Source organism: Zosterops lateralis (assembly GCF_965231275.1).
Source record: "Zosterops lateralis genome assembly, chromosome: 5".
Classification (NCBI taxonomy): Eukaryota; Metazoa; Chordata; class Aves; order Passeriformes; family Zosteropidae; genus Zosterops; species Zosterops lateralis.
The window spans coordinates 71995804-72126325 of NC_139766.1; the positions used below are offsets into that span (position 1 = coordinate 71995804).

A 130522-nucleotide genomic window follows, 5' to 3' on the forward strand; every position below is an offset into this window, starting at 1 on the left:
TCAGCTGGCATTTGGCATATCCAAAGCCATGTGGAGGTGTCCCAGATGGCATTTTTTAGCATCAGGAAAAGATGTAGTCTTGAATTAAGAGGATCACAGTGACCTGCCATTCAAGTTCCTCTTTCCTTCAGGATATTGGATGCTCAAGACCAGATGCTCTGTGTTGTAGAGGCAAGGATTCAATTTTAGAGAAGAAGGCAGGAAGCAGTGTACACCAGGGAAAGCTTTTCTAATCCTGCTGCCTGTCACCATCTGCTTGTGGGAAGTTCTCTTCAACCAGAGGGTAAGAAGACTGGCTGGGGGCTGCTGTGTTTTGACAGTAGAAATCCAAGTAAGTTGTAATTTTTGTCTGTACTAGCTAGTCATGTTGTTGGACTTGGCCTTCCACTGAGAGTGGGAGAGAGTCCTCCTCATCCTTCCAGTCAGTGATAAAATATTAGAAGCCTTCCTGAGCTGGTGCTCAGGGGGTGAGGAGGATCTTGATAAAGACGGTGGTTGTTGCTCTGTAAGAATTCAGTGCTCACAGCTACTGGTCTGGATCACAGTACAGGTGCTCTACAAAAGGGCCGAAGGGCTTGTTGGCCTATCCCTCTGAGCTTTCTTGGTGGCTTTTTTTGTTGGCCCAGGATGCCAATAGCTGAGGAATGAGGAAGAGAAAGAAACTCATCAAAATGACAGCTGGGGACAAACTGGGAAAAGAAGAAATCCTCCTGATGTAAACATTGTTCGTCCCATTTGCACCCCACCCATATCACCCCTATCAGGTCTGTACCCCATTTTTATGTGGCTACAATGAGCCTTGTGCTCAAGGGGCTTGACTTCAGCCTTGGATTTCCCTCCTACCCTGAGAAGTGAAAGGATCTGTGTCCCTTCTGACCTGCTTTCTGTCTGAACTCGCTCTGAAGCAGAGAGCAGGTGATATGTTTGAGAGCACAGAAGTGCTTCAGTCAGCCGGGCTGCGTCCTTAGCCCTTTCCTTCCAGAGAGGGGGAGTATTTGTTGTCCCAGTGTCCCAACAGTTGGAGGTGGCGGAAGCGTGTGTTTCGGCATCCTACGCTCCGGTGGGTATTGTGGGTGTAGAACAAACACGCTTTCTTTGTTTCAACAAAGCCCTGCGTTTTTGGCTCTGACCAAAGGCTGGTTTGGCCCCATTCCCTGCAGCACAGAGCAGGACACAACTTGAAGCATATGAAATCTGCTTTCTCCCTGGAGCCGGGGCATTGAGCTGCCCCTATGCTCACTTCCGAGGGGACACGGGCAGCTCACTCCCCTGGGGGGCTGCGTCTGGGGCTGGCTGCGGATCTGGGGGTGCCAGGGGGAACGGGAAGCAGGGGTGCTTCCCAGCAGAGGGCCCTCAAGCAGCACTGCCAGCTCCCGGCCTGCGCCCTCCTGGTCCCGGCAGCTCCGGGGCTCCGGGCAGAGAGAGGATGCAGGAGGTGTGGCAGTTTGGTGTGCTCTTGGAGGAGTTGCTCTTGCTGCAAAGATAAGGGGTGTTTTTGCAAGCAGATGTAAGCAGTTTAGAGAATGCAGTCCTGGAAGTTGGTAGGAGACTGGCAAGGCTTGCTCATAGGTCTCTGCAAAGCCCAAACTTGTGTTGCTTCCCAGAGGAGTGGAACACAACTTGTGTTTTCTAAGCTCTTGAGGCAAACATGCCATGCTTTCAGTAGCTAGCAGAAGTATTGGAAGGCACCAGAAGCAATAGCCCCAGCTGATGAAATCCCCATGGCTCTTGTGCCCTGAATGAAGGAACTTCTGTGACCTGAGTGGCTCTCCAAATGCTCCAGGATGGCTCATTGCTCTCAAGCAGACATGGTGCATTATTCATGAGAAGCACATCAAGCACTTCACAAAACCCCCCTTTACCCTCCAGTATTCTGCTGTGTCTTACCGCAGCTGGTTGTTTTTCAGCACCTCGTGTTTCTGCCTCTTCTAAATGAGCGAGCCAGGGCAGAGAAGTCAGTGGGAATTTGGCAGTTTTTCTTCCAAGGGCCCTGCAGTGGTTTCACAGGGAGTGGGGCAGGCAGGGCTGAGCAGGTACTCTTACAGAGCCAGCAACGCATTGCATGTTGTTTTCACTGCTAACTGAGGCAACACTGTTAGAAAAGTTTGCAAAAGCAATGGGTTTGCTCACCTTAGACCTTTACTAATCAGCTCTCAGGGAGTGCTTGCTGAGATGCCATGTTCTGTCTAGATTTCTTGGGAAGTGGATGGAAAGGACAGACAAGTCCTGATTCTTGGTGACTGGAATACAAATATAAGAGCTACAGAGTTGCTTTTTACGGTTCCCTTGGAAATCAGTGCTATTGTACTAATTCAGCTGTAATACTAAGGAATACAGTGCAGGAATTTGTTGAGTTCAGCAGCTTAAACGGCTGCAGTACCCATGTCTATGTAAAATGGACCAAAAAACCCCTGAAACCTCAAGGTCACAAGGAATAGCTGTGATCAAGGACTAAGTTCTGAAAACGTGCGCGAGGGATTGTGTTGGTGCAAAAAGGATTTGCTGCGTGCACAGGTGTGTTCAGGGTGAGCCACTTTTGTCATGATGACTTGGCACTGACATTTGTCAGCCAAGGAAAAGGTACTGAAAGCCTCTGTGATAAGTACAGCTGCGGTCTCTGCATCTAGATCCTTCAATTGAAATCCTTTTATCCTCTGAAACTTCTTGACTTAGGCTGAATTCTGACTTAATCCAATGCAAATATTTTATCACTGGGTAGTCTGCACAAACCTCTGGAAGTAGAGGAGCTGACAGTTTCCATCTCATTCAGCATTGCCTCTGACTGACAATGCTGTGGTCAGCATGAGCGGCTTCTGAGGAATCTACCAGAAATGCTGCAAGATATATTTATGGAATAACCTGCCCACAGGGAAAGTTTTACCCTACCAGTCCCACCGAGCATGCGCATGTATGTGTTCTCTAATCTTTACCATCAGAACTTTGCCTGTTCTCATTATCCATACACATGTCAGACACTGTCATTGACAGTGATACCTTGCGCGACCTCGCTTGAAAACAAGTTCCTGAGTTAGCTGAGCGAGGGAAATGGTGTGTGCTGGATGAGAAGGCAGAGCAGTAGTTCTCATACAGCAGCAGGCATTTTGGTGAAGGTGTAGCCTGTCCTGTGCCCTGTTGAGGCATTGCCTTGGCAATGCTGGCGAAGGCTGTCGGCACAGCTTTTCCTCACCAAGGCTTTGTGAGCAGGGCTGAAGCCAGTGGGCTTGAAAGGCAGGTTCAAACAGTCAGCCAAAGCCTTCCCAAATCTAACTGCTTCTCTGTGGCCTGTGCAGTGAGGGGAAAGCTAGCGGGCTGTTGTGCTGAGTGATGAGCTCCTCTCCGCTTATTAAATCAAGCAGAGAAAAATACTGGAAATGGCTGGAGAGGTTTGGAAAGAGAACGTGTGAGCTGAGGTGTGTAAGCAGTGCCAGAAAGTACATAGATACATGTGTTGGACAAGTCAGCTCTAGCCAGCGGGTTTTGTCAGTCACAATGACAGACAGGATTATTAGTGCACTTTACTTGGGTGTTTCTCTGCACAGAGAGCATAATCATTTTTAAACTTGGTCGAGACAACTGCCCTGGCTCTTGATTTAAGGACTTCTGGAAATGGCTCTGCTAGTGTTTTAGATGATTAAATGCAGCAATGTTATATTTAAACACTGACTTGGAATCATGCATCTTGATGACAAAACATTTTATTTTTCCTGAAAATTCAATGCAGAGGTTTAAAATGACAGTATTTGAAGTTACAGTGAATTGCAAGGAACTGGAATTGGTACGGTTATTTAGGTTTGTTTCTGAAAGAGAGATCTAAGAGCCAGCTGCTAAGAAGCATCTGTGAGGTGCTTTCATTGAGGGATCACAATGCCTGGGGGGACCTCAAAACCCCCATGAGTTATCTAAGTGGCAAAAACTCCAGCAATTTTCTCAAGTAGCTAATGTGTCTTTTCTTCTAGGAGCTCCCTGGTTTATTTAAAAATGGAGTGAAGGTACAGACTAACTGGCACATTATTAGGGATTTAGGGCATGGAGAGAGCAATCCTTTGTTAGGGGCCTTTGGAAGGGGGAAGATGTACAGTTATTTGGGTTGGGACTTGAGTACACAAAGCTTCTCAACTGATGAGGGGCTCTGCTTTTCTTAACGCAGAGACTAATTAAAATGAAATATATGAAATGAAATTGAAATGAAATATAGTTGTAAGTGATGGGACTCACCACTGTACCCGTTGGAAACTCACTGGCTGTGGAAAAACAGCTTTTTAAAAAAATGGATTTATTAAAGAGAACAGAGGACCCCAAGTCCTGACCCATTCATATGCAGACTGTGGCTCTGAGATCTTCCAGGAAAACGTTAAATGGCATGAGGGGACAGTGACTTAAAGGCAATCGTCTGCTGTCAGTGTCTGAGGACAGCACAGGGGTGGCAGCAGCAGCAAGGAGAGGAGGAATTTGGCAGTGGTCTCACTCCGCTTTGCAAGTGCTGTGGTTTCTGTTGCTGCTGCTTTTTTTGCCTGGCCAGGGGATTGCATATTATGCCCTAGTACAGAGTTTGGATGGGTGACAAAGGTGGAGCTTGGTAGCTGAGGAGCAGCTGAAGGGGCAGTTGCTGTGTGGTAATCATAAATCTTGCTGCAGAAGGGGAGTTTTCCCCCTCTGGAGGTACAATAGCCTCCTTTGTTCCCCTGAGAGTCTGTGTACTTCCCATGATGGATTGCTGTTCTGCCATGTTCCTTGTGAGCCGTTCGCGAAGCTCCGTGGTTTAAAAATATTTTATGGATCTCGTTACCTTGCCCTGGACAGTCAAGCTGAGTGCAGAAGCTACAGCTGACTGAACAAGATATGGGATATTGGCACTGCTACTCTTGTCAAACAGCAGTCTGGAGGGAGTCAGGAAGGGCGATTAGTCTCCGTAGAAGTGTCCGCGTAGGAGACAGAGGAGGAAGTAGGACTAGGCTGGCAAGCAAGGTTAGCCTTGCCATGCTTGAAGCAAAGGAGAAGCAACACAGAAGGTACTATTTCCTTGGAAAATTATAATGAACCGACTAAATTATGGTTTCTATATTTTTACTGTGTTTCTTGTTGGATTTTTAATGTTTTTGAGGTTTTTGTTTGGTTGGTTTTTTTCCGGTGCTATGCCCTTTTGGCCGAGAAGCGCCCCGGGTCGCGCGTTTCCAGTGGCAGGGAAACTGCCGTGGGAGTGCGACAGGCGGCCAGCGGCCGTGGGCAGCCCGCGGGAGTACCCCGGCGGTGCCACCCGCCCAGGGAACGCGTCCCCCCCGCTCGGGGGGATGGCTTCTCCTGGCCTGACGCACAGGGTAGCCACGGCCAGGGCCACTCGCAGCCGGGGGGGGGGGGGGGGGGGGGCTGGGTCCCGCGGCCGCCCCTCCGCTCCAGCCGTGGAAATCCGCACCTGCCCCGGCGCGGCCCGGAGCTCGGGGCGGGGAACCGCAGCCCCTGCTCTCAGACTCCTCCTCCGGGCTCCCCGCCTCGGGCCCCGTGACGCCGAGCGGCGGCCAGGGATGGGATGGGACGGGACGGGCCGGGATGGGAGCGGGTGAGGGGACGGCCGAGCCCGCCGGCGGCTTTAAATGCAGGCCCGGCCGGCGCCGCCAGCACAGCCGCGCCGCTCGCTCGGGGTGCCGCGGACACGAACACGAGCACGAGCACAGAGGGGCAGGTGTAGGGCTGCCGCCATGCCCCACTGAGCCCGCCCGCAGCCCGTCCGCAGCGCCCGCCCGCCGCCCCGGCTGCCCCGCAGCCCCCGCCCGCCGCCAAGCTGGAGGAGCGCCGCAAGCCCGAGCCCCGGAGGTGAGTGAGCGGCAGCGGGGGTGGAAGCGCCGGGCTGCGTTTCTCCCTCCTCGGTGTCTTTCTCGGTGCCCAGCTCTGCTGGAGCCAACTTTTTAAACGCTTCATGGTGTTTGTAAACTTTTTCTACCCTGTCAGTTCATCTTCAGTGAGTTGTTAGCAGCCGCTGAATAGGCAGCCTGGTGTTTCCCAGGTTTCCAGTTTTTCACCTGGTATGTGGTCATATGGAGTGTTTTATTATCCAAGACCAGCTCTTTGCTGTTTGTTTGCCCTTTTTGTGCTTCCTGTGAAGCGTTGCCATCCAGAGCGAGAGCACACGAGGATTTAACCATCTTGATGCTTGTTCCTTTTCTCTTCACAACGTTAGTTACTAATGAATTTTTGTTTTGTTCGGAGCGCATCCCTTTAGCACTCGCTTTCAGGAGGGGCACTCGGATGTGCAGGAGCTCTCACGACATGGAAAAAGGCACCGCGCTCTCCCGGGAGAGCGGCGCTCCGGGAGCGTGCCGGCAGCTCCGTGGAGTCGTTCCGCAAAGCTGCTCCTGTTGGTAAAGCTGGGTGCGTAAGGAGCAAGGTCGGGCCCCGGGGCAGATGCCAGCAGTAACAGCTCCGTCGGAGAACTGCTCCATGTAGTATATATAGGTACTTGCTCCTTTTGTGTCAGAGAGGTGCCGTTACCGTGCATCTGAACGTGACTTTGTGCGTGTGCTCCCAGCTGCTTAGCGACTTCGTTCAGGTTGTTCCTATAGTGTACATATTTTCGGTTTATAAAAAACAAAACAAAACCAAAAAACCGAGCAAAACAAACAAAAACCAAAATCCACCAACTCCCACCCCTCCCCCCCCCAAACAAACAAAGAACAAAAACCCCCTTGTCGGATTTAACAAAATCTGCAGAGTTGTATATATTGTGTGTGGGACATAACATGCTGCTAAGTACTGGTGTGATAGGCTGCAGGAACAGGCCTAGTTCTTATTTTGGTTGAGATCAGTAGGAAATTGTGTATAAAGAGCAAGGTAGAGAGCCCCCCTGACCAAAACAACCTTCAGGCTCCCAAACCCCGGCAACTATTAAATTTTGTTCTCACAATTTCCTGTCCTGTGCCAAATGATTAAACAGGACTGTTTGCATCTCTCCTTGCTCAGAGCATGTACATGAACTGATCTCTCCTAGTCCATGCCTTTCCTTTCCTGAACTGCCATTCCATGCTCAAAGACTTTTTCTGGTGACTCCTGGATTAGATGATGGAAGAGTTAATTTTGCAAAGCCTGGTCTCAGCTGGTGATTTTAGCTCTCATCAGTTTCACCTGCTGCTGAGGGTCAGTGGGACTGGAAGGGCAAATGCTAGTGCAGTCTGCAGAGATGCTTCTTCAGCTTCCTAGGAAGGAAACATAGACTTTCAAGTCCCCCAGAAAATAGGAAGATGTGCTTATAACTTATCCTTTGCTCCTGCTGAACATGAATTTCACATTTTTAAAAGTAGTGGCTGGACTTTAGGGAGCTGCATTCCCAAGATTTCAAGGGACTGGCAACTGTAGACTTCTGACCTTAGATGAGTGGGGAGCAAGGTGTAGTGGTGGGGTAAGGAGGAATTACGGATTTTTTTTTTTTTAATATTTTTTTTCCAGCTATGGGGAGGAGGGATGAAAGTTTCATTTGTGTGCACAGGGCGTTCCTGGCAAGGTAACACCCTGCACTCATCTGGTCTGATCCCAGCAAGGTCCGGCAGGATTTTCTGCTGCTCAGGACTGTGCAAGTTTTTCTCTTAAACTTCCATATTACAATTTTAAATCTTGAAACTTCTCTGCAGCTGGAAAACAGCCTCATATACTGATGCTGTCTTGTGGAAGTTTTTAAGAGGAGCTTTTAAAATGCAGTGGGTTTTAATAAGCATTAGAGTAAATGCTTCAGTTACTGATGTCTTAAGCTGATAAGAAAAGGTTGAATTTATGTACAAAGTGCAGTTCAGAGAAAAACATCTCAGCAAGAAGGAAAAATCTATGACTTCTTTTGTTTTCAGATCCACCTGCTTATTAGAGAGGGTGGAGGAGTTGACTCTGTCTCTGGCTTAATGTCTTCTAATGCTGCCACCCTGGACAGCCACAATAAATAATAAGCTAGAAGGTGTTTTGGGCAAGGTTGTGGAGGAAAATTGCTGCGTGAGAGGCTAAGGAAGAAAACCTGTCCTTATTTTTCTGCCAGTAAGTGTGCAAACAGCTATTTGCAGTCGGAGGCGCTGCCTTGCCAGAAAGATGCAGTCATAAAGGCAATAGTGTTGCTTTGAGAAAGGCAATATTGAGGGAAATGTGCTGTTTTGGGAAGTGGGTGCCCAAAACCAGGCTATGTGGGTACAGTGAGTGATGCTCCTGTGTGTGTACGTGCCATCTGTTAGTGCAGATTTGCTAGTAAACTGATTTCTCTAATTTAATATTTTGGATTTTATGCCATGATGTCGTTGTACATGTCAGTATCAAAACAGCAGGGCTTTTACTGGTTTGCACTCCAGTTCCTCCCTGTGGGCTGGGAGAAGCAAAGGACTTTGAAGGTGCCTTGGTGCAAACGGCGTTCACGGCGCTGTGGCACCGCGCGGTCCCGTGGCGTTGGTGAGATGCCCTCATGGCCCCACTGTGAGAGCATCCTTGTCACGCTCCAGCAGCCCGCCTTGCACGTATTTTCTGTGTGCATTAGGTTTAGAATTTGAGCTCTTGCTTTGAGCAAATTAAAAGAGTTCTGATAACTCCTCGTTCCAAGTCAATTAGCTGCTTCCGGCTTCAAATGCACTTAAAAGGCTCAGAAGGGGGGAGTGCTCTTTGAAAACCCTGTAATAGCAGTTTATGGTTAATATTGATAAAGGAGCACGTCTCTGTGTCATTGTGCTGTGTCTGGTGGAAGGAAAGCTCCTCTTTTGTGCTCCCTCAAAACATAAGCACTTGGATGGGGAGGCAGAGATCTTTCTCCTAACTATGTTAAGAAAGCTCTTCACTGCGTGGCTTGAAATGAAAAGACGTCTATAAAATGATCATGGTTGCAGTGAATTCCCACAACCACTCAAAGCAGGGTTTCCACCCCCTTGCCCTTGAACTTTGAGTCTCTGTAGCATCTCATTTCTCCTGAGTTTGCTCAGGATTGTGCACAGTTTGTGGCAGGAATGCTTTTTATTGCTGTTGGACAGTGTCAAAGACAATAACTGCACCCATAATTGGGTGATAAAACAGTACGGAGCATAAGTAAGCTGCAGAGCTCTTGCTTTTCAATGGCTTAATTACATTAACTGAAGAGATAAAAATGGCTTTGAATTACTGTCCCACAATTACAAGGAACATATCACATAAGGAACGTATTTGAACTTGCCATAGGGACTGGCAGTGTGGTGAAGTTGCATGAAGGTTTATGAGGAATTTGAAAATCAGAGAAAACGACATTCGGTTCTTGGCGTTCAGTTTGATTTGGAACAGTGGATTTCTTTCCAAATTCAATAGGCATGTAGATCCATGCTGTTGGAGTACAGCTAAGCCTTCTGAGCAAGGCAGAGGAGGTTGCAAAAAGCTCTGGTTTTATCTGATTTTCTCAGCAGAAAAATCAGAAGAGCTGATTCCATGTCACCAATATCAGAATTCTTTGAATCTGTGGTGCAAATGAACTTTCAGCTTCTGAATTCCAGAAACGTGTGCTCTTAGAAAAGTTCATTCTGCTGCTGAAGTAAAACAGAGGCTGAGGGGGAATTTAAAATAGATTTATTATTTATTATTTATATATATAAATGCATATGGAGTGAGAGAATATGGCTAATCTATGTATTTTCTACTCCTAAGGAAACCCTTTTAGTGGGGGAAGAGAATTATCCAAGTGTTTCAAATCCTAGCTGTGTTTTATAGCAGAACAGGATCATATTTCTGTTTTGCTAGCATATAATAAATATTTGTTAAATACTCTTATATTAATTCTGTCTTGAAATAAGACTTAATTGTCCTTCCATAAGTATTGATCCATACTTCTGGCATCCCAAAGTGAGTAGAAGAAGTTGGTGGTGGGAATTGTTCCACGACTTCTTTTAAGACTGAGAATTATTCAAATCACTTCATTCTTATTAATGATGATTATAAAAGCTATTTCATTTTATTTAAATTATATTTAGTAATACATTATTATTAATAATAAACTTATATATAATATATAAATAATACAGAGCTATGGTACCTCTTCTTTTGACCTCTGCGAGGTGACTGCTGCTCATCTATGGAGTTAATGAAACAAGCTGATATTTGATGTGATTGTTCCCCAGGGGAGACTGAATTTTCCTTCTTTTTGAAAGTTACCACAACGAGATGGTATTATGCAATAAGTCCTGGTGGGTTTGCATGTGCTACAAGTTTTTGGCTTTTTTCACTTAGAAGTTACTTCTGTGGTGTGTCCTGTCTTTTTCTGCTACTTTTTCTAAGCAAAACATACTTTGATTTTGATGACTATGCAGATGTGTAATCTGATGTCAAAGACGCCAACTGAAGTCTTGTGTGCCAACTACTTACCTTTACTAAAATTTTTCAGTTTTCTCTATTTTGTACAGTAGGTGCAAAAGCAGAACTTGTGTCTCTTTTTCAATGGTGTGGGCAACTTGAAGATTATGATATTTTCCCCTTAAGTTTTTAAAATAAGTTTTTACTTCATTTTAATCTTCACATCTCCAAGGTTTACTGAACTAATTGCAACTCTTAACCTTGAACAGAGAGTTGCAAAAGTTAATTGCTTTTATTGTACCGGTGGCTGTATAACACTTCAGACACATCGTCAGCCCTTCGACGTAAGCGTAAAGGTCTTTTCATCAAGGCTGCTAAATATGAGATTGTTCAGAATGAAGCTGGGAAATAGTTGCTCAGTAGCTCAAGGATAAGTGGCTTTGAGGACATCATACTTGTCTGTTGCATTGGAATTGAAAAAAGTATGTTTCTTATAAACAGGAATTGGACCTGCACATTTTGCTGAGGTCTCAGAGTTGGCGAATGTGGTCATCTTGAAGCAGATGTTACCTACATTCTTGTTAAATTTGTCTAGTCTGAGCTCACTTCCCTTGCTGACACTTTGTGTATTCAGCAGACACAGAGCACAGCTCAAGACCAGCAGCCCTGCTCAACAGAGCTGCCTGTGTGTCCTTCTGGGCAGGAACAATCATCCCCAGGGGAAAATAGATGGGGCTTTGTTCTCTTGTGTCCCCAGCAAAGCTCCGTTCCAGAGCCTCGATGGCACAGCAAGCCAGCATGTGGTGCCATGGGGGTGTTGCACATCCATTGTTTGACAACTCATGATCTCTTAGGTGAGCAGGAAGGGGTTCGAGCAGTATTGTTCCAGTAGAAGTGCCAGTGTGGTGTTCCATGGAAGCAGTGCCGAACGTGTTTGTAGTGCTGACAAGGGAGTTTCCGTGCAGTAACACCTGCATCAGTGCAGCGAGAAAAGTTGGAAATATGGAGCTGTTACCTTAGTCCCACAAAACATGTCAGCGAAGGTCTTCTGGCTTTGAGGCAGTTCAATTCATTGGCCTTTGAGGTCATGCTGAAGGGCTGTGCTGGGGTGAGTCCTGCATGAGTTCCACCAGCACGAATGGAAGAAATGTGTGCTGAGATAGGACAGTGTGTGGGGAGAATTCATCAAGTGGGGCCAGAGGGGTTCAGGGACAAAGTCTGGATTGCAGCAGCCGTGATCTGCTTGCAGGGTGGGGTTAGAAATCAGTGAAAGACCAGTGCAAAGTCTTGAGTGCATCTTTGATAGGCACTTGAAGGGTGGTGTTAGAGGCCATAGAATAGAATATCCATTTAGAGCAGAGTTGGAATAAATTTACAGCCCTCATTTGTCCACCTGCCTAGCTTGTCTTTTCAGTCCCAGTTCACCTGTTGGATGACATTGATGAATTTTTGGAAAAAATACCTTGAATAAATATTGAAATACTCTCTGTTTCAGAGGGGATTTGTATCTCTGTCATGTTATTGGCACATCACTGGAATGTGCAAGCAAAGGAGATTATTGTTGCCTAAGAGCAAGAACTGCTTCTGCTGGAACGTGATACATGCAATGATTCCCTATAACTCTGTGAATGCTTCTCACTCAGGATAAAAGAGTATGCTTCTCCCTTTTAATCAATTGAGCAATCAATTTCTATACTGAAGTTGGGCTTTAGGAGCAAGGGCAGGCTGTCTCCCATGATGTACAGCTCCCATGTCATAGAAGCTTGGAGAAGGCCTTCTGTGTCCTTCTGTGTCCATTGGGCTTTCCTGTGCCTGGGGAAGTGGTTTTGCGCTATGCCTGACGAGGCGCATGCGTGGTTCCAGCCGTGGAGGGTTCTGGCTTGTACGTGGCACCTTGCTGATCTTTGGGTCTGCTGGGCTGTGTTGCCACCTTGGCAGTGCTCGGAAGTTCAGCCTGAGAGTCTGCTAGCGTGGCAGGAATGCGAGCAAGCCCAGGCTCGAGCGTGGGCTCAGGCCCTGTGCTTCGTCGGCAGGGCATGCCCAGGTGCCCTTGCTCGGCTGTTGTGGGCATGGAGCTCCAGCCAGGATGCTCTGACTGCTCAGCTTCACAGCTTACTCCTATTTGCAGTATAGCTTGGAGGAGTGGGCTTGTAACTGCCATCCTTGTACTGTAATTTAACCTGGGATGGACACTCTGGACCTGTGAACAAAACAGTGAAACGGCAGGAATTGCTGCAAAAGGAAGACCTCTGTATTTTCAGAGTTTTGCTTGGATCATGGATCTCTTCCCTTTGCCAGGAATAGTGTATAAATTTTGTTGAAAGGGAATATGCTGCAAAACAACCCTGTGAAAAAACTCTGACTGTGTGCTCCAGTGTCAGAATCCTCTCCAGAGACTGAGTAAAGGGAGATTGTGTCTCCAGCTTTTAAAATAATTACTTGAATTAAAGATCAAGCTAAAAGAGCCCAGTTCACTGAACATTAGCTATGCAACTTAATTTGTTAAAAAGCTTTGAAAAAACAACTTAAGCTCATCATGCTCAAAATGTCTTTCCCAGCAAGTAACCTGGATGTCCCCTGAATCTTGAGAAATGTAGGAGTGTAGAGATTCCTGTGAGTTCTAAAAGTTTCTGTAGTAACTTTTCTACAAATGGAGCCACACTTCTTGAAAAAACCTGTTTCTGCCTTTTTAATTCTAAGTGATGAATAGGACACCTTTGTGTTAAGTATTCCTGGTCCATTAAGTAATGCCTTGGGTTGCCAACAGCTCTGTTTTCCTGGAAAGGCTTGACTTGTGACTCAGTGAAGGTACCTGTGGGTTTTTGTGGAGAAGTCAGTTCAGGTCTGGATGTGACCCTTAACTTGTAATTAGAAATATCTATGAAGTCTTGAACTGTGGTATCAGCCCAACTTTTCTGGCTCTGTGCCCAGACCAGTCATTCTGCTTAGCAGTAAAAAAATGCAAGATAATGGATGCAGATAACTAGGATTTAATATTACTGTAGCCTATTTCCCGTTTACCTTTAAACAGTCATGTTGCAATTAGGTGCTGGGCATAAAGTGGTTCTTTGTTAACAGGTGTCTCCAAGAAATGTGTGACTAATGATTGTGTCTGGGTTCAGCCAGGTGGCCCTGACAGCTTAAAAAGGAGTGCAAAAGCTGCTTTATTCTGTTGTGCTTTTATGAATATCTAATACCAAAGCAAACCTTTTCAGGCCTGTTACAGGAAGTTGTTTTCCCGAGGCTTCTTCTGAAAGAATGGCTGCCTCCAGTGTTGTAGGCAGATATGTGTGGAAAAGAGGATGGAAGCAGATGGTGGGTGATTGACACAAGCTGTGAGGTACTCCAGCATGTCCTTATGCACGGCCACTGATGATTCAAGGTGTACCTGCTGCAGCATGGGCCTGGCCAGCTGCTTTGAGAAGTACCTTCTCCAGCCTGGAGTTATCCTTGGGGTGTCATCCACAGGTCACAGCCCATCGGCTCAAGCTCGCAGTGGAGCTGCAGCCTTGCCAGGACAGCAGTAGCCCCATGCTGGCCCCTGCCAGCCTGGGCATGTTGTCATTGCTGTTATCAGAGCATTCCCAGGCCCAGAGGAATGGCCTGATAAGCACCACGGTGAGCACCGAAAGCAAAAGCTGCCCCTTACGAGCTTTAGGCACCTCATGCAGCCAGTAAAGTGTGCCCATGGCAATACAGGAGCCCACTGATTAGTATCCATACAGCTATGACAGCTGTAAATTCCACCTAGCGCATTCCAGTCAAATCTACCGTTATTTTGAACCCTTTGTGCCCTGCACTGGACACCGAAAAGGACTGTCCTGATTTAACCCCGGCTGCCAAACAAGCACTGCACCACTCCTTGCTCACTCCCACAGCACTAACTACAGGATTCGTGAATTCCCCTTCATGAATTGTGTTTCCAACACAAATCCAAACTGTGACTCCATACTGAGAAGAAAATTAGCTGTACCCCAGACAGAGAAGCACAGAATGTTATAGCCACTGTGGTTCTTGAGGATGCCTTTGAACTTATAGTTCCTAAAACAGAAGTAGCAACTCTTGCTTTATACAGAGTTCTGGAAGAAGAGGAAAGAGAATGTGGGACCTATAAAATATTTTTTATAGTGCTTGCTCATGTTAAAACACTATAGCTTGAAACCCTAATGGGTAAAGGGCTGAGTTGTACAGGCACATGGAAAATCTGAAGAGAACATTTGGGGAATGCCTGGGAAATTCATGTTTATGGACTAATGATCTGGACTCAGAATGAGCCAAATGCCGTGCAGGGAGAGGAGCTCATTCTAGTGACAAACTTGTGTAAGTGGTGGTAGAGGAGGCTGAGTAACCTTCCTCTGGTAAAGGAAAATGCAAGTGATCTTAATTTTTTAGATTTTTCTCTCTCCAGAGAAGGATTTTTTTCATAATCCATTCCTAGAGCAGGTTAAGTTTTCCAGACACTGAAAGAAAGACTGATGCTAAAATCTCATTTTCTCTTCTCTTGCAGAAGTCTGCTTGGTCTTTGGTCCAAACTCGGTAGTCATTATACTGTATTTAGGTTACTTTGGAGGACACAGGATGTCCTACAACAACACTGCTTATCAGCATTGCTGTGTTCCTACCAGTTTTGTCCCACAGGTTGTTCTTCCAGATAATATTGATGGGTCACAAGGAAGGAGTTCTTCAGAAGAAGTAGCTGTGAGTACTTTCTGGCAAGAAATTACTTTCAGCTCTTGGGTTGTTGTTTTCTTCACAGACTTGTTTTAGGCTGATATGAATAAGTCTATTTTGAGCTTCCCTTAAATGGATGTCACGTAGAGGACAGCCTTGTTAAAACTTGGGAGCTGCCTGCTCAGCAGTTGGTTTCTGCGCTCTTGGCTGTGGTTGGCAGATACAGTAAACCCAGCTTTAGGGCACTGAGAACCAAATTAAGAACCTGACTCTCCCATGGAGCAAAATGCCAGTCCAGAAGCAAACACATTTTGCTGGTGAGGTGAGCTGCGAATTGCTAAATGGATTGCCTTTATGCAGGATCATGCATTGTCTGCTCATACCACTCTGCTTTTATGCTGCATCATGTTCCTCCCATTGGAGCTGGTGTCCTGGTGAAGGAACCCGTATTGCCCTGTCCGCTGACTAATGCCATGAGAACGCGATCATGTGCCCCCGCCTGCTCTGGGCCAGACTCTTATTAATGACTAATTGGTCTGCAGGGCTGAGTGTAAAGATCATGGGCTCGGCCCGCTCCTCGCTGGCATCACGCGCCCCAGCCGAGGTGTCAGGTGGGTCACCACCACGTGTCATCCTCACGAGCTGTGCGCATGGAGGGGCGAGGGGCACCTGGAGGGGGTGCTTTGCCCCATGCTCTAGTTACCTGTTCCTAGAAGTGTACAAAATCCCCCTTTGCTTTCTCTGCAGGCACTGTCGAGTGTGTGGATGAGCTCTCTGTGTGCTAGTGGCAGTGAGGTTCCCCTAGACCGTGTTATATCCCAATGGCTGTTGGTGCCCTGGAACAGCTGTTTCCTACCAACCTGCCCCTCTGATACCATGTGAAATTTGAAGGAGAGGATGTTTTCCCACCTGTGGATGTAAGTCTGGTTAGTGATAGCCAGAGACCATGCATATGGTTGTCCCAACAGCCTGATCACAGCCCCCAGAAGGCACAACAGGTGCTCTCCCGGAGGAGGATCTGTGGTTGTGCAGAGGGGAATTGTCACTTGCAGTTGTGATTCTGCTTAGTGATCCTCATGGGTATCACTTGTGAGGGACCTGTATCCTTACGGCTCTGCAGCTTGTGCCAGCATAATCAGTGCTTTGTTGAGCACTTGGCACTCTTGGGAGACAGAATGGCTACCTGGGTCCATGCTGCTCTGGGCTGTGACTGACTCTCTTCTGACTGGAGCTTAAATGGGTGGAAGTGATGAAATTCTTTTTTTCGGTTTAGTCTCAAGTTTTAAAATGATTTTTTGCATTTGACTCCCCTCTCTCCTCTTCTATCAGGAAATGTTTCTTTATCTTCAGTAAGCTTCCGTTGACTTGTAGTTTTGTGTTTCTTGTGGTGGTTTTTTTTGTTTTTGTTTTGGTTTGGTTTTTCTCTTTTCTCTAGGTGTTTTTTTTTTTTTTTTTTTTTTTTTTTTTTTTTTTTGTTTTGTTTTTTTTTTTTTTTTTTTTTTTTTTTTTTTTTTTTTGTTTTTTTTTTTTTTGTTTTGTTTTTTTTTTGTTTTTTTTCTGGCTCTCAGGTCTGCATTAGGTTTGAGTGACTATTATTGAATTAGGATTTGATGCATGCACCAGGACCAATGCCAGTGACCTTCCTCAGCAGAGATTTTGTCTCATCACCCCAGGGAATGGTCACTATGAAGTCTTTTGGATGAGCAGTTGGCACTCAAGTGAGGATGAGGTCCAAAGCCATCTGGGTTTTTTTGCTTGTCTAATATTTTTGGAGTTCTTTTTTCTGCCTGAGCCTTGTGTGTGTGCTGGCATTTGGTTTGGATGGCTTTGCCCTTCTGTTTTAGTTTTACAGCTGTGTGCTCTCCCCACACTCCTTTGGAAGTGAACTCAAGTGGTATCACATCCCTTCTTATTTTGGAGCAACTGCTCCAACATGGAAGAATTACAATTTTACAGAGATTGTCATCTAGTAACTAGGTAAAGTTTGCATAATTTGGGGATAAGTGCTGTTTGAGAAGTTCCTGCTTGTGTAACGCCATGCGAGTGGTTAAGCAGATTCCCAAAATGATCCATGTTAAAAATATCCTTTATGCTGGATTATGTTTTTGAAACCAGCATATTGTGAACCCACGTATTGCTTCAGAATGCCAAGAACTGGATCAGAAATGCTGCGCCTGCACTCTGGGAAGTGCTGAGAGTGCATTAGCTCCCTTGGCTGCTTCAGATATGTCCAAAATGTTTTATACAACCAGGCTTTCTGCCTCTGCCATCCAGAGCTCAGGTCTGGATTGTGCTGGATTGAGTTTTGCCTGTCCTTGCAGCAGGAAGCCAGCACTGTACCCATGTTATCATCAGTGGTCCAGAGCTTTGTGATGCTTTTAGAGGGGCTTTAGTGTCTCAGAGGTGGTTAGGAAGGTGTTGGTGGGGCAATATGCAGCTCTAGGAGTTGTGCATTTGATGGTCCCTGAGGGAAGGGAAAACTTCAAACTGTAATTACAGAGGTGAAATTAAGCTATGAGTTGATCTCACACCTTTTGTGTGGTGTGACTGCTATGGAGAACTTCCCGGCCCACACAGTCACAGGAGAGGACAAGTGCAGGAGCTAGCTGCTTGCTGGGAAACCAGGATTGAGCCTGCCGGCTTGTTTTCCCTGGAGAAAAACAGCCCTGGGTGAGTGGTGCCAGTGCTGTGCTGCCCCACCCCTCATTGTACACATTGCTTGTTTCTTTGCTCAGTGGGAAATGGGACTTAAACCCAGCACCACCTATTCCAGATAACTCTTTTCTTTTAGACACAGGACCGAGCTGCCGACTCTAACATCTTCATTTATAGTTGGGAATTTGCCTCAGGATCAGGCGTCCCATGCCATGCTTTTGGAGGTTCCAGGTGGGCAATATGCAGCAGATGCTGGAAAAGTTTCCCACAGTTGCTGTTTCTTTGTCCAGGTTTCTCTATAGGTGTATCCAGATCTCCTGTACTTTGAAAGTTGTGTGCTGAGCTGATGTAAAATACATGCTTGAAATGTTGCAGGTGCTTCTTAGCTCGTGGTGCTTGCTCTGTGACACAGCACACTTAGTCACAGATTGCTCAAAAAGAGCTCTTACAAGAGGCTGAAACAAGGAGCGGCTACTGTATAAACCAGCATTGGTTTCAAACAGACACACAGTCAAGTAAGAAGTTGCCTCTCAGGCATAAAACTGTTACAAAAATATTGCAGGACATGACATTGTCACAGTAATAAATAGCCAAAAATAGATCAGATGCCACAGGCTGGCTTGAAATAATAATTTTTAGGAAAAATTCACTACTGTGTATGGGTTTAAAACCTGATGACACTCTGCCTCTAGAGAAAGGTTTTTTTGTGATTTCTGTTTCATCCATTGCAGAAAATAAAGCTACAAAAATGTCTGGTTTGTGTTATCCTCAAACAGATACATTAATAATATTTGCAGTCCAGAATCACTTCTTTCTGTGGATTCATCTAATTTGATTCCATCCCACAAAGCTCCTGCTGAAGTGCAAGCTCGAATTTCTCACAGAATGTGTCTGTACCTTTTCCTGGCTGTAGCTACATTAAATACAGCGGATGGATGTGGGATGTGTCAGGTGCTTGGCAGCAGAGGTTCACCCTGTCCTGGAGAGAGGCTTGAACTGAAATCCTGCAGTTCTCAAATGAAGCTGGAGTGCAAGGCAGCTTTCTCCTTCCTGAGTCCCCAGTTTTAGCTCCATGGTTTCCCTGAGGAGAAGGAAATGAAACTGAAGAGGCAGCTGACTTTATCAGTTTTTATAGTCGTGTGATTTTATGGTCAGTCATTTAATCACAATGAAGCAAAGGCTTCAACTGTTACACCTGCCCCTACATCCAGTGCCAGTGTTCCCCTTATATTTCTCTGTGTTTTGATAGTGTTACTTTATTGTTTGTGCAGAAGACAGCTGTAACTCCATTCCCTCCTAGTTGCTTTTCCTAGTAGTTACTTCATTTTTGGAATACATCCAACGTCAACAGTTCTTCTGAAGTTGTTGGAGATCAAAATTGAAATCCAAATGATGGAACTTACTTTGCCATCATGGATTCAAATGCTTCTTATCTTGGTTTCAGGAAGGTGCTCTCATAGACTTCACCTGTGAGTTGAGATAAACATTTAGAGTTCTTGACGTTCCAGTCTTTGGCGTTTTTGAAAACATAATTTAGTCAAGAACTGAGACTGCTATTTAAATCCTGCCATGGGACTTAATTTCAATCTCTGAGGACACCTCTGTAGAGGGAAACATTTCACCTAATGAGATGACTTAATTGGAAATTTATTTGGTTTATAAATATTACAGTACAAGTTCTTTGTGTGCAAAGCAGAGACTTCTATCCTGCTTTGCTCCGGGTGAGCACAGCCTTTTGCTGAGAAAGCTTGTAAGTAAATTCTGCTTTAGAGCTGACAGGGGAAAATGCATCCAGGATAAATTTGGCAACGTGTTCCAAAAGTGCATCAACCAGGCTGTGCTGAGTATAGTCAGAAGCTCTTTTTTCTATGTGATAGAGCCCATATGCAAGTATGTGAGAAAACCAGAACACATCAGGGCCCTAAAAAGGAATTGGTCACATTAGGTCTGTCTGTTCACTCATTTACGTATGGGCTGTGAGAGCATCAGCTGGGACCAAGTCTCCTTCCTGGTTTCCTGTTTACTTGGCCACTACAATTGCAGTGTCTACAGGTTGCAGAGAGAAGAAATAATGTTATCTCTGTCTCCCCAGCCGCCCGCTGACAGAAGCAGCCTGTTAGGCTTGCTGCCTCATTCTTTTTGGGATGCACATTCATGTACCCACACACACTTGGCATCTAACCTGGGTGGCTCGGTGAGGGCACTAGGTGTCACTGGCAGGGAGACTTTCGGTGGCTCTTCTCTCTGCCCAGATCCGGGTCTCATATGTGGGAATCTTCAAGTCTGGCTGATCCATCTGTGTTGATCCATCTGTAGTTGAAGATTGGATGATGCTGGTTGTCACAAGTAGTGTTGGTTACAGCTGTGGGGAGCAGTGTGGAGTTGTGGATGTTTTCTACCAGAACAAGTCTCCGTTTTAGTGTTTGGGAGGTATGTGGTGAGAGGGAGCAGTATGTGATAGATTCAGGGGTAAACCTTGTGGGATTTAGGATCTACCAAACAGCTCAGCCCATAATGCCTCGTGCACATTTCACTTGGGTTTGTCTTTTCTCCCACAGCATTCCCATCCATGTCTTCCCACTGCACTTTGATCATGGTAGTTTTCTGAAGAAAACAGTCCTGACAGGTCACTGATGCTGTGCTCTGTGAAGCAGACAGGGTGGTTGACTCTGCACAATCAGGAAGATGTTACTTCCCTTGCCTTTCCTGGGAGAGTGGACGGTTTCCCCACACCTGCCTGGCAGAGCAGCGCGTCCGTGTAGCGTGGCTGGGCAGGCACCCCGTGGGCTGGCAGCTCCGACCGATCCGTCGGGAGTCCTGCTGCTGGCGCTGCTGCTCTGTGACCTGGAGTTCTCCCTCCTCCCTCAGCCCTTGACCCAGGCCACGCCCCGCCTCGTTGGGTTGCTCTTTAGTGTGACTTTCTCACGGTTCTGTGTTACGCCGCTTCAATTACGGAACTGGCTCCGTTTCTTTTTCCTTGAGCAGTTCAGAGTTTGCTGGAGTTTCTTCCTGATTGCAAAAGCTGTTGGAAATGGGCAGAATCATAAAAGCTTATCAGCGAGCAGTAACTCCTCTTTGGCTCCCCAGCTCTGTTATGTATTTATTCACTCCGGCGAGTCGTAACTCCGCGCAACGTCTCGTGTTGCCACATCAGTCCTTCTTTATTTACGCCAAACACCACTTTCCCTCTCTCCTGCCCTCAGTCTTCCAAGTTTCACAGCTCTGGAGCTGAGCAGCCGGGCGGTGGCAGCACTCCATCTCCTGGGGGAGCTGGCAGCCAGCCTTCGCCTGGAGTAGCACTGGGAATGGTAACTCCGAGGTTACTCGCTGCTTTGCACTGCCTGGAAGATGCAGTGCAAGTGTTTGGTGCTGCAGCCAGAGACCTGCAGGAAGAATTTGTCTTGTGATGAGCAGAACAGATACTGGCAGATGAGCATAGCCATTAGGAAGTCTGGGATCCCTGCTAGTACTAAATTAGTCTTGTTCTTTCCGAGTAGCTGGGCAGAATATTCCTGTGAACTGTATCTGCTGGCCATTTGCAGGCAGAGCAGAGTTGTTGCTGGCCGTGTGTGACTCTTGTTCAAATCCTGTTGACACATAACATCATTTCTAAAAACGTTTGGCACTGACCTAATCATCGGCCCATAGAGGCCAATTACTCAAGCAGTTTGTGTTTTTTCACTGTAGCACATTCTGTCAGATTCTCTCAGACCCTGAAAATAGAAGCCCAATATTTTTTTAAATTTTTTTAAGGTTTATTTCCAAAATGTTGCAGCCGCAGTCACGAGGATGTGGATCTAGACAAGAAGTGCCTGAAAACTCCTTTACCTTCCAACAAGGAGCTGGTAAACCAGGCTTAACCGATGACGCATCTCTTTTCAGAGACCCTAAAATTATTCCCATCCTTTCTTCTCTCCAGTCCATGTCTCTCTTCCATGAGATAGTGGTCTTGCTGCAGTGCTTCACCAACAGGAGTCTGCCAGTTTTCCCTTGAAGACTCAAGGGAAGATTTTCGTTGTTTCGTGTGACTTTTTTTTTTCTTTTTAATTTCTGCAACTCCCATTTCATGGTATTTGAAAAAATCGAGGGGGCTGAAATAGTTTCCCCATGTAAATTGGTAAAGGCAGACAGAAATCCTGTGGTAATCTGAGAAGGGCAGAAAAGACCAAGTCAAGGGAGGTGGTGCTTGGAGTCTAATCACTAAACTCCTGCGGATTAGGGCTGGGGCGCTGTGCCAAGGCGGCCCAAGCTCTATTCCTGGCCCTTTAACCCCCAGCTCCTTCGGATACACGTTTCAGGGAAAGCATCAGCCTTGCTGATCAGTTTTCCAACCCTCTGGAGCTAAAAAACCATGGCTGTTAAATGTGATAAACCCATTCCAGGCTGGCGGGGTGATGTTCCTGAGAGTGTGGGGGTCATTCCCACTGCTCTGGATGCTCCTCACTGGCTGGATGATACTTGGGAGGATGCTGTGCTGTCATGGGGAGGATGAGCAGACGTTCTCCCAGGGGGATGGCAACCGATGAATGCTCAGCACTGTATCCCTTGCAGACAGTGGAAGTTGCTCCCTTCCTTTCTCTGCTCTACTACACTGTTGCTTCTCAGTTGCTCCATGCCTGCACTGATGTTGCCTAGGCTGGAGGAGCTGGTCTTTGGGACATGGTGTTTAGGCAGGGTTCTGGGACACACAGGTGTGTTATATACCTGCAGACATGTGAGCGCTCAGGGAATGGAGCTGAATACAGGATAAGTACAGACTTTACAGAGGAATAAAGCTCCTGTGGTTTGTGTTTGGTCTGGAAATCCAGTCCCATCTGTTCCAGATGTTTCCAGTTGAGTTTATAGCAAGGAGCTACTGTGCTACTTTGAAGGAAGAAAATAATAATAAAAAAGTAGGATTGTGCCTTCACAACCACTGCAAACAGGCAAGGGTATCTATGGGATGTTCCCTTTTGTTGCCTTAGAAAAGATGTGTAAATAGTCTTAAATAATTTAATGAAGAGCTGGGGCTTTCAGGGGAGGTCGATGTGTGCCTGAGTGCTGGCTTGGTGTGCTCTGCTGGCGAGGAGCATGTCCCACCCCTCTGCACCCGGCAGCAGCTGCTTGGGGAATGGCACCTTTCCTAGCTCAGGGAAATTTCTGCTTCAAATCCTCAGGCTCCTGGAATTCGGGCAGAAACAGCCTTTGTGAAGGAGGAGCTGGCTTTGAACTAGACCTGAGCTTAGGAGTCAGTGCTCACATACATTTCTGGGTATGGTGCTTTATATTTTACTGCCATCCAATAATCCAAGTGAAAAACATGTATTTCCATATGCTTTGGTACTGTGTTTGAATATGACCTATTTTTCTTCATTGTTTTTGTCTGTGCCATGTTTGAGACTTGTTTTGGGGGTTAAGCTGAAGAGTAAAAGCCAACAATGAGGCCAGCAGTGAGTTAGTAAAGCTGCTTGAGGTGGAGGAGAACTCAGCAGAGGTGGGAGAGTGGCTACTGAGGTACTGCTTTCATGAAATGGGACTCTGGTACTTGTTTTGTGTCTGAGTCTTATTTTTTAGTTCGTAGTTATGTAGCCAGGCATTGGCATGCAAGGTAGGCACCCAAGGCATTCTGAACTCTTGGTATTCATCTGTTTCAGTATTTATACCCTCCTGAATTTGAATATTCCTTTAAGATAATCTGCAAGTGTTTGGTGCTACTGCTCTCAGAGGATCTTGAATGGAAACAATACGGATGGGAAGAAGTTTTGAAGGCTTTGTCTCACTCTGAACTGAGTTTGTCCCTATTCCTCTGAGGGAATATAAGGAAAAGATGTTGTTTAATGCCTGATTTTTGGTATGAAAACAGGCTGCCAGCTTGGTCCCAGTTGTATTAGGATGGAAAGCTCCCATGGCGACTGCCCGGTAGTGAGCAGCAAATGTGTACTTAGCCTCTAAGGAGATTATTTAACACAGTTCCAATTTTGTTTATTTTTATTATTTTATTATTTTTGTATTTGCTTGTCAAGAGTGGATTTGCAGATGTATGCTCAGAAGGCAGGCAGGGTCTGGTTCTGTGGGGGAGACACAGCAGCAGGAGTCCTGGGCAGCTCTGCGGATGCATGACAATGGCAGAAGTGTGGAATTAGGAATCTCTGCTGTCCGCTGGCAGATCAGAGGTGGGGAGAAAGGGGGAGGGGAAGGACGGCAATCACTAAAACCCTTCCCCAAATGGATGAATGAATGGGTGACACACATAATGATTGCTGTGATGATCTGACTTACTATAGCTCGGACTCAGGATAATCCTCATGTCAGATTTCTGTAAGGCCAACATGTGACACAAAGCCGGGCTCCCAGCAGACAAGTGTGCTGTGCTGGTATTAGGGGCCGGCCAGAGCCCGGGCTGTGCTCGGAAGGTGCTGTGTCCGTGCAGGGTGTGCCCGCTCGCTTCCCGCGCAGCTCAGCATCCACGGCAAACGGGAATCCCTCCACAGACAGCCCCAGACCTGCTCCCGTGGCTGTACTTTTTGGAAAACAGAGAAGGGGGGAAAAAAGCCAGACACAAGAAACAGGAAAGCCCCCAAAGACTTGTAGCTGGGATTACCTTGTTCACACCTGTCACCACTGATGTCCTCTCAAGGTCAGAACTGGAGCTACACGAGGCCAGCTTAAAGCAAATGCCGTGTGAAAGGAGCTCTATGAAGGAACAGCAGGCACTGGAAGGAGGACAGGAGTGCCCGCAGGAACATGAACAACAGCTTGCAAGTTAACCTGCCCAGGACTTGGGCTGGTTCAAACAGCTCGCTCCAGGAGAAGTCTGAGCATTCCTTTTTTCTTTTCTATTACTATAGGATGGAGGACGAGGCAGTACTGGATAGAGGGGCTTCCTTCCTTAAACATGTATGTGATGAAGAAGAAGTGGAAGGTAAGAGACTTGGGCTGCTGGGGAGGAAGGATGCCTTTGCTTTGGTATTTGTATGTAGGATGGGCACAGTTGGAGGGCGGAGAAACAGGATGCCTTTGGTTTTCCCAGTACTTCATCCTAAAATTGACTTAAACATGGGTAGGCTTGGTTGGGATGGAAGTGACTTTTTAGAGAAATCTTCTATTTCAGTTTGGGAGCGAATGTTGTTGCGTGCTGCTGGCACACACTTCCACTTCCCCCAAAGTCCTGTTTTCTGTGTCTTGCCTAGTGGCTGTGAAACACCAGAGCTGTTTGCTTTGCTTTCCTCTGTGAATAGAGTTTTGCAATGCTTGCCTATCACTGCTGAAGTCGTGAGCATGGAAATTTGGAGGCAGGTGGAGAAGCCAAGTGGAAAAACCAGCAGAATTTGTACCAAGTGTTGGGGTGGGGTTTAGGCAGGAAATGAACATTTGCCTGGGTTATCCTTTGTGCTCGGAGGCATAAGGGGAAGGGTTTTCCGTTGAAGGAGGCTTTTTATCAGAGAAGACAGTTTCCTCACTTTATGAGGAAAGAGTAGAGTCCCTTGGAAGTGTTTTTGTTTTCTCTCTAACTAAAAATATTGTGAAATCCCAAAGGTAAAAGGAATTTAAAGGAGTTTACTTCAAGTTTCTTCCTGGAAAATGATGAAGCTGATAGGAGTGAGTTAATGGCAGCAAATTCTCTTTTTCTCGTTTTCTGAGGATTGGTTGTCTGTGGGTTTGATAAACTAGTGGGGGAGAAGGAGGAGGAGAGCAGGATAGGACAGGAATTTACCTAGAAGAGAGAGGATTTCAGCTTGCAGCACTATCCTTCTTCTCCTGACTTCAGCATATAATTTTATTCCAACTTCTTTATTTGCAAACAAATGCCTGTGGCTTTTCAATTGAAAATGTTTTGAAAGGTGTAGGGTTGCAGCCATGTAATTGTCACCAGTAATGGACAGGAAAGGATCCAGCAGTAAGAGAGAAAATAGTCTCTAAAAAGAGGAGTTAGAACGCTTCCAGCAATCCAAGCCAGTCCTTTCCACGAAAAAGCCTGTGTTTTCTTCCTCTCTGGGATGAAGTAATCTGCTCTCAGCCACTATAAATTGTCACATTGGGTTTAATGAGGCTATTTGCTGTCTGCAGGGTCAGGTTTGTATTAGCCTTTTGCTTGTGGAATAATTGACACTTTGGCACAGCAGAAACATTTGAGAAGGGAGAGAGAGAGGATATTTTTTGTTTTACTCTCTTAAATGTTGCCACGTGCTGTTTTGATGTGCAACAGCCACATGTGATGCTCCAGGAATATAATACAAGTGGTTGTTGGCGATGAGTGCAGGAGGGGTCTTTCTGACTGTCTGCAGGGGATGTGGTTACTGCTTAAAGTAATATTTGTGGTTGTGGTGTGTTTATATCCTTGGTTCTGATGTGGATATCCTCATTTGGTTTAGTTGGGGTAACAGACCAGTTGCAGCTTATCTCGGTGGAGAAGTGAGGAGAGGAGGTGAAACAAATGCTTCTAGTTGTACATGACAGGCCTCTGGAGCTGGAGCTGCTTGGTTGAGCCTCTGGAGAGCCCCAGAGCTGTGTAGCCACCTAATGCCCTCAGTGGTGCTAAAGGCAGCACCGTGATTCCTGCCAGGCTCCTGGGACAGCCCAGCTAAATCACCCAAGGCCCCAGGGCTGTGGCATCTACCAGGGTCACAGGGCACGTGTGGTGCATGGATGGGTCAGTCAGGGAGCCGCTTCTCAGCCGCTCCACTCTGCGCAGTGGGACACTCTGGATTTTTCGGTGTGCCTGCCAAATCTGGGGCACTGCCACAGTGCTAGTGAGCATTAAATTCTTTGGCATTTTGAAAAGATCTTACTTGTCTCCATGTTTCCAACCTCAATGATTCTCTGGTTCTCTGTGTGTCCTCGGCTACATCTGAGTCTCCACAGAGATCCGTACACGTAGTGCATGTGTGTATCCAGTGGGCACCCCGGGTGCAGTGCTGGTCTGCCTGTGTGGGATGAACTATATGCTCACAGAGTGGTTGTGTTTGGAACTGATCTTCAAGCCTGTCCAATTCCAGCCCCCTGCCATGGGCAGGGACACCTGCTAGACCAGGTTGCTCCAAGGCCTGTCCAACAGTTCCAGGAGTGGAGCAGCCACAGCTTCTCTGGGCACCCTGTTCCAGGGCCTCCCCGCCCTCAGAGGGAAGAATTTCCTCCCAGTATCTAATCTAGCCAGATTAGATACCTTCTGTGAGTTTAAGATCCAGCAGAAGGGCTAAAATGTCAGGTTGCAGACCTTTGGCTGGCACTTGGTGCAGATGCTTTTAAGTCCTTGTTAGATGCTTGCACTTACAGTGGGGTCTTATAAAGAAGATGAGTGTATGTCAAGAGACTTAATTTCACTAAAAGTTAGTGCAGGGGAGATTGTTTCTTTTCCTTCGGTGAGAGGAAGGGGAGTTGTAACCTTTATCAGAAGAGACAGGGCAGTAGAACTCAGGGATTCCCTGACAGCAGGAGTTAGCAGGAGAGAATGGGAAAACTCTCCAGCAGATCATTATAATATGCCTTGTAACCAGGTTGCTTTTGCTGCTTTGTAAGTTGCTTTGAGTTCAAAGAGGTGAAGACAGAATTTTGAAGTTGTTGCTTTGAGCATCCCTCTTTGGGAGAAGAGAGGAATGTCATTTGTTTTGTCAGTGATGCCCACAGGTTATGTCTGTGGGATGGAGATGGCAGCTCTGCACAACATCACCCACTAATTTGATTATGTAGTGGTGTGGGGGAGAGGGAAGGATTTGGCTTTTTAAGGAGGGGTAAAAATGGGCATTTCTGGTCAGGAAGGCGTTGAGACTTTTTGGGGTGGGGCAATTGTCCCTTGTGCCCTTGATGAGTAAATGTAACATTAACAGAAACCGTACATACCTGACAGAAATATGCCCCTTGGGCCTGCTTCCAGGGATTGTTTTGTCCATCTCTCAAGTGGCACCTCACCCTGGTCCTACAGTGGAATGTGTCACTATGATATCAACTTGACATTTGAAAATTACGCCACTCCAGCTCCTCCCTGCTGCTTGGATCCACGAGAGGGCTAGGTGATGGATTCGGTACATGTTAGGAGGTGTTACTTGGCTGGAAGTGCCCAGAAATGTGACCTGGTGAGACAAGGGATCTGCCTGGGTCTAGGGCACAGCATGAAGGAAATCAAGTACAAGTTTGCTTTCCTGGGAGAAATCAGGAAGAGGTAGTGCCCTGGGCTCTGCCAGAGGAGCCTTGCCATTCAGTTAGAGCACTGCACGTTCCTTTCCTTGAAGGTAACGCTGTGCTGCTGCAATGCCCCTGTGAGGAGTGCTGGTATGTGTGACATAAACAGATTACTTAATAACCAATTTTGCAAGAGGGGAAAAGTAAAGCTCCACCTTATCCTGCGAGATAAGGTATTCTTGGCTCTCTAAGCGTAACTTCCCCCGGACTTGCTGCCACCCTGAATCCATGGTGGGGTGGAGGATGCTGGATTTCAAGTCTGACAACTCCACTGCAAAGCCTGAGGAGTGCATTGGGTCTATGTGTTAGGAAATGGGGAGCAGCGCACCTGTCCTGCCTTCCAAATGATGGGCAATGTAAAGGTTTTGATAGCACCTCTCAGCACTGCTGTGGGAGTGAATTCAGGAGAATATGCTGTTAGGGGAAACCTTTCCTGGGTCCTGTTCTCATTGTGGCATTTACTGTTGTGCTGCTAACTGCAGAGAGGCTAACCCAGGGATTTTGTAACAATGTTCCATAACTACTTGTTCCATTTTAGCACTTTCCTCCTCCTTGCTTTCTATTCTGGACCTGGTTGTGTCATTGGACTTTGCTGGTAAAAAGCTGTGTGATGCCATAAGCCCAAGATTAGTCTTTAATGGTTGGATCAATGAGGAGAGAGGTTAAAAGGGCAGAGATAACTGTGAACATCTTTACCTGTATTAACAGCAGGCCGGCGGTGGGAGAAACGAGCTGTATTTGCCCATATACTTTAATTTCTTTTTCTCCTCTTGTTCCTGCCCTCTGTTTTTGATCCGTGACCTGTTTCATATCAAAGTCTTTAATTGCTTCTGAAATAAGTGGGATTAAAAAATTAATCAGGTAAAATCTGATCACAGAATGTGCTCATTAATATTCTTTGGTAACTTTAATTTATGTGTAGAGGCAAACCAGGCTGTGTTTTGCTTCAGTAAAACTGCACTGGGCTTCACTTCTGCAAAAGCCAAACTCAAGAGGACTCAGGCAGCGCCTTTGTGGTCTCTTTCCATACAGCAGCTGGCAGAACTTTCCTGTGAGGATGGTGAGGCCCTGGCACAGGTTCCCCAAAGAAGCCGTGGCTGCCCCTGGATCCCTGGAAGTGTCCAAGGCCAGGTTGGATGGAGCCTGGAGCAACCTGGGCTAGTGGAAGGTGTGCCTGCCCTGGTAGGGGCTGGAACTGGATGAGCTTTTAGGTCCCTTCTGACCCAAACCATTCTGTGATTCTATAAACTTGGAATGACAGGCGGAGTTTGGAACCCCATACTGTTCCACACACCTAAGTAAAAACAAGACAGGTGGTTTAGTTCTTCCCAGCTTTGAAACACCATGATGAAAGAATTCAGGTCTTCAGAGTCTTTCCTTTCCAGCTTTAATTCCCCATGGCACTTTACAGCAGAGTGCTTACTCTTGGCAGTGTCCAGCAGGTCATTGCATGGAATATCATTCTGGTCACTGCCACTGTCTTTCCTCTGCTCTCAGGAATCAGCATTAGCTCTGAGGTGGCTGGGTGGGATGAGGAGGTTTTTGATGCCCGCCTACTTCATGCTCAGTGAGAAAAGCTGCAGTCTGAGTTCAGAGGGTGATAAACTGACTTTACATAAGGCAGCAAGAAGCTGGCTGTGCAGGCAGGAGAAAACGTCGTAAGAGCAGCTGAGTCAATAGCTGGCATGGTCAGCCCATGGTGAAAGAAAGGTGGTGGTTTCTTTTCAGTGGTGATAAGTTTTGTGCCAACCTATGCTGAGCGTGAGGTGAAGGAACGTGTTTCCATGCTCTACTGACAGTGACTTGTTTTTTCCCAGTTCCAGTCAATTTAGAATCACAGAATCATTTAAGTTGAAACAGAGCTTTAAGATCATCAAGTCCAACTGATTGGAAACTATCATCAGTTCTCTGACCTGGCAGTGAAACCAGTTTTGTTGGGGCTCTTGCTAGTTAGAAAAGTGGCCCTCACATGGCACCTTGCAGCCTTGGATGGGAGCAACTGCTCTCATTTCAGTCAGGATTCAAGTCAAGCTTATTTGACTGTCTGCTCCCATCTTCCTCTGCCCAACAGCTCTTTTTAAAGGTACACTAACACTGGATATAACAGTGCAGCATGCAGATGGAAAATCAGACCTATCCTTTGCTCACTTGTCAGATGTGAGTTCCAGACATGCTTGTGAGTCTTCCTGGATTTTTCTAGGACATTTAAAATGAAAAAGTAACCCAAAATGTGTTGGAGAGGCCTGGTCATGTTGCCTTAGCTGGGGCTAGGTAACACAGGAATGTTGTTCCCTCTTCTGCCCATGCTTGCCGTACCAGAATGGCTGAAGCTATGCTTAACCTGGAAACTGGTGCTAGGGCTGCACCTTGCTGGTCTGAGCATCATCCCAGCCATCCTTGGAGCCCTGTCTCTTCCTTTCCTTCTGGTGATGCTCCTACTCTGGTTGGAGAATGCCAGGTGAACGTAAATAAAGACTGAGAAGGCACACAGAGAGCTCCTGCTGCTGGAGAGGCCTCGGGAGCCTTTGTGTGAGCACCATTCTGTTTGTATTCCTTCATGGTGCCCTGCTCGCCCTCTGGGACCCTTGGCTCCAGCCACCATCAGACACCTGCTTCAATAAAACTGCAGCTTTGGAATCAAGAATCCCTTGCAGAGGACTGGTTTGAGGCTTTTCCCAGAGAACGGAGGCAGCTTTGGATGCCTAAGTCATCATACCACAGCTTTTACTTCTCTTGGAGCAGGGTCTAAATCTGCATCTGTGAGCCTGAGAGTGTCAAGTACAGTTTGGTACTCAATTAATTCAGTCTTGGTGATTAATGAGATGGAAATAGGAAAAGATTTTCCGCCAAGATCAGTTCTCTTGAGTGGTCATTTGGAGCATTTTGGAAGGGAACATAATTTTAAAGGATGGCAGAAAATCCAAAGGTGCCATGCTTCCCAAGAGCTAAATCTAACAGTTCTGCACAGATCTCCTTCTCTGCCCTGTTCCCCAGAGCCCTGCTTTCTTCAAGTTTTCTTCAACTCTTCTTTCCATTGAAGCCAAGCAGTTTTGGCCAGATTAGATCAGATCACAGCAGGACAGGTTTGGTGGCTTTTATAGCCTCTCACAGCTCCAAAGAAGAGAGAAGGAAAAGCAGCTTATGAGGTTGTGGGTAAGAGTCTCGCAACGGCTTACGTAAAGCTCAGGAAGAATACCCCCACCACATGTTCATTGTTCTGTCTGAACAATGCCCACCCCTTCATACACTGCCACCCTGCTGACTGACTTTGTTCCATCTACACAGGCAGGGTTTCTAGCATGAGGAAGACAATTGAAGGCTCTAGTCTGTTCTATTCTGTTCTATTCTATTCTGTTCTATTCTATTTTATTCTATTTTATTCTCCTGTTTAATTTTTTTTTAATATATGTGAGCTCTGTCTTTTAGAGCCATCCTGTTGCTCAGATCTAACTCACCTTTTACATATGCTTGGCTGGAGTGGCCTCTGAATTGTGTTAGGAATCTGGCAGGTCCAGTCTGGGTCATGGATCATCCATTTGGAACAGAGAAGTGCAAGCTTTAGGCAAATGGCTAGGAAGACTTCCCTTCTGTCTAACTGCAGTTTGGTTACATGGGAATGCTGTAGATCCCATGCTGACTTTTTGAAGATACTGAAGTGCTAGAAGCCTGATGTTACAGAATAAGAGAAAAAGGTCTCCAATTTCCATACTGTCTTCCCCTGCACAGCTCATTCTCTGCCCCTCAGGCATTTCAGTCAATGACTGCATGTTAAGAGGTGAAGTGCAGTAAATATAAATGCAAATATATAAAATGAACTTTGAGCAAGTTCTCTGGTTAAGGAACTGCATCTTCCTTGCTGATGGTGATCTTCACTTGAATCTTAGCCATGAATCTGGGGTTCTTCTGTTGGAGCTGGCAGACTGCAAGAAATCCCTGGTGTTTCTAATCTTGCTTCTTCTTCTTTCCTTTTTCTGTGATATAGAAACTCAGGATTGTCTCTCCTGAAGCTTCTGTTTTATATTTTGCCCTTTCCTGGCTCTCCTTCATGGCAGGCTTGTCTCCTGATGGCATTTATCAGTCTGTGAATGCTACTCAGCCTTATGGTTGTTGTTCCCATTGCCTGATGGATGCATTCTGAGCCTTTCCGTGGCAAACCACAACACAGAAAAGTGCATACTACTGTTGTTTATAGGAGAAGGTTTTTGGATCTGATCTGTCTCCAACTAGTGCATTCAGTTTTGTTAAGATTTCCACAAAGTGCTTGGTGAATCCTTCTACCCTTTCCCTGACTGATGGATTTTTACTTGCCTGGAAAATTGGTCACTTGAACACCGGCATGTTTTGAAAACTCTGTGCGGACTGGTGGGTGAGCCTGAGACTGGGCAGCCTGTCCAGAGGACTGATTATGGTTTGCTTTTCCCTGGAGATTCAGTGTCTCTGTCCATGTGCATGAATGGGAATAGCACTTGGCTCTTGCACAGTGCTAAGGGAGGTCCTTGTGTTCCTTGTTTCTAACACAGCTGGTGTGAACAGTTGTGTGACACTCTGGTGTGGGGTGTCCTGCTGGCTCTGCATCGCATCCTGGGAGTGCAGGACAGCTTGTGTCCTGGAAGGTTGAGCTGGTCGGGGTGCAGGTCCTGCCCCTCTGCTGCTGCCAGTACCTGTAAACCTCTCTATAACGAGGTAGAGCTAAGGGCACCTGGCACGTGAGGCGTGGCCTTCTGTTCTTATTTCTTGAGCTGATTTGAGACTAAGCAGGGCTTAGTTTTGGACTTCCTTAGTACTACTTTTAGTATCTCCCCTTTAAAATGGATCATCCCCGTGATTTATTTGTCCTTTTGAGCTGTGAGCATTTTTTATGTTGTTAATTTTCTTTGTTTCACACACAACATGAAAAGCACCTTCTGCCACGAACCCCAGGTTGGAAAAGCAGCTTCTCTAAAGCACATTGACCTGGCTGTGATCCTGCCATTGTCCTGGCTGGTGCCACCTCTCCCTGCGGGCTTGGCTGTGTGCTGACACCTTCTTGGGCACCAAGCCGTGCCATCTTCTGCAGACAAAACACATGGTGGGCTGTGTCCCCTGCCCCCCTGGTGTGACTGCAGAGCAGATCTCTAGATAGGAGGGGCTCCCTGAGGCTTCCAGTTCCACCCAGGGATAGGACTGATGGCTGCGCTGTGAAAATGGGCTGAGAAGATGGCACCTTTCATGGAATCACTGAGTGGTTTGGGTTGGAAGAGACCTTAAAGGTCATCTCATTCCAACTCCGTGCCGTAGGCCTCTGAGTGACATGACTGGGGTATCCTGAGGAAAGCCCATTTTTCAGGTGGCCCAAAATTTTGGCCAGAGCTGATGGCGAAGATTTTGGCTTTGTGGACAACTGTAACCACACGGGCCTGTCGCAATCTGATTGTATTTAATGTGACTCTCCCTGTTCTTCGCAAAGGAGTCTTTGAAGGAAAAACAAGGGCTGGGTAAAAAGTGCTAATGCTCAGCTTATTTTCAGTCCTTTATACATTTTTAATGTTAGCTTTTGATCTTGTTTTCTTCTATGTTGCCAGTGTGAGATTCCTTATGGGCTGATCTTACCACGCTCTGAATCTCAAAAATCCAGTCATGTGGAAAGGATTCTTTCTTAGGTGCAGCAGGCAGACTTTATCCCTTGATTCTATAACTTTCAGCTTCTTTCTCCAGGTGACTGAGTTTTGGTTTTGCTGAGCAAAAGCCATTCCCTAGTACTCTTTTTTTAAAAAGAGCTAGTGCTTAAAAATGGAGAGGCTTATAATAACAGTGATCTCTCAGATTGGTTGTGGTTGGAAGGGACCTTAAGGATATCTAATTCCACCACTGACATGGGCAGGGACACCTTCCACTAGCCCAGGTTGCTCCAAGCCCCATCCAACCTAGCCTTGATGATGATGATCAGATATTCCTGCAGGCAGGGAGGGAATGCTGCATTTCACAGAACCTCAGCTGGGTGATGCACAAGTAGGATTTCATCACTAAAACTGATTCAGGGAGTCTCTTATGCCTAAACTCCAAATCTGAGTGCTGAATCATGAACTGCTGTTCTTCAGTAGCTCTTAGTAAAGCGAAAGATGTGGTTTCAACTGAGTTTTTCCAGGACCCCCGATGATGACTGCTTTTTGTTTTATTAATAATCAGATGAAGTAATTTTGTTGTGAAGTTGGGGCACAGTCAGCATTCTTTGTGGTCACAAAAGTTGAAGATTTCAGCTACAGTCAGTGTAAGTCCAAAGAAGCCTCTGCCCACTGTCACTTAGAAGAGAACAGGTGCGACTGGGACCTGCAGGTCTGCATGTGCATCTTACAGGTGGGGTTTGAGTATTGTGAGATAGTCACTGCTGTAATGAGGTGCACACAGAGGATAATGGATGTCCTGGGAAGAGCAGGGAGGGCCATGGGAGCAGCCCCTAAGGAGGAGCTGTGGTGGGTGTACAGGAGCACAGGTTTGTGTTACCTGAAGTTTAGCACTCAACTCCGTGCTTCCCATCCCCTCCAAGCTGTAGGATCTGTGTGGTGCCTGTGTGTCACGTTACGTTTCTCAGGCAGTGGTTCTCATGGGAAAGGCTGGGTTCCCCTGGTGAGTCGGAAATGTCCCAGGAGCCCAGTGCATTCAGAGTATGTGTCAATTGTTTCCTTCCAGGCGCTTTGGGAAGGGAGCCTAGAAGATTATCTCAGCATTTGGAACAATATAAACAGATGCCAAGCACTTCAAGCACATAGAAAAGGAAAATGTCTTGCTTGGCCTCCCTGAGCGGGGGTGGGGGGGAAGGGGGGGGGGCACAGCAAGGAACATTAAATAAGTCTCTACCCTACAGACTAGGAAAAAGCAGCAAAGTAATGCAGATGTTTGCCTGCGTATATACAGGTGAGTTTCATATTACCAAAATCTGTGCTGTGCACACGTGGTCCAAAGATTAAAGAGATTGTCCAGTTCTGTTGGCAGCATATTAAAGTATTAAGACTACGGGCTCACTATGATGTGTTTTTATCATCAAGCTGAACACAGATTTCAAGTGATTCAAAGGGGAACGTTGTTTAATACAGATACTTTTTGCATCAGGCTTTTGGATACAGTTTTGTGTGTGGGAATGCCTTGGGACAGGCTACCTCTGCCCTATCTATCTGGGGTCACCCCCACCCTCCAGCTCATGCTCAGATAAGATCTCCCCTTCCCTGTCCCTGTGCAGCACTCAGGCCATCTGCCACATTAAAACAGATGCTTCCAGTTGCTGGAAGAGCTTTCTGGGTTTCCTTTGGCACGCAAGAGCTAAATCTGATCTTCAAGTGTCGGTCTGGGAGGTCTTGCTATGGATGTCTCTCTGGCTCTACCCTTTCCCTCTGGGCTGTGGTCCCATTCCTCGGAGACGGTGATTCTGATGAGGCAGCAGACACAGGGCCCTATTCTGTCACTGTTCCATTGCCTCAGTTTGAACCCTGCTCAGCTCCAGAATCCTCTTTCTTCCATCTCTGGAAGTGTCCAAGGCCAGGTTGGATGGGACTTGGAGCAAACTGGTGTAGTGGAAGGTGTCCCTGCCTATGGCAGGGGCTGTAACAAAACAAGTAAACATGCAAAATAAAGCTTAAAACGTGCAAAATAAAGGCCTCACAGCTGGCCTCAGGGGTGTCTGGATTTTGAAATGGCAAATGTAGGGTTGTTTTTCATTGGCAAATCAGTTTGTTACAGAAATGGAGTATTTTGTGCCTAAATTTTCAGTTGTTTGGTCACCAAGATTGGATTTATCATAAGGAGGAATTAGAGACACTTGTTTAATTTGTGGGTCATTCGTTCAGATAGATTTGTTTACTCAGTCTGTTCATCTGAAACTTCATTTGGCTACTCTGGGACAGAAATGGGGGAACTAAACTTGGTCCAAAGTACAAAATTTGGCTCTCATTTCTCAAGAATTGCATCTGTAAGAGCTGCTTTTACAGCTTACAGTGAATGTGTGAATGATCTGGGCAGAGAAGACAACATGTAAGTGCTTTCTGTAAGCACAGGATATTCATCCCGAGCTGACGGAAGTGCAGAAAGCCCTGAAAAGAAAACATTTTTATCAGACACAAAAAGACACAACCATTGGCAAACGTAGTTGAAGTGCTTCAGTTTGAAATCCAAGTCTCAGTGCAAGGGCATCCTTGGGATTTACAGCCAACATATGAAATTTGGCACTTACTCTGTTATTAGTTAATTTTTATTTTGGAAAATGTCAAGTAGGAGTTGATAGGAACTTCTGTGAGTAGTCCTTCCTCCTTTGCTGTGTTACAGTAACACCCTAATGGTACTTGGAGCATGGGACCTCTATAGTGGCATCTGTGTAAGGCACCTAATGATACTTTGACACTTGTTATACAATGGACTTCACAGTCAAGTGATGTAAATTTTCTTGGTCTAAGCTCTTCAGTTAAACTGAATCACTTGGCATGAGATAGTTGTCAAGTTCAGCCAGTGTCTTTGGTAAAACAAATGGAAAAAATAGCATAGAATATGTTTGAAAACCACTCTGTTTGATATTATAAAATGAATATGATGGCCTTCTGTGGGGGTTATTTTTATATTTAAATGACTCACAAGGACAACAATTATCTGAGTCTGCACTGGCGTATGCTCTCAGAAATGATGGGACAAAAACACTTCTCTAAATGGTAGCTGCAGAGCTCCAAGCTCACTTCTGGAGACAAGAAACAGGGCTAATTAACATTAGGCCAGCAAAGAAGGGTAGTTCACTTGCCTATTGGAGTAAAACAGGATAGGACAAAGAGTAATGAGTTCAGACTGAAAGAGAGGAAAGAGTTTAGGTTAGATATATGGAAGAAGTTCTTTCCTGTGAGGGTGGGGAGGGCTGGCACAGGTTGCACAGAGAAGCTGGGGCTGCCCCTGCATCCCTGGAAGTATCCAAGGCAGGCTGGATGGGGCTTGGAGCAACATGGGATAGTGGAGATGTCCCTCCCCATGGCAAGGTTTTGGAATGAGGTGAGCTTCAAGGTCCCTTCCAAGCCAAGCTCATTTTGGGATTCAAAGACGCGCAGCAGGAGCTGTGCTGGCCTGTGGTGCCCAAACTGCGCAGTGCTGAAGGTAATATTTGTGTGCTCGTGTTCCCCAGGTCACCACACGATTTACATCGGGGTCCATGTGCCGAAGAGCTACAGGCGGAGGAGGCGTCACAGAAGAAGACCTGGACACAAAGAAAAGAAGGAAAAGGAGAAAATCTCAGAGAACTACTCAGACAAATCAGATGTAGAAAACACTGATGAGACAAGCAGCAGCATCCTTAAACCACTCAGTGAGTACTGGTTCCATTTGTCACTCATTACAATGGTCTGTTGTCTAGGGGTCTCCTCACAGAGGATGAAACTTGATCCACGAAAACAATCGTCTCACGTTGCTGGGTTGGAGTAGTCTTAGCCAGCTGCTGTGGCTTGGAAAAGGCACAGGCTGGAGCAGACATTTCATCCCTCTGTATCACCTGAGTTGGCTCCTTGAGCAAATGCCAGGCAGGAGCAGGCCAAATGTTTAAAAAAGCAATTCAACACTGTGTGTAAAGAGATAGCAAGCAAGGGCGAAGACTGAGTAGTGCCTAGGTAGATCTATTGCAGCTTCTGCCCTGGCTCTGAGATGTGCACACACTGGAATTCCAGCACCCTGTGGTTTTGGCCTCATGTGTTGCTAACTTGCAGTGCTTATCAGCATTTTCCCTTTGATGATTAACCGGTTCTAGATTTTGAAAACAAAAGGAAGAATCAAATGGAGCTTTGCTGTATGTTTGAGTATCTGTAGGGATTGAATATCTAAATATTGATTGACAGGCGAGGTCCATTTTGGATGCCCTGTGCCTCTATTCCCACCAGAATTGTTGAGCAGAGGACAGAGACCTTTAGCTAGTGCCATCATTGTGCAGAAACTGTGACAGGGTCACATTCCTCTTGTTGTAGTCTCTCTTGGCCACAAGCTTGTCCTGAAATCTGGGAGAAGGCTGCTGTGGTAGGAGCTAGGGGAAGATGGGGCTGAGTATAGCAGAGCAGCCCAGGATGTGAGACGGCTTGGATTGTTGAGGTTAATTCCAGATGGTGGAGCTTCATTTGTAAGTGGAAAAATGCTTCCTGTGTGAGAGATCCATATGACTGGATCTTGGATTGAAGAAATAAATTAATTTTTCATTTTGAACTTGTGTTGCTGGGTAGTTGCTGTAGATAGAGACAGTAACATGGGGCAGATGAGTCATGTCTGTAGCCTGGTTACCATCTTCAGAGAACAGCACCTGGAAAGGAAGGCAAGTCACAGATTCCATTTGCTCTTCCCAGCTCTTGTTTCTTGATTGTCCCAAAGAAGGTATTTTTGTCAGCTCTTAGAAACCAGGAGTTGGTTTTACACCAAAAGACCCAATAATTACCAAGACCAATAATTACCCATTTTCAAGAACTCAAATGTTTTAAACTTAATTTTTATGTTTACACCTCTGTTCTTCAGCATGCAAGTGACCAGACCTGTAGCAATTCCTTTTTCACTTCTGAATGTATCATATCGTAGGGGAATTGTTTCCATGGGCTAAGTGTGATTGGTTGAAAACCCATTTCTTCCATCAGGTTTTCATGTCCTGCCTTTCATTTTGCCCCTCATTGTGTCCGTGTCATTTGAGGAGGGGTTTGTGGTGTTTTTTCTCCTCTGCTGTTTCTATGCAGTTATATGTTCTTATCTGCACCTACACCTGCATGTAAAAATATGCAATCTTTCCATCTGCAGTTTTCCCATAGGCTTTTCCACCCTGACCTCTTCGCGCTGCAGATTTTTGTAGTGGAATCTCATAAATATTCCAGGTGTCCCATGCGGTAGCATTCATACCCCATCACTGGGCCCTTTTCTCTGTTGTTTGCCCTCTCAGGTATCCGGATACTTTTCCAGGTCCTCGCAGGGATCTGCTGTTTCCTGCTGGTGGCCAGGTCTTTTTACGAGCTGGCTCAGCTAGCTCGGAGCTCTGTAAAGGAGAGGGGTAGTTCAGATTACTGTCTTGAATTACAGGTTACCTCATATCCCTGGGTTTTTTCTCTTCTGAAACTCTTGTCTTCAGAGCAGACCTGAATTTTTTGTTTCCCACCCTTTCTTTTGCTTTCTAAGAAGCCTTTTTTTTCTCTCCACCAGCTGTGTCACACGAGTGTGTCCGAAGCCCATTTCTCCCCAGGCAGCATGTACCAGCTTAGGCTGGTGTCCAGTGCTGGCAATCCTGGCAAGAAGCCTCAGTTAGAACCCTGGAGTTTTAATCTTCATTCCATAATAGGCATTGATTGAGGGAGTAGGTGGCTCAGATTCAGTTTTAAAAGAATATTAACTTCTAATATTAACTAATGTTAATATAAACTAAGAGCTGGGAAATATCATGCAACAACTTGAATGGAGTTGGGAGAAAGCTGAAATGCACTATATTACATATATTTAAGGCAGTCAGTAGAGAGTGTGGAATATCAGAAGCTGAAATACGTGTGAGGGCTGTGTGGCTTAAAACAAGCAAAATCTGATCTAACATGAAGAAACCTCAAACATTGTGAGTTTTGGTCCAATATATCTCAATTTCAGAAATCCTAAATTAATGCAGCTCCTTCTCCTTGTTGATTTTTGCAGTTATCTCCTTGGCTAGTATTAGACACTGTCAGTTCAGCTTGGGTATTGAGCTGGTGGTTTGGTTTATCTTCTCATGCAAGGACAAGTATAGAGAGCTTGATTTGCAAAATCTTTAATCATGTAGTTGTTAAAATAATTCGTAGAAGTTCGAGGAACAACTTGATTGTCTTGTATATCAAGACCTTTATTTTTCCTGAGTAGAAACTTAAGCCAGTTGTGGTTTGGTACATCACTTGGATTTCTTGATCTGTCCCTAAGGACCACAAGCCTAAGCTTCAGTATCTTACCTGAAAACGATTTCTCAGCTTCTTGGATGAAAACTCTAAACTGCAATTAGACTTTGACCAAATCTGGGTTTGACTCACTGGGTCAAGCTGCTCACAACAACCAAACCTGTTGGAACATGTCCATTGATACCACCAAGAGAATAAACAGGTCCAGAAATGCAAACCTTTCCTAGAAAAGTTTTGTTCCAGTTCCAAATCAGTCTAGCTGTGCCTCTGTGTTTGGGAATTGGTGCAGTCTGGAAGCCTCAGTCCTTAGTATCTTTTAGTCTGTGTCCAGCTGAGCCAAACCAGCCCAACTCTGGTAGTTTATAGACAACCTTCAACTCTCCCATGTGAAGAGTTGGGCAAATGGAACGTGTACAGATACGTTTTATCCTAAGGAAATTATTGCTTGGGAACCATGCCTCCTTCACAAATCCAGACAGGGATATTCTGACAGACTGAGGAGGAGGCAGGAAGGCGATGTTCCCTCTGCAGAGCCCTTTCAGGACATTCCAGGCCTGCGGGGCTGTCTGCTCTCAAGGAACTTTGGCATTCACACCCTGGTTCTCAGGCAGGACTGCAGACGATGACAAATCCCTCGTCCAGGTGAAACATCCCAGCACCTCTCGTTTAAAAGCACCTCCTTTAACCAGCCTAGCCTTGGTTTCCATTTAGGGCCAGGAGGAAACGATTTTTAGACTCTGCCTCATCGGGTCAGCTGGTGCTTGTGTCAGCACAAAGAGGATGGTGTAGTTTGCTGCTACTTGCAAGGGATGAGACAAGGGAGGAGCAAGGAAGGCAGATGAAGTTTCTCTGAGTCCATTTCCCTCTTCCATCTTCTTTACTATAGGTGTGCAGAGATTTTCCCATGAGGAAATGCATCTGTACTTGATCTGGGAAGGGGTTTTTTCTCATTGTCTGGTTGCCCTCTAAGTCACTTTGGCTCACCTCCCTGGCCCAAACCCAGGTGCTGCAATACTTTACCAACTTTTTAAAACCACTTGTGGGTCTGACAAATTCTTACTGCCAAGGAATAGAATTCTCTTAGTGCTTGCAGCCCTGAAGAGAGAAAAACCTGATTTTTGTCAGATGTCAGAATGTTGCCATGTTGATAGATATAACTACAGAATCTAAATTTTGAAATACCTGAAAGCGGGGATAAGAGGACCCAGAAAGAGAGAGAGGGGAAGGATGATACACTGTATCAAATGCTTGTAAAGGTTTCTAGTTGGCTCCGAGAATTCCTCTTCCACCCACCAGCAGTAGTTCTTGAGGGCTTTAGTAAAAATCCTCTATTGAGCCTTCAGATGTGGATTTGGAGGAGGGCTTCTTATGTTTGCAGAGGAGTCATTTCTTTAAGATCTGTTTGAGGCTTGTGCTGCCATTCCACATGGACTGCATCTCTCCCAGTGAAGGTGAGGTTTTGGCTGGATGGATCAGATTTGCACTGGAGGCAGGTAGATTTCTGGTACTGCTTCCCAAGTTGGAGTGCCTGCTTTGCAGGAAGAGTTTATTGTGGAGAATGTCCCAGTTGATAGGTTACCCAAAGAAATGGTGGATACCTCATCCCTGGAAGTGTTCAAGGCCAGATTGAATAGGGCTTGGAGCAACCTCAGATCGTGGAAGGTGTCCCTGCCCATGGCAGGTGGATGGAATGAGCAGATCTTTAAGGTTCCTTCCAACCCAATTTCCAACCCCCTTATGTGATTCTGTGATTTCCAGTGAGAAGTGCCAGTCTGATTGGAAGGGTCCATTCATAAAAAGATCAAATTAATTCAGCAAGGATATTTAGACATCGGTTTAGGAATGCTCAAGCTTGGTGTCTGCCTTGAAAGTTCATTAAGGCAGATGCTATAAATAGCAGGAGAGAGCTTCAGGTTCAGCTACTTGGCAGAGCAGATGCCGCACAGTCAGGCCTATGCCAAGGGTTCTCTTTCTGTTTGTGTTATTGGATTTTTCAGCCATCCAGTTCTTTTCCTGACTTTTCAAGACATGGGGTAGGATTTTCCAAAAGCTTTTAGTCTCAGCTCACCACAGTGAGAGCACTGACATTTGCTGAGAAATACCAAACAGGATGGCCAAAGCTTAATTGTTTTTGTGTTGGCATTTTACATAGGGAAAGTGGTCAGGGAGACTTCTCAAGAACTGCACGGCAGGCTTGTGGACTGGTCCCAGGTGCTGGGATCAGCTGAAACAGGCCTTCTTCTGCCCCTCCAGTACTGCAGAGGGTGTGCTTAGGTCTAGTGTAGTGCAAGTGCAGAGGTAAATTAAACACAGAACTAATTACTGTTTGGCTTGCAGATGTGCCCTCTGCATAGCTGGGGGCCTGTTGGAGTGACTGGCAGGTGCAGCTGGCTGTGTCCATGGGAAAGGGCATGGGAAGGTGCTTGGGGCAGGCAGGCTGTGGGCAGGGCACAGGTGGGGAGGTCGGCCCTGCCTGCTGGCACAGCCCTGGGTCAGTTCCTATGCCGAGGAGGCTCAGCTTGCGTAACGCTGGGAGAGACGCCTGATGGCTGGGATTGGTGTTGGACTGCCTGCGGCCTACCCTGCTTCCACAGTGGGCAGGGGCTTGAGGACCACAGGCTCAGGGTGCTTTGAGTTGGAAGGGACCTCAAACCCCATCTCATCCCAGCCCTTGCCGTGGGCAGGGTCACCTTCCATTACCCAGGTTGCTCCAAGCCCTGTCCAACCTGGCCTTGAACCAATTCCAGGGGTTGGGTGTCGCAGTGTCTCTGTGCGCCCTGTGCCAGGCCCTCACCATCCTCACAAGGAAGAGTTTCTCCCTGGTATCTAATCTAGCCCTGCCCTGTGTCAATGTGAAGCCATGAGGATGCTGTTGGTGGCAGTTAGAAGGACTTCTTGAGGTGTGAGAGTGACAGAGAAGAGACTTGTGTTGGAGGGGGGTACTTCCAGCAGCAGCTAAACCCGGCTGCCTTCCCCCCTTACTTATGAAGGTCAGGATGGGATTTTTCTTGTTCCTGTGGCCTCACTGCAAAGCCCCTCACCTCCCACTGAGGCACTTGGGCAGGATGGAGGGATGTGATGGTATGATGTTGGGTCTGGATGTGACCTATTGCCCTAGGCAAAGGCCTTCCTTTTCTTCTGGGCAGGAGTACAGGCTTTCACTCGGACAGCTAATTAAAAAAATGCTCTTTTTGCAACAACCCTTGCTTGAGCTTGTGATTTTTTTTTTTCTTTTTAACTTTGACTTGTGCAAGTTCCGATCACATCAGGGCTTGTTACAAACACTTCTGTTTGTTTAAAACCCTTTGCAATTCCCTTACGCTGAATGTCCATCTTTAGGTAAATGCAGGTTTATACAGCATGGAACTCATACAGGATGGAGCTTTCATTCCTTGCTCATGACAGCTTTGAAAGGAGGTTAGGTTTGGATTTTTTTATTCTCTTGCAAAGTCCAGATTTCTGGTGGGCGTGATAAAAGGTAGAGCTAAACTTCCTCCCTCCTTAGGTGTGTCCTGAGGCTCCCAAACACAAAATCAGCAAGTAACCTGGTTGTTTAGACAAACACCAAGTGCCTCAGGTACAGGGGATTAATTCTTTTCCAGTCCAGAAAGGTCTGGGAGTTGAGATTTTTCCCTTCAGGGTAATTTCTGAAGTTGTTTTTCAAAGTGGAGTTGGGGGACAGAAGCAGTTGTCCCTGGATGAGTTATGTGCACTGCCTGATTAAATTTGGGCATGGCTTAGGTACCCGTAGGAAGCCCATGTGTGCCAACGTGCTCGGAGGTGGCACGTGGCATCTGCACTTCCCCCTGCCACTATCTGCCCTTTGGCAAGTCCTGGGATCTGGTATGGGAAGTCTTCGGAGGGTCAGCTATGTCAGGGGCCTCGTGCAAGTGAAAATGCATCTCACCCTTATTCAGCAGCATTCCCCACACTCTGTCTTCTCCATCCTTCCCCAGCTTCTGAAGTGCCACCAAATGTCCTTTGGAAGGGACTGTTCAGTCACATAAACCAACCCAGCCCTATCTTTGCCATTGTGCATGGTTCCTCAAAAGAAATCAGCTGTGTAGTCTGAAATTCTGTTCTCCGGCTTGACTTAGTCCTTGTGTATTGCGTTTCCAGTAGCACTTGTGTCACTCAGTGTTTGTCAGTCACCTCCAGCTGCAGCAGGGCTGGTGGGTGCCTCAGGTGTCTTGTAGGATCTAGAAAGAGTCTTGTATTCCTAGGATTTCAGTGTTCCTTGGACTGTGATGATGTCAGAGTGGTGCTGAGGAGCGAAAAGGAGTCTGTTGTCATGTGCCATGTGAAACTGTCGCAAGCGCCTGGGCATGGAATATTGTGGCTGTAGATGAGAGAATTTTCCACCTCTGCAGAGACCAGGATGAAATTGTCCAGGTTTTAATTCCTCAGAGATGTCTGTATGTGTCTGAAAGGAGCAGCCACAGGGGGAGGAAGGGGGAATGAAATCGAGAAATGATAAAATGATAATGGGCTTTTGGTGAGGATTATTCCTGGGGGTAGTGCATTTAAAGGCACAGTGCCAGCTCTTCAGGGAGTTTTTAAAATGTGCCTCCCCTCTTTCCATCATTAAAAAACAACCATGGCACTTGCTATGGCAGTAACACCAATATAACCAGCAGGGCTGTTGAGCAATTCCACGTAGGTTGTTGTCAACTTGAAGTGATCAAGATCCACAGCCCTGAAGTAAAAAAATGCATTTGACTAAGGAGTACAAACAGTTCTTGCTGCCCTTTTGGCTCTTGCACCTGAATGCTGCCACCCTCCTGACACACCTCTAAGTTTTCTCTACAGTTTGAGGAATTGATAGAAATAGTTTCTGGGTGAGTCAAAGTTTAGATTCTTCTATAGCTGTAATATCTCCCTGGGAGAGGAGTTAAATTCCTAACCCCCAGCTGGTTAATATTAAATTAATCATGGCAAAGTTTGAGGTAAAATAGCAAGAATTTTTGACAAATTGGGTCTGGGCAAAACAGAGAAAATGTCCTGCAAAGCAAGTTCAGTCTCACAATCTTCTCATTTTGGGGTAGGTATAATGGACACAGTTTTTTCATTTACTGATCACTTCTGCTTCAACTGCATGTTTTCTTAGATCTATGACTAAGCCTTCCTTAATTGAGAGTGGTCTTTGCTGCTTTTTTCCTGACCAGGCAGTTCTCTTAGAAATCTCCCTTGGCCCAAGAGGACACAATTACTCATATAGATAAAAAAGAAAATAATTCAACATAACCTTCGCATGGTATTTAAAGCCACAGGGTTTGTAACTGTCTACTTGGTGGATCGAAAGTGGTTCTTCAGCTTCAGCTTGGAACTTCCTCTGTGTTTCAGTACCAGCAGAGATGCCTTTGGGAAGATTTTATGGGGTCTTTATTCCCACTTTGACAGGGTAGGCTGTTTATGTTTTACACAGAGCAAAAAAGAGGCTGTTTCCTTCCCTCATGTGGGGAAGACCTGCTTTAACTGGAGCTTGCTGTGTTAATCTTGTGTCTTGAACTGATAATAGCATGTGCCACTCTAATTACCTAAGCCACCTTAATGCTTTGCCTAATTCTGTTCCCTGTGTTCACGTGAAACTGCTAAGGGACAGAAAAGTCCAAGGAATTTACCATGTGGGGAAAAAAAATCTCATTTAGAAGTATTTTGATTTGAAGCCAGAGCTGTTTCTCCAGCTGAGAAGGGCTGAGCTGGGGACGTGATGGTTGGCACTGCAGAACTGCCCTTTTTGGATTAAACTTCATGCAAATCTGTTGGACAGTATGGGAACAAGCCATCCGAAAGCTGTGCATTTCTCTGAACCCTTGTAAACAAGGGTTTATCTTTTACTGTCAGTATAACCAACACCTGGATTTTCTTCTCTGAACCCTTCTTTGTGTTTTCAGTTGCCTCTTGTGAACCTCACTGAACTTTTCCTGTTGGGACCATTTCAGATGTTGATCCTTGGTCTAGCTGTTTTTGAAGCTGATATCCTTATTTTACTATTATTCTTTACCAGTAAATTGCCCGTCTGCAGAGCTGGGGTAGGTTTGCCAGTCACTTCTTGCTTCTGCCATTGGAAAGGGGCACTTGGCCACATTGGGAGGGGCAGGAGAGGCCTTAGAAGGTCAGGATAGGTAACAAAGGGGCTCTCAGTGCTTCCTGTGGCTTAGAACTGCGTCTCCTCTCATCCCAGGAGGAGCAGAGAATTATGTCCATGACCTACTAACCTCCAGTTGGGATTGTGGGTTTGGGAAATGAGTGCACAGATGGCAGTGCTGGGATGGCAGCAGATGCTGCTGATCTAATGAGTGGAATCGACTGGCGTTTCAGCAGAGTGGTGGAGAGCAGTGAAGAAATGTCTGTGGAACTGCAGGGCTGCTCCCTTCTCCCTGTGCGAGTACTTTCTGAGCCCTTTCCCTTTTCACTTGGCACCCTCAACTCATCTTCTCCTCCAGATCGAGCTGGCACAATGATAATGTGGACAATTTTGATTACACAGGGAAGCTGTTACGGAATTAGATGATTAAGAAACATTTGGAGGGGGAACCAGAAATCTTGAGGCCAAAAACCTGCTGTACTCTAGTGCCAGCAGGCTGGAATGACCAAATGGGAGTGTTAAAAAAGAAGGAAAATCAATCAGTTCCATGTAGAATACCAAGCTGATAGCAAAGGACTCTCTCTTCACCCCTATGGACTTTGTGTAAGCATGAGCCCTGAAATAAACACATTTGTCATGGTTCAGGAACACCAAGCCTCAGTGTGCCCTTGCCAAGGCTCTTGAGGCAAAGCTTGTGTTCAGGCTGTCTCTTCTGCAGCTGTGGGTCGAGTCCAGGGACCCACTCTGGTGTTTCTCTTTCTGATGGAGTGATTTTGGTGATCTTGCTTTGAAGTTTGGAACAGATGCTGTGTTGTGAATGTGTTCACACCTTGAAGAAACAGCAACTTACTGAGAAGCAAGAGGTGCCTTTCTTTTATCTCTTCTGACTTTTGTCTCTTTGACTTCCTGATAAGCCAAAATTGGCTCTTTTAGCTGTGATGTGAAGGACTGGCAGCCAAAGGTCACTATGAAAGGAAATGGAAATTGAGATTTCCATGTCAAAAATCTGAAGAGTAAACAAGATAGGGAAGAGAAGGCCTCAGTTCTAGTACTTGATCCTTGAAAATTATTTCCTTTCCACTTCGTTAGTGTCAGCCATTTCCCAGAAAAATGGTGTATTTGTAAAAATAAATCTGTATATCTGAAACAAAATCCTTGAGATCTGTGGGCTGTTCTGCTCAGCTTTGAATCCTGATCTGACATCTCTTCAAGCAGGGGAGAGTCTTTGCTTGGATTTTTTTTTGCTGATTTCTTACCCACTGAGTGAACTTTAAAATAATGGTATTAAGTACATCAGAATTATGTATAGGAAGAACTTGGTCATCTGCAAGCCAAAGAGGAAAGCAGATGTTAACTGAAGTGTAGGTGGTTCTGCACAGATGTGTTTGTACTTGCATGGCTGAATTTATGTCTCAAAAAAGGCAGAGCCCTTGTGGCGCCTTTTCCTTATGGTTTGGATACCCCTGGAAGGGCATTGTAGGCCTCAGCAGTTATATGGTAATAAAAGTATGCATAAATCAGCAGAGCCTTTCCTGCTCTTTATAAGGAAGCCTTGGAATGGACTAGTCCCAGCCTGAATGTGGTATTGGGATGTGTTCAAGTCTTGCTTCCAACTGGAGACCTGGATATTTAAATATAGCAGTGGGAACCGAGTTCATCCGATGGAGCAGGAGTGTTTGGTTGAGCTCTGAGCTGTGGGTGTATAATACTCTGTGAATTGCATGACTGGGCAGGAAAGGAGAGGTGTTATGAGCATCCTGACCTGTGGAGACCTCTAGCAGTCACCCTCTGTTCCTGCTCCAAGGGCACTTCCATAACACTGGGATTGACTAGGCTTGGCCTTCAGGCTCTCATTAACAGCCGAGCTCCTCCATGTCGAAGCAATGCAGGAGTTCAAATCCATGCTTTGCTTCCTTGGAACCAACCAACTTTCCTGATTTCAAGCAGTGCTGAGTGGAAGGGAGCTGGGAGGTTGAAAAAGGCAGAAAGCGTAGGTGTCAAATCCCATTTGCACAGCACAGGGAAGAGCTTGCTGACTGCCCCCTGAGCTGACTGGACATTCCTCCTTGGAAACCCATCCACAGGAGTCTGCTCTAAGTGCCTGGCCCCATGGGAGCTGGAAAGTGTGGTTTGACAGGGGGATGGATGACACTGATGATGGATCAGCTCTATGTGCATGATACAGGGAAATAAGGACAGCAGCTGCCAGTGCTGTGGCCACAACTCTGTCCTTGGCTGGGGAGCACTGGTGGCATTGTGGCACTGGGGTAGTGCTAGTGGCGTCTTTCAGACAGATAAATAGCTCCTAGGATGTGAGTCATCAGTCAGGAGAAAAGGACACGACTGAAGAGCACCACTCATAGGGAAGAACAGCAGAAAGAGATGGCTGAAGGCAGTGAAACTTGGTGTGTCTGGTGCAGAGAGGGCAGAGAAGTTATTCTGAATTCACAACATTTAGATAACCACAAGATTTAGATATCAAGGCACTTAGCGAGTGTCCTGCACCAAATCTGGGCAGAGATGGGTGTTGCTCAGACTGGGAGAAGATAAAGGAAGGTACTCCATGGGCAGTGGTCCAGATGAGTGAGTCTCTGCAAGAGAGATGAGGCCCTGTGTATTCCCTGTCTGAGAGCTCCAGATGGGCCGTTCTGAAACACCTTGTGGGGACATTGCACCTTCATTCACATTCTGTGGGCTGGATGTGGTGTGCAGGTACTGTCCCAGTAGGAGGGTGGTGTTTGTGTCCAGTGGGAGCAGCTGCATTTGCCTGTGGTGCCTGTGGAGCAGGCTGTGTGAAAACAAACTGGGGACATGGCAAGTCATGGATCCACAAAGTTTTGGGAGTTATTTGGGGGCAGTTTGGTGGGTGGGGTAGATCAGTAGGGTCCTGATGAGGAAATGTGCTTACAGTAGTCACCTGAAACTGCTTGGTTTCAAGTCCATGAAAGCAATGGAAGCTTTGAGGCTAGGAAGGAGATTCCATGGATGTGGGAGAATTTCTGTGTGTGATGTTTGGCCCTTGGGCCTCACAAAGCTTTCTGAGCCATCTTGTAAACCTGTCAGGCTCCAGACACTGAAGAGGAGGCTGCTCCTTGCTCCCAGCAGAGTACTGACTTGGCTGTTCAGCTAGGCACAGACTCTTCCTTGCACTTTTTTCTAGAGAACATGCCTGACCCCGTTTCGTTGGACTTGATCTTATTTGGGTTTCCCTTTATCTGTGTGGGACTTGTTCTGCCTACTTCGTATATTGTGGTTTTCTTGTCGCAGCCTGTTCCAAGGTGAGTTTCCAAGGATGGGAAAGTTCAGAAGGATGAGTCTATAGCAAAAAAGAAGTTCACTCCAGTGATTTCATTCCAGCATGGATTTCATTGTGGGAATGGGAGCTCGCTTGCAGAATAAACTGCTCACCATCAAACTGTATAAATGTATTCAGTGGCAACAATTGCTCCTTTGGCAAAGCCTAGCTAAAGCTCTCTGGGGGGATTAGCCTAGGCTTAGCATTAAAGCTGGGCTTTAAACATACTCTGCATTCCTAGTGACAGGAAAGTAGTGCCATCCAGAACAGTTGTTTCATGTCTGCTGCAAGAAATGGGGATTATCTGAGGATGGACAGGTTTAGATAAGTGACTGTCACACTATTTGCTGCTTGGAAGCAAAAGAAGCAGCACAGAACATGCTGATTACAGTTATTCACGTGGGCTGTTTTAGAGTTAAATTTTCTCTGTTGTGCAGTTCAGATATCGAACTTGTGCTCTAAATTCCTAATTTAGGCTTTTCCTGGAGTCATTTAGATTTTCCTTTGGCCTGGCCCAAGGGTTTTGCAGCGTGTTGCAGCTCCCAGTGATGCATGTAATGTGTGGATATGAGAAGGGGGAACCGGAAACTGATGAAGGTCTAGGGATACTCAGCATGCCTTGGGATCTGCCCAGTAGAATGGTGCTGAGGGCTTTGTACTGAGCTCAGTCTGGTTTTTATTCCAGGCTTTTATTCACTGGTAACAAAGGAATGTTTCCAGATCTTTTGCCTTGTCTGCTTAAAATATAAATGCGTGTACATGCAAAACAGGCAATATTCTGTAATTAATTGTCCGCCTTTGGAATGAGATTGCTCATTGTCTTGTGGGTTCCTTTAGGGTTTTGGCAGTAAATAAGAAGCTTCCAGCTGCAAACAAAACCACATTTGGGGTTAAGTGTGAGCAATTTTTGATTGTTGGATGTTCCAGCATCACCTTGTCCAAGGGTTTGGTCCTGCTTTGGGCATCAGGATGGCAGGACATCTCGGTGGGACAGGGACAGGCTGCCAGGACACCTTGTGCCAGCACCTATAGGAACAGCATGGGCAGAATGAGAGCTGTGACCTAGGACAGCACCAGGAACAAATTTAACCCAAAGCATATATTTAGCCTGGCTGCTTGCAAGAAGATTTAAAGCCATATTTAAAGCTGAGCATCTGCTGAAGTGCCGGGTGGATTGCTGATATAAATAGTTACCCGCACTGGAGCTGCTCTGGCTATGTGGGGAAACCTGGGAGTGGGCAAGATTTCAAGGAGTGCTTTCAGCTGTTTTGCTGTGCTGGGGTGACTATTCCTGGTCTCTGTTCTCTTTGTCACAAGTGGGAGAATCAGAGCACAGGGGACTAGACTTGTACTGGTAGTTCCCTGCCCACTGTCCGGGCTGACCTGGGAGTTGTGTGGCTTTCCCAAAGTGTGGCTCTGCTTGGAGCTGTCCTTCTCACTGAGCTTTGTTGTAAACTGATCCCAGGAGGATGAGTCTTCTTGGGAAAGCTGCCAGCATGCTCTGTATGGCTTGTCCTGCTGTCCCTTCAGAAGCGGAGTAACGTAAAAGAGTTTTCTTCCCCCAGCAGTACTTAGGACGAACATTGTCATTTTCCCAATTATTTGTACTTGTCTTAATGCCAGCTCAGCTGTCACTAAATGAATTGCTAGGTGTTTTCATAGTTTCTCCCACCTGTTTTGGAAATGGGCTCTTAAAAAAGGGGTCATTCCTTTGGGTTGGGATCTTTCTTGAGTCAGGGAGATGAGCAGCTCCCTTTGGAGTTCCTTGGAAGCAGTGATTCAGTTGCAGACCTTCTCCTTGAGTCGCAACTGAGACAGACTTTTCCCACCTGTTGTGAGAGGTCAGGCACTGACACGTGTCCCATGTGGAAAATGTCTGTCAAGAGCTGCTGATGGTGGTCAAAGCAACCTGCTCACCCTTTTTTCTGGAGCTGCCTTGGACAACTGTGTCTGTTGTGTTCCAGGAAATATTTTCTTTGTATTCAGATTTTATTTCCAGTCTCAAAATACCATTTTTTTCCGAGTGAGAATGGTAACACATGTGGATTTTTGTCCAAAATCTGTGGAATACAGTGTTTTTTTGTGCTTATGGTGCTTCTTAATTATAGGAGAGTTCAATATTAAGAAGTTGAAAAAATGACAGCAGCTGTGTAAGGTGCTGAAGGTGGATGTGGGTCTTCTTGTGGATGAAGGTTTTCTTCCCCAGCTTCTGCCTAATGTCCTTCCTCAATCCTTAGAGCAAAATAGGTTTTAGCAAACCTTATCCTTGCAAATTCTTTGTGGAGAAGCAGGTCCTGCAGATGACTTGCATCCTGTTACAGCTCACAGCTGGTACCAGCCGTGGAAAGTGTTGGCTTTTCAGGACATCCCGTATTTCACAGCAGTTGAAGCTGGGGCCTTGTAACTGAGACTTGGCATCATTTAGGAGGCTGGGGATGTTGTCTTTCCTTTGCTTTTCCAAAGTGGATATAATACCTATGAACAATAAAAAGGGCTTTTCTTTGCCCTTCTGCACAGGAGGAGATAGATTGTTTGCAGTCAGAAATTGTCTGGTGCATCCTTTCCTCAGATTTCCCAAACCTGCCATTCTGTGCTAAAAGCAGATCTTTCTTTAGGCAATTAATTCTCTCTCTGTGGCAAAAAAACACTTTGGAAAACCATAGATCACCTTCAAGTTCAACTGAATGTTATTTTAGGGTTGGGAAAATACTTAGTTTGCCTTTGTTACATCTCCAGCTAATCCAAGGCTGGTGACTTGACTCTTTTGGCTGCAGTGCTGTGACTAACCTCATGGTTTTGTAGTTCGTTAACATAATTATGTGCTTTTCTAAAAATGGAGAGGTACCAGGACATTTGCCTCATTCCTCCACAGTGGTTATTGCACACTTTCAATAAGTGTTCTGAAAACCCCTATTGATCAAAGTTCCCATGATTATAGCTATTTTTGCCAAGGAATTTGGGACAGATGTGAGCAGGGCAAAGAAATGGAAGGTGCGATGCTCTGGGGGAGAACCTGTTAATTCCTGTTGTCAAAAGGGAATATGGCTGTTTTGGAAGCCTTTGAAGATAGAGTGAAAAGGCAAAATAATATTAATATGAAGATGTCAGCAGCTACAGGGAAGGTTGCTGGCTGGGAGGGAAGAGTGGTTATGTGTTTATGGATCGCAGGAATGCAGTGTGGTACCTCCATTGATAAACGCTGACAGTGGCTCTTCATTTTCAGCCCTTGGGAATGATTGTGTTACAGTAACTTCAGGATTGTGAGGCTGAGACTGACTAGAAAAGCATTTGTATTTCTTTTCACTCATTTTCTTGAAATGAAGAAGTACAGTATTTACTCTGGGGTTACTTTGAATTTTCAAGACTAGGAAAGTTGATCTCCTTTTTGGCTGCAGCCTGCTGGTCTTCAGCACCTTTTGGAAATAAGGATTTGGATTTCCTCTGACATTTTGTCTGGAAAAGACATTTCAAGGGGAAAGTTTTGGAAGTGGCAACTATCTAAGCCTGTGACATCTGTGATCTGGCCTGTGCAGCCATCTCTGGAAATCTGCTGGAATTTTACATCTTTTTGGTCTCTGTGGGTCAGGCACATAGTATTTACTGAGAACAGTTTCTCTTGCTGCCTCTACTGGTCTGAGGTCTCTGGACGTGGTGATGACGCTGTGGGTTATTGGCAGGTGTTTGGACTCAGTGCTTGTGGGAAATGGAAAGGCAGGATTTTGCCAGGTCAGCTCTACACAGACATAGTGTGTGTTGGAGCCACTGCCACTGGTGACTTGTTCCTGGCAAGGTGGCTCATCGTGGCTTCAGGCTGACAGGGCAGGCTTGGATGGTATATCAGGAAAAACTTCTTCCCTCCCCAGCGAGGCCCTGGCACAGGTTGCCCAGAAGCTGTGGCTGCCCCATCCCTGGAGGAGTCCAAGGCCAGGTGGGACAGGGCTTGGACCAACCTGGGCTAGTAGAAGGTGTTCCTGCACATGGCAGGGGATTGGAATGAGATAAACTTTGAGGTCCTTTCCAACTCAAACCAGTTTGAGGTTCTGTAGGGGGACACTACTCCTCCTACAGCTTAAGACTCTAAGAGGAGAGACACTAGATACAAATTTTAAGAGTGCTTGAGCTGTTTTTAGGCATAGGGGACAGTGCTAGGTGGTATTTGGTGCTCTGTCAGATGCCCTTGTTCCAGAAGCAGTGGTATCTGTGAAGAACATCTTTCTGGTTCTGAAAAAGCCCTCACAGCCAAGGCAGCATGTGATGCAGAGCAGAAAGGAAAATGCTCTTTGCTTGGAAGCTAAGAAGCATAAGGTCAGTGCTGAACTTGTTGTAAAAACATCCTCCTCCAATTAAATCTGGTGTGACAGTTTTCTCAGGAATGTGGGTTTGGTGTCCTTCATTTGGGAAGAGCAGACAGATTTTGTACAGCAAGAAAAAGAGTAAATGTTTTGCAAGAAATATTTTGCTTACTATCAAGGTCATGTATTTTCTTTCAGTTATGCAAAGCATGTGCTTAAAATGGGAATCTCCACTGGAGGACGGCTTTCAATCTTGGAAAAGACATCCTTGAGATTTATTGCTCACAATTTCCTGTCTCTTTGGGGGATAAAAAACAATTGTGTTTTGAAGAAAAGCTGTTTTATCTAAATCAGTACATTGAACTGTTCTCATCTGCAATGTGATTTTGTAGGCAGAGGTTTGACTTCATCTCAAAATTTATCAGAAAAACTTGGGTTGTAGTTGAGGGATCAAATATATGAAAGAGCTGTTCTCTGCTCCATGGCTTCTTCAGTGCCATAAAGTTGAGAAACACCTGGAAAACCAATCCTTTTTTCAACATGTTCTTTTCTTTCATGCATTTAATGGTAGTATGTAGCAAACAGTCCTTGCCTGATTCTTCTGGGGTTACTTTTCCACATGTTGGAGTTTCTTGCTCTGAAATTGATGGAGCCCCCTTACAAGTTCATTTTCCTTGTTCGGAACTTCTTTGCTGTAGTGACTGACCAGAGTGTGATGGCTCCTGGAAAGGGGGTTCTCAGAGCATGTGTTCTTTTTGCTCGCAGCTACATCCTGACCAAAATCTACCTAGTGCTCTGTGGTGATGGATTGGGGAAGGAAGAGGTGGATCTCTCTGTTCAGCACCTTGGTTTAACTTAGGGCTTTAAAAGAATATTTTGGAGGCAGGAGAAGTTGGGGAATTTAATTTCCCTGAAAATCACCTGTGTATTTCTTAACACAGCATTTCTGGTTGGTGTTTTTGTTTTTGTTTTGTTTGTTTGTTTGTTTGTTTTTGTTTTCTAAGTTCAATGGGCTTTAGGCCAAGACTTTGAGAAGAAATACAAAAATCCCTTCTTGATGTGCATACACTAATAAATCAGTTACAATTCTGCAATCCAGAATGGCTGAGCTGGATCCTTGTTTGCCTTGGCTTGTGTATTACACATTCTTAGGGAATTTCTTTCCATACTGCAGCTTCGCTGCAGCTTTCAGTTCTTAAAAGATATTTTCCAGCCTAGGGGATTCTATGATTTCAGTGCTGCCTCGCACTTACAGACTGCTGCGTACATTCTTCACTGGGTCATGGTTCTTCTTTCCCTGGAGCCATGAACATGTGCACCTCACTGTGGAGAGTTTAGCTCAGTAGGTGAAGTAATGTATGAGGCACTTCATCAGCTCTTCATGTTTGCCTTAAAAAAAGGAGAGTACAAGAAATCATGTTTCATTTGAATCAGGAAGCGGGGAGCTTTAAATAATGGATTTAATCTGGTGATATCATTGTCATGATTTCCTTAAGTGGGCTTAATTTGCTGTTAGTATTTCTTTCACCCTGAATCTGCTGTTCCCGTTTGGTAGCCAAGTCACACTTTGTAATACCTGGTGTAATTTGACATTGTAATGTGCAGGTATCCAGCATCCTGAGTTTTGTGCATTGGATGGCCAGATGTTCATACTGGTATCCACCTAGAGAGGGAGAGGACTTCCTTTTAGATCATCTTTTTCAAATTCCATGTGGATGGAAATTGAAATTCCACTAGAAATATCCAAGGGGAAGGCTATCTTTTTTGATAATGGTGCAACTACTTGGTGTTTGGGTTTTCTCCCCAGCTGAAATCCCTTTAGGAATTAAGGGAGTATTATCTGAACTAATGAGATAGCTGACTTCCCTCTTCTCCTTAGAGCTCATCTCCCCACCCTTTCCCTTTAGCTAAAAATTCTGAAGTAGTAAACTACCTCTCCTGTTGTCACATTGTATTTAATTTCTTTAATGAGCTGAATAATTTAATAATGTAAACTGACAGTAATATTTTCTCAGCCCTATAGAAGATGCCACTGTGAAAAACTGGATTAGCCCATTTGTGTAGTCTGGGCTGATATTACTGGGTTTTTATTCTCATTTGGATTAAGCAATTTGATCTGCTCAAGTCTTTGGAATCAAATATGCACTTTGTGCTCTCTGTTCATAAAATCATCACAGAATGGCCTGGGCTGGAAGGGAGCTTAAAGCTCATCCAGTTCCATCCCCTGCCATGGGCAGGGATACTTTCCACTATACCAGGTAGCTCTGAGCTCTGTCCAACCTGGCCTTGGACAATTCCAGGGATGGAAACCTGTTTTCCTGCGAGAGACTTGGTTACTGTCTCTTGGGAAGCAGTGGGTACTGACATCCTGTGTGTGCTCCCGGGATGCTGCAGGTGCTCCCTGGGCAGTGCAGGGTGGGCACGTCATGCTGCAGACAGAGGAGGGACACGGACAGTGTTACGTGACCCAGGAGTAGCCCTGGCCACTGGCCCTGTCTGCAGGCAGAGGCTCTATTAATAGAGCTGAGAACGAGATGATTCCTGGTATTACGTGACTGTGACTCCAGAGATTACGGGGAAGGTGCTGTGGGGTGTGAGGAAATCACCTGTGTGGGACGTGTGTGTTTGCAAGGGAGCTGGGACTGCAAATACGATCATCTTGAAACTGAGAGATGCAGTATTGGGAAAACATGCAGGAATGTGATGGACAGAGTTTGGATTTGAGGCCCAAGTGGTTAAACTTCTTTCAGAGCAGTGCAAAGCTCTTCAAGACGCAGGAATGGAGGAAATGACTGCATAGGGAGGGCAGAAATTAAATGCTGGGTGTAATTCCAAGTAGGTACATCCATCCTTGCTCCTCCTTCAGTTTTTCTGTACGACCTAAATAATATTCTGATAAATGCAAGGCATCCGTCAAATTCATGGCATCCAAGGAACTGTGAAATCCTTTTCTGTGAGCAGTTGTAGGTATTACCTGTCTGAGCAATGTGCTGATCAGCATCATTATTCCAGCACCCTATCTTGAATGTAAAGCTACACCTGCTGTTCCTATAAATTTCCTTTGGAAAGGCCAGCGTAGCTTAGTGTGGAAAATGTCAAATTATTTTAGTCACATTTCACTGGGAATGCCTTGGTGAGTGCAGTTTTGACTTTCCTTAGAGCTGTCAAGTTTGTTCGGTGCCTTGTTACCTTATTGCTTTGTTTGACTACCGTGGGAATGAGCAGGTCCAGGCATAGGTAAATGGCTGGTGGGATAGTTCAGCACCTCTTTGACCATAATGATGTTTTCCTTGCTGTTGTTGCAGATATAATCTGTGGTTAATCCCCCAAGTCTGAACCTGTGACTCCCCAGAGGACCTGAAGCCTTTTGTTGGTTTTGATTTGCAGCCTTGTTATAGACAAATTAATGGCCTTGAGTGACAGCAGGGCAACCAGAGACGAGAAGAAAATGAGTAATTAACATATATTGGGTATTACTGATTGCTTTTATGATTATCTGGATTTTAAGGTATTAGCTGGAAAAATAGCTCCTAATCCCTTATTAAAGATAAAAGGCAGGTCATTAAAAGTAGGAGGTTGTTTTCAGTCCTGAGAAGCTCTGGAAATATGTCTTGGCTCCAGCAGCAAACTAACCTTGAAAGCCTGTAATTCCAAGTTACTCAGCTTAGTTGTTCTCCTCAGCAAGGGAATTTCTGAAGTTTCCCATGTGCTGGGAGGTGGAGGGGTTGCAAGACAAAGCGACCCTTGTCATAGGAGCTGCGTGCTTGGCACTGCGAAAGGGCCCTTTGAATATCCTCAGCATTAGCTGAGCCTGGCCCAGCTGCTGGGCTGGGAACTCTCAACAGCTCCACAGAGGGGTTATCCCTAACTTCAGCATTTTATCAGAGGCAGATCTTCTGCACGAGGCTCCCATTGCACCCCGACTCCTTTGTTCCTCCCTCTTGCTATTGTGGCCACCCAGCTGGTTGTGTAGCCATCTAACTCATTTCATGGAATTATGAAAAAGGTCACAGAATGGTTTGAGTTGGAAGAAACCTTCAAAGTCATCTTGTTCCAACCCCCTGCCGTGGACAGGGATACCTTCCCCTAGACTGCATTGCTCAGAGCTCCATCCAGCCTGGCCCTGAATGTTTCCAGGGATGAGGCATCCCCCACCTCTCTGTGCCAATGTTTTTCCACCCTCTTTGTAAAAAATTTCATGGCCATCTAACTGGTTTTGTGGCCATCTAACTGTTTTCAGGGCCATTTAGCTGGATTCATGGCTATCTAGCTGGTTCCAGGACCATCTAACCAGTTTCAAGGCCATCTTGCTGGTTTTGTGGCTGTACACTAAGCTGAATCAGCAAAACAGACTAGTCCAAGCCCAGAGTCCTGATCCCAACAGGCAAGAGGGAACAGGAGGCTGAAGTGCTGGGAGCAGGAAAATAATCAAAGTGGGGAAGGGTGACGTTTGACTGTTGCTATTCTTAAACCCATCTGGGGTGTGTGCAGGGTCAGAAGGAAAGCAGCAGCATCCCTTGCTGAGTTGTAATAATTAAGCATCTGCAGAAACTTGCCAGACACTAAGACTTTGTTAATAGTCAAGTATTCTTTTTTTAAATGAGTACATTCCTTATTTCTGGTAACGAAATTTGAGGACCAGTAAAACCACAATCTTTTCAAATGTATTTCTTGTATTTTAACAGTTCTGTGGTTCAACACATCATGTTTATATGCTCCGGCTATACTTTAAAAAAGCAATTTAAAATATAGTGGGGCCCATTAAAAAGAAATAAAGACAGCATTTAATGACTTTAAAGAGATCAGTGCTTGTAAAGAGATTTACATTGGAGGCAATGCTGTTCTGATGGAATACAGTTTGGAAAACACTGCTCATTTCTGCTTTGCTCTTTCCATCCTAAGTTGTTTAAAAGATTACCAGTAGTACCTGGCTGATTTATTCCCCTCTTTTTTTTTCTCCCCCAATTTTATTTTCCGAAGTCCTGGACAGTGTTTAAGACCACTTGGGTACTCAGTGCTTTTGATGCCGCTGCCGGTTTTTTGTGCTTGGGGAAGGATTTAAAAAGTAGGGTTTGACTCCCTGTTGTGTTGGTCACAGTCAATTACCTAAATGCAAAGGAAGCAGTTCAGCTTTGTTTTGCTTTTTTCCTGTTTGGTCTTGGTTGTGCTGGTGTAGCCCTTGCTGTTTCCAAAGAGTTTTTAAATATCTTCTGATACAGAGTTGGTGTTTTGTTATTCTCCTTTCTATTCTCATTCTCCAGGCCAAGATGCCAGGCAGATCATTAAATACAGCGTGGGATTTCCAGTCTCTCTTCGTTACTCAAAGTTGTTATGAAGCTGTGGCAAAGTGGTCATGTTTGTGCAGCAGATGAGGTAGCTGGAGTGGAGATCATCTGTCTGGGAAGCACTAATGGAATAGAATAACTGAGGTTGGAAGGTGCCATCAGCAGGTCCAAACCTCTGCTCAAAACAGGGCCAGCTTGGTAATTAAGTTAATAACTTTGCTTTCTAAGTTACGATATCATGTCTGGAGCACTCTGTCCTTAGATGGCAGTGCAGTGAAACAGGGCCCCAAGGAGGCACACTCTTACTTTTCCTACTTGTGGAATCATCCTGATACCTTTGGATACTCAGGACAGGGAATACTTGGGTCTCCTGGGGTTCCCTTTAAGTACAGACAGTACAACGTTATTCTTGCCAAGTGCAAGGAATTGCATCTTCTCTCTTTCCTTCGCTGTGGTTTCATCCTCCCCTCACATGCAATAGATTGATCCTCTTGTATCCTCATCTTCCCCCCATGTACAACAAAAGGGAGGACAATGTGACCCTGCAAAAGACACCCTATTGTGCCACTTTGGGGCTAGGCTGGGGCCTGACCATTAGGAAGGTCAGTGCTTCTGCAAAAATCCCCCCCAGCCATTCCCTTGGTCCAAGCCCTCCCCAAACTGACCTCCTACTTACGTTTTCTTCCCAACTGTCTAATCATTAACAAACTGCTTAATGCTCAACAAAAGACCAATTAACCCTAAAGCATTTAGTGAGCTACATGTAAATTAGTTGTAAAATGTTGCTGTAAACATTAAATGTTAGGCAATTACACAAATCAATAATTGCTAAAGTTGCATTTAGGCGCTTAAAAAAAAGAAAGAAAAAAATCTGCTTAAGTAGCATTTTGGACAACTCTGCTAATGGTTTTGTTTTTAACTGCAGACACCTTGGTCTGGGTAAGTCCCAGCAGGCTGGGGCAGCTTAGATTCCATGTGGTTTTAGTTGTGTAAGAAAAATAAATGCACAGTAACCTTCTGCATCTTTGGAAACTCCAAGGAACACATCCAAAGGGCACAGCCTGGAGTCTAGAAAGAAATGGTAGAAATATGGTAAACGGTATCCTGTTGGAAAGCAGTGCCAGGTAATTCTATGGATTGATTATTGTTTTTCTTCACATTCAGGCTGCATGAAACATTCCAGACCTGACTAAAACCTTAAATGTGGACAGGGTCTGGTGAGATGTGAGTGCAAAGGGCCTGGCCACTCGCTGCTGTTGGCTTCACTCCTATCTTGTCTTCTTTGTTCTGCAGACACCTGCCTCCTCCCATGTTAACCTTTGGAAAAGGCTAAGTGCCTTTATACCCACCTATGTGCTGAAGTTTCACACGAAGAGGCTGCTTGGATTTTCTGCACAATTTTTAATCCCCTTAATTGGCTGTCTCACTCCAGGGTGGTCAAAGTCACCCACTGCTTCTCAAGCTCCTGCTGCTAATGGTCTTAAATAATTCATTTTCCTTGTATGCCTGTACGTATCCTCCAGTTTTTAGTGGAATCTTTCATTTCTGGTAGTTTTCCTTTGACCTGGGCTCGTGTCAGACCCAGATGTTCCTAAATGGTGCAGTGAAATGTGGCTTTTCCTCCTTATTCTGTATATTTTGCTTTGCTGCTGCTTTAGAGCCCCTTCGTTGTTTTGGTAAAAGTATCTCTCTGCATGGCTTGTGTTGCATTCCAAAAAGAGTCACCAAATGTGTCTCTAGATACCAGATTTCTCATTTTTCAGTGAAAAAACAAGTTGGGTTTGTTTGAACTTGCTTTCCTCCTTCCTCAGTTTTGGCAGTAGCCTTTTCTGGAGTATATTGATCTTAATTACAGTGCAGTCACCTACTGAAAGCCAACCAGGGCTTAATTTTCCTGGATAAATCCATTGGATAATGGTCTTTTATTTTTCTTGCACACAGTTTTACCGGTATAGATCCTGATCATGTTCCTTTCCTGAAAGTGGAAATATTTTTTACTTATGTTTCCTTGATTGAATTACAGAAATTTGTTAAAAGCTGGAAAACTACCTTTCAGCATGGATGAGACCCCAGCCAAACCACTGTTTTTTTTCCACCATAATCATGTTTCCTGGAGGTTTGGTGCTTGTATAATCCGTGAAGATTAGAGTTAAAAGGAGGCAGAAGCTTGAACTTCACTTGCTGTTGCAAGGGGAAACCGATGAAGAGCAGGAGCTGCCCAAATGTCACCAGGCTTTTGAGGACAAGTTGAATTGGGGGTTTCTGGGAAGCCACTTGGAAGGAGTGTGCTGCTGGCAGCCTGGAGCCCTGCCGAGCCCGGAGTTAATGGTGGTTAATTTTTAAAGGCAGGGGCGAAACTGGTTATTGTGTCTTTGTCTCAATGGGGTCTTTCTGCTCCCGAATGCCATTGCAAGAGCCCTTTTCTGAGTTCCCTTGACTCGACCCAGAGAAAAAAAGAAAATGCCTTCAGAGAAGTGATTTATCCACGCAAAACTTAGTTTTGCCATGCTGCTAACTGGCGGGGACAGTCTGTCAGGATGGTTGTAACGTCTCCAGGGATGCCAAGTGAGGGAAGTGGTGTTTATTAGGATTTAACATACAGAAAAAATGCAGGCACCCAAAGGGGCAGGTGTGTAGGGATGGATCCACCCGATGGAGCTTACTTTGCAGCAGCAGGGAGATGTGAGGAAAACCAGCACCCAGACATGAAACCAAGTGGTTTTGTAACCACCCTGTCAAGCCAAATCCTGGTGCTCTCCTAGTCAATGGAAGCATTGTCTGGACTCTCAGGCTGGCTTTGCAGCTTTTTAGATAAGCGGCTGTGAACTGCCAAAAGGGCAGTTTGTCACTGAACAGAGCATTTCAGAAGGTGGGGGAAAAATAGACAAGCGTTTTTCAAAGCATCTCAAAGGAGGTTGGCACCTTCCTCCTGCTGCCAATCAAGGTGAAGTGGCCTCCTGAGCTCCAGCCTCTGAGCTGGTTGGACCAGATGATCCTTGAGGTCTCTCCAACCCAGTGTCCTACAGTTCTGTGATTCTGTGGTAGTGCTTTTAGTGTGGAGGTGTGTGTTGGACAAGGGGGAATGGCTTCCCACTGACAGAAGGCAGAGTTATGTGGGATATCAGGAAGAAATTCTTGCCTATGATGGTGTCGAGACCCTGGCACAGGTTTCCCAGAGCAGCTGTGGCTGCCTCATCCTTAGAAGTGTCCAAAGCCGGGTTGGAGGGGGGTTGGAGCAACCTGGGATAGTGGAAGGTGTCCTTTCCCGTGGCAGGGGGTCGGAACAAGATGATCTTTATGTCCCTTCCAACCTAAACCAGTCTAGGATTCTATAAAATACATATATACACTGTGGCTTCCCTCTCCTGTGTGGAGTTTGAAGCAGGGCAGGTGATCAGGAAGAAGTAACAACCTGCAGAACCCCCCAACATGTGTGTTTAGCTCTTGTGCACCAGTCGGTCTCTGCAAGGATGGTAAGGAGTAATAGCACGTTTCCCTCTGTGCCTGGAATGGATGAGGTGTTTGGCAACATCAAAAAAAGGGGGGACAGAATGAAAAGAACTGAAAGCAGAAAGTGTGGATGCCAGAAACATTCAGTACTCCTTGAAAAACTGCCTGGCAATGGAGGTGGGCTCTACTGCAGCCAGAGACATGGGATGAAGGTCTCGGCATGCACAGAAACTGTGGGAATAAATATGGAAAATCCTCACCCACATGTGTGTAGTTTCCTCCCTCTGGGGGTGGGTTCTGTCCTGCCGAGCCCCTGCTGAAGGAGACTTCAAGAAGTGCTGAAACAGTCAGGGCTGCTGCAGAGATTGATTGAATGGGACAAATAGACAGTGATGAAACTCTGCTTGTGAGAAGAGCTTAATGGGCAGAAAATTGGCTATTGCAGCCGGAGGGCTGGTTGGGAAGTGCAGAGAGGGAAATTTCCTCTTGTCATTGTGTGGAAGCTTAAACTCAAGAGAAGAGCCTAGAGTTATAACTGTGTCCTTAAAAATGTCCCTGTACCCTCCATATTACCTAAATGAGGTAAATGAGCAGTGGTAGACTGGGTTATAGTTTGGCAAGAGGGCTTGTGGCTGATGCAAGGAATCTACAGTACTTACAGGGACTGCAGCACATCAAACCAGCTTTAAAACTGTATTTGGGGAGCAACATTTCAGTGTTGGAGAAGAAAAGGAATTTTTTGTTGTTGTTGTTCACTAGAGGAGCAGGAGTTTTGTCTTGTGCTTATGATGAGCTGTTGCTTTGTGGCCACATGGTGCAGTGATATTCATGGAGGTATGGGAGGAGTTGTGTGTGATCACGGTGTGCTTACAGTGTTTAAGGTAGCAGAACAGAACCCAGCAGGGTCCCAGAGAGGTGGACAGCACTAGTCTCTCCAGGAAGGAGACTGTGAAAGCCACACTGCTTTAAAAAGAGAAACCAAGAAAAGCCAAAGAAGGAAAATGGTGAGAATTAGGGAGTGATTTTTGAACTCAGTTCTATGTGGCAGCCACTGTGCTGCTGTTTCACTGGGGACTTGACTGTTGCTCTGGTCCAATGGAGGTGTGATGCCAGACAGCATCCTGTGTCTGTGTGACAGCAGGAAATGTTCCAGAGCTCCGGAGAAAGCCAGGCTTTCTCTAGGTGCTGATCTTTCTTTATTAAAGACTTCCTGCCAACTGCTCCGGGAGTAGCTCCTTAAAAATGTGCTGCCATAGCAGTTTGACACAACTGGAAGTAAGATGGCTGACCTCCAGGACTAGTCCAAAAATACCTTTGTTACTCATATTTTGCAATTAAGTGCTTGTGGTGTAGTTTATATCAGGGTTCATAACCAGTATGATTTGTCACTATGGACTAGTTTGTTCGTGAAAGTGTCGTAGGCATTGCTGCCTTTAATGCAATTAAGAATGGCACTCGGAGCATCTAGAAAATTTTAAAAATGTGGTATAGAAAAACAAATTTCCTGTTTTTCCATCAGTTAGGGAGCCAGTCACTGTTGATTAGCATCTATCTGTGGCATGCCTAAGGGGAATTGCATGGTCCACCTATGCCCAATTCCACACCCTTGGAGTTAGGGGAGCCTGGTATTGATATGAGTAGGCAGACCCTCACATTGTTAATACATAAAATACTTAGTTTGGCTCAACTGGCTAAACATGTGTCTGTGGGAGGCTATCTGTTCCCATTTCCTTGGGATTTTGCAGCTGCCTCTGCTTCTGGCAGGTTATGTAGATATTACTGGTCTTGGCTGCAGCTGAGACAAACAATCTTTGAAGGCAGAGTCTCCCTCGAGTAGAGCAATGCTGGAAAAAGCTCATCATGGGACTTGGGGTATAGCATGTGGTGGTCTCTCCATCATAGCCATGTGGCTGGAATTGGCAGGCTTCTTTTATAGGAGCTGCCTTTTAGGATAAGGGTCACCAAATTTTCATGAGATAGTGATGAGTCTGTTTAGAAGTTTCCCAGACTGATTGTTCACATTACATCCATAGATGAGTTAATGTGAAACATCTTTGGAAGAAGGGTCCTTTTTCTCTCCCTGCATCTCCAAGGAATGTTTTAATGAAGTATCTGTAGGCACAGCGCCAAAGACCAAGGGAGCTGGGAATGCCCAGCAAGGTGTTTTGTAAATGCTACCGTTCTTCTGGTACTTGAGAGAACACAGTATTAGTAAGAATTTGTCCAATACTGAAGATTTTTTGCAGATCAAACACTTAATATATGCCATGTGCTGCAGAAAAGCTTACAGCACAACATGTACAATCATGCAGTCCCACAGTCCAGCAAAAAATGGATTATTCCAGAGACAGTCAGTGCTGTTCATTATGTCTGGGAAGGGGCACTATCAAAGGATAGGGTCAGTTTGCTCCAAGATAGATCAAGCACTTTGAATAGCATTCTCTGCACCCCAAGAAATGGCCTGCTGTGGGATCCAGGTAGTGTGGGGAGCATTCATTCCAAGTCCTGCCTGTGGAAAGTCTAATCTGCCTCACAGCCAGCCCGCCCCAGCATGGGGTCAAAAAGTAATCGTTCACAAGCAGAGATGCAAAACAAGCAAAAGAGAAATTCTCACGCTTGCTTAGAGTGATTAGCTGGGGAGGGGATCACCCAGGGTTCTGTGGGACCCCAGGAAGGGCTGATGTGTGACCTCGGGGCAGTGTTCCCGGTACAGTCTTTCCAAAAGCAGATGTCACGTGTAAGTCCATGTGCACTTACCTTCTTTGGTGCTGTTCGGGAATAGTTGTGCTTGGTGGTGCACTTGAGGAATCAGGATATCAGTTCTCACCTGGGCTGTTCCACAGAAATTGGTGTTACCTGAAGTTATTGTTCTCCCTTATCTAAAGGAAATAACAGTTCTTACCTGTGAAGTTGCAGGAATAGCACAGAGGGTCTGTGTGCTCCAGAAGTGCTGGACAGTATTGCTGGTAGAGCAGGAGAGCATCCCGTGTCTTACTCTGTGGCCTTGGCCCAGTGTGTTGGATGCCATACAGGAACCGACAGAGGTGTCCCAAGGGATTGTTTTCAGCAGCTCCTGGTTTTATGTGGGATTCTGTTCAGGTTTGTCTTCAAAGGAAGCAGGTAGGACTGTGGGCGGTCAAAGCCTCCCTGCTTGCCTTTAGCTGGTGTCTTGTGTTGACACTGACACACAGTTAAAATTGGTTTTGGTAATGGAGAATTTTGGAAGGGATGTAGCTGAACTGGAAAGGAAGCAAGTTAAAATCTGTTTACGGGTGTCTGCCCAAGTGTGTCACTGCTCTGACCGTGGATGGGTTTGACCTGAGCTTTGAGAGAGGGAACGCAGCCACAGAAAGCAATGGGAGTACGATTATGTCCTGTTTTAATTTTTATCATGTCCTATTTCCTGCCTGGAAAGCATGTTTGACAAGCAGCTTTCCTTGATACTGGTTCCACAGGCTCTGGGGAGGAATTTGCACCAGGTCCCTCAGGGATTTCTGTACCTGCTGACACACTTAGAAGTAACAGAACTTTATCTCTGGTGGTTCCTTTGGCCTCAGATGGATGACAGCAGTTGGCTGAGATGCAGGTCCCCAGGGTCTTCAGAAGTGTCCCTGAAAACAGCCAGCTGAAAAAGCAGGAGGAAAAGCATGTTAGCTGGGTGGAGAACAAGCTATTTGACCTGTGCATCAACACAGATACCCCTGTCTTCCATCCTGAGGCAGCATCATACACCCAGAGAGCCAGGCTGAAACTGTTTTCTACCAGCCAGTCCCTTGGCACGGAGGCAGGAGGTGACTTTAAGATAGGGACCGATGCCACAAAGTCCTCCAACATTTCCATGTCCGGCTCTGCCATCGCACTAGGCAGTGAGGGAGGGCTGCCACCAAAGCCATTGCCAGAGCAGGGCTGGGAGGCTCAGCCATGCCTGATTTGAGGTTGTTGTGCTAGAACATGTCTCTCCCTATTTCTGAACTCCCTGAGATTCCTCTCTCTTGATGGAGATTGATTTTTGCCTTTGGGAACCTGAGGGTATACATTGTGCTCAGAATTGGCCTGAGCTGAACTTGGAGAAACTACTGATGTGTTTGCTCTTGTGCAAGTTACAATTTTATAAGCTGCCTCATGGACTGTATGTAGCTGAATAGAACAGGAAAAGGAAGAGGGGGAAGAGAGAGACATCTGCCATGGATGGCATTGCCTCTGTATCTGTGTCGTGTTGGAACATGCAACCCTCTGCAATTGATATCTTAATTCCTCTCCCATTAAGGGGGAAAATACAACCCCACCCATGTAAATTTGTGGATTAGCCTTTTCTCTGCTGAAAATGTCTGTTGACCATCAAGTTGTTCTGTTGAATAAGACAGCAAGGAAAGCAGTATTGATGAGCCTGAGCCGCTCCTGGTGTCAGCAGTACAGGTTTGAGTAGCTCCTGAGCTGGACAGCCGAGATGGAAGTGAAGGTGATGGCCAAGGCTGGGGCAGGCTGGCGAGGTGGTGCTCAAAGGTCAGGCAGGCAGAGGGCTGAGGGGTCACCCTTTGGGTTAATGACTCTCCAGTCCCTGAGCCCGGTGCTCAGCTGGCTGCCCGTGCTGAGCACACAGTGTTCACCTGGAGATTAAGATGAAAATATGTTCTCCTTGCTAAAGAGAGCACATAAACAACCCATAAACGGCCCATTAACCCACAAAATTGCAATAAAGAACATGTGGTCAAGCGAGCATCAGGGACCTGTGACCCAGCAAATGCCCTAATGGGATTGTGACCCTTATCATCGGCCCTAAATGTGGATAATGGGAAATTACCAAGAGGGAGAGGAGGGAGACAAGAAAGAAGGGGTGATCGGACAATGGGCACCCAGGTCCAGTGTGCAAAATACTGTGGAATGATCATGTTATGGGTGGGAATATCAGGGTAACACTTCCATATAGTAAAACCACTTCAAAGTGACTCAAGAGACACTTTTCCCATTGGCTCCAGTGGATGCCTTCAACAGCTCAAGAAGCTCTGCAGTCCCTTACAGCCTTTTCCAAGCAGCAGCCATCTCTGTGGTCCACCTTGCTTTTTGAAGCAATAAGATGGACATGTATTTTATTTGTTTTCTAGCTGCGATATTAGAATTCTGTTTGAATATAAAAATCTATTGAGATTCATTAGTGCAGGTAAAGGAAGAGGACAGTGGAACATGCATGATACGGATGGATAGCCTGGCATCTCGTTCTAGCCCCCTGCCATGAACAGGGAGACCTTCCATCAGCCCAGAGCCAATTCAATGCTCCAAGCCCCACTCAGCCTGGCCTTGGACAATTCCAGGGATGGGGCATGCACAGCTTCTCTGGGCAAGCCTGGGCCAGGGCCTTCTGGGTAGAATTTCTTCTTGAAATCCCATCTAACACTGCCCTCTTGTCAGTGGGAAGCCATTCCCCCTTGTCCTGTCACTCCAGGCCTTTGTCAGAAGTCCTTCTCCAGCTTTCCTGAAGCCTGCAGGAGGCTAAATGGCTTGTGATGGGGAGGCTGCTGTAGCAGCGGGGCAAGGTCCTTGACTCCCAGGAGATTCTAAGGACATTTATGATTACAAATATACTTTCAGTCAAAAAGAAACCTGTATTACTAAAGCATCATCACTCTAACTGAGTACTTTAGGAAGAAAGCTATGAAAGTTTATTTAAGGAAAAGAAAGAGGAGTAAAGGGCATGTTGTTTACCGGTTTCTTTTTTCCCATTGCAAATTGAGTCTGTTTACCCTGGAAAAATCAGTGTGGTTGGACACCTGGTGTAATTAATTATTTTGCAAGAGACAGCCAGCTGATCTTTTGAAAAGAAAGGAGTTTTTAGCAGAACTGTTCAAAGTTCATAGTCTGCTGTGTATCTCTAATGCTGATAAACATCCAGCAGAAGGGATGCCTGTCTTAAAATTTCACATGGTCACCCTTTTGTTTTAAGGTGATATGCTGAGAAAAAGGCTGTAGACCCCAAGGAGCCCTCCAGCAAGGTGACTGGTGGTGTGGGCTCCAGTTACCTTTAGCAGATGCCCTCGGGCCTTGGGATGGGGACAGTGATGTTCTCGGGTTTGAATTTTGAATCCTTAACCTGGAAAGGGTTTCTGTCCTTTTTCTCAAGCTTATAACACAAACAGACTTTGCTTGTGCTGTGTCTTGAGTGTAGTTCTTTTGCCTAAACAGGCAGTCTTTTCCAACCGGGACCAGTTGTTTTTTTTCAGTGCACTGGTGCCTGACTAAATGCATTGGGTTGCATTCTTCATGTATAGATGAGACAACCCTTCTGTTAAGTATTCCTGTGTTTTCCAGTGGTGGGCTGGGGAGGTTCCAGCCTGCCTTGCAGGCCAATGGCAGCCCAAACCTGGCTGGCAGGGAGGGAGGGAAAAGCCAGCACTGGGATGCTGTGCCAGCAAGCCCCCAATTGGTTTGGCCGGAACTGGTTTTAGGTCATATAAAAAAGGGGTGAAGGATCCAAGCTGCTCAGAGAGTGGCAGGTCCTCAGGCAGCACCACAGAGCACATTGGTTCTGAGCTCCATAGTGCTTATTTTTACAAGGACTGCAAATTGCTGTAACATAGTTAAGGTCTGTAGGAAGAGACAAATTTTCCTGAACTTTACTCCCAGCTTGAACTTGTAAGAAGTTCAGTGAGAGGCAAGGAAGGGGAGAGAGGGAGATAGAGGCACCCTCGCTCACGCCCCTGCGTCCGCAGTGACAAGGATGTCAGATGGCAAAGGCAGCCTGGAGAAACAGCTGAATGGCCTTGGGGAACAGGGCAAGGAGAGGAGCCGCACGTCCCTGGTCATCTCGCAGGCCGTTAACCGCAGTATTTTCACCTCTGCAGTCTCCCCCGCTGCCGAGCGCATCCGCTTCATCCTCGGAGAGGAAGATGACAGCCCCGCGCCGCCGCAGCTCTTCACCGAGCTGGACGAACTTCTGGCTGTCGATGGACAGGAGATGGAGTGGAAGGAGACTGCAAGGTGGGTTGGTTTTCCTTCACCCTGAAAGGGAAGGGCAGCCAGCAGCGCTCCCATGGGAGATTCCTGTTTTAGTATTCCATTGGGTAGTATCTGTGCTGCAGGACCACATGGAGAAGCCACAGAAAGGAGCCTGTATAGTTCAAATTACTGTTCTTTGATAAATGAGAGAATTTTAGGGTTTGTTTAAATACTCCAAAAGAAGAACTAGGAAAACGATAGAGTGCCAGATTGATTACAATAGTTTGCCTGTGGAGAGAAAAGGATGCGCTTAGTTGTGCTTTGCAAAGAGAGACATGTCTTGGCCAGAATTGCCAGAAGTTACTGGCTGAGTCAAAAACGCTTCAGTACTGTTGCCCCAAAGTAGCTTTTGAGCCTGGTCCCACCTCACACCACAGGCTGGGAAATTTTAGCTGTCCCTGTCCTAGTGAGTTACTGATAGAATTCATTCTAAATAGGAAAAAAAAGTTTAAAGGTATTTTCTTGTGAAGCAATTATTCAAGATGCATGTTAAATGCTGGATGGGATTACTTGCTTTGAGTTCCTTGGTTGGGTTGTTTGATGCTGCTGTTACTTTGGTCAAAAAGCCATGACAAAAAAGCTGGGATTTTTTTTGGGTCTGGCTGCTACAAGTTACATGTAGTTTTTATATCTGAACACCACTGACCTATTCCCAATTGTCCTCACTGAGCCTGGAGGGTTTTCCTTCTCCTTTATAGTGGCTGGGCTAAACTCTTTCCCCACCTCCCTCTCTTAAGGGCATAGTCTGTGTTCAAAGTTAGCCCCTGTCTGGTCACCTTAATCTTCTTTACCTGTGATTTAATGAGCTACCCTACCACCTACCCCTTTACCTCTTATCTTGCTTTATTTTTGCTTCTCAGTTACTTGGGGAACTTACTTAATGACTTTTCACCTTTTACTCTTTAACTTCTGACTTGCTGCTCATCCTTTTCTCCCTTTATTGCTCTTCTTTCTTCTTACCATGAATTCAGCACTTGCTGATTTAGGCGTTTTTACACATCTTTGGTAGGAGTGCTGCATTGAGCTGTGTATGGGGTTCTCTCCAGGGTTCTTCTCCCAAGCAGCAAACCACAGGAGGAGAGGAAACAGCCTCAAGTTGTGCCAGGGGATTTTTAGGTTGGATATTAGGAAAAATTTCTTCACCCATAGGGTTCTCTGCCCCAGGTAGTGGTGGAGTCCTCATCTCTTGTGAGATTTAACAAATGTGTAGTAGATGTGATGCTTAGGCACGTGGGTTGGTTGTGAACTTGGCTTTGCTGGATTAATGTTTGGATTGGATGACCTTTAATTTCCAAATTGGCCCAACCTCCTGCCTTTGTGGGTAGTGATCTTATAAACTGTCTGATTGTTCAGGATTTTTCAGTACATTCCTGAAATTACCTAATCTTGCACCACAGAACCTCCTGAGAGCTCCTGAGCGTCTCCCAGAGCATCCAGAGCTGTCTGGCACTGTGTGGCAGTGGGCACAGGATCTGCCAGCTGTTTTGGGGTTGTTTTACATCTGCTGCTGCAGAACAACTAGGAAGCTGCATGAGCAGGTCCTGAACACAGGAAAAAGTGCAGGGCTGTGTGGATAGAGGAGAGAGGAGCGGACAAGAAGAGACCTTGTGGGGTTGATGCTCACTCTGGCCCCAGTGTAGAACTGCACAGCTCCCAGCTGGGGAGAGCAACACTGTCTGCACACCTGGTGCAGGGTTAAAGGCTGCACTCGTATTTGAGGGAACAAACAATCAAATTACCTTCCTCATCTCCCTCCTGCTCTATTCTGACATCTACACATTTCTTCTGTCTGCTGCACCTCACTCCCGACAGCCCTGTGAAAGCTGTGTTGATATTGTCAGGTGTAAAAGAGTGAAGAATAAAAATGTAGCAAAAAAGATAATAACAGAAGTTTAAAAAAATCCATATCCACCATCCCCTCATTCCTTTTCTCTGTAATCCCATCACCTTCCTGCCATCTCCCTGCCTTAAAGAGTGAGAGTCCCCACACTGTGGTGGACAAAGATACTTCACCGAGGCTCACAACAGGCTGGGGGCCTCCAGCTCTGCTGCAGGTCTTTTACTTTTTCTGCTTCACTCAGTATCCTATGACCACCTCTGGAAGACAGGCATTCCCATGTTAGTGCAGCCTGGTTAGTGGAAGGTGCCCCTGCCCATGGCAGCAGTTTAGGACTAGTTGATCTTTGAGGTCTCTCCAAACCCACACCACTCCCTGACTGCATGAATTGAGCAGGCATTTGTTTACCCAGGTTTGCAAGTTAATATTTGGTTTATTGTGTTGGGATTGTGGATTGTAGTGAGAAAAGTAAACAAAAAGCGAATATTGGTAGTTGTGAGTAATCACTTTCCCTGGAAGAACAAACACTGGTAATTTGCAGCCTTCTTGCTGTTACAGGATAACTGTAACTCTGTCCCACATCACACAAAGCCCCTGAAGTGCACAGATTTGCATCCACCCAGGTCCTTCAGGTGTCCTAGCTAACACTTAGTTTTTGTGAACTAAAAGGCCCTTATTCATTGGAGATGAAAATCAGTTTTTTTAGCTTGAGTTAAAATTCAGCTTAAAAAAACCCCAAAGTCTCAAAAAGAGATTATTGAAGTTTTGAAGCATAATTGATTAATCCTTGAGTAATAGATTTTTCAAGATTAAAGATAATTTTGGTTGCTGTTAATAATATTCTTTTGAACAGATTTATGAGCTTCCTTGCCTTATGTGTGGGGGGCTTTTTTCTTAATAATCCCTTTATATTACTCACTGGAGTTTTCATTTTCCACGTATATTAAAATGGTGTCTAAAGAGGGGATTAAAAAGCATTTCTGCTTTGCCATTAGGGCATATTGAACCACCTTTTCCTGCACCCCCAGTTTTACACCAAAGCCCTTGCTGGATGCTGTGGTAAGGAAGAAGGTGTGGGCCAGGTGAGATCCCCCAGCCCTGTGTAGGAGCCATGTGCTCCATCTCTGCCTGCTCCAGAAGCCAAGGGCAGGGTCAAGGCTGCAGAGGGAAGTGGGGGTGGGCTGCAGCCCAGGGACGTGGAGCCTCCTGCTTCCCTGCTGTTGGGATGTAGTTTTAGGGGTGTAAAGAGTGTTTTGCACAACCAGGATTTTACCCTTTGCTCTCACCTTCCATTAGAGATAAGTTTTCTGGATTTTTCAGACCTGCTTGGTTAAATCATTAAACAGCAGCTGGAGGGAAAGAATGAGCTCCTTAATTTGTGCCTTCTCCTTTGGTGGCTCGCATGTTCTTTAAGAGCACTTTCAGACGTGGTTGGGATAGGCTCCTCTCTTTCCCCCCTTCGTCAGCCTGTGGGTGTGGGACAGCAGTATTCCATGCTGCCTGCATCTTGGCAGTGGCTGATTCCATATTTTATCACCTGAATTGGAATCACAGAATCGTTCAGTTTGGAACAGCCCTCTAAGACAATAGAGTCCAGCCATTAAACAAGAAGTGCCAAGATAGCGAAGGACAAGTCACCTTATTTCCTTAAATGCTGATTTATTTCCCTGCAAGGAGGCAACAGCCTTAACCGCATCTCATTGCTCTGCCCTGTTGTAGGTGGATCAAGTTTGAGGAGAAGGTAGAACAAGGTGGGGAGCGATGGAGCAAACCGCATGTGGCCACCTTGTCTTTGCACAGCCTGTTCGAGCTGAGGACGTGCATAGAGAAGGGCTCCATCATGCTGGATATGGAGGCCTCTTCCCTCCCACAGGTGGTGGGTAAGTGCACCTGTCTTGACTCTTTCCCTCACCCCTTCCTCAGAAATTTTTTTAACCCTGGTATGGTTTTATGGATGGTTTTAATAAAAAAGCATTACTTCTCCAATAAAAGAGGGGAAAAAAAGAACAAGGAATAAGAGGGGAAAACTAGAAAGCACCTGGAAAAGGATGACAGGTAGATGAAAAGAGTCCTTCTCAGTGCAGGAAGAAGAGTAAAAGACATCAATTTAATTTATGTTCACTATGGAAAAGGTGACATGTGAAAGGGCCACATCTCTGGGGGCAGAGATACCCATCAGGTACCGTTTCTGCAGAACAATGCGGGCCAGGAACTGCTCTTGGGTGAGGTGTTCAGCTGCCCAGTGAAGGCAGGTGGGGCTGTGTTTAGGATGGGATACCCCCCCACCCTCGTCAAGGGAGAGGAGAGAGCACCCCCAGCAGCAGCTGGTGCTCTGTTCTGCAGAATTTGTACAGTCAAATTATCTGTGGCCCAGGATGGTGCTCAGTGACATGCTGGGAGCCAGATCATGTTGTCCGTGGCGTGTGAGAACTTAGAGAAAATGAATTTTCCAAGTGAGCCATTCAGTGGAGGGACAGCCAACCAAAATGCTGAGTTTAAGAGCCATTACATTAAGAGATCTAAAAGAGCAAAATTAAATACTTCCTTTCCCAAAACTCAGTGTTTTGAATGATCATCTCAGGAAGTAAGGTCAAAATTATCCTGGCTTGGAACTCTCCCATACACTGGATTGTAAGATTTGGAGTTACAGATGCTTCTGGTGTTAAATACAAAGTTTTGAACTTAGTTTTGCAAGTGCTTATGGTGACATTTATCTTCCTTTGCTTTTGTGTCTGTGTATCCAAATGCACAGCTTTGCAAAGTTTTAACAAAATAAAACCCCCAAGAACCTCTCAAGTTTTCTGCTGAAGGTGAACCTGCTTCAGAAGCTGATGTTCATGGTCTGAAACCTTAAACCCTCAAACATTAAATTTTCTTTTGAAGTCCCTTCGAGATGTCACCTTCAATCTCCTTCTTCAACACCCAAATTAAATCTAATTCCTCGGAGATTAAATTATCCATCGGTGGCTGCTGTTGCTGTGACACTGTGACACTGTCATGAGCAGGGTGTTTTTGCTGGTCCAGACCCTTAATCAGACAGGTAGGGATATCCAGGACTGGATTTCCAGGATGATTTAATCATGATCAGTTGGCTTATATCTGGTAGTGACACACAGGAAAGGAAAACTCCCAAGAAAAACTCTCTTTGTTTTTTGTTTTTTATCAGCAACAGGAAAGGGAAGTGCCAGATAGAGAAGGATAAACTTGAATGAAGGTTCTGAAGGAAATACTCCAAAAATCACTAACCAAAACCATGAGCAAGAAAAGCTTGTATTAAAATAACACTTAACAAAGGTCAGGTTTTTGCCAAACATGTTGTGTAAGGGTACCTACGTGTGTATACTCTCCCTTGTCTTAATTTGAGAGGAAGAACTAGGCTCTTCCTTAGGGATTTGAAGAGGCATTAATTCTTGGGCAGCACATAGAGGATGACTTTCTGATTCACTGAGTTAGCAAATGTGATGCGTGTCCTGCCTCCCCCTTGCCACAACTTTTATTATTAGCACAAATAAAAGTTACCAGCAGACAAATATGAGCTGCCACTTGCCTTCAGGGGACAGTGCATGAACTCAAGTCATCAAGGGACCAACTTCATGCAAGATTTACTGCTCAGGGGACATTCTTCATAAGTCTGGCCAACTTTTTGCCTTTTTCCTCTGGGACAGGGGAGGAGAAAGGAGGGAATTGATGGGAAGTGAGCAGGCATTGAGGACACCTTTTCTCCTGGTGACTCGATGAAAAGTAAAGCCATATAATACATCCTGTGGTAACTGGAGCAAGTTCTGCTGTTTGTAGTTGCCGTCACTTCAGTCCTGCAAGTGAATGATTTAATTAGTGGCTCATCTCCAGGACTACTTCCTATCTTTAGATTAGGTTTTACTGGGGACCTGCAAGGTGAACTCAGCCTTGTTGAATCTGATAGAAGTTTTTCTGTGTGCTTTTTGGGAGCATCATGGAACTTGTGGTGGAGTTATAGCATCTTCATGAAAGTCCAGGCTCAGAGGGGATTCCATTTCTGAGCTAAGAACCAACTTACCCTGGTCTTTGAAAAAGACTCCGTGGCATGCAGGAGATAGCAGAAGGGAATCTCAGTGCAACAGGTGTGTGTTAGTGGCTCATGCTGGATGGAAATGCTTATGTTCTGTTGCAAGAAGGATGTCTAAAAGAGATTTTCATACAAATAAAACTTGACTTTGAGATGGTAAGAAAGCCTTCAAAAAAGCAGGGTGAAAATGCCTCCAACCCCTCTCTCTCTGCCCTCCTTGGAATCAGTTTTGAGCTCTGTGGTTAATTTTGTTCTCCCCTCCCTCCCCCTTCCTGTGCCTGCCACAGAGATGATCGTTGACGATCAGATCGAGACGGGGCTGTTGAAATCCGAACTGAAGGACAAGGTCACCTACACACTGCTCAGGAAGCACCGGCACCAGACCAAGAAATCCAACCTGCGCTCGCTGGCTGACATTGGAAAGACCGTCTCCAGTGCAAGTAGGATGTTTTCCAACCCCGATAATGGTAATGCAGAGGCTACCTGGCTATAGCCTTCTCTGTCACAGCAACCCACCCGCCCAGAACTAACTGCGTGGCCCTGACACTGCTTTCCTAACCCCCGTGGGAGCAGCGAGACCATGCTGATGGCACATCAGCGGGGGCTCCACAGGCTGCTTCAGCCGTGCCATGGCGCTCTAACCACATCTTCACTGGACTGACAGGGACTCGAGGGGCAGGCAGGAAGGTGGGAGGTGCTCTTGCAGCTGGTGTCTAGGAGATGTTTAGGAGCAACAATAGGAAAGAGAAATTCGCAAAAAACTTGGGTGGCACCTGAACCTTTTCAGGCACTGACGACCTGAAACATTTGGGCAGAGATGAAGCTTCCATGCACGTTCCCTGTCTGTAACAGACAATGCCAGTGGCACTGTGAATCAAAAATGACCGGCAGTAACATCTAGCTTGCATTTTATTGTCATGCAATCATTGTCCAGTGGGGTAAAGCTGATTTCCATCTTGCTTTACTCATCTTAAAATAGTTTTGTGGTTTGTGTTGTGAATATGTCTCCTCTTCTCTCTAAAAATGGTGTAATAGGTAGTGCCATGTTGGTAATGGTGTCCCTAAATGTATATGTGTGTGTGTATGTATATGCAGACAGCTATGGAGGCCTGAGCACTGACTCAGTGCTTACCCCTGGGTGGAGATTTGGGGTATTCTTGCTCATAGTAATAAAAAAAAATGAGGAGTTTTAAGCCTCTTGTCATGCCTTGGAGTTCTCTCAACTGCCTCCTGTGGCAGTCTGGAAATTGGGATAAAAGTAGCCATTTAAAAATACCCAGAAATAAAAGCAGGTGAAGAAATTCTTTTCTTCTTGCTCCACCAAAGGCCTCTTAGCTTGCTGTGTTTGGCTTCTAAAACTCACCATAACATTCCTTCGTAACCTATTCTCACACTTCCTTAATATTTCCTGCCTTGTATCATCCTTTGATTTTGCAGCAGGAGTGTGTGTGCATGGGGAGACTGTTTCTTGCTCTGGATGATGCCTGTTGTCGTATCCAAGTGCCTTGATAGGGTGGTGATGGGGCGAGTAATGCGAGGTGCAGTAACCTGAGCCAAGGGAGTGTTCTCGGACTATCCCTGCAGGAGTCCAATGGAGCCAAGGGGGACTGGACTCCAGGGAGAGCACTGTGAGGAAATTACAGCTTTAGGGAAGGGGCTCAGTGTGGCCAGATGAGTCCTGTAGCTGGAGGAGCCATGGGCAGGGACTCCTGCCAGACCACATTGCTACAAGCCCCAGCCGACCTGGCCTTCTGGATGCCTTCCCATGGTGTGCTCCCCACAGTTTTGATGGAAGGCATCTGCTTCCTGTTACCACCTTTGTGACTCCGACCCTTTTTGGACCTTTGATGGCCAGGTTTGCTGTGAGGAGTGGAATCCTGGCCTGCGGCCATGGTTGTGGGAGGCTGAGCACCAGACAGACATATCTGCAGCTACTGGTGCTCAGGTGTTTCAATTGCCTCTTGTAGGGGATGTCCTCAGTTCTTGGCTGCAAACCTCTTTTCCTGCATGTAGGTAGAGCTTAGCCCAGGAAGAGTGATGCTGGCAACGGGCATTCCTCACATTCTCATTCAGCCCCTGCTCATTTTTTATGACTAAGGGCCTTTACTTGGATTTTAAGTGTGTTCAATTTCATTCATTTCTTGTTCTTGTTTGAATGGGCTGTGCAGGTCCTGCTCAGTTGGACTGATTCTCCAGGAATTCTTTCCTGGTCTTGCCATCACTCACTCATTTTAAGTTGTTCTGTCTCTGTTCTCCCACCTGGGATATTTATGTGCTCTGAGGATGTATAACACATTCTGTTCCATGACAGTACAAGTGCATTGAGACTTTAAGAGGGCGAGACTGACATATGGGGGAAATACCTTATGAATAGTCTTTACTGTTATTTATTATTTACACTTTAATGAAAAAGTAACTACAGAATGTGTTTGATCAGGTTATACCTTGGATTCAACGAGTCTCGTGTGTCCTTTAGACAGATAAAAATTTTATGAGGCCAACAGGAATGCAGCTGTCTCTTAGCGTAGCTAATCACCATGATGACTGTGCCACCAGCCCCAGGCACTCCTAAATTTCCCTAGAGTTTTTTTCCGGATAGGTGTTTGCTTTCATTTCAGTGTCAGTGAAACTTCCATCCAATATTGATGCTGCCACCAGGTCTGAGCATCTGCCTGCCCTCTGCACAGCAGCTTTATAGGTTGGTGTAGCCACCCCCTGCTTGACTGGCTCAGCAGGGACACCTTCTGCAAGCTGGCCAACCTGCCCTAGAACACTTCCAGGGGTGACATCTCTTTGCTAGATGTGGGATTTGGAAATTTACCCTGGGCCATGGCTCAAAAAAAATCCTGAGGTGCCCCTATCTCACTTGGTTCAGAGTGCTTAAATAACCGAAGTCTCCAAAATGTTATTTTCAACTTCTGAGATGAATGAGCCCCATGCAGTTATCCCAGATGCCTCTAGAAATTGAGAAACCTAAGAAAGAATAATGTACTGCCCATCTCCCTGCCATAACTGATCCTGGAGCATCTCTGTCCTTTCCCAACCCTCCACAGGGGTGGCTCTGTGGTCCCTGGGAGCAGGTCATCCTCAGCCTCCATCTTTCATGACAGTGCTCTGTTTGAAGGTAAGGTAGTGATCAGATGGACAGAGACATGGCCAAGGTGAGCTCTGACACCTGCTCATCTTCGCTGCATCATAGATGTTGACGTGGGTCGTGCTGTGGCAGGATGTATTGTCAGGAATCCCTTTTCTCTGGGAAAAGAATTGGGCAAAATAGGCTAGTTTCTTGTGTGCCATGGATAGAGGAGGATAAATCACCACACTCCTTTGCTGTCTGTTCAGTAGGAAAAAGATGATTGCCAAAACTTTGGGCATACAAAGCTAGACTAAGTGATCCCTCCACGTTACCTTGTGAAGACACAGCCCTTTTCCTTGCTTCCATTGGTAGAAGGTTGAGCTGTATGAAGTGTTCAGCAAGGATATTTCCATGTTATGTGTTGATGGGACTCCTGCAGGGGTTTTTGATGTTTTTTTTACAGGTTTTTGTGTGTGTCTGGTTTTGTTGAGTTGCTTTTGAAGAGTTCTTCATATCCCTTCCTGGCACAGCCTTTGTCCTGCACCCCTGGAGCAGTACGTAACACCTGGGCTAGCAGCTCTCCAGCTGGCACACCTTGGGGTTTGCCAAGGTATAACATGGGATCTGGGGTGCCTATCCCTGCTGCAGGTGCCCAAGGACTGATCAGTATTTACCAGCTTTCTGTGATGACATTTGCTATCCATTTTGAGATTTTTCTTTTAGAGCTTTGTGCCTACCAGTGTTTAGCATAATTTAACACCTGTGGGAGCCTTTAGCAAGTGAGAAATGATCAAATGCTACTAAACTCAAGCTGGCAGAGCCTGTAGAAAACTGTGATGTGTTTTAGTGTGTGTGTTTAACCACTATAAATAATGGCACAGTCCCATTACTGCGTGGGTGCTGCCTAAACACCTCCTGAGCACTGTTTGTTCACACTGTGCTGGCAGCATGGTTTGGAAACAGTTGAGTGGAAATAGCAGGCTGTTGGCAAGGTGTCAGCTGAGGCACAGACAGGAGGGCACCTGCCTGCAGGGGGAGAAAGGTTTTATTCTGTTGTAGAATCCTAGAAGAGTTTGGGTTGGAAGGGAGCTGAAAGACCATCTCGTTGCAGCCCCCTGCCACTGGAAGGGATACCTTCCACTAGCCAAGGTTACTCCAAGCCCTGTCCCTTGGACACTTCCAGGGATGGGGCAGCCATGGCTCCTCTGGTTCAGCATTAATCAGTTCAGTGTTTTTCACATGAACTGTGACCTCAGTGCCTTTGTAGCTGAACAGTGGCATCAGCTGAACAATACCAGCACAGAGGAGACCAGCTGAAATCAGAAATGAGGAAAACTAGCTGAGTTTCCAACTCAGAAATGAGTTTGAAAACCCCCTATCAGTGTATGTATTGGCATCATTGGAAGCATTGCAGACTAAGGTGAGCATTTCCAAGTCTGGATTGGTGTGCCTGAGTATGTGTGGATGGGGTCAGGATGCTCAAAGTTGCCTCCTGGGACATGACCTGATCTTTATTTTCAAAACCCTGTTGTTACTGGTGGTACTGCAGCCTGGAACTGTTCAGTGCCACCAGCACTGCAGCCGCTCACTCACTTCCTTGAGATCTACTTCAGAGATGCCTGAATTTCAGATACCAGGGATGGAAAGCTGTGTCCAGCCCTGCCAAGTGAACGCTGCGAGGTGGAGCTGCAGAGATGTCAGGATCTAAATGAGTGGGCTTTGGTCACCGTACTGTGCATCTCAAACCTTCTCTCCTGCCTGGCTTCCCTGTACCACTGCTTGGGCCATTCTTTCTGGCATAATTTTATTTTCTTTTCTTTTAACTTTTCCCCTTTGCTCTCTTCCTGCTCTTTGCTGCTGCTCCTGTCTCCTGCTTGCCTGGCACAAGCACGCAGCCCTCTCGAGAGCTCCGTGCCCTGCCTGGCCACCCGCACCTTGGATGATGAACTGGGAGTGCAGCGCAGCCCCAGCGTGGGATGGCTCAGTAAGTGCCGGGCCGGGCTCAGGGCGGGCAGGCTGGGGCCAGGAGAGGAAGAGAAAGTGGGAAGTCCCACTGGCCAGGCTCCTAATGCTTGCTGCTGCATTAACAGTGGGGAGAGCACAGATGTGTTCTGTGGGGAATGGTGCTGCTCTGGCTCTTCATATTATCCCCACTGTCCCTTTCATTGCTCTGTTTCATTCTGTTTTCTTTTTTTCCTTCATCTGGGATGAGGCAGTTAAGTCAGGCCCTAGTCCCCTTCCAAGGGGAATCTAAACTGGCTGCTGGCACTTTCTTTTTTTGTCTCTTGAAGTATCTATCCTTTGGCTATTAAAGGGGTTTAAATATTTTAATTTTCATATAAATTATCCTCACAAATAGCCTGCCAGCTTGATCTCTCTGGAGTGACTTGGACAGGTCTCTCGCACTGCTCCTGTTTGAGTCCCTGGCTCAGACATGACTCATTGAGAGCCTTGCTGATCCCAGAGTAGCACACTACTTCTTCTGGGAAGGCACAGCTTATGGCACTGGTGGTACAGAGGTGTTCTTTGGTAGCCATGGAAAGCAACTGAAGTCTGAATTCCAGGGTATTCCCCTTGGCAGATGACTATGGAGCTGATAGGACGAGATAATAGCACAGAGGGCTTTGGACTGCCTGCCATACTTCACTCACAAGTCCTTGGCTGAGCACAGCCATGGACAGGCTCAAGTCACCTTTGCCAGAGAGACAGGAATGGGAATTGGGCCTGGATCAGGAAATTATCCTTTGTTAGCAGACACCATGAGGGTGAGTGTCGTGTGCCAGAAGTCTTCAGAGGGGTCTCAGGAGACAAAACTTTGTACTCCATGTGTTTTTTTGGAGCTCCAGTGAGTTTGTGTGGCTGTGTGGAGCCCATTAGGAGAAGGTTTGTTTGGAGCTGCTCTGAGCTTGTATGGCTATGTTGAGCCTCCTAGGAGAAGGAGGCTGGCAGCAAGCGGAGAGAAAGGCACAAGCCTCCTCCTCTTGGGAGAAGGGCCATTATATCCCAGGGAACAGTCAGCTTGGAATCTAATAAACAAAGCAAACAAATGATGTCATTTGGAAAAAATAGCAGCTAAGTGGGGTCTTAAATAACAGCAGGAGCAGTTGAAGCTGGGGATCCCCCTTTGGAATGCATGATTTTCTAATTGTTGTTGGCTTTGGCTGTGCTGATGTTGCTGGATTGTGGCAGTAACACATAGCAGATACAGCTACTTTGAATCTATCCCCACATATATTGTAAAGAAAACCCCATTCTGGGGAGTCCAGAGGTTTTTATTCCCACTCCTTTGGTTATTTGCTTCTGATGCTGATTTATTATTGAGCTCGTTTGTGCTGGGAGCTGATGAACACTGAGAACTTGGACATTTATTTTAATAATATCAAATAAATATTGTCTCAAAATGCAGCCTCAGTTGGGAGATACCTCCTTGCCATTTTTTTTCTTAGTATTTCCTCTCTTTCCAGTGATGTTCATGTTCAGAAACTCTGGGATAAAAGCTCCTGGTGCTGTGTTTCAGGTTCATGCAAACATGATGAGAACGGGTGGAAAAATTATTTCAGAATAATTTAGAACAGTTCATACTGACTGCTGTGATTTCTGATCCTGTATCCATCCCAAGAGTCTTTGTTTACTATTGGTTTGTTGTTTGTTAGTGTTTTGGGCTGTTTTCTACCGTGTCTCTGGAGAGTTTCTTCACCTCTCTGGAGAATCTGTGTGTCAGGAATTGGCGGCTCTTGGCCCATCAGTGTGGCACACACATTGTTTTAATCAGTGAGACGCTTAAGGTTCATGAGCTTAGTTAGTGAGCTTACTTAGAGCGAGGGAGGCGTTTATTAGGGGCTGTCTCATAGGATCAGGAGCTGCCACCCTCCCTCTCTGCCTGCGCTGTGTGCAGTGTCTGGGATGCTGAGGCGGGCAGATACCAGCCACACAGGAGAGCTGAGGCCAGGGCTTTGCACCCTGGAAGGTCCCAGTCCCGTGGAGGGATGGGTTTGTGGTGTGTCCTGGATTACCTGGCCAGCAGTGTGTTCCTGCTTTGCTTGTCTCCCACAGGCAGGCATTATCGAAAGTCCTTGGACTCTTGCTGTCCTGGGAGTCACTGGACTGCTATGGGTCAGAGGTAACAAAACATTAGCATCTTAAATCCCCCCTGTGCCACATCAAGTGACAGGAAGCAGCTTGTCAGGGTCTGGAAATTCCCCACATCAGTCTCCCAAGGAAAGGTGTTGCTGTAGCCTGAGCCTCTGTGTTCTGACTGGATCCAAGCAGGTGCTTTAACTGGTGACATTGTTGTTACAGGCAGCCCATCCATGGCTCACCGAAACCTGACTTCCACCAGCCTCAACGACATCTCAGACAAGCCTGAGAAGGACCAGGTAAGCTCCACGTCCGGCCTTCTCTAGGGGATGTGTTTGGAGAGGAGCTGGACACTGGGGAAAGGGCTCCTCTGTACCTTAGCCCTGAAAAAGGAGTGAGTATTTTTAGTCCTATGACTGGTTCTTCCACTCTTCAAGTACCAACCCTTGGAAACAGCAGGTTAATCTCTTAAAAGGTCTGAAGCAACTGACACCACACAAAAGGCATCTTGGTGATCCCCATGAGTAAGGAATGAAAATACCCAGGGAGTGATGGATTTTGGGTGCTCTTCCTGCTGAGGGGTTACAAGGGTCTGCAGAGGAACACCCTGGGCTGAGTGTTCACAGGAACCATGGGGTAGAGCAGGAAGCACGTAGGGGAATGTGTCCCTGCTGCTGGTGGAACAACGGTGCCACCTCCCCCTGCATGTCCCAGCAAGAAGGTGGCTGTGCTGACAGGTAATGTGGTAGAGCAGATCCAAAATGCAGTCAGTAATTGAGTTGAAATTGGAGTCCAGTGACAAATCTCCATGGACTTGGTGTCTTTCTTAGACTAGGGTAATGTTTGTGGTATGGCATATGGGCTGTCTTTGTGTGTGTTTCCGTCCTCTCCGAAGGCTGCTGGTTCTGAGGGGTAAGAGTAAGTTTATTCCAACTCTTAGAAAACTGGTGGCTGAATGAGGTCTCTGTGCAAGTTTCAAAAAACCTTTGTCTGGGTTCAAAAAGTGGGTTATTCTCAAAGCCTGGCTGTTTCTTTTGGAGAATCCCTTTTTTTTGTCTGTGTCTTTCAGCATTCCCTAGTCCCATGGTGATTCTGAATGCAAATGAGAGCCACTTAGGAAAATTATTTGAGTAGCACAGCATTGCTGGCCAGTTGGTGATGACTCCTGTCCTTCAACAATGGCTAGTCACAGTCTTCTATAAGTGCATCCTGAAAGGGATGCAGCAACATAATCGAGGTAGAAAAATGAGTTCAGACTAATTAAATATTTAAAAAAGAAATAGATATTTGCCTAAAGAAATACGCTTCAATGGAAGGAGAAGGGGAACAGTGTGTTTTGCACTGACCTCAGAGTCATGCAGTGTTGTAGTATGTTGTAGTATCATCTGTATTGATTGTGTTTCCAAAATACCTGTTTCCTTTAATACACACAGCCACACCTGGGGAAGAAGGAGAATTGTTAAGTAGCTTTTTGTCATTGGACAAACTGCTGTGTTATATTTTCAATCCCTTTGTAATTGGGGTTTTAATGCTAGACCAGCCCAAAGCTGGGGCTGAGCCTTGCAGCAACTTCACAGCTCTCAGTGGTGCAGACAGTCCCCACTGCCCCTCCTGTGCCTCTGGAAATTCAGATAATTGACTTTTGTGGAGGATTGGGTATAAAAATAGATGTTTTGGTAGCACTAATAGGGAAATCTGTTTATAGATGCAGCTGGGAGCATGCTCCCAAGTTCTTAACTTCCAGTGTACATAATGCCTGGCTCTTGGTAGTGAGAACTGTTTCTTGCTAAGTGTAGAGTTCCAAAAATCCTCTCAGTTAATTAGCCTATGTCCTGCTGATGAACTTTCACAAGTGAGCCTTGTCCTCTGCGCCTTGAGACATCACCTTAGAGCTCAGTTTTTATAGCTGATTGACTCAAAGTCCTGCCTTGATTGAGTTTGTGGCATTGTGGTGGTGCCTGGCAACTTCCTTGAGCAGGACTCAGTGTGCCATACAGGAGGCATGGCAATAATCCATCGTGTTACTACAAAATGAGCTGCAAAGGGAACAGGTTCACTTGCCTTGGCAGCAGGGAGACTGGCTGTTGTTATTTGAGCATCCCATCTGGAAGGTAGATGGTTTAGTGAGGCCATACAGGCAGGGGGACTCTGCTGGAGACACAGAATATCCCAATTTTTATTTATTTGTGTGCATGTAAGAACTGCGATGGGTGAGGTCAGTTTATAGCAGTTGCATGCTGCTTTCCAGCATCCTTAATCAATCCCTGATTTTACACAGATAGAGGATCACATGCCCATGTTTTAGAGGAAAAAAGGCTTTGACCAAACTTCTTTGTACCTTCAGTGATTTTCCTGTCTTCCTACATCCTTAATATTCAGTTCTGCAACCTTTAATGCTATTTGGAATGGTTGCAACTAATAATCTAGGGAATTTATAGCCAGCATACTCCTTTAATGTGTAGCATTCCTGATCCTTTCCTCTGGATGTTGTAAGGGTCAGGTTTCACATGCATGGCAGAGATCTGATCTGTCAGGGAATCCTCCCAGATTCATCCCTATTGCCAGGGACTCAGACAGCTCTGCCTGGCTCAGGGGTGTTACTTATGGCTACTGAATCAGGCAGTTTGCATTGACCAGTTCTATCTGCCACGGGAATGCTGGCTTGATCCATTGGGATTGCAGAGGCTAGCTCAGTATCCTGCAGAAGCTGTAGGACTCAAACCGCTCCGATGAGAAACAGCTTCAGTAAGGGCCCACAGATTTGGGGTTTGCTCTTTTGTCGTGTTTTTTGCTTTGGGCTTGTTTTGCACTTCATAAAGATAATTAGGGAAGAGAAGGTGTATTCCCTTTTGTTGAGTTTGTTTTGGCAGAGCACAGCTCCTGAGGTAACAGTGCAGAGAAGGGATTTGCCTTCATTTGTTGTATTTTAAGAGATGTTGGCTGCAGTTAATGCCCTGGACTTTTGCAGCTGGAGAGATAAGCAGTGGCATTTTGGGACAGTTTATTCTTCTTTTCTGTGTAGCAATTAATAAATGAGTATCTAGAATTCCTGACCTCTCCTGGGCTCCCAGCTCTCTGTTGCCAGATACATCAGTGGTGCTGGAGCTATGTCTGTAAAACCAGGACCTCTCATGGCTGGAGAATTCTTCCAGCTCCTGAACATCAAGTTGTTGGATCAATTTTTTCACTAGCACCATATTCACAGAATCTCAGAATCTTGGAATGGATTCAGATCTTAAATATCACTCTGTTCCACCCCCTGCCATGGGCAGGGCCACCTTCCATTAGACCAGGTTGCTCCAACCTGCTCTTGGACACTTCCAGGGGTGGGGCAACAACATTTTAATATTTTAGAAACATTTAAAACTATTTTTTTCAGTTTATGTGTGAAGGAAAGTGACTGAAAAGAGTCAGGTAGATGCTTTATCAGCCCCTCTGGTGCTGTAGTGCCAGCAGACCATAGGAAGCTGGGGAAGTTACTACTGCTGTTCCCACTCCAGTCCCTCCTCCTGCAAGAAGTCCTTTGGCTGTGCTCTGTTAGAATGTCCTTGGCAGCTCTGAGTGGCCACACCACCAGGACTCCTTCAGTGCTCAACATGTAAAATAAAGTGGACGTGGAATGAAATCTGTTTTCCCAGGGACCTGCTATTCCTGAGCTGATGCAACAGCATATAGAAAGGGAATGTATGTTGATATAAGGGGAGTTTCCTGACCTGGTGTTATCTCTGCTTCCAGAGGGCTTGGATGTGGGACGAGCCTGGCTCTGAATGAATGCGGTCAGTCAGAGGGAGGCACAAAACCCTTCTTATTTGTTGTGGTGTGGACACTGTGTATTCAACCCAGTGTTTCCATGTCAACAGGGGATCTGTGCCAAAGCCAGCACTGAAGTTAAAAAAGAAATTGGCCTTGTTTAGAGAAACCCTCCTGCCTCTCCTGGGGACTGATGGATGGGGAGGCGCTGGATGGATCCCATTCTTGGGAATGCAGTCCTGTGATTGATTGTGGGAGTGATTGCCTACTTTTCCTGTTGGAACACCTTCTCATCTCCACAGTTGCAAGCAAGCATTCCCAAATTGAGATCTGTCAGCCTAGGTGATGTACTTTCACTCCATGGAGCTCCAGTGAAAATGGGTGTCTTCCAGTGCAATCAATGCCACCCTTTGGAGGAAAGGAGGAAAGAAAGAGTTTCTGGAAAGTTTAGTTAACGAGAATTTCCTTTACTTTTGCTGTTTTTCTTGATGCAGAGAGCAGTTTTGCCTGCCTGGTTTCTCCCCATATCCACAGTGGCCCTCTAAAGCATGCTTGAGTGATGGAGCAGCCTGGAGGGTACCCCTGGAGGCAGGTGTTCATGGGATAAGTTGTGGGGAGGTGGTCAGGTGATATTAAACCTATGTGTGAGCAGATACAGAAAAACGGAGAGACGGAAACACGTTCAAGTTCCAGGGGGAATTAACCTTCCTTAAGTGCTACTTAGGAGTGTGTACTTAGGAGCTGCTTTCCTTTCCAATCAATCCAGAGTGCTTTTGATGATCCAAGTGCTACAGTACATTTAAGGAAATTGAGATTTTGAGGTTGCTGTGCCTTTTTGCAAGTACAGTGCTGGAGACCTGTGGCTTTTAACATAACATTAGTGGTTGGGTTGGAATGATGTTCAATTTAGCAGGGGAAAGTGAAACTCCGTCCCTTGTTCCTGGATGCTGCTGAGGAGTCAGATCTTTCCAAAGCTTCTTGGGGGAATGGTTCAGAATGGATTTTAAGTGCTGACTGCACTCATTACCTGTCTGATAAATGATTTAAGAAAATGGCAAATGGTGCTGCAAAACTTGTTTGGAGATTAAAAAACCCTCTATAATGGCAGCTTTTCAAAATTAGTGACGGTGGTTTGCTGTGCTAGGCAGGGGGAAGTGGTTGGAGCCTTCAGCCTCAGGAGCTGGGTGGCCACAGGAAACACTGCAGGTCGGTTTTGGCTCAGAGAATCATCTGGGTTTGGGCCAGGTGTCTACACCAGCCCTGGTGTTGCTGAATGATCCTTGTTCAGCCACACGACCAACCTGGTGACATGCATTAAATGTTTGTTGTGGATTTGCTGCCTTCCCATTATTTTTTTTACCACCACCATGCTCCCAGACACTGTGTGTTGAAGAACTGGTAGCACTTTTCCAAACTTTCCTCCACAGTGATCCTTGATGCTTATTTACTATTTCTTTTGGTGGTAATCCTGATTAAAACATGCAGGGGTAAGATAGTTCCAGCAGTTTTCTTCCTGTTTAATCAATTTATTTATTTTCTTGAGACTTTTTCCCTTTTTCCCCTTCTTTGAGTTTCCTCATGCAGCTCGTTAAGGATTCATAGCCCAGTTCAGTGCCCCCCTCTCACTGGTGTTCCTGGCAGTACATCCTCCCTCTCCATTCACCCTTTGCCAGGTACACACAGAGCATCTCCAGAGATCAGCCAGGGAGAGGGGGCAGACTGGGAACCGACTGAGGGCAGGGTTTTCAAAAGCCTTCAATGCCAAATTAATTCTGCCACTGCTGAAGTTCAGACAAAGACGTCTCGCAGAGGCTGAGTTTTAGAGCCCAGTGGCTGCTGCTGCAGTGTTTTCCCATTCCCTGTTGATGACAGTTCTCCGTGGCTGGATCCAGACCGAGGGTGCATACTGCAGAGCCCACGAGCCTGGACAATTACGGCACAGAGGTGCAGAGATGAGAAGAATGTGCCCAATGCAACTTAATTTTCTTTTCCTTCCTCTTTCACTGCTGCAGCTGAAGAATAAATTCATGAAGAAGTTGCCTCGTGATGCTGAGGCCTCCAACGTGCTGGTTGGAGAGGTGGATTTCCTGGAGAGCCCCTTCATTGCCTTTGTGAGGCTGCAGCAGGCGGTCATGCTGGGAGCTCTCACCGAGGTCCCTGTTCCCACACGGTAAGGAAACCCAGCCGCCAGCCAGGGCACCACACAGGGAAACCTGCATTTCCACCTGGTAAAGAAAACAGGCCAGAAGATGTTCTCCACTGCTTTCCACCCTGTGATGTGGAGAACCGTTAGGATTGGTGGTGTAAAGTAACAAAACTCACTGAAGCTGTTTCATCATTTTCCAGTCCTGAGTTTGTTCATAAGTAAACCATTACACAAACACACTGACCTAACAACTCAGCAGTAAAGGACACTGTCAGTGTTGAATTTTAAGTCCTGGGTCATTTTTCCTGCCCCTTCTGTACAGATCTGAGATTCTCTCTGCACATTTTTGCTGTGCATATTATTCCTCTTCAGCTCAGATCAAATGGAAGATTCAATTCTGCCCTTCCTGGGCGGGGGGGAAAAAAAAAAAAAAAAATCAGATGAACTGGGACATACAGTTCTGCTGGGGCTTGTTGCTTTGTAATGCATAATGGCTCAAGGAAAAATGTCAGAGAAATATTTTATTTATCGTGACTCATGTTGAAAATTAATCTCAGTCTCACAAATAGCAATATATCCTATGTTCTTAAATATTTGAAGTCACTGCTCAAATTTGCCTGCCTGTCTAAACTGCTCTATGTGAATTCATAGCAGTATCACAGCCCTTGTATGGAGTAGAAGTTAGATGGGTGTTGAAATCCTTGCTCCTTTCTGTGTACCAAAGGGAAGAGGATCTAGCTTTGCTCTTTAGTGCTAGTAGTTTGTATTTCTTGGAGTTTCATTAAGTGGTTTCTTACAGCCACGTTCATTACTGTCTGCACATGCTGGATATTCAGGTAGGAGTGTGGGGACCCAGATGTGGCTTAATTTCACAGCAGGTTATTCATTCCTCAACATTCCTGGCCTCTGTGTGCTTCAGTATATCAGCTTCCAACTCTAATCCCGCTGGCTATTTTTTAAACAAACCTCCAAGTTCTTTTCAGCAGTTGTAAGATTAGGTATTGTTTGCTGTGGTGGTGGGAGCCAGGAAGTTAGATCCAGGATTTCTGGACAGCCTCATTACTCAGTAGCAATAATCAAGGCAGTATGTCCTTCCATGCCAGCATTTTTCCCAGGAAATAGTATTATCCATTTGCTGTTCTCCAAAGCAAATGCTGGCCCTAATCAAAGCAGGAAGGCTCATTAGGTGGCTTTCATGAGTGATGAAGAGCCATTTGCCATGGCTACATCCTATGAAATTCAATCAAGGAAATCCCCTCAGGGCCACGAGGAGCTGTGATGGAACATCTCCGCTGCTGCCGGCATTCCTGCCGTGGGCCTGCACTTAAAGCCCACAGACTCCACAAGATGCTGGAGCCTCTGGCATGCCCAGCCTTCTGTCCTGTGGGGCTTCTCCTTTTATTTTGTTAAATTGTTGATTCCCTGGTAAAACTGCAGACACCACACAGTCCCAGCTGGGCCCTGTGCAGCCTTCTGGGGTTTCTAATCCTGTGGGAGCCGATGTTTGGGTGCTGTGGGCTCTCAGTCCTGGCAGTGTGACCTGTGTCTGACTCTCTTCGGTTTTACGTAGGGCAGCAGGGGGTTAAACTTGCAGATTTTGGCTCAGGGATAATCCAGCCCCTCTGTCTGGGGTGCTCTGTTAGGTGAACATTTCCTGCTCTTAAGACACTGCAGATAGAGAAGCAAGGAATGGTTTGGACTGGAAGGGAAGAGACTCAAAGATCATCTCATTCCAATCCCCTGCCATGGGCAGGGACACCTTCCATTAGCCCAGGTTGCTCCAAGCCCCGTCCAACCTGGCCTTGGACACTTCCAGGGATGGGGCAGCCACAGCTTCTCTGGGCAACCTATGCCAGGGCCTCCCCACCCTCCCCACCCTAATATTTAGGAAGAAAGATTAGGATTTCTTCCTAATATCCAATGTAACCCTGCCCTCTGTCAGTGGGAAGCCATTCGCCCTTGTCCTGTAACTCCAGGTCCTTGTCCCAAGTCCCTCTTCAGCTGTCCTGTGGCCATTTTAGGCACTGGAAGAGGCTCTGAGGTCTCCCTGGAGCCTTCTCTTCTCCAGGCTGATCACCCCCAGCTCTCCTACCCTGGCTCTAGAGCACAGAGGTTAGTAATAGATAAATCAGGGATATGCAGTTGGAATAGAGATATCACAGCCTTTCCTGAGTTTTCTTTTTACTGGTGAGATTGAAAAAACCTTTAAGGCCTTTGGTTTTCTTGTGTCGAATTTAATCCCACAGTACTTGGCACTTCTCATTTGGGGAAGCCCTGAGCTGGCAACATGGCTTGAGAATGGCTTTGTATTTTCATCAGAGCAATGCACAGTGGTATGTTCAAGGCTGCTGTTTAATGCAATGAAGATGGGGAGAAAGATGAGGAATGAGCCAGGAGAAGATGATTTTTAGAGATAAGCTGCACTGACTTGCACAGTCTGGTGTGCAGAGCTGAGTAAGGCTGGTGTATGCAGGTCTCAAATAAAGTGAAGTAACTTGCCCAAAGGTCACTTGGGAAGCGAGGGCAGATCCAGGAGTCTGGTCCTTCTGGCCTCCTGATGGAGGCTTTTCACTGCAAAGGCACTTTTCCTCTGGAACTTGGCTGAGATTCCTTTGTTCAGCTGCCTTTAAGCCTTACTGAATTGCTGTTCTAGCAATACATTGAAAGAAATACTGGATTTTGCTACTACTTCTGAGAGACTTTGAGCTTGGTGGAACCTCACATTCCCTGCCTCAGTGCATTATTAGCAATGTTAAGTAGGAGAAATGGGCCTTGGATAACTCAGCATGTGTTGTGTGCAGCAGGGAGAGATTATCGAGTGGCCTTCAGCAGAGGAAGAGGAGGAGGAGTACGGGCTTTTGTAGCTGGGAATGTTCATAACTAAATGATAATAAATCTGTGGAGACATAATCTAGTTCAGGCCACTAAAATGCATTAATGTTTGGCTCATGAGAAGATCTTGTTCTACCCACCGAAGGCAGTTCTTAGCTGAATTAGGACAAAGAATTTGGAAAATGCCACAGACTCCTTGTTTTCAAGAGTGTTTTAGTAGTGCAGGAGCATTCAGGTGCTGCTGCTCTGTACTGGAAAAGAGCCAGCTGATTGGTGTTAATGCAGAAGAGGGTTATAGAAGTGCCTGGTTCTCCTGGAAAATGAGGAGAAAGCCAAGCAGCAACTCCTGAAGTTATGAACCTCTCTTTTTTTATATTAATGTGTTTGGCTATTTTGCATGCTGGAGTTTGGAAAGAGTTGACTGAGGAACAGTCTTTCTTGAATGTTATTTTATAAGAACTGGTAAAGCAGGGAAAGTTCCAGGAGGTGGGAGGAGAGCAGAGGACGTGACCTGGGTGTGTGTGGTTTACTCACCTCCCTGTGAACCTCAAGTAAAACACTCAAATGCCTTGTGAAGAACTCGATTAAGAAGTGTTATGTAGTAATGCCAGTCAATATGTATTTATGGATCCTGTCCTACTAACTTGCTGCCTTTTTTCTTTTAGGACTCTAGATTATTTTGAACAGAAAGTACTTGTTTGGATATAGTACTCCTCCTAAGCCATTTAACTTAGTACCTCATCATATTTGAGTTAGGGAGATAAAATAATATTTAATCCAATCCTTGGAAGGGGATAGGTGCTTTTTCTGGTGAAGTTATTTCATCTGTATGTTTACACTGCCAAAGGTTTCATATCATTATGAAATGATGTGAATGATCTGTTTTTTAAACTCTTCAGCAGTGACTTGGTTGCTGCCCAAAGAGATCATGTGAAAAATGAAGTGTCCAAGGCCAGGTTGGATAGGGTTCGGAGGAACCTGGCTAGTAGAGGGTCCCTGCCCATGGCAGGGGACTGGAACTAGATGGCCTTTAGGATCCTTTCCAACACAAGCTATTCTGTGACTCCATGAAACAAATCCGTGTGGAGTTGGACAGGCTTTTGTGGTGCACAGGGCATGATAGGCCACAGGGTGTAACCTCTGCTCCGAAGTTAGCTTGAGGCCACTGGCAGCCTCCAGATCTCTAACAAGGACCACAATTTTTAAAGTTAAATTTCTGTCTAGGTGTTGAATAAGCAATAAGCAGTTTATTTTGCCATCCTAAATGGGATCAATCTCTTGGTTTTGTCAGATTTCTCTTCATTCTGCTGGGACCAAAGGGCAAAGCCAAGTCCTATCATGAGATCGGCCGAGCCATTGCCACACTGATGTCTGATGAGGTAGGTGTCTTGGCGTCTCCCGTGGGAAATGGCTTTTCCCAAGTAATGATATCCTCCCCTCCAGCCAGGTCAACAGGAAGGAGCATTCACATAAAGCTGAAATACCATGTTGCCTCCTAATTCCATCTGTTGACATAATTATTGCTTCTGAATTCACGTTTTTGAAAAGTCTGACTCTAGTAGGGGTTTGTCTGCCGTGTGTATTTTCCTGCTAGCGATCACTCTTTTATATCAACTGTGAATTAATTGTTGAATTTATTCTGTTGTGGTCTTCACCTTGTGTCCCATTCTACCATCCCAGTATCCCACAGCCAGGGATATCCAGGTGATGGCCACAGGAGTGTTTCCCCCAGGCTGTGGTGCCGTGTGTTGCAGTGTGTCCTGAGCCCTGGCAGTGTTTCTGTGTTAGCCAGGAGCAGCTGGCCACTCCTCAGGCCCCTCGCTGCCATGGCTGGGCTTTCAGGATTCACTTACAGCTCATTTCTTCCAGCGTCCCTGGGGCCCTGCATGCTGGGGCTCACTCACATCAGCTTTGTTTCTGGGCATTGCATTGCTCTCCTGTAGTTCCTTGATTACAGCTTGGCTGCTCCCAGCTCTCCTGCTTTCTGCCACTCAGTGGTCTGCTTTCCATAGCCGCAGAGTTCCTTCCTGCCTCCAGCTTGTCTGTCACATGCACTGATCCACCTCCTCTCCACACAGTCCAGAAGATTCCTATAAAATTCAGCATTTATGTCGTTTTTTCCCCCCTTCTCTTCTCTCATTTGTTCTTCATGATTAATACCAAGCTAAAAGTAGTTTATTATGTTGTCTTTGAGCAAATACTGTCATCAGTTCTGTGTCACAGGGTTGAAAATTAATCTGGATTTGATAGACTGAAGTAGGTGGCTTTGTGAAAGTGTCTTCTCCAAGTATAATTGAAAGTCCTTATGCAGAGGAAAACTTTTTTGCACTAAAGAAATAGATAATTGCTTTTAAAGGTTAGAAATGGATGTTTTGCTTAAAATTAGATATATGTCTGCAAGGAAAAAATCTCTGTCATTATCCAGCCAAAAGAGGGGGCTTTCTGAGAGACACCTCCTTGTCCCACATCTTGATACTTCTTCAGAGGTTTCTGAGAAGGAATTAAGTTGATTTTGTAGAACTCAGCAGCTGTTTCTGGAGTTAGTGCCACAGAAAATGTAAACCTTTGCCACAAGGAGTCTCTTTTCCTTGCAGGTATTCCATGACATTGCCTATAAAGCCAAGGACCGTCAGGACCTGATCGCAGGCATCGATGAATTTCTGGATGAAGTCATTGTGCTCCCCCCTGGGGAATGGGATCCAGCCATTAGGATAGAGCCCCCCAAGTCTCTCCCTTCTTCAGATAAGAGGTAATAGCAGGAGAGGGGCTCTGTGGTGAAAGACAGTGGGCATGAGGTGTGGAAAGGAGATGGGAAGAGCTGGTTTTTTAGTTGTGCCAGGTGTATGGAGTGACCTGTACCTGTCTGTCACTGTTTAGAAAGTCCTGGAGATATTTTTAGGCCTTCCTTAGTAGCTGCAGGGAAGGATGTTCCTGAGAGTCTGTACCTTTTGAGGTGATGTTGTAGGCACACAGCAACATAGCTGGTAGTTAGCCAGGCTCTTCAGGGTTCTTCTTAGTGCTCTGACACGCTGTGTTCTTGCCTAGGAAAAACATGTACTCTGGTGGGGAAAACCTGCAGATGAATGGAGACACGCCCCACGACGGGGGGCACGGTGGTGGCGGCCACGGCGACTGCGAGGAGCTGCAGCGGACGGGCAGGTCAGTGACACCCTTGCAATGCTTCCCTTGCCAAAAACATTCCCACACCAATGGACTGGCTGTTCAGGCTGAGTCGTGACCCCCTAGATGTGTCCTGGGGGCTTTTCGTGCCCAGAGTGAGGCTGTCTGAAAGGGTTCCAAATATCTGGCTTCAGCAAATGGCAAAATGTCATGAATCAGATGCTCATTAAGGGATAAAGAGCCATTAAAAAGGACAGAAGGCCCAGGTAGGTGCTGCCTGTTGGGAGCCTGTGAAGTCAGATGAACCGTAAGGGACATAAACATGGCAGGTACAAGCCTCAGTTAATCCATTTTGATTGCTGAAGGGGGGCTTTAGCCAAAAGCAGAGATGTTCCTTTTTCCAGATGTTAGTGTTGCAGTTGAATTGCACAGCTGAAGGCTTTTATGGGATAGAAATAGAGAAGGTAACAGCGCCCCAGGCCCTACTCTCTGCTTTATTACTCTGCTTTGTGCCATGTAAAAGTCCACTGAAGTGGGAATACAGCTCAGGTGGCCATGAAAAGCGAGTTCAGCATTTCAAGATCAGTGCACAGGGTTTCATGGTGGTTTTGTGCCCTCCCTCCTACCCTGTATCTTTTTTTTTCAGTTCTAGTTCTAGTCTAAATTCTAGGAGAAAAGTCTGAAAGTCTCCACACCACACTGGTGTGTACAAGGCAGTGGAATGTCTTGATTGGGGGTCAGAAGGTGGTGTGTGCCTGTCTGCCAGTGTCTGTGCAGGGGTGGAGAGCTGTGAGCAGGGGAACAAGAGGCTAAACATTTTTCATGCTGGCAGTGTCAGTGCCACATAAAGTTTTTAGGAGTTAAATACTTTCTTGTCTGTGATCATACAAAAAAGGATATCTACAAGTGAGTTTTTTTGTTGTTCAAGAGTATTTCCCTTATGATTTTACTTCTAGTTCTTTTGCTGGTTATTATTTTGAAGCATTTTTCCATGCAGCAGATTGTTTGACTTGCCCAGCCATGGTGTCTGCTATGTGGTGAAATTCAGGCAGGGATTTAGACCAGAGTTAATCTATTTTATTGCATCAACTAATATATTTGGGGGAAAAAGAACCAACAGATGAGCTTCCTGAAATACAAACTGTAGTGGTCTGTTTCAGCAGAAGCGTGGCTTGTAGTCCTGAAATTTGTCTCTTTCCAGCTGCATCACATGTTTGAGATATTACCTTTCATTACAACATTCTCTCTGGGATCCCTGGACTGCCACAGCTGTGATAAGGCTGTTTGTAATGTGGTGATCTCACTCCTTTGAGATAATACTTTATTGCTGGCAGTGTCTCTGATGACATAGCATGGTGACTTCCACTGTGAAACATCTTGGATGAGTCTCCTCTTGCTTGTCCTGCAGATTCTGTGGGGGCTTGATCAAAGACATCAAGAGGAAAGCACCGTTCTTCGCCAGTGACTTCTATGATGCTTTAAATATCCAGGCCCTCTCAGCCATCCTCTTCATCTACCTGGCCACTGTCACCAATGCCATCACTTTTGGGGGATTGCTTGGGGATGCTACGGAGAACATGCAGGTGGGCAAGAGCTTTCAGAACCAACAAATACAGCATTTGCCTTTTGCTGTCCAGTTAGAGGAATGTTTGGGCACTGGCAAAGCTGCAATTCTTGGTACAATAATGGAGGTGTTCTCTGTTTTCACTGCTTTCTCTGCTGCTGTGGCTGTCCTTTGACAGATTGTACTGTGGTTCTTTCTTAAATGGTCAGTTAAAGCAGGCCCAAGAGACAGAGAAGGTCTTTGCTCCTTCTGTAGAGAGAAGTTCCTCTGATCTGCTCTTAGTTGTACCATTTTAGCCCAAATAAGTTTGCTAAGTCTGAATCCTCTGCCTGCTTCCTACAATACCTGAGCTTTGGCCTCTCTGATAAGAAAATCCCAAACTAATTAGGAGAATGAGTAACACAGGAGACAAATGCCAGGTCTTTAGAAAGGTGAATTTTGTAGTAGTGGGAGGTTACATGCTGAGAACCAGCCACATATCCATGGACAGGCTGGATCAATGGCTTAGTTCAGGCTAAAGAGAAGGGATTCTGTACTAATGGTGCTGTAGGTGCTTTGTATTAGTGGAATAATAAGAAAAGCAGGAGGTTGTGTTTAGATAGATTCAGTTCAGCCAGTCCAGTTCAATGAAATCTCCTAGCAATAATTAAGCTCATAATGACAATGACTGAATTACTAATTTATGCAGGTTTAATTAAGTCAAACATAGGAAATGAGGGCATATATCTGGAACCCTGCACTCTCCTGTGATGAATTACAGGCTGGCGTAAGATCCAGCAGCCTGTCCACTGCCCAGCTCCCCTTTCTCCTGTACAAACAGTTTGCCTTTTCTGAGACTCATGGAAGTCAGGAATGGAGAGACAGACCTTCAGGATCTACCAGTGAGCAACACTGGACTGTCATGGGGTAGCAGAGCAAAGCCTACCTGCTCTGCACAAGGTGCAGTCTTTAAATTAGAGGAGAAAGGGGAAATGTTACCTGATTCCAAATCTAGTTCAAATTGAGAATCACTTTATTGTGGCTGAAAGTCTCAAGAATACTTACTGTCAAGTAGCAAAAGAAACCCCCAAAATGCAGTATTTTTGGGGCTACTACATCACAGTTCATGTGTCTTGTTTGTTGTAGACAGTGATGTGACTGCTGCTGGGACAGGCACTGAGCATGGCCCATCCCTGCTCCCTGTCCCAGGAGCTGCCCCAGCCAGCACTTCCTTCACAGCTCACTCCTGAGTTTTATGTTTCCAAGAAAAGACACTATTCTTAGCTACAGACACGTGGAAGAATGCAGGGCAAAGAGATTTCAGATGCTCTGGCCACGAGGGCCCTCTCCATGAGTAATAGAAGAGGAGTAGAGGGGATCAGCTGTGTGAAGGCTGTTCCTTGCCCCGGGATTATTGGGCTCATCGTTACAAGTCACCCAAAGGTAGCCAGCCTATTGCTATCCTCAGTTTAAGCACTAACTCGTGTTTTCTCAAGGAAGGGAGACACAAAACTGGGTTTCAGTTCCTGTAGTACCCCTGATAAGTGAGGAAAGCTGCAGCCCCACCCCTGCAGCATAGGTGGAAGGGAGGATTGGCACATGCCATTAATGCCCGGCTGCTCAGCCTGTGTGGTTATCCTGAGTAACTCTGGATTGTGTGGGACCAGCATCTTGGTGTGAGCTGCAGGGGATGCTCTCCCCCTGGTCGTGGGCATGGAGGCACAAGAGAAGCACTCGTTTAGAGAGGATTATCCTGCAGGAGTGACTCCTCTCCTGTGTCTCTGCAGGGCGTGTTGGAGAGCTTCCTGGGCACGGCTGTCACCGGCGCCATATTTTGCCTTTTGGCTGGTCAGCCCCTCACCATTTTGAGCAGCACAGGACCCGTCCTGGTCTTTGAGCGGCTCCTCTTCAATTTCAGCAAGTGAGTACGTGGTGGGAGAGGGCGGGAGGCAGGAATGTCCCACACGAAGGAAATCCCAGACAGGGAATGAGCTGCCTGCTGGTGGGGAAGGAGGGGATTTAGTGCACAAAATGAAATGTCTCATTCCTTGTTGAGATCCAGTGCAATCACATCAGGGATTTTCCCGGCATGCATGTCCCAGGGCGCTGCCCAGTGTGCGGCTGCCTGTCTCTGTGGGGCCTCCTGAAAAAAAACCTTTGCTACTTCAGTCCTCTGGGAGGAATTTGCTCTAGTTACAGTGTGCTGCTTCTCCCAATCACTACTTCTCTGACTCTCATGGGAGCAAAGAAATGAATCCTGCTCTTCACTAACAAAATCCCATGGGTCTCAAGGTTGCCAAAAATTTGTCCAGTAGTCATTTGAAATAATCACTATTATTTATGAAAGCAAAAGTGTCTGTGGTAGAAACAGCCCCCAGAATTCTGTGGTGGAGCTTTCCTGCATTTAAAGGCACTTGGGTTTTTTCCGTTTAACTGGTATGAAGAGGTTCTGGTCCCTCCATGTTGTTGACAGCTGACACCCAGAGCTTAAAGGGAGCCCATTTTGTTAGGTGTGCTCATTTGCCTTTCCCATATCTGCAATACCAGAAAGATAAACTGGAGTCCCCAAAGGAATCAGCAGCGTCATGGATGATTTCACCCGTGGGGGTGGTGATCCTTTGGCTGATGTTTTGCAGGGAGATAATTTTAGGTTATTACACAAATTATATCCCAAATCCCTTGTGTCCTCAGTGTGGCAGGTTGTGCAGGACTTGTGTTCCTACATGTAGGGAGGGATGGGGGCTAGAAAAAATGGCTGGAAAATTATATTATCCCAGGGAGGGAAACTGGAAGCTACCGAAGGGTGAGAGTTCCACAGAGGAGTAATAGGGGGGCACCTTTCTTTTCTTCCTTCATCTGAAATAAATGAATAGAGTCAGGAATGGACATGATTCACCTCTTGGTGTCTGGCAGGTGTGACAAAGGCCAGGTGCAGCACACAGCAGGAAAAAAGCAAAATGGAAAAGCACTTTGTACTGTTTTGGGAGGGAGAAGGTAGTTATTTTTAACCTGAGGAGGAGGTGGTGGTTATAAAAGCCATTGTCCTAACAACCTGCCAGAGCAGAAAGGCAGGAGTTTTCAAAGGAGGCCTTTCTCACGAGGAAATTGGAACTAAGTACTTTGATTTTTCAGTAATGTCTTTGTGGTTGTTCATTTTCACAACACAGTTCCCTGCTCATTTAAAGTGTGACTCCGTGTATGTGTCTGAAAAGATCCTAAAAATGCCTTGCAGACCCAGCTGTGCGTCTGGCCTCAGGTGCTCTGTGGTGCTGGCACCAAGGACCAATCGTACAGGACACAGTGCTTTTCCACCTGCTCTGTCAGCTTCAGAAGTGCTGCAGGAATTTCAGGAGTAAAAGCCAAAATAATATAGCTAAAAATTTTTGAAGTTCTTCAGTGGTGTGGAGTCAGTGTACGTGGATTTCTGCCCACTGCCTTCAGATGGATGGGACCTCCTGCCCCCTCAGGCACTGACTCAAGATACTTCCGAGTTGTCACTTGGGATTTGTATTTTTGTTTTTATGTTTTCCCTTCTCTTTTTCTAAATCACTTTTGTTTCTTACTTGCTCCTTGCCTTCTTTCAGGTCAGGCCTTCTGGCTTCCAGAGACAGCTGACTGAGCCTGCCAATCCCACCACCTCTTGCTTCCTTCCCCAGAGCACGCAGTGGCCTTTGTGGCAGGTCCTTATCTGCTCCAGTGTTCCCTTTAGGCACTTTTTCATTCCTAAAAGCCCACCTTTGGGCTCTGTGCTGGCACAGCACCTCAGCCTTAAGCAGCAAACAAGGAGCCATCATTCCCAGGAGCAGTGATGATGCAGTTGGGTGCATGGTTCTCTACACCCTGCCATTCCTGGCACTAGGGCTTGTCATACTATCATAGAGTATCCCAGGTTGGAAAGAACCCATAAGGATCAGCAACTCTGCACCTGGCAAGACTACCTAAAACTAAACCATATGACTAAAAGCACTGTCCACATGCTCCTTGAACTCCATCAGGTTAGGTGCCATGACCGCTTCCCTGGAGAGACTGTTCAGTGTCTAGCCACATTCTGGGAGAAGATCTTCCTTTATGTCCAGTCTCAACTTCCCCTGACTCAGCTTCATTCCATGTAACATCTGCTTTGTACTTCCTGATCTTATCTAACCCAATGTCTTCCTTTCTTGCTATCCTTGTCTTGTTTCAGGGACAATGATTTTGACTACCTGGAGTTCCGCCTCTGGATTGGCCTCTGGTCAGCCTTCCAGTGTCTCATTCTTGTGGCCACTGATGCCAGCTTCCTGGTCAAGTACTTCACCCGCTTCACTGAAGAAGGGTTTTCCTCCCTGATCAGCTTCATCTTCATTTATGATGCTTTCAAGAAGATGATCAAGCTGGCAGATCATTATCCCATCAACTCCCAGTTCAAGGTGGACTATATCACGCATTACTCTTGTGCCTGTAAACCACTAGATCCAGGTAAGGGAGTGTTCATTACCTCTCCAGGTTGTAGGTAGGAGGTGGCCTTTGCTCTGCTCTTCCCTTGTGCTGCAGCCCAGATAATAGGTAGATAATTCCTTCTTTATCGGTTGCTTTCGGGTATCCTATCTTAGCCTCAGGAAGTTGAGAGGTAAATTTCACCCTACATTCCAAGTGGAATGTCAGTATAGTTGGCCTTCCTGGAACTCCTCCAGAGAGCATCATGACCAGTGGAGAAGTTGTTTCTGCACCCATGTCTCCTTGCATCCCTGTGGCTGTCAGTTCCAAATGGCATTCCTCCAAGAATTCCATGAAGGGGTAGAAGTGGTGGCCAGGTCATTGCCATGGAGCTCAGGTCACTCCTGTTTCAGGAGCTGGATTTATTCAAGGTGTTACCCAAACATGGGTGGTTCCCACCTCCTGGTTGCATAGATGAGAGGGAAAGGACAAACAATTCCTTCCTTTCCAAGAAGGGGAGTGTATCCACAGGGCAGCCTATCTCTGGAGCGTGGTCTGTGTGGCAGATAGAGCCAGTGTACCTGTTGCTCTGGGAACCCAAATCCAAACTGAGATCCTGCCCGTACCATTAGGGAAGCAGGGACCACTCCTAGGATCCCACAAACAATGGGGAGTGAGTAAGAAACTTGATCTTTGCCAAAGTAAACCACAGGTTATCTTGGCACACCTGTCAACAGGAAAAGCTGCTGGCTGCTCCTTGAAGGTGTCAGGAGCTGGTTCCCTGGGGGCTGGGTGCTTGCCTTCCCTGTTAAACACAGGATCTTGGTGAGCATGTGGATGCTGGTCTGATTCTCCCTCCACTGGAATGGCAGAGTGGTTTCCTTTTTGAAACTAGGACGATGGGAATGGTCAGTGCCAAATTGGAACTGTCCACTTTCCATTGAAACCCTTGTGGCTCTCCAGACATCCAAGTGAAAAAAAGTTTATTTATGCAAAACCTTGGTATGCCATGAGGACAGGGGCCATGAGCCCATTTTGCAGGAAGGATTGCATTTCAAATTCATTATTCCTAATGCTGCAGAAGCCACAGGGAATGGTGCTCCTTCTTTCAAAGAAATTATCCCCATCCTGTTGATTTCAATTTCTTGTTCTCTTTTTTTCTTTCTTTTAATTCAAAACTGTGTTTATGCTGGACACTGAAATGCATTTTGCTTTTCTGGATGTCTTTGGCATTGTGCTTGCATTTGAAATTAATCATTAGGAGTGTTCTGTGGGTATTTATTTTATTTAATCCAGAAATCATTAGAAAAATATTGGAAAGCTATGAAGTATTATATTGTCTGTCTGGTTTTTTGTGGATTTTTTTTTTTCTACCATGAACTCAAAATATAATCCCAGTTGGGTTTGGGTTACGTTTTGCTTAACCTTTTCTTTTTCTGTTTTGTGAGTGATTGATGATTGAGGCTTTTGAGTCTCTCTGAAACACTTGTGACTCACTTTATTGGAGCAAAGAGGTGGCAAACAGCTTGACAGAGTCAAGAAATTATTTAATAATTGGAATCGGCTCTCTTTCCTAACTGTTTCCTGCAACCTGCTCACCATATTGCCTTTTTTCTCTTGCAGTTAATAGCTCATTACTTAACAGGACAATGGTGCTGTCAGACTATGAGCTGGCCTCTCCCTCCTCTGAGCTGGTGAGTTCCCCTTGGGAAGGCAGGGATCACATGGACTGCAGAGTCTTGCGGTGCCACTCTGCTGGTGAGCTCTGGATAATGAGAAAGAAGTGGAGCTTGATAGATCACATCTGCATGTGGTGGAAGGAAGTTGAGACACAGGATAACAACCCCTTTTAGTCAAACACCAGCAGGAAAATGGTCTCACCCAAACCATTCTATGATTCCAATTTTTAGCTTCTGCATGATGCCTCCCCGTTCCTCTCAGAGTATACACAGCCTTATAGAAACATTCCCTTTTTTTTTCTGCAGGGCAACACCACTATTGACTGGGCAGCTCTGACAGCCAAGGAGTGCTTGAAGTATGGGGGTCAACTTGTGGGCAACAACTGTGACTATGTCCCTGACATCACCCTCATGTCTTTCATCCTCTTCTTTGGCACTTACACCTGCTCCATGGCCCTGAAGAAATTCAAGACCAGTCGCTACTTTCCCACTACTGTAAGTATCTCCTGTCACCCCATCAGTCTTTCTGAGGGCACAGGTCAGCCTTCCTTTTGGAGTTGCTGTCCAGCACATAGGGAAGGATGCTCTGCAGGGAAGCCAGGTTGCACTGGTTGGGATAAAAGTGCAGCTGGTTGTTGGATCTGGAAATCAAAGGTATGCCTAGAATTGCTCCCAGTGGTTCTGGAGAGCACAGGTTAGGCATCAGAAGAGCTAAGAGGAGCTGTAACCTGTTCGGGCAATGTGGCAGGGATTTTAAAGGTGCTGAAGGCAACCCTTCCAAGCTTACAGGGATGTCTCAGGTGCATCTGCTTATTTTGTCCCCTGGTGAGGCTCCCAGGCCAGGCATGCAAGCCAGCTCTTCCTGTGTATGCCAAAGCCCTTTCTCTCTGAGACTGCCCTCTTTCTGACACACAGGGATTTATCCTGCATGGATGTTTACTGTTCCACTGTGTTACAATTGAACCTCTCTTATTTTTAATAAAAAGGAAACAAATTCCATCCAGGCTGGAATGCAGCTCAATTTATCTGTAACCATGCAAACCCAGGAAATCTGGAAGGAACAACAGCTCTGGAAAGCTTACACAGTTCCAGGCTAGTGCAGTGGCTCCTGTTTGGTTAAATTCTGGGGTCTGATCAGTGGCAGCTCTAAGTTGTTATATTCCAATGATGTTGGGAAAGCTGCAGTCTTAGGGATTTAGCTGAGAAGGCTGGTTTGTTTTCCTGTCTTACTTAATAATGGAAGAGCAAAAAACATGATCTCTGCCAGTCCTTCAGATACTCCTTCAGAGTATCTAATTTGTGGAAGTTTGTGGTATTTTCGTGCTTCCATTTAGGCTTTCAGAGAAGACAGTAAAGTACCAAGGCATGTGTGGCAAATGACACTGGACATGATGGTCGGCATATCTGGGCGAGAAGAAACTATGAGCTTGCCTTTCCAGGATTTCTCATGTAGGCACTAAAGTGTGGGTGAAATGGTGTTTTGTGGTGCTAACTCCTGTGGTTATGATACCGCGTCTCTTTCAGGCCCGGAAGCTCATCAGTGACTTTGCCATTATCCTGTCCATTTTGATTTTCTGTGGAATAGATGCCCTAGTTGGTGTGGACACACCAAAACTAATTGTGCCAAGTGAATTCAAGGTATGTTGTTGCCAGCTTGTTTGGTGGCTTTTGGAAGATGTTCCTTTTCTCTCACACCTGCCCTGTATGGAATGACTTGCCCTCAGAATGGGAATGTAGTCAGTGGTCTGGAAAGGCCTGGTTTACTCAGAGGGTTAGGATGCTTTTTGTTAGCATCATTTTAATTGGCTGATTTGTCTCCTAAACTCGGCCTCCCTACTTGGAACCTTTGATTGATGTTAATGGAAAAGATGATTTTATTATTTTTTTTGAAGTCACAAATCTGAAGTGTCTCCCTAGAGCTCCATTGCTGGAAGCAAACCTGGCTTTGGGACATCATCACTCCTGTGTTGTGCCTCTAACACAATCTTTCTTTTCCTTGCCCTTCAAAGCCAACCAGTCCCGAGAGGGGTTGGTTTATCCCACCTTTCGGAGGGAACCCATGGTGGGTGTACCTGGCAGCAGCCATCCCTGCCCTGCTGGTGACCATCCTCATCTTCATGGACCAGCAGATCACTGCTGTCATTGTCAACAGGAAGGAGCACAAGCTCAAGGTGGGTGTGCCTTGTGCCTGGAGCACCTACACGGGCTTTTCCTCCTGTTACCTTCCTCCCTTGTGGACACAAGCTTTATTCCCTGTCACTGGCAGCTGTTTCTAAGCAGGAAAAGTGGCTTTGTGGCCAAAGCTGCATGGTGCTGTCAAATACCAGCAATAAGCTGGAGAGATTTGGGACATACCAAAGGCATAGCCCCAGTTGGATGTTATTTAAAGAGCTGATACATAACAGCCTAAGATGTAGTCATGTTTTTGAAACAAACTTTCCAGACCAGTGCTGTGCAGTTTTTCATGCTTGTAGGTTGTTTTTTTTTTCCTTCCTGGCATGGTCAGTTCTATTGAAAAATACTGAATTCCTGTAAAAGGAGACTGTCCCTTCCTGCAAACAGGGCATATTTCAAGTGGTCTGACCCATGGGAATAATGGTCCCTCAAAACACAGGTCATAGTGGGTCATTATTTAGATACCTGCTTCATCAGTTATCAGGAGAGCTGTTGTAAGTAGGAAGGGACCTTCTGCTTGGAAAAGAGGAGGACGTTTCAATTCATGTGGTCGCTGTAAACATTGGACAAGTGATGTGTAATTTAAGACCATCCTGAGCCCAAGCTGGAGGAGAGAGTTGAAGTACCAGGGAATGGGAAATGTTTCTTGTGCACAAGGATGACTGCTGGCTGACTGTTTTAAAAAACCCTCTCAGAACATCCTTGTTTGCCACCTGGATCTGGGCAGATAAATTAAATACTGGGCCCTTGTGTTCTTCAAGAGGTGGCTAAACAGTTTTAGGTCTGTCTCCTGCACCTAATGAAACAGACACAGCATTTTCTTAAATACCATATGAAAATATTCACTGTTCTTCCCTCACGAAGAAGAGGCCCCTCATCTCAACTGCTTATGAACCACTGAACATGGTTTTGCTTTCAGCACTGGCTGTACTTTTTTAGTAACAAAGTTTTAAAAACTCCAGCAAAGCACTGTTTGAGGTAAAATGTATTCCCTACTTCCTTTGTTATGGTGTGAGTATGGTATTTTGTGGAATTGAGGGTTCACAAGCCCTATTCTGTTTTTCCACACCAAAAAAACACTTCTATACATAAGATCTGCTGTAGGAAAAAAAGTGTCTTTTTCTGCTCATCCCTTGCTAAAGTGTTGGCAGGGTGTTGCTGGGTGCCCATCCCAGTGCCACCAGCCAGCCAAGGTAAGCAGCGCATGTGTGAGGAAAACAGTGAGGACTATTCAAGAGAAGCTGGATTGCTCTCCCTCCTGGGTCATCCTAGGCCTGGATCATTTGTTTTATCCAATAAAATCAAATTGAATGGGATTTAAAAAAGGTTAATATGTTTTAAAATAGCAAACCTTAGAGGTTTGTCTGCTGTTTTTCTGAAGATCCCTTTTTTTGGTGGCTCTTTTGTTTCTTCACTTCTTCTCTTGACACTTGCGACTGCTGGATTTCCTGTTTTATTTCATTAAAGGATTTTAAAAATAGAGGATCAGAGGTGTTTGAAAAGGAGTCAAGAATGAGGGCAGCTTTCTGCTTTGGGTAGGGAATGAGGCTTCAGCTGTCCTTGTTGCACTCCTGAAGGAGCCTGGGGTTGTGTCATGAGGGAGATGCTTCCTGATGCTGTTCACAAGATCCGATGTATTTCTGATGTTTGGCTCTGTTGGCCAGGATGTTGCAGAAGGAAATGTTGCCTGTCCAGTGTGCCTCTGCCCTGCTCTGTAGGCATTTGGAATAATGAAGGTTGTTTGTCTCCCTCCACAGAAAGGTGCTGGATATCATCTGGATTTGTTCTGGGTGGCCATTCTGATGATCATCTGCTCCTTTATGGGGCTGCCCTGGTACGTGGCTGCTACCGTCATATCCATCGCTCACATTGACAGCTTGAAGATGGAGACGGAGACTTCAGCCCCTGGAGAGCAGCCCAAGTTTTTGGGAGTGAGGTATGTTCAACCTATTGTTTGCCTGCAAAAATCCTTGTGTACAAAGAATTTTGTGCTGCTTTCTCCCTATTTCCAAAGCCAATTCCTTGGGCAAGTCCCCATGTGACTCCTCCAAAGTTTCTTTGGCCACGTTAGATCCAGTGTTAAAGGAAATAAATTTCCTGCAGGTTTCTCTGTCCAGGGAAATAAGTCAAATTCCTTAGCAAATGTACTAGTCAAACATACAAACCTGTCATACCTAGTGCAACCAGCTCTACTTAATGAAGCATTTTTTCCTGTGTTTGGTTGCTTTAATTAAGTGGTCTGAAGTGCTTCCGATGGGGTTACTCCTGGAAATCAGGCTGCTTGTTCAGGTAACTAAATGGTAATTTTATGGCCTGACTTTCAGTGTTCTGAAATACTACTGGCCAAGGTATTTTTGGATGTGGGAAGCCCTGTGGGTGCTGCTGGAGGCACATGTTCAGCACCCCATGAAGGTCTGAATGATTTATCCAGCTGTTGGAGTGCTCTGGGCAGGGCTCACAACATGTTACTGCTCTCAGCATGGAGGGCTGATGATTTATGGCCTCCCTGCACACTCTGAGTAACGGCTGTGCAGAGACCTGGGAGTGCTGCCTCATGGTTTGTAGTGTTTAACATGTAAACACACTGCCCCAGGCTCAATTGCAGTGCTGTGTTGATCCCCAAACAATGTAACAAAACGATCTGGGGGTTTAAAACAGAGGTCTTGGTCAGGATCCAGCCATCTGCCTGATGCTGTTGGATGAAGAATGTGGCTGCAAAAATGAGTTTTGGGGATTCCTGTTGGTGTTAAGTACTTGTGGTCCTGACTCAGTGATATTGCTTTAGGGAGCAGAGAGTCACTGGAGTCATCGTTTTCATCCTGACTGGGGTGTCTGTCTTCATGGCTCCCATCCTGAAGGTAAGGACTATTTACAGCTCTTTAAAAGCTTAAATCCAAACCTTTTGGAAGGAAACACCAACATAGTTCTTTGGAGCATGCTAGAATAGTGACCAAGTTCGGGCTGGGGTTCTTAGGCATTATGGTTTTTTTCATTTTAAGATTTTTGCATAAACTCCATATTTGCATAAACTTAAGTTCCCTTTTCTTTTACGATTTCTTTTATACTTCTACTGGGCCTGTGTTTTATGGAAAACATATTCTGGATAAAACTCAGAGTATGGAAGACATGTTTCTGGAGGAAGTAGTGCAATTAAATGACACTTCTTCATCTCCTGAACCTTTTTTTATCTGTGAGTTTAGCAAAGGCTCTGGGCAGATGTGTTGCTGATGGACCACTGATTCTAGGTAGGTTGCTGTATTCCAAGACCAGAAATTTGGTGGCATGTAGCCATGGAGAAATGCATCCTTAGTGGATCATCAGATTGTAGAAGGAAACTGGAAAACCTGCTTATGCCTGTCTTGTGGAGGATGCTGCCTTCTCTGGGGACAGTGGTGCCAAGCATGGACATCCTGTCCAACAGGAGATGTCAGCTGCAGGAGCCCTTATCCATCATCCACAGGCCGATGGTGTGAGCAGATGTCAGACCAGCAGCACCGTGCGTCATATCTGTGGAACTGAGCAGATTCTGGATTCTGGGTGTCTGGAGGAGCCTTTCTGCAGGGGCTGGGAGACACACTGCAATTTGTGCCTGAGGGGAGGGTGCTGCCCGTGGAGGGAGTGGAGACTGGCTTTCCAAGCCAGTTTATTTCTCTTCTTCATTTCTAAGGCTGTTTGTACAGCTTGAATTTTGGTGTCTTGGGTAACAGTTTCCACCTCTACACAAATGGGCATTTCTGTGCCTTTAATTTAATGTATGATTGTCATAATCCTGTTTTGTAGTTTATGTGACCTTTCCCTGCAAGATCCCTCTTCCTTTATTCCACTGGGGTCTGTTACTTCCCCTGTCAGTCATTAATTGTCTGTGCTTCCCCTAAGACAATTTGTGGGTAAGATCCTTGCTGGAGGATGCCTAAGGATAAGTCAGCATGCTGCTGGCCCACGTGCCAGCAGGAAGGACTTGGCAGGATTTCAGGACCTTTAACAAACTCCAGTGGCAGGGTCCTGCTGGAGAGAGTTGCTCTGCTAAATGCATTGCAGAACATTTCAGTCTTCTCCTGCCAGCGGCAAACTGAATACTGACAATCCTAGATTTAATAAACCAGGCAATCCATGGAATAATCCCAGCTTTGTTTTCTGAGGGCTTTGTGGTGGTTGTGCTGGTTTTGGATGATGGTGGTGTTTCTGATCAGCCAAGGCAAATCTCCACAGAAACATCCTTGGCCCTGCTAGGAGGGTGACAGGTACTTTCCTATAAATACAGTTTTAGTCCTGTTGGCCTGCAGCAGCTTTGCTTGGAGCACTGAAGCCAGCACCTCCATTGTTAGGGAATACTTTGCCAAGAGAAAGTCCTCCAAAATGACAGCACTGCTTGCTACTCTGCAGGCTAAGGTACTGAGGTTTCACCTCAGAATGATCTCCAGGATTAATCATCATATAATGGTGAAATAATATTCAGACATTTTTCTTACTTTTAAAAAACCCAATGGAAATAAATAGAAGGAGAGAAGAGAGCAGTGAAAATGAGCTAGAAAGTTCAGCTCTTGCTTACTGTAGCTACTATTGTGTCGTGTCTAATCTCTCAGGTGCAGTGAGGGCTTTGAATCTCATGGTCACCGACAACTTTGTGAACTACCCGCTGGGTCCCCATCTCTCTCACAACAGTGTTGGCAGACCCCATGCTGCAGAAAAAGCATTTACCTTTGAATGGGAAATATTAGTGCAGCTTACTCAAAGGAGCAAATAAGTCCAAGGGAAAGAGGAGTGAGCAATTAAGAAGCTCACAGGAGGTGATGGGCAGTGAGACTCAGGAAGGAAGGAAAAATGCAGGCAGGGAAGGCTTTGGATAGCATATAGCTGGGTGGCTTTGGTGCTCATGTGCCCCCAGGGAAATGCCTGCCAGAAGTGATTAACAAGGTGATGGGGAATATGCTGCTGTGTTTTTTGCCTTTTTAATGAGCTCAGTGCGGAGGTTGGAAGGAGAGGGTTTCCAGTGCAGGAATGCTGGGAACACTGGGTGCCATGGCCTGGCCGCGGCTGCCATTCAGTGGCAGCCCCCTGGCACTGCATGAGGGACTGTCCTTTGAAGCTCATTGCATCCTCCCTGGGCGCCAGTATATCCCACAAAGGCCATTATTCAGCTCCTGCCTATGGTTTGTTCCAAGCATCCCTGTTCCTGTCATGTCAGGCTGGCTGCCCACTTCTGTGGTGAAGGACAGTGACTCATTCTGGGGAGCCTGTCTGGTGCTCCCCTGCACCTTCCTCACTCCCAAGGAGAGATGTGCCTGATATGGAGAAATCGGCAGCATTTAGCACTTTGAGGGAGCAGAAAGTGATGTTTGAAAGGACACATCCTGGCAATGAAGAAAGGAAGTCATAGTCCTGTGTTTGGGAGTAGTTCTGGATTAATGTACGAGAGATGGAGCAGGCAGAGATTGGGTTGGCATGACTGTTGTCACTGAGGTGGGACTCCAAACAACAGCCTTTCTGCATGGATTTGCATGGTGTACTGAGCTGGACTGGACATGGAATCACAGGATTGTTTCAACTGGAAAAGCTCTCTACCACCCAGTCCCACCAGCACTGCTAAAGTCACTGCTGAACCATGTCCCCAAGTGCTGCTTTTAAATTCCTGCAAAGATGGTGACTCCAGCACTGCCCTGGAAAGCCTGTACCAAGGCTTGACAACCCTTTCTATGAATATCCCACCTAAACCTCCCTTGGAATAACTTGAGCCCATTTACTGCTCTTCCGTGTTATCTGCGAAATACAGAAATACCGTGTTATCTGCGAAAACAGGGTATACCACAAACTACAGGATCATGCTGCCATTTCTTCTTCTCTGCCTTCTGCTTGTAGTCACATCATAAATCAGAGGTGAAAGAAAGGCAGTTTCAAGGTCACTGGAACACGTTTGCTCACCTGTTCCTTAAGTTGTTGAGTGACTGGCATCATTCCCTCTGGTTCTTGACAAGATGTCCATGTCCTGGTGAACTGGAAGAGTGTGATTGCACAAATGTTCTTACATCTCTCAAAACACAGCAGAAGGATTTATTGTTTATTCAGCTTTATTGTTTCTATGGCTTCATTCCTCTGTGTTATCCACTGATGGGTGCGGTTTGAATTGATGACAGGCTGGGAATGTTGTCCCACCCACCACGTGTTAACAGTGGCATGGCGTATCGGGAGGTTGTTCACCTGGGCTCTCCTGCTCTTGTCCCACAGTTCATTCCCATGCCCGTGCTCTACGGTGTCTTCCTCTACATGGGAGTTGCATCCCTCAACGGTGTGCAGGTGAGTCATCAACAAGCACAGGGCTTTTTCCACAGCCCTATAGCTTTACCCTTCTCCTTTGCTGCCTCCTCTGCCTTCCCAATAAACCCATGAAGGGTGGCAGCTATTGACAAACTTTGCTACCAGCCTGAGATGGGACACCAAAGGAGAGTGGCCAAGTGGGCACTGTCAGTGCTGAGAGGTTCTTTGTGAAGACCTGGGTCCATCTTTGACAACCAGGATGGGGCTTGGAGCAAGCTGGCCCATGGCAGGGGCATGGAACAAGAGGATCCCCTTAGGATCCCCTCCAACCCAAATCATTCCAGGATTCTACAGTTCTCTGGCCCAGCTCAGACTCAGTCCCAGGGTAGTTTGGGTCCTCTGCCACAGACTGAAGGCAAACAAGGAGGATGATTTATAGCAGCAGGGTTATTCCTCAATGCTAACGAGCAGGGCCATTGTTCTTCAGGGAGGGGAAGCCAAGCCCCTCTCTTTGTCATTGAGGAAATCTTATGTAAGGAGCCATTCTCATGCCCAAGGAGGCTGGAAGTGGTTTTGTTGCTTTCTGGCACCCTGTTAATTGTGGCCTTTCTTTTTTCGTGCTGGGTTGTGCCCTAAGGGGAAGGGACTGCCTGTTCTGTGAGCCCCAGAATTCCCTCCAGGCATTCTGTAAAACAGCTCCAGCTTCCATTCACTGGTGTGGGTTGTGTCTGGTCCCAGCAGTGGGCAGTGAGCCCACACTCCAGGAGGGGACAACGAGGGGATTGTACTGCTGGCCCCAGGGCTGGCTCCCTGTAGGGGATTTCCCCTTCTCCAGACCCAGGTGGTGGGGGGACTGGGATCAAGAGTGTTTTTTACTCAATGAGAAATGCCCATTTTTGATTTAACTCCAAGTCCATCCGGTCCAGCACAGGGCAAAGGGACACTGCTGGGAAAGCTGCCCATCTTCCTTGCTCTTCGGTGAGGTGCTGTTCTGTTTTCTGGCAGTGCCGTGTCTGCCCTCACCTCTGTTGACCTCTACTCCTGACTTATTTGGGGAAAACAAAAGCATTGTTCCTAAGGGCTGAATGTCTTTCTTTGGCAGGAGCAGGGAAGGGGAGGACAGCAAAAATGCCCCAGAGTAGGATGCTGACCCTGGTTTTGGCATTCATCTTGTTTTCTCTCTTTTTTGTACATCCTGGGTTTCATTTTAACATCTCTTCATTTTCCTTTCCAGTTCATGGATCGTCTGAAGCTGCTCTTGATGCCTCTAAAACACCAGCCTGACTTTATTTACCTGCGCCACGTCCCGCTGCGCAGGGTCCACCTCTTCACCTTCCTGCAGGTGGTATGCCTGGCCCTCCTCTGGATCCTCAAGTCCACTGTGGCTGCTATCATATTCCCTGTCATGGTAGGTGATGCCCTCCTTCACATCCCTCACTTTCACCACAGCCTGCTCCTTCCCTGCTTGCACACTCCTGTAAATGTGTAAACCCAGCCTCTCCTTGTTGAGTCTCTGGCTCCATTCATGGCACTCGTGTAGGACTGCACAACTGTGGCCGTGGCTGCATTTACATAAATCCTCTGGAGAAAAATGAACCTCAAAGTTATTTTTTTTTCTTAGGAAGGTGTAGTTAGTGTTGACTATTCCTGGCTGCCAGGGTTAGATTTGCTGTGGTTTCTCCTTGTGCTGCATGAAGCAAGGAGAGGGGCATAGTTTATCTCATTTAGTCCACACTGGCTACCAGATACAAAATGTCTCCCTGGCTTCTAAATACCATAAATTGATAAAACCAAGAAGGAGGCTCAGTGCTAAGAGGAATGCCAGAGGAAGGGAAAGGGAATGTCTCGTTTCCTTGAGCTCAAGTAAGAAGACACTAATGTTGTTTACCATTAATGGGTGACTATTCATAGTATTACTAGAGCTCTAGACACAGTTAGGCCTTCTGGCTTGGAGATGGGTCAGACTTCTGCAAAGGCAAAGCTTTATGAAACTCCTGAATAGATCCTGGCCCCAGATCACCTAATTTCAGGTTTATGAACAAGTAAAATCTCACTTGTGGGGGCAGGTAGGAGCTGCAGTGCTTATTTAAGGGAGAGAAGGAGGGAGGGCAGAACACATGTAAAGAATAAGATGGTGAAATGAGAAAAGATGATGAAAGTGAAAAAACTCTCCAAATGTTCCTGCTGAGATACATGCTCCTGTAAAAGATGTTAAAAATCAGTAATTCCCACTGACGTAACATTCCGTTGCAATTCCATGGCTGTGTTGCACTGAAGTTGGAAGCTGAATCTAAAATTTCTTTGCCCATATTAGAATCTGAGTGAAACCCGAGGTTGAGAAAGTTTGTTAGAATGGCGCAGACTCATGGAAGGTGCAGCCACAGCTTTGATGGAGCTGGACATGATGGCAAAAGCTCAATTTTCTGCACTCATGAGCAAAAAACTGCAAACTTCCAGTTTGTGAGGATTCGGCCGATAGCCAATTCCCTGTTTATTTGGGGGAAAGGCATTTTCAACACAGTAATTCATGGTGGGATGATCACGGGTGTCTGCATGGCATCTTTCCACCCCTGAGTAATTCCTCACTTCTGCAATTGTGTTTTAAGTTATGCAAGTCAAAGCTTGAGATCTTTTCCTGGGAATTGTTTGTGCTGTGGATCATGATTGCTTGGGACAAAGTTGTCCTTAAAGGCAGCCTGTTTGGAATAGGTTACAACTTCCAGCCTGTTGATATATACCCATTGGAAAAGCCTATGTGGGATCTCAGTGGCCTCTGCTGGAGGTGTCAGACCCAGTGTCCATGTAAGCACCCATTTCAGATATGGTCCTTCCTTTTTTTACCAGAGCTTTCATTGCAGTCTTGCACAGAACAGCTTTTACTCCAGTTTCCTGCTGCCACAATCCCAGTAAACTTTATTCTGCAAACTCTGGGGACATAGATTGGCACTTGTCTGATTTCTTAAGAGTTCAACTGGGCAAGTGGTGAGAAATAAGGTTTTATTACTCAGGCTGTCCCGTGAACCTGCCTCCAAAAGTAAATGAAAGTGCTAATTTTTTCTTTTTATTTACTAATACAGGAGCATTGAGTGATTATGCTACTGTTTTGTGTCCACTGCTTCTGTTTTTTTCTGACATGAGGCAGTCACAGCACAACCTCTTAAGTTGACAAAGATGTCCAAAGTGTTCACCACCTTCTTCTTATGTTCATTTACAGCCAGAATTCAAGAGTGTGATTTTAGAAGCAGAACTGAGAAGAATGCAGTGTTCCAAATGAAAGGTAAAATGTGACTGGGAATCCTTTTCTGCCTTTGCAGATCTTGGCCCTAGTGGCAGTCAGAAAAGCCATGGACTACCTCTTTTCTCAGCATGATTTAAGCTTTCTTGATGACGTCATTCCAGAAAAGGACAAGAAGAAGAAAGAGGATGAGAAGAAGAAGAAAAAGAAGAAGGGCAGTATGGACAGTGACAATGATGATGTAAGCAGCTTCCTGCTCTTGTCACATTCCTCCTTCCTAGGTAGCTAAGCCCGGGCACATTCCGTGCCCAGCCCAGTGCTGAGGCTGGACATTTTCCAGCCACTTGTGGAGCTGACAGCTCGGTCAGTTGCTGCTGCAGCCAATGGGTCCCAAAGAAAAACTAATTCTACACTGCCTTCCCTTTTCCAGCCTGTGGTGCAACTTGTGTGTTGCTAGGAATGAAATCACGCTTTCCAAGAGCACTGCTGGGATGTCATACCCCTTGCTAGATTGCCTCTCGTCACCCTGCCTCCTTCAGCTTCCCTCCTACGCCTTTCTCCCCTTTGTTGTCTCTTACATTTTAGGAGGAGAAGGCTTTTCACCAGCAGCTCTGGTCCTACTGGTTTTCTTTTCTTTTTAGTATTTTTGTAATGGCTCTTTTGGAAAGCACGAAATAGATGTGATTTGTCATATTGCAGGAAAAAGTGCTTTGTGTTGGTAAAACTCATCACCTAAATGTTTCCCAAGCATCTGTGCCCTCTGCAATACACTCTGGTCCTACCTCAGGTGGCAGCATGCCCTAAATAGTGAGAAGTGACCCGGCTAGACCAGACCCACGTGCCTTTGACTGTTCTCTTTCCTCCTCTTTATATAAGAAGAAGAAATGTAGTCTTGGTGCCTTTAAATGTTCTCCTGCTCAGGTCTAACTCAGATCCTTTAGATTTGTATTGAAGTGCTAGATAAACTTCTGTGGTGAGTTCTAAGCATGGTGTCACTTCTTCTGTTCATGTCCATGAAGAAGGGCCTTTCCTGGCGTGCAGGGAGAGGTAAGATCACCTGAAGCTGGAAAAAAGCTGGAATCCCATTTTAGCACAGCAGGAAAAACAGCTGGGAGGATTGGCTTTTAGTTCAGACAGCAAGCTGCCCTGTCCCGTCATTCCTCCAGTTCCCAGGACGAGGGTTTTCTTTAGCACCTATGAGCAAACCAAAATTATTTCTTGGTTTTAAAAGATTAAAAGAGGCCCTACTGAGTAATCATCAAAGGTTTGACTCCATCCCCTCCTCTTGACTGGTGTGAATCCAGCAGCGTCGTATCCCGAGCCATGGCTTCCCTCTCTCCAGTATGTTTTAAGATACTTCCACTCTTCCAAGGCTTTTCCTGAACTCCAGGTACACTAATTAATCTAATGGTTAAGATGTTTTATGCAAAGTATTGATTCTTAACTCCTGCTGGTTTTTTTCAGCACTTGCTTTTACCAGCTTCCTGAACATACATCACTGGGCATTACTGGTCGGATTATTTTCACACTTTCCCTTCCAGAAATATCTACCCCCAAATTTAATCCTGTGGAATCTAGGGGGCAATACGTGGATGCATATTCAGCCAAGGGAACTGCTGGGTGGTTGCTTGTGCTTTTGGGTTATGCTTGACCCTCAGCCTCATAAAAGTAGTCCCGAGGAAACATCTTGCTGTTGGATATCAGTTATGCTAAAAAGGCAACTGGATATCAGTTATGTTAAAAAATAAATTAAAAATAAGAATAATAATCCAGAGAGAGCCATTCTCTGGCCTCCTTAGTGTTTTCCTGCTCTGACTGGAAGGTCTTCTCCCTCCACTCTGGTGTTGTGGGTCTGGTTCTCTTCAGGAACCAAGATGTCCCAACATTTCTGGCAAATCTCACCTTCCTGCCTTTTCCAGGTTAGGCAATATCAGCCTTTCCTTGGCTATGAGGAGTTCCCTTTATTTTTAAAAAAGCAAAACAATTCCAAGCACCTGCTATTAAGCAGAAGCAGGTGGGTGATAGAAAGCAGTGGGGTGTAAAATCCTGCTGGTACCCCAGCTCTGGGGTTTTTCCCAGCTTTTCCCTGTGCCTCATCCTGACTTGGTTGCTGTTTGTCTGGCTGGGCCAGGGTTACAGAATTCTTCCAAGGGCTGTGGAATTGATGAACCAGAGGTGTAACTGAGACTGGGTTTGACTCCACTTGCATTAAAGAGGGACCTGAGCCAGCATGGTGTAAGGAATGTCTGCCATGTCATATCTGGGCCCTGTAGAGCGGTTGGGAACAACCAAGGGCTTTTACAAAAATCCCAGCAGAATAAAGGATTTGGATGAGCTTTTGCAGCAGCCAGTCCCTGGTGTGTCTGCCCACAAATGCATTTTCTGTCTCTATTTCCTGCAGCTGACTCCAGGCAGAATGGGATATGGTGTCTTCTAAGGCGATGGGGTGGGAAAGGAAGACATTTATTTTTACTATTTACAATTCCACAAGATGATTCTTTCAGTCTGTATTATTTTTGAAGTATGAGGGTATGAAGGGAAGTGGGGTGCAGTGGGGAACCACTGTAATCCACCAGGCAGCTAAGCTGGAAGATGCTTTTCTCTTTTTCTTCTTTTCTTTTACCCATTCCTACAGAACTATATGAAGGATAATTTTAATGTGTGGGAGACAGTAAGAGAGAGAAAGCAGTGCGAATGTTCTAAGACCTTTTACACGTTTCTTTCACAGTCTGACTGCCCCTACTCAGAAAAAGTCCCAAGTATTAAAATACCAATGGACATCATGGAGCAGGAGCCTTTCCTAAGTGATAGCAAACCTGCTGACAGTGAGTAGAACTAAGCTCTTGCATGCCTGCTTGACTCTGACTTGCACTACAAAACCATATCTATTGTATATTTAGTGATTTTTTTAAAAAAAATTTAATCTTTCCTTTTACTTCAGAAATATTTTCTTGTTCTTCTCTTTTTTTTTATCCCTCTCCTTTTTAATTTCCAGGCCCCTGCTTTATGACATATTTTGCTTTTGTGAGCTTTATGTTCCTTTGCTGGTTACTATATCAGTGTTGTTCCTTCTGGTGCCTCCTTTTTAAATGCTTTTCTCCAGCTCCTGACAGGTCTCTTGGCCACCCACTCTCTCTTCCTCTCCTCTCCCTCTCCCCCCGGTGTTAACCTGCTGATGGTGGGATTTATTTTTTTTTTCCACTGAGCCTGGTGTTCTGGATTTGCAGCGCTGTCCTGTCACTGTTTGTTCCCTTAGGTGCCAAGCAGTTGTAAAAATCAGCATTTAACAGAGTAATTAATTATTTGTGTCATTAAGCTGCACAGGCAGAGATCAGTTGGCCATTAACATCTTTCCCTTCTTAGGTGGTTTGAGCTCTTCTTTTTTGTTTTAATTTCTCATGTTAATAGCTGTAATTGATGAATTTAATCTTTATTTTCAGTCATTCCCACTTTACATTTTCCTCTTTTAAGTGAGGAATCACAGCTGACCTTGGTGTTTTTGCCTTTGAGATGACTTTGTAACATACTAAGGGTGTCATATGCCCTTTTCTTCTGAGGTGGGAGGGGAGAAATACAAACCAAAGTAATAAATTAGTGCTACTGCCAGGCTAATGCTTCTCAGGAGCAGGACCTAAACCCCCCAGATTATTAGATCCTTAAAGTATCCATAGAGCTTAAGAGCTGGGAGCCAAGTCCCTTTCCTTTGGATAGCATACAGAGGCCTCAGGGAGTGCTAAGCATTACCCTGTGGCTTTTACACATAGAAACACTTAAAGATTGGGATTATAAAATAAAACCATTGGAAAGGAGACATTTTCTTGGCCATTTGGATATCCTCAATGTTTTGCTGATGTCAGCACGTCATCCAAAACCAGCCACAGGTAACCACATATCCTCCTCAATCCATGTTTTTAGTACATTCCTGATGTACTAAAATCAAATTGCATGCTAAATATCGTTACTCAGGATTTTAGGATCAGATGCTTTTTTTCCAACATCTTAAGGACTCAAATAGTTAAGGAAAAGGTGGTTCTGCCATCACCCTGCTCCTTGGAATGCCCTTGGAGACAGAACAGAGAAAATCAGCCATGGGCTGAGCTGTGGTTGGTTTGTGTATTTACACATTTTTATAATTCAGTATTTTATTTGCTGGTTTTTAATTAGAAATGCCACAAAATAACATTTAAAACTTTTCAGGCCACTAGAATAACAAAAAAAGCTGAAATCCAGCACCACTGTGGGATTGTGCTTGAATGTAACTGTGTGATGCAGAGTATATTCCTGACAGTACCACTAACATCAGCTGTCCTGCAGCAAGAGAAGGAATAGGACTGTTTCTCCCAGGGACTTAGGGTGTGACAGTGGGAGCGTGGGGTAACTGAGGGGTGTAGGTCTGAGATAAGTGTTCAGCCTCAAAGGAGAGGGGAACTCCTGGGAAATGGGGCACCCCAAGGAGTTTTCGGAGGAGAGATGGGAATGGAGTGTTTCCTCAACAAGCTGTAAATCCATCTGGCAGCTAACAGGAAGAGAGCTTGGCCTGTAGATGTGGGTTGGAGGAGATGAGGCAGGGTGCTCCATCAGTGCTGCAGCAATGACACCGAGGCTTTCTTCCCCCAGGAGAAAAATCACCAACATTCCTTGAACGCCACACATCGTGCTGATACAATTCCCTTCCTGCAATCACACGCCATGCCAAGGTAAGCACCCTGGAAATGTGCTTTGGAATGATTCTGAAAAATGCACCCCCTCAGAACACAGCAAGTTTCCTACAGGGAATTTTTAAGAAACACTTGGAGAACATTCTGTACACTGGGTTGCTGCTTCCTAAGGTGATTATGAACAAGTTGATTCCATAGTTATTCCAGCCCCTGGCAGTGTTTGGAATGGAAAGTGGAGAACCTGTGAGAGACCTGAAGGCTCCACTGGTCTCCTGGCTACAGCACTGAGGACTGGTTTGGGAATCAGACCAGGAGAAAGACATGGAGCTACTGGGAGGAGCCTGGAGGCTTGTTGCCAAGGGGAAATAATCCATTTTTCCGTATCTGTGGTGGAAAATAGAGTAAATAATAATCTTAAATTGGAGCAAGTAGTAATTGCTCAGAGTCCAGTCCCTTCGGGGCCAGCTTGGGCCTCTCAGCACAGGAGTGGGATGTGGACCAAGGCAAGTTTATTCCTCTAAAACATCAAAGATGTGTCTGTGCTTACAGGTGTTAGACAGGCACTGAAATTCATCCCAGTGGCGATGCCTGGATTATTTTGGTGGCAGTTGAGGGGTATTGTCCACAGCCTGGGATGAAGCACCAGGATGCCACTTCCTGGAAGTGTCCAAGGCCAGGTGGTCTAGTGGAAGGTGTCCCTGCCTGTGGCAGGGCATGGAACAGGATGAGCTTTAAGACTCATTCCAACCAGGTCCCTTCCAACCCAAACATTTGGGGATTCTGTGAGGCACAAGTGCTGGATACTTGGAGCTCCTCAGTCAGTGAAATGGGTGGTTTTTCCTGCTGCTGTGAGCATTGTTCAGACCAGCTCATTCAGATTATCTGTGTCTCGGCCTTACCTTAAATCTGGCTATGTATTCCCAAAGCCCAGCATTTGTACTGCATTGACCTTCTGTGTCTTCTTCTTTGCAGCCCTCCACGAACTCCAGTAAAAGTTGTGCCTCAAATTAGAATAGAACTTGAGCCTGAAGACAATGGTTATTTCTGGAGGAGCAAGGGAACAGAAACTACTTTGTAATTTGCCTGTCTGTCCAATCTTTTAATAATTCATTTTGTCACTAGCCAAATGTTGAGAAGCTCCCTGCTCCCAGCAGCAAAGGTAATGGAGCCGCCCCGCTGCCCTCCCTGCCCACGCCCCCGGCCTCTCTGGGCCCCCGGCTGCCCAGGACTCGGATTGCCTTCTCCTTGGCTCCAAGTGCAGTAGGGGCAGGAGCCTTACAGATGTCACATCACACCTGTACAGGGGAATGCCAGAGGCGCTGGCTGCTGTGGGCCCATGTTTGTCTGGCAGAACAGAGCTGACCTCCAGGCCCCCTGCTCGGAGATGCCGGAACGTGCTGCTAACCCTCACACGCTCTCACCTGTAGATGAAACAGAAGGTACTTCACTCCCAGCACAGACAGACCATTGCCATTGCTGTAGCATGTTTGGAAATGTCCCTTTCCTATGCAATTTTTTTTTTAAGAAACATTTTAATGGACTTAATCCATTGGGTACATGGAAGAGTGTTATTTTCCTAGATTATTTTGTTTAAACTATGGGGGCCTAACCTAAGAGTTCTTTTTTTTTTTTTTTTTTTTTTTTGACAATTTTTTTAACCTTTTTTTAATTACTGTAAAGAAAAATGAATTTTTTTCCTGCAGCAGGAAACATATAGTTATGAGTAGTTCTACCTCTTATTTCTAGATGCCAGGCTTTCTGTAAAATATGTATTGTATCATATATAATGTGATTTTTACAAAAACAAAAACCCACGACATCATACCACAATCTCCAGGACATTGCATAGGGCTGGATCAGTTCAATTAACACCTTCTGCTCTGAAGCATCTGTTTTTCTTAGGGTTATGTCGGTTTTTGGAGTTTTTTTTTAGTGAGAAATCCCTGCTGTGAAGGAGACTTAAATCTCTTGTGATCTTAGGAGAGTCTTAAACGGGTTATTGGTCCAACGCTGCAGACAGATGCTGGCTGTTGATTTCTGACATGGGATTGCTCCATGATTTTCTTGAAGACCGGTGCGTGTGCAGTGAGAAGACCCAGTGGCACAGTGGATGAAGAGGAAGTTGAAGGTGGCCTGCTGGGATGTTCATCCTGAGACGCAGATTCGCAAATATCCTCCTGCATCCCACCCCTGTCTACCATGCGCTACAGAATTTACCCTAAGCCTTGGCTACTCAGCCCCAGACCCAGCAATGCAGCAAGACTGAGCAGGCCGGGGCATGGGCATCCCAGGATTTTGGGTGGAACCAAGCGAGTGAACATCCCGTCAGGAAAAAGGTCTTTCTTCTCTGTAGCGTGTTTATACTGGTATCTGCATCTAAACATCTAAACCGGGCTTCACCAGGACGTGGGGGAACACACTAAAAGCTTCATCCAAAAATGAAAAACAAAACAAGAAATACCCCAGCTCTTGAGGTGAATTTCCCAATGGAGACAATCCCATCATAGAGGATGGGCACGTGCTGCCACTTGGTCCTTGTGAAACCAAAGTCTGGATTGGTGAAGTCAAGAGGATTTTCTGATGGTGCTGAGACCTTCAATGCCAAATTTTAGCATTGGCTTCCACATAGGATCCACCACCTCCGTACAGCCCCTGCTCGCTCTTGAGGGGTCTCCCCTTCAGTTTCCATGAAATCTATGTTGGGTATCCCAGGAACCCAGCTGAAATCTGCTCTGAAAATGCTGGGGAGACTTGGAAAAGGCCTGAAGAGGAGCAGTTCTAGGATCCCTTCTGCTGCTGGAGGACAGGTAACTTGAGAAGTGTGATGCCAGCTTTAGCCAATGCTCTCCATCCCTTGGTGAACACCAGTCCTCACTCCCAGTGGGGATGCAGGCTCGAGCATTGCCTGTGGAGTACACAGGAGCTGCTTGTGGGATTGCTACACATCCTGCCCAGACTGTGGATGTGTAGCAATCCCAGAGGGAAGGTGCCATCAGGTGGATCACAGGGGCTGTCCTGGTCAGTTCCGTGGGCACAGCTTCCATCTGCTGGTGCCTGGTGACTTGTCTCCCCAAAAATGAGGTCTTTGCTTGTGAACTGTTAAATACACTTGAAGTGTCCTGACTGCTGTTCTAGATATTTCTCTCTTTGTGTTGTGTTTTTTTGTGTTGTGCCGAGGGCAGCGCTGCCAACAGGACAAAGGGTTCTGCAGCTTTCCATAAGAAACACCCACCTCTGGCAGCACGGAAGAGCCTGACAAGGAAAGGTTCTCTGCACGCCGTATGCCTTTGAAAATAGCTCAAACGTCCTTTCAATCCAAATTAGGTATTTTGTCGGAAAAGCCTGGGTGGGCACTTCAGGGAATAAGTGTGGAGACACCCAAAGCCCTTCAAGATCAGAGGCAGCCATCAAAAATTACCTTCCTCCAGGAAATGCAAGGTCCCAGCTCAGGGTGGGATGTGCGATGGCCACTGGCCACACCCAGCTCTGTGCCCTACGCGGGGCTGAACCACCCCCGTACCTGTGATTAAATCAAGTCGCACTTTCAGATACTTCTGTTCTTGTTTCTAATTCTCGTAAGTCCGCGTTTGCTTTGGAGGAGAGAAAAAGGACTTAGGATGAAATGAAGTGGATCAGATGGTGGAACTAAAAGGAAAAAAGCAGAAAACATTTCAAACATAATAAAGTGATTTTTTTTCCAGTAATTTAAAACATGAAATTCCTTATAACATTATAGTATTTTACAGTTTTATGAAGCTTTCTATTGTGACTTTTATGGAATCAAAAGATGAAGATGATGAGATATTTTAGCAGTTATATTTTTCAAAATTAAATAAATGTATACTGAAAATAAAGTAACTTTATGCATTTATGTGAGAGTTCATGTCTGTTTTCCCTCATTGCCAAGTCTTGTCTAATTGAATCGAGATCCCAGAATCAATGTGGTGACACAAGAGGCTCCCAACACCCTGGTGTTGGACCCACTGAAGCTGATTTTGGGATACCTGGGGGAGTGGTTGGATCTGGAGAGTGGCCAGAAGGTCTGGGGGTGGCACAGCATCTCTGTCCAACTCCTGTCACCTGTGCACAGCAAGGATGAGGCCAGTGTGCCTGGGCTTCTCCACAAAACCTCTGGTTTCTGGGCTGAAACTTGCCATGATCAGATTTGCTTTCTGAACATGTTCCTTGGCCAGGAATAACCATTGGAGGATTTGAGGAAACAGCAACCATTGGAGCCTCTCCACCTCCACCAGCATTACAAATGCACATACCTGTGTCCACTGGACCCCCACCAGCCACTCCCCTCTGGGCCCCTGGACCTGCAGGTGGGATCCCTATTTGCACACACCTCCCAGCTCTGGGCTGCTTTTGGCACCTGCCCAGCCCCTGGGATTGGTACCCTTGAGGGAACTGAAGATCATCTCCTCAACCACTACACCAAAGGGAGAAGGAAGGATCAGGAACTGACCGGGATCAATCTTAAGTGTCTCTTCCAATATAAATAGTTCTATTCTGGGATTGTAAACTGGACAAGGGCAGTACCACTCACCTGGTGGCATGGAGAGCCACCTCCTTGCCACTTAGCTCCTTGTTGGTCAGCTCTGGTGCCTCTGGAAGCTTTGGAGCCGGTACTAGCGGGCAGAGTACTCACCCAGCTCCCTGGGGACCGGGATGTAGATGAGCCCAGTGGTCTGACAGGTCTCACCTATTTCAGGAAGCGGGCAATAGGCATGGGGAAAATGTAGCAGGTGGAGACTATGGAGAGGAAGGCCATGGTGGAGCCCAGGAGAGCTGCTCCCGCTCACGGCGATCCAACTCCACTGGTTCCACAGGGGCGCCACGGAGCTCCGGCCCCGGGGAAGAGCGGGAGAGGCGGGCGATGCTCTCCCCCAGCGGCGTAGTGCTCTCCGGGGTGACGAGGCGGGGAGTCCCGGGACGAGAGCGCGCTCCGGGGCTGCAGTGCCGGCCCTGCCCACGTAGGGACCGCACCGGCCCCGGGGTGCTGCGGTGGGGCCGCGACTGGGGGGCGGGGCTGCGGGGCCGAGCGCTGCTGGGGTCTGCAGGGCGGTGCCGCCTCTCCCCCGTCGACGGGATCGAAGCGGCATCGGGCCGGGAATTAGTATCGGGCCCGGGATTGCGGCGGTTCCCGGTGTAAAGGCGGAGTCCCCGTGTGGGCCCGGGACTCCGCAGGGCGCCCTCTGGCGGACACGGAGCGCGGTGCGAGCGCGGCGCCCCGGGGGCGGCGGTACTGGGGGGCAGGGCCCAGGTGAGAGGTTTCTCTCTCTCTCTCCTCTCTGCTTCTGCTTTTCTCCCCTTCCTCCCTTCCCCCTCTACCGCCCTCCCCCGTCTCCCCCCACCCCAAACCGCCCGCTCCCTCTCTTGCTTCACCTCCCCGCCTCCCCTCCCTGCCCTGCGACGCACCCCGACCACCGCTGCTCCTCCTGCCAGTCTCCTCCTCACCTCACTTCCCAGCCAGGCTCTTCCCTCCGTTCCCCTTCTATCCTGCCGTACTCCTCCTTTCTCCCCCTCCACCGTCCCTGCCCTGCCTTGCCTGACCCAGCCTCTCTTTATCTCCTGTGAAAAACGAGGTTCACCTTTTAGTAAATTTTAAGAAATATGTTTAATAAAATAATTAAGACAATTAGGAGATAAGAAAAAACCAAAAACGGCCGGCCGGGTGACTTGGCATTCAGCCAAGTCCACACCTTGCTTTCTCAGAGACACTTGTTAAATACCCTTCTCGTTATATCGATATATGAAATTCCATAAACTAGTTTCCATATTCCAGGAACTGCCCTGCATGGCCCCTCCCTGGGTCCGCCTTTTTAGAGCATGCGTGTTTCGTGGCCGTGTCCTTTCTATCGCGTCCAGCTTGGGCCTTGGTCCGTGCCTTCTGCGGGTGGTAGATGCTGATAGTTGGTGTTATCAGTAGCAGAGTCTTCTTTACATGTTCACTGGATGTTATCCCAACCAAACAGACAGTTTAAGCAGCTGCTACATCAACTACTCCCTTTATATCTAGTCTTACCAATAGCAGAAATAAACTTATACCTTTATATCTTTACTATGTTATTAATCATATAGCATACATCTTGCGAAAAGCCAATTTTATAATACACACATATAACAAACCCCACCTCTTCTTTTTTTATAATTCATTTGGCTTTGAGCCATATTCCTTGTTTTCTAGCTTCCATTATTTCCTCTTATAGACACTTACTTTCCAACCAGTCACCACTGGTCCTTAAGTTTTCCACAATTTAATATTTTCCCAATTATGAATACAACTATCTAATTTGGATGGGTTATAACAGTGACTGTCGATACGGGTATGTGCAATAAGAAAGGAACCTCGGTGTCTTTTCATATAGGACTTTCAATAGTATCTGTAGCATGATTTTGCCAATATCCTTTAAGGCAAAAGACAAAGAATAAGTGAAGTGACAGAAAAAGGAATAACAGAGGTCTGGTATGGCTTATACCTCCACCCTCCATGCCTATGGGGTTGCTACCCACAGCAGGAGTATATGATCTTCTTGGTGGCAAGTACAGCGGCCAACCCAGTCTTGCCCTCTATTTCCTTGTTAATTCTTTTTGGTTGTTTGTTTGTTAGTTTTCAGACAAATTGCCTTTGACCTTTTTTTTTTTTTTTTTAACCGTAATTCTCTCCACTGTTCCTCAGGTATTTCCCACTCAACAGGCACTGGTAATCCCCATTTACTGGGATATATGTACACATGCATCACTAAAAGGCAGTAAAGTCTTTTAATCCAAAGGCCAGCTGCAAAGCCTTTTTAGAACTGACAATTAATTATGCTGGCCATAGCTGCACTCCGAGTAAAACTGCATCTTTAGTTCAACTATTCCATGTCACTTCTGATACCATTTAATTTTTGAAAGCTTCCACCTTTTTAACTGTAACTAGGATTGAGGGACAGGTTAAAAAGAAATTGAAAGAGAGAAAAAAATTTACTCAACAAAAAATAACTTAAACTACAGAGTGAAAAGAAGAAAGAAGAGAAAAAAACCAACAAAAAACAACAGAAACTTCTTTTACCCCTTCTGATGTTCGAGTTTTATCATATTGAAGGTTTCTGTTGGGCCAATCCTCTGCTCAGCCTATTCTTAGGGCAGGAAGACAATGAATTCTTGCTATTCTAGAAGATTTTCCTTCACTATTTAGGAGAACTCAGAAAGATACATACACTATAAGATTTATTTCTATCTAGGGCAAACACACTCACTCAATTTGACATGCATTGATTTGAAAGATTAGATGCTCCTTAGAAACTTCGATAAGAACCCCCTTTGACAATCAACACCACCAGTTTTGTGAGCTAGGTCTTATCTGCAGCCAGCTGGAAAACTAAGAAAAAAACCTTCCAAAACAGTTTCTGCAAAATTCATAGTAACTTATCAAGCAGGGAAATAAATGAAACTACTAGAAAAATTTTGCATATACCACAATAATATTTCCAAGCAGCAAGTATCTTGTCATTCATACTATCTCTCCTTATATTCCACAAGAAAATCTGACATCTTCTTATATAAAAAAAGAAAACCAAAACACCTTCAAAAGTTTCTTAACAAAGACACACAAAGAACTGCCCATAGAAAAAGAAAAAAAACAAACAAACAACAACAAAAAAAAAACTTCTCAACCAATATCTACATCTCAACCTCTGTCTAAGAGGCGAATGACAAAGTTTTTCCACCTTATAAAGTTATATAATTAGTACCTTAAATTATTTTTGATCCACCCATTTGAAGAACAAATCTTTATATCCCTTCTCATGACTTCTAAATAGTAGAAGAAAAATTTGCTCTTGAGAATAAACTTGACAGAACTAGATTTCTATCAGTAATTATCTGTACCTTTTTGTGGGGACAACGCTGCCAGCGTAACTGAAGAATGTCCTGTATTGGTTACAAATGTTGTGTGTGTACACAAAGGAATCACAGCTCCTGTATTAACTTTGACACAGTACCAGTTTAGTTGAAAACTCTTTCCTTAGTTCCCACTCTGTCGGGTAGTAGTTCACCCTATATTTTGTGAGCACTAACATATCCTCTTGGTATTTCACATAGGCGCTCTTCTCTGCCCTCCTTCTTTAAACAAAACAGATTAATAAGTAATAAAATGCCTTTAAGTTAGTATGAAAGAAGTACCTTAAACACACACAAAAATAGAAAAATAAAGGAGGCAAAAACATATTGTTTGTTCTGTAAGATATAAAACCTAAAATAAATTAGCCAAAATGTTAGGGATATGGAGCCCATCTTCTTCTTGTGATTTTCATGTACCTGCAATATTATACAGTGGAGTGACATAAACACTTTCAAAAAAAACCAATATTACATATTTCAATTTCAACTCCCCACACTAGAATTACTTGAAAGTCCATTTCCTTTGTAGCTGTGAAGAAACAGAGGTAGCATTTGACAGACCGGACTGATTTTTAGGTGTTATGCAGAGAAGTAAAACAGAGAAAGTCCTTTGTCCATAACTTCCAAATTTACTTGAGTCTTTTCCAGTTCATGACCACTCAGCTCTGTTTAAAATTCAACTTTGTATCACCTGGTTTAGATGCTACAGTTCATTCTTGGGTTCTCACACCGGTCTCTTGATTTTGCTGACGTTGATTTAAAACTTGCAGCTTTAGTTTTTCAGCCATACCGCAGCTTCAGTTGCCTGCAATACCTGAAAAAGCATCTCCCCACTATGGGGTTAAAGAACTTCCTCTCCCATTTTTGCAATTGTAAAGCTATACCCTCTTAACATTAATTTCTCTTTATTTCATAATTTAAACATTATCTCAAAGGGTGTTACTTTCAGGTTCCAATCTGGGTTGCATCTGGACTCCCAACATACATTTTACTCATGGCATTTGAGCATAAATTTTGTTTAAAAAAAATCCCCAATAACAAAAGATCTAATTTCATCCATAATTCCTTCTTCTTCTAATTCCTTCTTATCAAACACCAGAACTCTCACAACTCTTTTGACTCCAATCTCCTGTTTCATTAAAACTATTTCTTCCTATTTCTGAGGTCACCCCCCAGCATTTGATGTCTTATAGCTATCTCTTTAGGCAATTTCAATGCACTCCCAAAAAAAAGCCAAAAACCAAACCAAACAAAAACAACTTCTAAGACCTCTAAGAATTTCCAAAATTCTCAAAAAACCTTTCAAGACCTCTAACATAAGACTCTCCAAGCTTCTGTCCCACCTTCAGGATTCCATCCAGTCACTGCCTGGTCTCCTCTCTGCCATCCAACAGCCCGAACATCACCCCCTCCTTTTTTCCCCCGAGGCACAGAAAACTCATCAGCTCAGCAGCACAGCACCATGTGCTGCATAGACCATCTTTCAAAACAAAAACTCCTATTTTACTTCAGCAGTCTATATTACACATACATTCACTCAAGAACAACAATAACAACAACAATAAAAACTCTTCAAAATGAATTTCCCCATTAATCTGCAAAACTGCACCAATCCTCTTTTTAGACAGCCCTCTTGAACCTGAATTCTTCATTAATTCCCTTGCAGTTCCCCCTTTTCCATTCAGACATTTTAACCGTTTCAACAATTCACTTCCTTAACACAAATAAACTCCACAACAAGCACACCTCTTCAGCTGCACTTACTTCCACTTACACAAAGACAACACAAAAAGATTGGTACCCTTTTTTAAAAAAAAAATTGTTAGTTTTTACTCATAGGTATTTGACTAACCCCCAGATGTTCTTAGATTATCACACTTTTCAAGCCTTTAGTATTCCTCAACCTGGCAGCCTTTTCCAAAGCCCAGGTGTCTTGGACCCTACACCTGCAAGGCTTTTTTGTGTTTCTATCCTCAATCTGGCAAAAACCCAAAAATACCTATATTTGGCCAAACCCTAAATGCTCTTGGGTCTTACGTAACCCTTTTAATTCAACAGCAAGTCTAGGTGTCCTTTGCTTTCTTCCTTTAAGGGGTTGAACCCCTTTTCCTGGGACCCCGTCCCAGACCAGGGGGTTCAAACGTTTCCCCCCCCAGTATCCCGTTTTCCCAGTGGGTTGTATAGGAAAACTATCGGCTCCCTTTCTGAGGGTCCAACCCCTCCCTGGGACCATCCCAGCCACCCGGGGTTTTTTACAACCCCTCTTTCCTCTGGGATCCCATCCCAATCACCCGGGGTCACATTCACACTTTTTATCTTTTGCTTCACCTCTGTGCTGGCCGTTTCCCTTGCGAGATAACGAACAGCATGAGAAGCCACACCACACTCACTTCACCAGTCTGAGGTACCCAGCCAGTGTCCCATTCACACAGCACACAGACCCCCCTTTTAACCCGCTCCCCTGAGAATTACTCACAACCATTTTCTTCCTCAGGTTCTTCGTGCACGAGGTTTTTACGGAGCAAAAAATACTGCAGTTTTAGGGAGCCTTTTCCCTTTTCCTTACTTGCTTTTTTCTTTCTCCTTGCTTGTCTCTTTGGATGTTTACCTGCAATCCCCAATTCTCACCAGGAAAAACAAAGTTTTGGGCCGCCAAAAACCAGGCGGGGCGCCTCCCTCGCTCTGCTTTTCATGGGGTTTCAGGGTCGAGGTATATCCCGGCAAGAGCCCCCAAATTGTGAAAAACGAGGTTCACCTTTTAGTAAATTTTAAGAAATATGTTTAATAAAATAATTAAGACAATTAGGAGATAAGAAAAAACCAAAAACGGCCGGCCGGGTGACTTGGCATTCAGCCAAGTCCACACCTTGCTTTCTCAGAGACACTTGTTAAATACCCTTCTCGTTATATCGATATATGAAATTCCATAAACTAGTTTCCATATTCCAGGAACTGCCCTGCATGGCCCCTCCCTGGGTCCGCCTTTTTAGAGCATGCGTGTTTCGTGGCCGTGTCCTTTCTATCGCGTCCAGCTTGGGCCTTGGTCCGTGCCTTCTGCGGGTGGTAGATGCTGATAGTTGGTGTTATCAGTAGCAGAGTCTTCTTTACATGTTCACTGGATGTTATCCCAACCAAACAGACAGTTTAAGCAGCTGCTACATCAACTACTCCCTTTATATCTAGTCTTACCAATAGCAGAAATAAACTTATACCTTTATATCTTTACTATGTTATTAATCATATAGCATACATCTTGCGAAAAGCCAATTTTATAATACACACATATAACATCTCCCCTACGCAGCTCCTCATCGCCCCTCACAGAGGGGCCCCGTAGCCTCACCCATCGCGGACCCTCCTCTACGGACGTGCCCCAGCCCGCCCCTCCCCGGGACTCCCTCCTCCGGACAGGGGCCCAGGGGGAATAGTCGAGGGGGTCACGTTGCTCTGAACCGCAATTACATATTTGTTTCAGACGACAGCAGTCTGCCCTCTTCCTGACCCCACCGGAGGAGGGGTCCTGGGGAGGGGCGAGGCAGGGCCCCGTCCGGAGGGGGCCCCGCCCCTCTCCGGTACTCCTTCCTCCAGAGGGGGCCCTCCCTAACCCACCCCTTCCCCCCCCTCGAGACCTCCTCCTCAGGCGGGGGCCCATTCCAAACACCCCCACCCGCCCCATGAGCCCCTCCTGAGGAAGAGGCCCATCCTGAGCCCCCCCGGGGAGCCCGCAGTGTGCTGTGGGGAGAGCGGGACACCCGGCAGTGCAGGCGGTGCTGTCCGTGGGGGGACCCGTAGAGCGGCTCCGGCCCCGTGTGGGGACTCCCGCGAGGGGCGCCGGGCTCCGGGGCTCTTTGGCCCCGCCCCCACACCAGTGCAGGCCACGCCCCCTTACCTCCGCCCCTCCTCTCCCCTCCCGCGGCGCCACCGCTGTCCCAGGGCCACGCGGGGGCGCCGCGCTCGCACCGCGCTCCGTGTCCGCCAGAGGGCGCCCTGCGGAGTCCCGGGCCCACACGGGGACTCCGCACCCGCACCGGGAACCGCCGCGATCCCGGGCCGGATACCGATCCCGGTCCCGAAGCCGCTTCGATCCTCCCGAGGGGGGAAGAGGCGGCCCCGCCCGGGACCCTCTGGCGGACGCCAGCAGCGCTCGGGCCCCGCACCCCCGGCCCAGTCATAGAACTTTCGCAGCTCCCCGGGCACGCGCCCCGCCCCGCCCGCTGTGGCCCCGCCCCCGATGCGCTGTCCTGGCCCCGCGCTCGGCGCTGTCCGAGCCCCGGCCCGGGCGCTGCTCCCGCCGGGAACCGCTCGGAGTCGGGGGCGCTGCGGCGGGGGCGCGACTGTGATGGGGGAGCGGGGGACGAGGGCTGCTGAGGCCTGTCGGGGGGTCCCGGCTGGTGCTGCCTCTCCCCCCTCGGGAGGATCGAAGTGGTATCGGGCTCGGTACCAGGCCCGGGATCGCGGCGGTTCCCGGTGCGGACGCGGAGTCCTGGTGTGCGCCCGGGACCCCGCAGGGCGCCCTCTTGCGGACACGGAGCGCGGTGCCCCCGCGTGGGCAGGGCCGGAACCGCAGCCCCGGAGCGCTCCCGGCCCGGCCCCGAGGCCGAGCTCTTCCTCCGGTTTCTGGCGGTGCGGGGCCGGGGCCCCGCCGGGGATCCGGGCACGGTCCCGATCCTACTGCGGGGAGCCGGGGCTCTGCCGGGGCCTGGGAGAACGGCAGCAGCGGTATTTTCCTGGTCCCTCCGATGTTCTGAAAGCCAGAGTGGCTGCCTGGGCTACCTCCATGGGCCCG

The 130522-nt window shown here is 46.1% G+C and overlaps 1 protein-coding gene and 1 long non-coding RNA gene across 5 annotated transcripts; one reads left to right on the plus strand and one right to left on the minus strand.

Annotated features, from left to right (window-relative positions):
• Positions 1-4990: 4990 nt before the first annotated feature.
• Positions 4991-118934, plus strand: SLC4A4 (solute carrier family 4 member 4). 3 transcript variants are annotated; one of them, XM_083861776.1, is made up of 26 exons: positions 4991-5009; positions 24414-24487; positions 36869-37048; positions 68858-68993; positions 72568-72728; positions 75181-75360; positions 82269-82345; positions 87809-87966; positions 92066-92153; positions 93369-93523; positions 93820-93933; positions 95303-95477; positions 97225-97358; positions 99621-99892; positions 101474-101544; positions 101836-102024; positions 103054-103167; positions 103539-103700; positions 105462-105640; positions 106490-106562; positions 109927-109995; positions 111191-111364; positions 113271-113432; positions 115920-116016; positions 117809-117888; positions 118822-118934. In XM_083861776.1, the coding sequence occupies exons 2-25, from the start codon at positions 24415-24417 to the stop codon at positions 117850-117852; spliced, it is 3237 nt and encodes a 1078-aa protein (XP_083717902.1). In that variant the 5' UTR covers positions 4991-5009; position 24414; the 3' UTR covers positions 117853-117888; positions 118822-118934. The 3 variants fall into 3 exon arrangements, with proteins under 3 accessions (XP_083717902.1, XP_083717903.1, XP_083717901.1); XM_083861777.1 differs by lacking the exon at positions 4991-5009 and adding an exon at positions 5582-5808; XM_083861775.1 differs by lacking the exon at positions 4991-5009 and having other exon boundaries at positions 24400-24487; positions 75181-75333.
• On the minus strand, positions 116027-119256 carry LOC310909693. 2 transcript variants are annotated; one of them, XR_014590147.1, is made up of 3 exons: positions 119145-119256; positions 118749-118893; positions 116027-117865 (listed from the first exon to the last, which is right to left on the minus strand). It is a non-coding gene; the product is annotated as an uncharacterized lncRNA (long non-coding RNA). The 2 variants fall into 2 exon arrangements; XR_014590148.1 differs by lacking the exon at positions 116027-117865 and adding an exon at positions 117905-118551.
• Between the last annotated feature and the right edge of the window lie 11266 nt (positions 119257-130522).

Coding starts and splice junctions, on each gene's coding strand:
- SLC4A4 (XM_083861776.1), top strand. CDS start 24,415: ATGGAGGACGAGGCAGTACTGGATAGAGGGGCTTCCTTCCTTAAACAT. Junction 87,967..92,065: donor GAGGTCCCTGTTCCCACACG/GTAAGGAAACCC, acceptor TGGTTTTGTCAG/ATTTCTCTTCATTCTGCTGG. Junction 95,478..97,224: donor ATGCTACGGAGAACATGCAG/GTGGGCAAGAGC, acceptor GTGTCTCTGCAG/GGCGTGTTGGAGAGCTTCCT.